At 42.0% G+C, this 115,727-nt stretch overlaps 6 protein-coding genes across 7 annotated transcripts; 1 reads left to right on the top strand and 5 right to left on the bottom strand.

Annotated features, from left to right (window-relative positions):
• Positions 1-9,932: 9,932 nt before the first annotated feature.
• LOC139204455 (BICD family-like cargo adapter 1) lies at positions 9,933-26,404 on the top strand. The gene is made up of 11 exons (XM_070834482.1): positions 9,933-10,325; positions 11,935-12,150; positions 17,998-18,114; positions 19,941-19,952; positions 21,211-21,357; positions 21,545-21,724; positions 21,807-22,025; positions 22,932-23,075; positions 23,586-23,716; positions 24,481-24,601; positions 26,169-26,404. Exons 1-11 carry the CDS (start codon positions 9,933-9,935, stop codon positions 26,343-26,345), a joined length of 1,857 nt encoding a protein of 618 aa, XP_070690583.1. The 3' UTR covers positions 26,346-26,404.
• Positions 26,405-31,332: 4,928 nt separating this feature from the next.
• rab35b (RAB35, member RAS oncogene family b) lies at positions 31,333-42,958 on the bottom strand. Its single transcript, XM_070833648.1, has 6 exons — positions 42,645-42,958; positions 40,149-40,199; positions 39,924-40,047; positions 36,277-36,401; positions 34,309-34,433; positions 31,333-33,629 (listed from the first exon to the last, which is right to left on the bottom strand). Exons 1-6 carry the CDS (start codon positions 42,694-42,696, stop codon positions 33,501-33,503), a joined length of 606 nt encoding a protein of 201 aa, XP_070689749.1. The 5' UTR covers positions 42,697-42,958; the 3' UTR covers positions 31,333-33,500.
• A 423-nt stretch (positions 42,959-43,381) lies between these two features.
• Positions 43,382-68,969, bottom strand: gcn1 (GCN1 activator of EIF2AK4). Its single transcript, XM_070833150.1, has 57 exons — positions 68,941-68,969; positions 67,801-67,903; positions 67,505-67,568; positions 67,130-67,261; positions 66,740-66,848; positions 66,430-66,528; positions 65,286-65,420; positions 64,942-65,119; positions 64,765-64,839; positions 64,213-64,341; positions 64,078-64,128; positions 63,883-63,981; positions 63,573-63,746; positions 63,321-63,473; positions 63,144-63,236; positions 62,968-63,043; positions 62,465-62,624; positions 62,125-62,314; positions 61,904-62,028; positions 61,528-61,706; positions 61,324-61,417; positions 61,130-61,243; positions 60,826-61,024; positions 60,590-60,742; positions 59,988-60,169; positions 59,536-59,616; positions 59,076-59,219; positions 58,764-58,888; positions 58,496-58,685; positions 58,313-58,383; positions 57,883-58,048; positions 57,555-57,749; positions 57,182-57,428; positions 56,887-57,008; positions 56,594-56,708; positions 56,100-56,279; positions 55,278-55,498; positions 55,095-55,163; positions 54,860-54,998; positions 54,576-54,772; positions 53,842-53,984; positions 53,055-53,172; positions 52,732-52,947; positions 52,425-52,589; positions 51,427-51,588; positions 51,247-51,339; positions 51,000-51,143; positions 50,623-50,892; positions 50,355-50,468; positions 49,453-49,683; positions 49,154-49,347; positions 46,608-46,722; positions 46,168-46,264; positions 45,697-45,845; positions 44,892-45,002; positions 44,084-44,305; positions 43,382-43,994 (listed from the first exon to the last, which is right to left on the bottom strand). Exons 1-57 carry the CDS (start codon positions 68,956-68,958, stop codon positions 43,869-43,871), a joined length of 8,016 nt encoding a protein of 2,671 aa, XP_070689251.1. The 5' UTR covers positions 68,959-68,969; the 3' UTR covers positions 43,382-43,868.
• Positions 68,970-71,961: 2,992 nt separating this feature from the next.
• vamp5 (vesicle-associated membrane protein 5) lies at positions 71,962-76,628 on the bottom strand. Of its 2 annotated transcripts, none has more exons than XM_070834017.1 (3): positions 76,348-76,628; positions 73,885-74,028; positions 71,962-72,695 (listed from the first exon to the last, which is right to left on the bottom strand). In XM_070834017.1, the coding sequence occupies exons 1-3, from the start codon at positions 76,348-76,350 to the stop codon at positions 72,543-72,545; spliced, it is 300 nt and encodes a 99-aa protein (XP_070690118.1). In that variant the 5' UTR covers positions 76,351-76,628; the 3' UTR covers positions 71,962-72,542. The 2 variants fall into 2 exon arrangements, with proteins under 2 accessions (XP_070690118.1, XP_070690119.1); XM_070834018.1 differs by having other exon boundaries at positions 73,885-74,025; positions 76,348-76,627.
• Positions 76,629-87,289: 10,661 nt separating this feature from the next.
• On the bottom strand, positions 87,290-95,830 carry vamp8 (vesicle-associated membrane protein 8 (endobrevin)). Its single transcript, XM_070834516.1, has 3 exons — positions 95,672-95,830; positions 91,567-91,734; positions 87,290-89,182 (listed from the first exon to the last, which is right to left on the bottom strand). The coding sequence occupies exons 1-3, from the start codon at positions 95,684-95,686 to the stop codon at positions 88,997-88,999; spliced, it is 369 nt and encodes a 122-aa protein (XP_070690617.1). The 5' UTR covers positions 95,687-95,830; the 3' UTR covers positions 87,290-88,996.
• Positions 95,831-97,245: 1,415 nt separating this feature from the next.
• ncaph (non-SMC condensin I complex, subunit H) lies at positions 97,246-110,538 on the bottom strand. The gene is made up of 18 exons (XM_070834009.1): positions 110,441-110,538; positions 109,674-109,891; positions 109,404-109,494; positions 109,149-109,241; positions 108,556-108,673; positions 108,207-108,346; positions 105,480-105,669; positions 105,277-105,359; positions 103,522-103,715; positions 102,881-103,026; positions 102,432-102,538; positions 101,078-101,197; positions 100,691-100,798; positions 100,306-100,449; positions 100,073-100,183; positions 99,481-99,557; positions 98,934-99,009; positions 97,246-97,598 (listed from the first exon to the last, which is right to left on the bottom strand). Exons 2-18 carry the CDS (start codon positions 109,889-109,891, stop codon positions 97,539-97,541), a joined length of 2,076 nt encoding a protein of 691 aa, XP_070690110.1. The 5' UTR covers positions 110,441-110,538; the 3' UTR covers positions 97,246-97,538.
• Between the last annotated feature and the right edge of the window lie 5,189 nt (positions 110,539-115,727).

Here is a 115,727-nt window from a genome sequence, read left to right as displayed (position 1 = left end):
GCGACAGAGGGAGAATGTCTATTAAAAGCAAAGGCTCACCTCCCACTCCTCCGTACAGGAGCATGCTCAACACAAGCTCAGCTAACATGTGGACTCGTGGTTCGCTGTGTGTTTTTACTGTTGCAAAACCGTATTCATGAGCTTTTTTTTATTTATGTTGTCTGTTGTTGTGTTGCCTGTTTCAGTTTTTTGACTGTGCTACACTGTGTTTACTGTCTGTTACCAGCGTAATATAATCATTACATTTGCTGCCCAGAAAATCAAATACAATAAGAATTAAGAAACAAAACCACATAGACACTGCAGATTGCAGATGAACAACGGATATTATGAGTCTCTACAGATGACTCTGTCGCTTACTAACATTTGAACAGAAATGTGACCGATGCAATCCTCATGCCTCATGCTTTGGGGTATGGGTTGTTCAGTGACAGAGCAGCACAGCATGTGCCAAAGCTAAGAAAGCATAAGAAAGCAGCATAAGAACACTGCCTGGTCTTCCAGTTTCATTGACATGAGGTGATGCAGGAGCAGGTGGCTCATAGTGAGCGATGATGACACGAGCAGAGCGTTAACCGAGGTGTGCTCTCTCTAACACCTGCTGATCTTCAGCAGTTACATCAGTCACACATATTCTACTTTCTGCCCTAGAAGAGATGTCAAGATGTCCTGCTTGTACTTGTGGCCAGAGACCAGGTGACAAAGTAGTCACAGAAACCATTTTTAACATTGCAGGTTTGATCCCCAAGGATTTTTACTCATGAATGTTTTGATCCTCTTGGCTCTCGGGGCTCCATACCTGCTAATGAAACTCAGACATCTATATAGGCTGCTACACTAACAATGCTGCGTGATTTAGTGTTATATACTTCTTAACAACTTCCTCGACAGTCAGCTATTGGTTAAGTTGCTGGTTACAGGATGCCATCATAGTATGAGGCACCAGATGGGACTCAGATCTGGCTGTCTTCCTCCTAAACTCAAGTGCTAGCTGACTGCCCATAATGAGCCGAGCTAACAGACTGTGCAGCTGGGCTCCTCCTCTGCAATAATTAGCTCCCTAAAAGCAATTACTAATAACTATACTTTTAAAGACAGTTTGACCACTGAGCTGGCCTATCTGCAACTCCCGAACATTTCCAAATTGAGATTTAACATACATATGTTTCACTTCAGAGGACAATCCTACCCGTTTTTTTTACTTGATTTTAAAGCCAGAAATGTTCTTGTTTGTGAGAGCTCATCAACAACAGGACAGTAATATTCACTGAGGAACATTGGCTTCCATCTCGATGAGCTCTTTTTTCGTGGGTTGAATAATGTGTGCTGGCCCGTGAGTCAGAGTTGTTGAAGAGGAGGAGAGTGGAGAGAGGTTGCATCCCAGTCATGGTGTTGCTCTACATTCAGTCTGCAGGGTGACCAAGGCCCGGTGCTACTGTATGGACTGTAGGCAGCGGTGAATCACAAACCTGTTGCTACACTGTAGTGGCACAGATTCTTCTCTAAAAACCCATTCTCCCATCTCCTGCCCTCTATTTTGATCTTCCCGGCCATCCTCTCCACATATACTAAGACACATTGTATGTCTATTGTCATGACAACAACAAATTAAATACCACAGTCATGCAAGTACGATTGAACGCTTCAGCCACTGCCGTTATAGCAGTTAACAGCTAACCTAAATCCATACATTTTTGGAGGTGCATTAAAAGCCTAGTGCATTTGCATTGGTTAGCACAGTTCATATATGTGAATATGTCAATGCAATCTACATACAGTTGCACTCAAAATTATTTAACCCAAATAGCAAATTAGGTGTATTAGCAAAATTTTCTAATTTTCTGCTGTGTTCAATGAACAACACAATATGCCACTTTGACTACTGCAGTCTCAAAAATTATTCAATTCCCTCTTGACAAGCATCTTGAGTACTTCGTTCTTTGTACTTTGATGCACAGCCAGACACCAGGTTCTGACAGCGTTCCTGAGGAATCTAAGCCCATTCCTCATGGACAAGAGCCTCCAGCTCTCTAATATTCTTGGGTTTGTGTGCCTTCTTCAAATGCCTTCTTCAAACACCACCAGAGATTTTGTATGGGGATTCAAGTCATTCGACTGTGACGGCCACTCTCCTATCTTCCAGGACTTTTTCTGAAGCCAAGCCTTGGTGGACTTTGAGCTATGCTTGGGATCATTGTCCTGCTGGAAGGTCCAAAGACGCCCAAGCTTCAGACCGCTGATCCATAGACCCCAAAAGTTCCCGTTTTGTTTCATCGCTCCATAGAACAGAATCCCAAAACTTCTGTGGCTCATTTATATGGTTTCAAGTATACTGGGACTGACTTGTCTTGTGCTTTTGGGTCAGTAGTGGTGTACTTGTGTCTTGGAGTTTGGGCATGTAGGCTTTCAGTGTTTACTAAGAACCTGACTGTAGAACGTGAAACCTCAGTGCCTGCCACCTGCCTCCTCAGAAATCTGGTGGCAGCCATTGATAGCTTCCTCTTTCTGCCACGTCCAGGTAGAGTAGCCAGTGCTCCTTTAGCTTTGAACTTGTGAACTATGCTTCCATCAGTAGGAACATTCAGTGCCTTTGCTATCTTTTGCTATCTATCTTTTTGCTTTACCTTGTTTGTGCAAGGCAACGATCTCCTCTCTTAACTTTTTGGACAATTCTCTTGACTTACCCATATTTGTTACATGTAACCAAACATGACTGTGAACAAACCCCTAGCCAGTCCAGGTACGTGACGTGTTCTATCTCAAGCAGACCTGATGCAACTAATGAGGCCCTTGATCAGTTGCATCAGGTGGCTTGAGACAACAGCTGATTTGCAAATGAGTGCTCTTATGAAGGATTCTATTCAGGGGGGGGGTTGAATAATTTTGACTGCAGTAGTCGCTAAAGCAGCCTGTTGTAGGAAGACTTGTTGTCATGTTAAAATTACTGCAACTATCCAGTAGAACATGTTGCAATAGAAGGGGCATGATCCCAGTCAACTAAAGCCACAATTAGCCTGTGATCATTAATTGGCTAGTTTCATTGCCAATTCTCGATGATAAGACAATTGATTATCCAACATAAAGAGGTGGGTTAAATATTGCACTAGAAACACTTTCAGTCTTCACTGGGGCCATCAAAGCCACACACCTGCACCTTAATGCTCTGGTATTCGATTGTGGTGGTTGGGTTGACAGTGAGAGAGTATCACAATCTATAAAAGTATGCTGAGCAATCGGGAAAGCACTTTGAAAATTCACTCCATCATTATATCACAAATCCAGATGACAAAGTGGATCAGCAGTGTGGGCTTCTAAAGGAGGCTTTGGGGAAAATGACCCTCAAGGATATGGAGCAGTAGAGCTCTCACTCTCTCTCATCATAACTCTCATTACCACTGACAGATCTGTTCTGCAGTGTTTTTTTTTTTTCTTCTGACTATGCACAGGTGCCTCTCATTTCCTCCGTTCCATCAACCACCAAGTTGGTCTGCCTCCACAAACAGGTTAACATAGATTAAAATAAACAACAACACATGCGACCGCACAGTGCTCCTGCCAAACTTATAAATACAGTCTACTTGATTGATTCTACTTGTTTATAAGGCTCTAACTTGTAAAGCAGGAATTACATTATCCGGTTGCTGTGTATAATACTACTGTATACACTATATACTACGGCTATCTATCTGGCTAATGTTCTGCCCATGATTTCCTCCATCTCTCCCACACTCTTTATCAATATTCTGTTTTGTTCTGCATGAAAAGTCCTGTCAGTACTGTAATTTGTGATCCAGATGAATAAGCGCCAGAAAGAAGGCGCATTCTTGCTTCACCTCTCCTCTACCCTTGGCTAAACCTACTGTTACCATAGAGATACTTTCCTCCAGCCACAGTCTTCATATTGTCTTACTTTGTTCCAACTGACTTTGTAGTTTCAGCACCATCTAAGACGCTTACAGTGAGTCGAGATCGTTTAGAAAATCCCGGCACAATAGGCATTCAGAAAAACTTTGTCTCACAACTTCATCAGTCTTGCTATAGACCAATCAGATTTTTAAATAGCAAACATGCAGCGGTCTCATTGTGAACATATACAAACAGTGTGGAGTTTGAACGCACACCAGGGAGTGATAGCCTTTTGTGTGACTGTGTGCTACAGTAAGCACAGCAAGGAGGAAAGATGGGCAAACATAGACACAGCATTTCAGTGTCGTGACCAAGAGAAGCGCTCACTCCTGACAGATAACATTTAGCTGCAGCACAGGGTTGGTGCTACAGATGCTATCTCATCAGTCAATAAATCCTCATCTGTAACATCAGTCAATCAATGAGTCGGGTAATACTTCCAACATGCTGAGATGGGAATATGCACTGAAGCGGTTAAGAATTGCACAGCAAATATAATGGTTATATGCTTACCCAGACCAAGTCATCACCCTCACCCCCCTTCCTTATCATTCATAGGAGCAGTACTGTAAAATAGTATAGCACTTACTCAGAGACTGCTACAGCTGATGGTTTTCCTGCGAGGCTCCTTAGACACCGCAATACCTCATCCAGTAAGCCCGTTCATGTGGGGTCTCCCTCAGATGCCACCAGCCAGAGTGAGAGCTTCGCTGGTTCATCAAATTCGTGGATGTCATCCTCACTGGGAAGAGAGTGCAGCCAAGGGGAGAGAGGGATGTGCTGTGGCAGGGCAGAAAACTGTGAGGCAGCCAGAGAGACTGGAGATTACTGCTTACAGAGAGATAGAGCGGAGGAGAGAGGGAGGGAGTGGAAGACTACAGAGAAATGGCATTGTAGAGAAATGCAGCAGACTGGTGATCACATACTGTAGAGAGTGAGAGGAAGCTCTCAACCCCCCCCCCCCACTCTCTCTCTCTCTCTTCTGTCACCCACTCACGCTTACCACCCCCCAACTCTTTCTTCCTCTCCCTGTACTGCAGCAGCCCTCACTAATCACACTAATGTACGCAGCTTGACACACTGCGTTAACAGTCAGCTCCCATTACTCGGAAACTACTGTACGTCTAAAGACTCCTTAAACTGTGCAGCTCTTTTGTGAGCAAACATGATGACCCCTAATAAACCATCCTCTAAATGAGCAGAGACGATGTAACCCAATAACTGGCAGGACGAGGATGTTGTCACAGTGGGATTCTGCTTTCATCTGCAAGTAAACAAGAACAAGAACAATTAAAAGAAGATACAGGTTCAAAAAAAACAATACTTCCTAATATTGCATGTTTGATTTATAACATACGTTCCCATATGATTATACTTTAATCAATCAGTCTGTCAATCTTTGACTTTTCCCTTCAGTCTTATTATATGATTACAGATGTGTCTTTTGTTTTTAGATAAAGCCCAGCAAGTCTTAACAGGAGCTTTCTCATGCTGTATCATTATCAGCCAAAATCAGCCACTCCATCCTTGACTCTGCACTTTAGTATTTTCTTGCAGTAATCGACACACATAGTACACTGTGTTACAATAATACAGTACAATAATACTGAAACCAGCGTAACAGAATGCACACAGAAAACAAAGCAGACTGAAGTATCACTGTACGAGAATACAGTATATGTCATTTCAGAACCTAACAAGGTCCCCAGTGTTCGACACACTAGTTCAGGCTCACCTCAGTTTTCTTGTTTTTATGCTAATGGAAGCCAAGTGACACGTCACCGTGACACTGACTCGCAAACTACATAAACACAGTGACAGATCATACACGGTAACAGATGGCAGAGCCTAACCTGGCAAGTAGCACTATATCAGCGCAGCAGAAGGGACAGAATGCTCAGAAGGTGACTGCACAATACTGTACAATCAATGAGTGTTACAGTAATCAGTGGTGGACAGAGAACACGGGGCTGCACTCACTTATACTTTTCATTAGCTGTTAATTAGACCTATGACTGTAGTACTAGCGAAGGCCTGTGAAAACCTTGACTTAACTGTACAACAGAAGAGTGTTTTGTACCTCAGCCAGGCCACAATACCCCCATATGCTGGCCTGGAATCAGATCACATCTCCAAACATCCTTCCTACTGCCTGGATTTGATTGAATTTATGTCTTTGCTCCTTGAATCCAACATGTTAATGATATTTTTTCAGCCCAGTTACTTCAAGGCTTGTTTGATTCAGACAAGTGGATTTCTTACTGTAATCTGAAGAGAAATCCACGTCTGGACAAACACATATCCAGGAAGAACCCTCAATTAGAGAATTCCCCACACAGACCCAGGATGAGGTCATCACCTGCCGCCAAAACAGTGCATCTCCCAAAAGCCTCCTTCACGTATGCAACCTAATATCTGAGCGGGTGATAAGCACAGAATTCAGAGATCCTCAAACATGCGTAATAATTAAAAAAACAGAACCTACCTTTACCTTCTGTATTTGCATATTGCAGCATGTTATTAATGGTACTGTATGTAACTTCTTTCAGCCAGACCTTCAGCAACTGTACATCCTGTACACGATGTAACAGTGCATCTATAGCAATGGTCAAACTAAACATGCTATGACAGCTTACTGCTCTCAACATAAAAACTATCTCATCCTATGCCACATTAAGTACAATTTACATGTATGTCACATGTGAAATCAATAAAGTTAAACTGCTTATATTTAATGTAACATTTCAGTGATTATGATTTCCTGACAGCAGTATGAAAAAGGATTGCATTTTTTACAGTGTGAGTTAGTATTGGGTTGAAGGAGAGGCATCACACTGATGTTACCTAGCAACAAGGTGTTAGACGACTCTTAGTCCAACCCCATCTTACTTAAGATGGAAAATTACATCTTTTTCACCGGATGTTTTCACTACGATTTTACTACGATATAATATTATAATATAATATAGTACAGTAATTAATTACTTCCAAATCAACTTCATATTCTGTGACAATTCAAATCTGTCTACAAGCACAGTACAGGATGTTTTATTTGATCCTACAAAATAATGGGATATGCTTTTATTTAAATTTAATAGTACATACCAACTGGTATAGCAATGATAGAAGCAATCAACAGGGGGAAACCTGAATGATCACACAGAGCAGTGCCTCCTCAGCAGGTATCACAAGTTTTCCAAGTCATCTAGGAATACCAGTGTAAAAACACTGCCATCCACTGGCAAAACACTGAAATAGCTACACTTCTATAATGTGTGTGTTCTGTCATTTTGGTTTTAGGGCTGTCAGGGAGAAGTACTGCACTACATAACAGGCATCCAAACCTTGAGTTTGTTGAAAAACAGGCAAAGTCTGGCTGACTAAGGGTTGATGTTGCATAAGACCAGAACACTGAGTACTAGGGAGAGGCTGCTTTGGGTCCTCACAGTAAACTGACACTATATCAAAGGAGCTAAATCCACTGTTGGAGGGGATTTAAGGTTGCTTACTTATTTGGTAAATTGAACAACTGCCACAAGATAATGGAAAGGATAAAATGAACAAATTTACAGACAACATTTTTGATGGTGCTGGCAATCCATCACAGGCAGAAAGCTATTTGTATTCTTTGAGGGGAAAATGTCTTGGTAGTTGGTTGTAAATACTGGAGTGGAGTGGAAAGTGAGTGGAAAACATTCATTAAATCTTTTAAGTCCTGATCTGTGCAGTTCTTTAAAGCTGAGCAATGTAAACAGATTGTTTACCCATCATTGTGAGGATTGTGAATGTCATTTTTTACACAGAGGGTGGGGGGTGGGGGTGTTTATCTCCATAGACTGATGTCTATTTAACAAACTCTTTCTTTTAAAGCTATGTAATGTAACATACAGTATATTGCTGCATTCATTGTGCCACGCTGTTTTAACAATACACTATTCACTGTCTAATGGGAGTTTTATTGTTTCTAAATTGGGTTCAACCTTGTTTATTTCTGCTGTGTTGTGACAGTAATTGTTCATAATATTTATGATCATCATAAATATTTTTGATGTTAGATATTTTAATAATAACTTCCAAAGACTGCAGTGACTGATCAGGCTGTAATACAGTGTGTCGTTCTTTGTATGATGGCACGAAGGTTATCCTTGTTTTTCTATGTATTTGCACCAACACCAGCAGTGTTACCCAAATAAGGATAATGTGGGCTGCTAAATTAATTCAGCTTAGTGGTTATCAAAGCTGCGAGGTTTTGATGTGCTGTGAGGAAATCACCCATGATCTGCCGTGTGGCCCCCACAGCCCCTAAAGCTAGGGACCATGGGCCAGCAGGCTGTGACCCACTTCTTTTGTGCCTTCATTTGATCAGCTCAAGGGGCTTTGTTTATAATCATTCATCAGCAGTGCTCCACCCCCAACATCCTAACCTCATCTCCACCTCTTCATCCCCCACTCATCCACGCACGATGTCATGCACACACATTGCTGTATTTGTGATTGCCTTTGACCAAGTACGTGTCCTTAACCTGCAACCTCAGCTCGCACTAACCTAAACCTGATCCTAATCTTCATCTTTACATTATGCGCTTACCGTAAATTAGCCTCTTTATAGACTTTTCCCTCACTTTCTCCTTCTGTGAACAACGATGCCAAACACCAATTAGCAAAAATAAAAATGTAATCTGCAAAGTAATAGGTAACATTACCTACAGCTGTCATATAAATATAGAGGAGGAAAACCTAAAGTGTGTCCCTCTGAAATATATTGAAGTCACAATAAAATGTAAATACTCCAAAATTATAAAAGTATAGTATACAGTAGATATATTACAGTACTTGAGTACTGTAATATATACTGCATTTGGGAGACAAGAGCAAACTATTAATAGCATGAAACAAGTTTTTACTTCAGTAAGATTAAAGAAGATAAAAATGAATGTATGAGGCAGATGCTGTTTCATATATGGCGGTGAGCCATCGGTTAATTTACAGTTTCAGACCAACCCCAGTGATTCCCAACCTGACCCATTCACTTAAAGTGAAGTGTTATTTACTGAAAATAGAATTGAATTAGACTCACTGACTGCAATATTTACATCTGAGAAGCAGAATAAAAGCAGAAACACGTCTGCTAACCGGCCTTTTTTGTCATTCTTAGTCAAAATGGCATTAGAGTGAACACTGAAGTGTGTCTATTAACATCATAACAGGGTAGAGAGCTTTCACCAGTGTCATTCTTTTATCATGCGAAAAACTTAATTTGGCAAATTATATTGATTCTCATATTTGTAGGTTTATTAAAAATATAAAAAGGTAAAGGGTAGTTACACCAAACATCAGCAGTTTTTCTTGCCTCACCATTTCTATTAATGGTGGTTAGTTCAGGGGACGGTGTGCTCTCATGTTCTCTCTTCACGTGCTCACTCACTGGGTGTCACAGATGTGTGTGAACAGCACCAAAATATGGCGCTATCCTTTCTGGCCAATGGGCTGCGCGGTCGTAACAGGTTGCGAATGACGTCACTGCCGCGGCGGGAACGCGCATTCAAGACGGGAGAGAGGTTGAGAAGGCATCGGGATCGCGCTCATCTGTTTGGGCTGGCAAATGCCTCCGGTGTAACAGGCCGATCATGATGGGGGACCCAGGACCCCGAGACGGGATGGACCCTGACCGACCGACCGCTGCGCAGAGCTCATCGAGGCGGTTTATTCCGGGATAAAAAAAAAAACATTCTGTGCGTCCCATAATAAACAGACTGCTAGTGAGCTGCAAAGGAGGCGGCGTTAGCTGGGATTCAATCAGAGTCAGAGTCGCGGCTGGTAGGTTAACGAGGAGAGAGGGACGTGAGGGGAACTGGGAAGACAGCAGTTTCAAATCTAACTGGATCCATCTTGGAATTGCGAGGATGATGGATGAATTGTCGATTACAAGCCGGTCCAGTCAGCCCAACCCTGTCAGAGCAGGGTGGGTTCATCCGGAGTGAAATCACTCAGCTCCCATCTGTCGGCTTCTCCTCCGCCGGGCGGCGATGTCCGCTTTCTGCCTCGACCTGCAGACGTCCGCCGTGGTTTCAGCACCACTGGAGCTGGACAGCGACTGCATGGAGCCCCGGGCCGGCCCCGCCGCTCAGGAGCCCGGCGGCGGACAGGGTCACCCGCTGCGGCACGCCGGCTCTGGAGGCCTCGGCATGGCCTTGGAGGAGGAACTAGCCATGCTTACCCGGGAGCAGAACGACGAGGAGGAGCTGTCGGACCTAGAGACGCCTGCGGGGGGGCATAACTCGAACTTTCTGTCGCTCTTCCGTCAAAAAGAAAAAGACTTGGTTTTAGCTGCTAAACTCGGCAAAGCGCTGCTGGAGAGAAACCAAGACTTGACCAAGCAATATGAGAAAATGCACAAAGATCTCAACGAGAAACTAGAGGTAAACTAAGAAAAGTACACATCATGTATTCAGGCTCTGATGTCCTCCCAGGCTTCCTTCTGTGTCCATCTTAAAATGCCATAATCCTACAGTCAAGTTTGGGCCTTCACAGTGTAAACAAACTCCTGAGGATCATACCAAGTGCTGCCTGTAGAGCTCCGCAGCCCAGCTAAAGAAATAGAGCCAGAAAGCCTAAGAAGGAAGCTTTTGGTGGTTTACTGTACGATTTGTAAGGTGCCATGAGCTGGGACACAGTTACACAGAGTGAACTGGTCATTCTGGTCAGACGATTAAGTCACCTAACTGCACTGCACTGCACTGCCAAAGTTAACGGTGTGGTACACTCCGAGAGTTATTTCACACATCATGTTCACAGTAAATGCTGAACAACTGAACTGTTGTCCGTGGTGGTTTTCAACTATTCCCACAAGCCAGCACGTGGCGTGAGAAAAACCACAAAGGCTAATCCTGTGGACCTACTGTATCCACTGTACATCTGTTCAGCCCTTTGATCCATATTCATCCCCAAGTCACAGCTCAGAGAAATAAGCTGCCAGACTGTTTTTGTTTTTTTTTTATTATCATTGATGCCGTTATGGCTCCTGCTTGTTCTAGTGGTGTTTTTTTTTTTTTGATTTCCTTCGGTGAATCCTTTTGTTCGGACATTTACTCACAGATGACAGTAGCGGCCGTACAGAGGCCAACTGCTTCGGCCTTGGGTTTAACCGTAACAACAAGCCCCCATCCAAGCTCTGGCAGCTGCTGGTGGTGCAGTGCATCTGTCCATTGTTCACTGTCATCTAGAGGAAAGAAAGAAGCATCGTGTTATCTGAACTGTCACTCCAGGAGTTAGGGAAACAAGAGATTTGATAGAGTTCTTTACCAGCATCATTTTAGGCTAGTTTGGTTGCAGTTATTGTCCCTATTTCACATGTTTTATGTTTTGTTTTGATGATGTTTAGTAGCAAAACTTCAGTGTGAGGCGCAATTGTCAAACTTTCTTCATCCATAACATCATATGTTTTTATGTTAATGCTAAATATGTCAAAGCACAATGACAACTTCAGCACAGCAGTGTAAATAAGTGTCTGACTTTTAGACAGAAGGAACAAAGTTAGAAAAAAAGGCAATTTGAGCTGGAAAAAAACAAACTTTTGTGCCTTTATTGTTATAAAATGACGTTTAGTGAGGGGATCTGAAACTGTTTCACCTTCAATTAAGTGAGAGAAGTGAAAGCAAACTTCTATTACTTGCAATAAACTTAATTGAAGTACTTCCAAATACGTTTATTGCAGGTAATAGGTGGTAGACAGCTGTCAGGAGCTTTCTCCTCTCTTGCACATGGACATTTCCCACTATGAACCTACAGGAAGCTGAAGGTGTGCTGAGCCTTCTAGTCAGGTTTTGACCTTGAACACAGCAAAAAATATTTCCAAAGACCGAGTACAACTTTTCTCTGTCTGTTGAAGTACCAGCATCTCCGTCAGTGTGTGACTTGTCCCACGTTCAGTGATTTTATTGGTTACTGTCTCCAAAATAAAGGAAATACTGCACACCAAGCAAATGTAGGTTTAACCATATGGTCCTCTCTTCCTTTGTTTACACACAGCACTTGGAGCAGGAGAAGCACGAGTTGCGTCGGCGTCTGGAGAGTCGGGAGGGGGAGTGGGAGGGTCGCGTGGCCGAGCTGGAGACGGACGTCCAGCAGCTGCAGGGTGAGCTGGAGCGCCACCAGGTCCAGCTGAGAGAGGCTGACAGGGACAAGACCAAGGCCATCACCGAGCTCTCTGAACAAAACCACAGACTGCTGGAGCAACTCAGTAGGGTGAGGGGCATTGTTTGTGTGTGTGTGTGTGTGTGTGCGAGCTTCAGATGTACTGCTTCTGGTGGACTGGGCCCGTCTGCATGGAAGACTTTATTAGTCTGGGCTGTGTCACATGGTCTTAATGCTGCTCTAAATGCTCTTCCACCCATTCTGCATGTGTGTGTGTGTGTGTGTGTGTGTGTGTACAGAATATGTGTACCTCCCTGGCCTGGCCTCAGGGCCACTCAGTCCACTTCAAGTCTGCCTGGCTGACGTGACATAAAATGCTCAGCCAAGTGAGGATTCATTATCCCTCAGGGGGTGTTACCTCCATTCAGCCCGTCTCTCTCTTAAGTTAACCTAAATTATGCTAACTCATCAATATAAAAAGTGGAGCTTCCACATCTTATGCTGAATAATTTAGAATGGTTTGACTGCATACTTATGCAACAGCACTATCCAGATTGACAGGTGATTTGAGTGCAGTTATCGTGGCAGGCCGAGTAGAAAAGGGTCTGTGATTCAGACTGATCAATGGCCAGACAGAGAGATTCACACGACACGCATACAGCAGCGCTGAGGGTGGGAATGAGGGCTTGAGGATGTGATGTACTACGCGCACATCAGGAGAAACTGAGATTGGCAGCAGGCGCGGATAGATGGAACTGAGTGTTTGAAGCTACAGCTGATTAATCCCTTCTAAGGAGCTCAGTGCAGCACCTCAGTCTGCTCCATCCACACCAAAACAAGAACACTTGATCTATACAGAGTGGTGATTTAGGTGTAACAATGCAACAGCTCTGCGACATGTCAGAGGCTCTGATTTAACACGCACTGTGTTTTTACTATCGTTTGGTATTGTGGGATAGGCCTGGATTATACCCTTAGTTTTAATTTATGCATGTCCTGTCCCTTCAGTGGTAGCACTAGGAAAAAAGACATCATGCTTTGTCAATATATCTGATGTGTTTATAGTTCCCAGACTGTGTGGTTGCAGAACTGATATGTCACAGTGATGAGCTTGCTTTCCAAGGGCAGGACTACTTCATGCTGCCTAGCCTGTCAGAGAGATACACAGTATAAAGACCTATAAGACCATGTAGCAACTCCAGGGCAGTAACCAGTGGCACGTGTTAGCCGCCAGGTAGGGTGCCAAGACCACATTTCAGCAACTGTGTCCACAAAGGTTGACAAGCCCGTACAAGTGCTTTGATAAGCGTGTCAGCACTGCTGTCTGCGGCAACACTCACACACGTGTGCTGTTTCCCCTCTTGGGAGAAGATATGATCTGCTGCCAGACACACTCCGCTCAGAGAGACGGTTCTGTGTGGTCTATGTTAACCCCAGCTCTCCACCATGCAGAGCAGCTTCCTTGCTCATCTTGATGAGATTAAACCAGCCTCCTGCCCCACCTCGCCCAGCACCATCATCACTGCAATCAAAGGATTGTTGTGGGCTGGTCAGTCACTATGGATCTAAGAAAGAGCAGGCACTTAGCATAATTAAATTGCATTTAAGTTAAGTGAAACCCGGGTGTGGGAATCTATAAAGATATTCCCTGAAAGTGGTCTGTGTTGCGTTTTGGGAGGAGTCTCTCTTGTGGTCTTAGTGACTCAGTAAAATGTATGAGACCTAATTGACTGCATCGATCCAGATATCATGATTCAGTGAACTGGGCAGACAGAGGGAGACCTGCTGGGTAATAGAATGAATGAGGTCAGCTACAGTGCTCACTTTCTCTCTCATTTTATCCTGCTTTCTCTCTGATGGTCTTGCCCCCCCCCCTCCCCATGTCTGTGCTCATTACTAACCAACGGGCTGTGACTAAGTAATATTAACTGTTTACAGCTCTGAGTGACAGAAACCATGGAGTGGTGAGGCCACTGGAGGCTTGTCTTGCCTGTTCTTCACAATAGTTTACTCTTTAAGTGGAACAGTCTTTATGTCTTTATGATCTAAATCAGTTTGTACGTGGCCCCCTGTCCAAAACTATGAAATGGCACATGTTCCTATGCACTGCCCATTCTAATGCACTGACTTCATTATTGTTTAGAATAAAACACAAACAGGAGGAGCAAATAAACCAGCTTGTGGCTGCTATCGCTGCACCACAGTAGAATGAATAATGCCTTATTCATCAATGAACGAACAAATAAATATTTGAAACACTAATGAATTATCAGACATTAATAGTAAAATAATAGTAAAATCATAAATGTAAAAAACAGAAACAGAAAAATGAAGATTGATAAATTAAATGTATGTATTTCTTTATTTCCCAACTAATTACTATATTTTTCTTATTTATGTTTGGATATTGTGTGTGTGTGTGTGTATTTATTGAATTAATTAGTTATTTTTTCTTCTCCACATGTAACTGCCAGGTTTTCAGAGGGTGACTACTAAAGCAACCCTTATAGCCAGAGATGAGATTTATAAAAAACATTGTATCCTAACAACTCGGGAACAAGCTTTTAACAGAGCCTTCAACTGTCTGCTGTGGGACGACCTTGAAAAGGCAGGGCACTCCACAGGAAGTGATGTAAGTCTCAGATACAGCGCTGAGGGGATTAGGCTATAATCTGTACTAATAGCCCTGCCATATGCATTTAGTCAGGACCCAAAACAACTCCACTCCATACTCTTCTTAATTAATAACAGCAGGTAACTTAGACATTTGGGCAAAGAAGATCTGAAAATGTAGTCTCCAGCTCTGTCAGCACATTTTATCCTGGGCTGGCACAAATAACCCCTGTGGCTATTCTTCTTTGGGTGTAGGTGTCTTCCAATATTGGGTGATAAAACTATACATTATAATCAATAAACCCAGAGAAAATAGGTTCCCATTGATCCAGGAGCAGAGTGTAGGAGGTGTCTGCTTGTGTGTGTGTGTGTGTGTGTGTGGGTCTAGAGTATGGGAGCAGCCAATCTCCTCAGACTTAATCTGATCAGAGTGAACCAGCAGGAAGGGGACCTTTCTATAATTACATTACCACACATGCTCAGAGAAGGCCGGGGATTCACTGACTCTAGCATAAGTGTCTGGCAATTGTCAGTTCTACATCTCTCAACCTCTAGAATTGACTTAATTAAACGCTAAAAGCAGCCTCTGGTGACTCATCAAAGTTGTTTATTTCAGGCTGTAGAAAAGGAGAAATCTTTTTTTTTTGGTTTTGTCATTTACGACAATTTAACAGACGAGGTTTAATGTGACTATTTTAAAGGGCAAGAACACATAACATATGCCTGCTATCAGCCCAAGGTAGTTGTTTCTCTCTGACTGGCACATCTTGTCACCCTGAGTATTTGTTATGCAACCGTTTGAACATGGGGTAGCCCATCCTCCATAAGTCTAGACAAGGCAGCGCTCTGTGAAAGTGACTAAGGAAAATACCAGAAGCGATGACACCACAAGTCGTAGCTCCACCAATCCCACTTCTCCCTGGTTGCCGTGACAACCACAGTGACATGCAAATTGAAACTCCGTGTGTTGTTACCATGGGAATGTGGTCTACAGAATGGCACAAAGATACAGATAGTTTGATGCTAGGCTGTGCCACCCAAGATCCACAATGCACCTGCAGTCATATTTGCCAGATCATGTTCCACAACTGTATCATCATGAGTGGTGACTTTTCTCCTCTGGAATGTGAATGTGCTGTATTTGCTCACATATGTCAGAGTAAAGAGGCTGTAAAGGAGCATGTGTCTGCTGAGCCCTACTTTGCTGCCCTGGATTCCGTCGCAGCAGTCTGATTTGCCCCTGTTTGTCCTGTCACACTGCTTGATCCGGGATCTGAGGAGTTTACGTGCAGATTAAGTGAGTATCTGCAAATCAGGCAGTCTACGGTCAACTCTGCGGTTTTTTTCAACATGATCTCAATCTGTCACCACTTCAGGCCAGTGGGTCAGATGTCGCATTACCACTCTGACCTGGTCTCCTCTGACCGCACATCTGTTTCCCACACAGAGAAGACAGGATCACACACAGACACAAACACACACACACACACACACACACACATCAGAAAAGAGCAGAAGTACAATCGCTTGTTGACCAGCACAGAAAAAAAGCACCTCTGGTGTGAACAGCCAGGCTGCTGCTTGCATGAGAGCTAACATATCACAGTGCAGCGCTTCTTCCTCCTGTGTGTTCCTGGAGGAAGAACAAACACAAACTATAGTCCACACAGCTGGTGGTTGTTTATCATCAGGCATTGTGTTTGCAAAGCTCCCTCTGAGGCCACCACTGAAGATACTGACCTTGGCTGAGTGAGAGCGTGCATGTGACTGACACTGGATTAGAAGCACGAGGAGGAGCCTAAAGGAATTTATTCTTTCACAGATTACCTGTCAGCAAATATGACAAAAAGTTCTTTTTAGAAAAGTTACCCACTGAACCTTTAAGTAACATGCTCAGCATCTTGTGCCATGTAGATTATCCACTTGTTTACTGGCAACATATTTTCTTTAATTCAGATTCAGATGGCTACAATCAACGCTTTTGCCAAGTGTCTGTCTCTTCCTTGTAAAATATATCCGTGTTCCCATCGTTACATTGTGTTAAACCCATCTTATGCAATTTCATAAAAAACATAAAATTTAATGCAGATTCTCATTGTTTTTATTGTACAGTGCTTCTGCTTTTCCTCCAAGGCCAAGATAAACTGTTAATTACTCTGGTTATAACTATCCACAATCATTCATACCTCTGTGCAGCTGGGTCCTTAAGCCTTTGATAAAATAGTTTAATTGTAAAGACATCCTGATTTCCAATACACAAAATAATGAAACCTACAGAATCTTCTATAATATTCTCTAAACTCCATCTATGGAAAAACGGAAAAAAGGTATCATGGGGGGATCCTATAAAAAGGCTCTAAAATTAGTGAAAAATTAGGGAATCGTTAACGAAAAATTCTTTGAAACACAATGAATATCACGTGACCACAATCGTGTGGGTGAAAACCACCCAACGTTAGTGATCTAGGGTTAAAATAAAAAGCTTCTTCCCTTGTATTACAAACATTTCATGTGAGGTAAGTATGGTGAACTTTTGGCAGTATTGGCATTCCTTAAATCCAATTTTACCGCAATTTTATTTTAAAAATCACAGCAAAATTACAGCAGAGTAGTCACAGCATTCCTAATTATTGTTCAGAGGGGAATGATAACGCTGAAGCAGAGCCATCCTGGCAGCTTCACCTTCCCACAGACTCCCAGGAGAACCCACACACAGGCTACGACCAGTGTTTCCTGAGGACAGAGGTGAGCTGGAGTGAGCTAATGTATCCACACAACCAGCTGTTAAACCTCCTCACATCTCTCTGTGAGCTTCTTGACAAGTTGCAACAGTGTGTAGTGCCACCTAGAGGCTTGTACTTCACATTTATATGAGTCATCTCAATTTTCATCAGCACCCGGTGATCTGGGACAAATCAGAAACAAATAACAATGATTTGAACTTTGTGGTGATTCCCTTAGAGTTGCTTAGAGTGCTTGCCACAGTAAAAAAAAATGGAATTTGTATCCAGTGTCCAAATAAGCTGCTCCCTTTTTTAAGTGTTATTGACTTATTGATTATATGTTTAATGTCCTCAGCAACTGTGAGCGGTTTTTAGGATTTTGCTGTTGCCATGGCAGTGATGATAATGTGAATGGTAGCTCTATGCTAATGAAGCGCAGCCAAGGCTCTGTGTAGCTCTGTCCAATAAGCTCAACTGATGCAACTGAGTCCACTGGGCTGGATTCCACAAAACACTGACCAGTGGACTATTTGAGGCTTTTAAAAAAGAGGTCGTGATGTTTGGTTAACAGCTATCAAATGCACAATTTACAGGAACCGACCGTCTGTTTGTCTCTATCCAGGCTGCAGAGGTGGAAAGGCAGCTGTCCACTCAGGTCCATTCATTACGGGACGACTTCAGGGAGAAGAGCATGTCTACAAGCCAGCACATGACGCGACTAGAGACTCTACAGGCTGAGGTGAGCTGCTCTCAGTACCACTTTTTCCATTATACATCACTTAACACTAAGATGAGTTGATTGAATCGCACCCACCCCATTGTCACCCACCTAAAGCTAAACCACAAAGCAAAAATAATGTTTCCTGTTCGCAGTTCTTGGTATTCAGACCCCTAGAGAAATCAAGGTATGCTTATGTAACTTTTAAAAGAAAAAATAAGACATTCTTCCTCATACAGTTTAAACAATTAGCAATAAAACACACTCATGTTCAAGTCAATACGGTCAGGCTACGGTCTTACTTGGTCTGGTATGACCATCCATATTACTGTGTAACTGACTTAACTTAAGCATTTAGATTATGTTTTGAAGCTATATTACATTTCAGCATGTTACATATAATCATTTTATTTGGTCATAACAAGATGTAAACGCACCATCCCTCACCAGGAGACATTCCTGCTGGCAGATTGCCAAATGATGATGCCTTTAAAACAGATGACTCAAGAAAAGGAAGGAATATCCACTGCCCTGTTATTGTCCAAGTACCACTTCTGGTCTCAACAGATACTGTTCAGCAACAGATACAGAGTCGTCTTGCTTTAGACCAGGGGTGTCCAAACTGTTTTCCCTGAGGGCCACATACAGAAAAACATCCAAAGGGCTGGACCGCTCACTAGAAGTGAGCTATGCTGCTAACTTTAATCCACTAGAGGTGATGTATATCGCCTCACCTCTAGTGGATTAAAGTTGGAAAATCAATCAAATGTAGGTAAATTCTGCTTGATAACTGAAAATGATTCAAGAAAAAAAACAGCCTTTCCATTAGTGGGCTTTCATTTATTAGCTGTGGTACAAGCTGCTCTTTGCCTTGTAGGCTCTTGTTCAGGTGACCAGTGAGATCCACTAAACATGCCAACCAGAGAGGGTCACTGAGCTCATGAAGAGCTCCTTCTCTCTTCAAAACTGGTCCATTTCTGATCTCAGGGAATAAAACTGCTGCAGCACAGAGCCACGACTTAGCCAGCGCCCCCCACAGCACCAGCACCAGCATCAGCATCAGAGAGGGAAGCTTGAAATAGTCTGTGCTAGAGCCCTGACGCTCAAATCAACAGCCTTACCTCCACTTTCTTGCCCCTCGGCGGACACCGTAGATTCCTTTGCGCTCGCCTGTCCCAGCTGGAGCTCCATCCGTCGTACCTCCACACAGCTCGTCCCATTTAAGTCCCATCATGCCAACTGTACCTGGCACAGCTTCAAAAACATCCTCACCCGTCCTGGTGCTCTTTAGACTGCTAACATCCAGCAGCTCCTCCGTAATGCTAAAGTGATGTCATTAGTTATTAGCTGTGCTCTCATCGCACACCACGTCTCAAACTTTCTACACTCGCTCTCTTACGTTTCCTTAATTCTGCCATCTTGGGTCACCTGTAGCACATTTCTTCTTCTATTACTCATTTTATAGAGAAGCTGCCTCGTTCAAGACAGTTACTCCCCCTAGCGGTGAGACTAAGAAGTACAACACAGTCCAGCACAGGTTCCATGTGTGGGCCGTGTTCCAATACATTTGTAGAATTTCCTGCGCGGGCCGCAGTTTGGACACCCCTGCGTTAGAGATCTAGTTTCTGGTGAAAGTAAATGAAATGAAATCCCGCTGGAGGGAAACAGTGCTTTTATTCCCTCCTTGTCAGAGTGTGATGGTGCTCACCTTTTACCCACCATGCTAATAGCATTTCCAGGAAATGTTTAATCTGTCAGGGCAGTTGTGGGATTTCTCTAAAACTTTATCACATCCTCTTCTTCTGTAATCTTTTCTCCTCACCCGCCTTCCCTTTTGTTTGGAGCAGCAAGGGCTAGAAGTGAGTGGCTACCGAACGCTGCCTGTCTGCCAAGACTGCATGCTGCATGTAACGCCTTGTAAAAAAAAAAATAGAAACAAGGATTGCACCGTTGTTTGCAGTTGCTTTCTCCCCTGTCCAATTAAACGAGCTGATGATAGGGCAAAGTGCTGCTATTTCATCAGGCAGATTATTGAATCTCATGCTGAGTGGAAAACTGACCAATATAACCACAATACCTGATAGCATTTTTCACTTAAATGTCTAGAAGTGAAGTCAAACTTCACCAAGAGAATAGTAGCCAAACATTTATTTTATCATTATTTATATTTCTAAAAGAAAAATTCCCATTTGACATTTCCACTTCCTTATCGCAATCCCGGTTTCAAGCATGAAAAACATTCCTGGTTGTTGGAGCATGACGTGTGTCCCTGTGAGCATGGCGTCTGTTGCGTCATGTATGATGTGAGCTAGATATTCGTATTACTGTTTGAGCATAACAACCATTCAGATTTCCCCATTGCGTCTCTTCAAGGCCAGGGAGAAAACACCCAGACTGCAGAGCCCGTGCTAAAATTGGGAGAAGACTCTACCGCTCTATATTTAGCCGAGATACTGCAATGTCTGGGTGCTCTCGCTTTCCTGATGCTTGGACTTTATATGACATGCGCTGATGACTGCTGGCTTTTTGCCCTATTTGTGTGAAGACAGAGACTTTAGCAGCCCCGAAATATCCAGAACCCAGCAATGTGAATGCTTTTATAAACAACTGATCCACACGTAAGCTCCAGCGCTGTGAATTAGGTTACCAGATGTAGGTCAAAAGCAGCAGGGATAAAAAATGAACAACAACTGATGTTTGTTTAATGGGGAAAGCTGCTCGGGCAGCTACAAGGGAAAACAATTCGTGGGCAATATGTTGTGTTGCTGCAATGCTAGACTTCAGTAGAGGGCTGTTAGACACATGCATGGGAAGGAGGAGGCTGATATCAAGCTATGTGGAGACGCTAACATACCACCAAGGCATTCCTGAAGACGAGGGTGGCAACTAACGCCTACGTCCGTGCTAGGCAACACACATTCTTAAGGCCAGTGGGAGTACTTTTTAATCTTGTGTAGGAGCCCTGCTTGCCTAAGAATAAGGAAAACAAAATTTATCCCTCAATCAGGTCCATTGCTGCCCATCTGTCTGCTCATAAGAAATGTGAACAGTCCTCAGCTTCTCCAATCAACGCCTCTTTCTAATGCGTTAACTAACTGGTGGTGTTTGACATGTTAGATTAAGATGCTGTCGGAGAGGAAGATGGAGCTGGAGCGTCGGGTGCACTGCATGCTGGAGGAGAATGAGCTGTTGCAGAACACAGTAGACAACCTCAGAGAGAGGACGCTGGTATTGGAGATGCAGTGTCACGAGAAGGACCTACAGGTACAGAAGCATAAATGAAGGGCTGTTAGATCTCAAATCTCTGAAGAATACTATTATCTCTGTAAATAATGCGAGCAAATTACCTTCTACGAAGCTATTTCTGTATGCACACTACAATTTAGTAGTAAGATGACCTGTCAGGTACTTACCGTGTACTTTGCACCGTTAACTCCTCTGTTGTGTCCAGTTACGACAGAGCCAGCTGGAGCTCCAGGAGGTTCAGGTGTCCCACAGGCAGCTGACCGCCAGGTTGGAGGAGTTGACAGAGGAGCACAGCCTCCAAAGCCTCACCCCACACCCATCCAGCCTGCTGTGTGAGATAGAACAGAGCATGGAGCAGGAGGAGCAGGAGCAGGAGAGGGAGCAGGTAGCTGTGCTGGAATCGTAAAGACCACTGAAATCACTGTCAGCTAATTTGATAATAACCTTCCCCCTGCTCGTCTGTTCAGCTGCGTCTTCAGCTATGGGAGGCCTACTGTGAAGTTCGCTCACTCTGCTCCCATCTCCGGGGAAACGACATCACAGACTCCGCATTGTCAACAGACTCTTCTATGGACGAGTCCTCGGAGACATCCTCAGCCAAGGATGTGCCTACTGGGAGCCTCCACACCAGCCTGCTAGAGCTTAAGAGGCTAACGCAGAATCTAATGGATGGCAACGAGTCCACGGTAATGAACAACACACTGGCAACTACTCAGAAAGCCTCTATTTTAAAAAAGTGAGGTAATACCTAAGTTTAGGGCTCTGGTCATTTCCTATTAATTTCCCTAGAAGGCCCACGTCATTTGGTGAATTATAGGGAAAATAAAGACAATGGTGCTAGACAACGGTGTAGTAAGCACCCACTCATTCATTTTAGTTTTAGTTTTTATATTTTAGTTTTTAAGAAAGAACCAGGGCGCACCAGGGGCACGTATTGTTGTTCTTGTCTGGCGGGTATTCAAGCAGATTGAACAGGTTTAGCTGGTCTCTCGTCACATGTTTGTTTTCAGTGTTTCCTGCTGCTAGAAAAATGACACATAATGGAGACAGAGTTAGCCCCTAACAGGAAAAGTCCATCAAAACCTTACACTGTAATAATAATTACTTAGCTAAAGTTGCATCTGATTCGAGGTCCTGTGGTTCCAACTGCTCCTCTACTGTCTCCGCTGTTGCTATTCAGTCTGCGGATACTTTGTGTCCACCAAGACAACATGTTAGGCGTAATCAGGAATATTTACCAAGCAGAATTAGATATTGTGAAAAAAAGAAGAGGGATTTTGTTTCCAAGTTAAAAAAGAAAGTTTTAAGATGATTTTATTTTTTTCTAAAGATAAACTTGCCCCCTTAACTTGAGTGGGCACAAAGCCCAAAGTAATGACAGGAAACGCATGTTAACCAAAGTAAATACACTTGAATTGAATACATGTATTATTAGAATCTTAAAAAGTTGAACCAAAATCCTAATCGTTGACAGCTAACTTCTTAGTACTTCCTCCGAGGGCCTATTTTACAATGATAAGCTGTGGGTGGTAAAAGCACATGTCTATGCACTGAGAGCGTGTGGTGTGAAGCAGTGTGTGTTTTGTCGAAAGGGCTCGCGGCGCAGCGACGAGGAGGCTCTGGAAGAGCAGGTAAGGAAGCTGGGAGAGGAGCTGAGGAAAGTCAGAGAGCTGTATGAAGCTGAGCAGGACAAAACACGCAGCAGTGAAAAGGAGGCCCTGCAGCTGCACAATCAGGTACTGGCCTCAGTTACATAACCGCACATGTTCTCACACACACACACACACACACATGCTGTCTGTGTGCACATCAGTGAAACAGAGCAGCTGATACATAAAGATAGTTAATTAATGAATCATTAAATCAAGATCACAAGTTTTTCTTGGCCGAATGTCGTTGAATTAAAGAGTGTACATGTCTAAGACTGACGTTTAGATGCCGCTCTGCTGCAGATGTACTATTTCTCACCAGTTTGTGTGCCAATGTGAACTTGATGTGTGTTGTTTGAAATGTAGGACTTAGCCTTAGCCTTGTCGTCTTTCTGCCAGTACAGCTCACTCTCTCCTGTGGGTTTGAAATGCCATCTAAAGCGATTTACACTAAATGAGCTCCACACACACACGTGCGGCTTATTTTCCTGTTGAACATCAGTTTCACACATGAGCACCCCCCCCCTGGTACAGGGAAATTCATTTTCTGAGGCCTGCGTCTCACACACCTGTGTCGTTCTCCCGTTTGACCTGCAGATGGCACTCCTCTCCGTAGAGATGTGCTCTCTCCGAGAGGAGAACGAGCGGATCAAGGCGATGTCAGTGATCCGGGAACCCAGTGAGCAGCTCCAGAGTGCTATCAGAGACAGAGACGATGCCATAGCCAAGTAGGATCACATCACATCTGCACATATGCAGAATGTTTTTTTATATATCTATATAATTTAAATATAAAGTATTTAAATATATATGAATATAAAGCTGAAATCATAATTAAATTTTATCACAACTTGGGTTTTTTTTAATTTTTTTTTTTATAGTTTCGGTTATTATTCCTGTTAGTTAGCTGAGTTAAGCTGCCAGTCAGACATGAGAATGATATCAATTTAACAGTAACCATCAGGGTTTACACACTGATGCCCAGTTCAACTTTGGTCTACAGCACTTGCGAATGTTTGGCCTCCTTACAAACGGCCTGACCGCTTGTGCTTCTTGTCCCGTGACTGTAGATGTTGTTCAAATCTGCTCACCAGCACCCCTAAAGCACTTTCACATGTCATATCTTGTTTGTGGACTATTTTTTTGGCCCTAGACTTTCTGGAGTCTTGGTGTCACTATGAGGTTGTAACCATATCACGCTAATCAGTGAGCCTCGTTAACGTGTTAATTAATTGGTGTAACCATAAGATGTTAATTGGTGAGCCTTAGACGTGCCGAGATAAGCCGAGATAGACAGACATGAGAGTGGTATCAATTTTCTCTTCCAAACTCTCTGTGAGAAATTGAATTAGCATGTTTTCCCAAAATGTTGAACTACTCCTTTAGAGTTATTCCGCATTCATCACTATGGAGGGGAGCGGAAGTGGAGTTTCTTCAGTGCATTCGTGCTTGTAGGGATGTCACCAGTTGCTTTTGTCTGTGTGTCTCGCAGGAAGAAAGCAGTGGAAATGGAGTTGGCCAAATGTAAAATAGACATCATGTCTCTGAATAGCCAGCTGCTGGACGCTATCCAGCAAAAGCTCAACCTGTCACAGCAGCTGGAGGCTTGGCAGGTGGGTCAAAGGTCACACGCATATTGCTAACAACTTAACGGTCCTTTTGTGGTCATTTCAATCAGCAAAGCTTGTTATAAGTGAAGCAGCTCTGTAAATGTAATGACTGGATGAGTTTTGTTCATCCAGCTAGATGAAATTAGAAAGAAACCACTGTGTAATTTCTCTGAGAATGAAATGACGGCTTCTAGAACAGTTTGTCCTCAGACTAGCTCTCTGTTACTCTGTTTGGTGTCAATCCATTTTAATCTTTGTACACACTAAACCACTCAATTAACCTCTGAGGATGTATGTCAGTATGAAACCATATTATACATGTAGCCAGAGGATACTGTGTGTGTGTCTGTGTATATATATGTGTGTGTGTGTGTGTGTGTGTGTGTGTGTTCCCTCCCTCCCCTCCCTCATCTGTAACTAGCAGCTCTTTCCTCTCTCTTCTCCCCGCCCACAGTTTGCCTCCTCAGGGCTCTTTACTGTTTGGCTCTTGTGGTTTCTGATCTAGTGGCCTTCCTCAGCTTCTGTACCACCCTTTCTCCCCCTGCGGTACCTCCCTCTCCTGCCTTAGAGGTGAGCCCGAGCTGCGCCATCTTGCCGTTTCACCCTCACACTTGACCCGAGTAAGCCATGCTGAGCCATTCCATGCCGCGGTTAAGTGAACTCGAGAGAAACGCCCATCCCAGCTTTCTTTCTCTCTGAAATCATTAACCACCACAGAGAACCCATCCAAAGCCACCACCACCCTCTGTCTCCACCTGCCTCCCTCTCCTCTGTCCATGCACATGTATCCCTCTAATAAGAGATGCGTTTAGGGGGCCGGTCCACTGGTCTGCTGACGTGTTGAGAGATGAGGACACCAAAGACATCCTGTGTGTCCCCAGTGGATCATAATGCTTGGTTGAGCGTTATGTTGAGTGATATTAGGTGACATCCACAGTAAAAAGACTACCTTGTACTTACAACAGTGTATATTTATATATCATATATAATAGTTCAGTATACTAGAATATATATATAGTGAAGCAATCAATTGTTGCTCACTTGATTCAGCAGCTTGTCAGAGCCCTCTGGTGGCTGTTATCGCTGCCAACAACAAAGCTGGCAACTTTTTTCATCCATCTAGTAAAAGAGCAGCGGTCTCCCCCCCCCTCCTCATGGGGTCAGCTGGTGAATCTGAAATTGCAAACTACAAAGTTGTATGTTATATACATGCAGTCCATTTATCTGATTATGAAGTGACATCACGAGGGCTTAATTACGTGTGGACCACAAGGAGCCAAAATTAAGTTTTCAGATATTGTTTTAGTTTTGGGCTCCTTCTGTACGTGTTTTTAATCAAAGAGTCTGTGGAGTGGAGGTTAGAAGGCCAAGTAACTTGAGCTGCATGCCATTTATGAATACTTACTTTTGAGAAAGAGAGAAAAAAATGATCTACCAGGGATGAAAGGTGATTGGGGTGTCTCTAGATCAATTAGTCCAATCTGCCTCCACACTCCACCACATGCCCTCTCTGTGTGTGACATTTCCCTCCTTTCTTTTGTCTTACTCGCTTCTTTGTTCTCGGCTCTAGGATGATATGCACAGAGTGATTGACCAGCAATTGATGGACAAGTACCAGGACGAGTGGCGCTCGGCCCCTTCCTCCCTGTCGGGGTCTTCAAGGTCCCAAGGTGGTCAGTCCTCCAGACGAGCTCACCGCATCTCCGACCGAGACAAGAAACTTTTCTCTTTTTTCAAAAAGAGCTGAGCAGCGTTGGACCGGCTCTGAGCGCAAGCAGACAGGCAGAGACAGACGAGGCGAGGAAGAAGGAGGAAGTGACATCACAGTGTAGGGGTAACAACATAGCCAAAGACGGGCAGTGGCACACACTGAGGAGTGTCATTTTGCACTTTATCTGTCCCATTACTCTTCTCCTCGCTGATTAATTGGTGATTGCTGACAATGAAAGATACAAATATAAGAATAGGACTTCCCCAGAGGCTTCTTCTTCAGCCCCTCTCGTAGAAAGTTATCGGTCTTACAGAACATTAACAGGGTCACAAAGTTTACCTCCAAAGAGGAAGGTTTCCTTGTAGTGCCTACGACCATCTCTACTAGCTCACTGCCAACTCTGTAGAGAGGGAAAACTACCAACTGTTACTGTATGCATCCCAGTTATCAGGCCAAGGAGTCTGGGGAAAGACAGGTGGATTCATGGGACATTTCAGGATTGTGGGAAAAGATGAAGGTAGCAGGATGAGGATTTTCCTCCAGGTACAGAGTAATGATGATGCTGCACCGCCCACATGTGATCTCTCAGGTTTATTCATTTGTTCATGGGATGTTCATAACATGAGGCAACCGCTTGATGCATCAAGACCAAAGTGCACTATATATATATATATATATATATATGTATGTATATATATCCATCAAAACAAACAGCAAAAAGAGTGCTTATTTTCTTATTGACAGCCATGCAGGATTTCCATGGTTTAATTACCAAACTTCCAATCAAAGTGAGATAAAGAGCTTCTAAAGAGGTACTCCAATGACTTAGCATTGCACTTTCATAAAGAGTTTACGCGCTGAGATGTGCTCCAATGAATAGTAAACTACCTTTTATGAGCAAACTCATTGAAATCCCCCTTTAAAGTTGCACTCCTGTTTGTTACCTATAGACACATATATTTAAGTTTCATGCATCATAAAACAGAATCAAGCTTGAGCAGGGTAAGAGGAAGCTTAAAGTGAGTGAATGTATAAAAACCAGCACTTTTTAGTTTGGGCCTGTCTGTCACGAACTCTGAGGCCTTCATGTTCGTCTCCAACATTTGAATAAACCTTTGGGTGGTTGAAGCCAGGTGATATTGTTTGTCCAGGTGGTATCATTTTTCCACCGTTCACGTTTGATGTTTAGAACATTTATCAAAAAGGCACCGTCCAACATTATCTTCATGATTTCAATCATCTTCCTAGTCGACCAAAATTTTTAAAATGTTTACATTAGCTTGAGGAAGAAGGAACTAAGGAACTAAGCAGAATGCTCATTAACTCTCCAGCTCAAAAACAACTTGTTGAATTTCCTACGATTAAAAGGCATGTTGATGTATAGAACCTCCACTAAACATCTGAGCTGCTTTGGTTCAACACGAATAGAAAAGGTCTACCTCCATTGTCATTGCTTCAATACTTCATGGGCACTTTGATTTCTGAGCTGCTGGGCTTCCGTTTTCGGTGACATATCTATGACCGAGTTGGTAATAACAGTATGTGCTGCCCTGAAATCTCCAAGCATGAATGACTTACAGAGCGGTATAGTGATGTCTCATGTCTGTCTGTGTTTGTACTCATGTCCAATGCAGCTGTGCAAACCTATGCAGGTGTCTTCTTGTCATCTCAGCTGGTTGTTGGGAAGGATCAACCCAAAGAATGATTTTTATAAAAAAAAAAAAAGTTGAATAGGTTTGGATGAAATTGATATATTTATAAGAAAAAATGCGTAACTTTTGAATGAAAATCTTTTTTAGAGAGAAATATATCTGTACATTGCAGTGTTTTCATGTGTCGTGTGCTAACGGTGAGCAGGAATTCCACTGGCGGGTTGGACATCATCACTCATGCATCTGTTCATTTAACTGTTTGGGTGTGGCAGGCAGGAGGGCCGGCCAGAGATTCACTAGTAGTTCTAATTTTCATCAATATGATGCGTAACTTTCCAGAAAGAGAGTTCAGTAATCCGAGAGAAGACAGTTCATAGTACAACCTCCTAATAAGTCACCCTTTATAAACAGTCTATAAACTGTAAAACATTTTTTAAACTGCTAATTAAGTATTATACTAATGCTTTATAGATCAGTTATAAGCCAATAATTAAAAAAGAAAGGTCATGGCTGTTCACTAATAGGAACATGTCATGAAAGGGGGCAACATGGCGGTGCGGTGTTAAGCACTGTTGTCTCACAGCAAGAAGGTTCCACGGTTCAAATCCAGGTCTGAATCCAGGGTGTACCCACGCCCAGAGTCAGCGGGGACTGGCTCCAGCCCCCCTGCGACCCTGAAGGATAAGTAGTATAGATAATGGATGGAATCATTATAGGAATAGTTTGGTAGTTTGACAAAGGTCACTACACATTTAGTCTGCAGTTTTAAATGTTAAAGTAAAGTTTAAATGATTAATGAGTTTCTCATTTTGTAATAAACCAACAGCAAAGGTTTGTAAGTAGATTATAAATATGCCTGTTAATAACTCATCAATGAAGGGTTCTTACAATAAACTAGTCAAAAGTCTGAATTTATAAATGTATGGATAAACAATTCATTGGACTGGTATTCCTGATGAGTTAAAGAGCTGGAAAGACTAATCTAGTGTCCTTCTGAACACAACCTGAGGTTTTTCACAATTTGGAAACCACAAATGTGTTTTTTATTTAACCTTCATTTAACCACTGAGATTAAAAAAAGAGTTTCAAGAGTGTAAGGGCACAAGTAGGCAGCAAGATTTGCAACAAAATCAGGATTAAACAGAAAAATCTACCAAAATGACACCTTAAACTAAATCTACCTAAACCATAACTAAAACCAGCCGGTCCAAAAGAGATGAGAGCTTTCTGCAGAATGTTCCAAACATCGGCTCATGACTTATTAACCATTAATACAGCCATTAAAAGGGTGTCTTATTAGAAAGTTGTCTCACTGCTCCTGTCTGAAGACATGTGATGAGAAACTGGGAAGGAAAATAGAAACGTATCGGCAAAAACAAACTGAAAAGTAAAATAACACGTGTTGGATTCAAAAACCCAACCTGTCAACCCAAAGTCATGTGTTAGTTGTTTAGGACACGCTCCCACTGGCTGATTATCAGGTGAAGAAAAGAAACACAGCTGCCTTCTGCGAGCTCGGATTGAACACCAGTCACTCTTTGCCACAACCAAACTGTAATTCCTCCCTCTTGAAATCACACTTTAGTTAGAAAAACATGCTGTGACATATTTGTTTCTGTCCATATTATGTCCTAATTGCTGTTTCTGTTTCTTGTTTGTGTCGTCCAAGACTGTCGCTGCGCCGCCGTTGACTCCACCGGTTTATTTTCTGTTTGAAAACGTCTGTCACGCGTCGCCTGCTGTGTGTTACTGTGGTAAACATCCTGATGTTGCCGCCGTGGGTCCGGTGTGTGTGTGTGTGTGTGTGTGTGTGTGTGTGTGTGTGTGTGTCGCAGCAGCAGCAGCAGCAGCAGACAGGCATGCCATTGAGGGTGTTTTCTGTTGCTCGTCTCCAGTTGGTCAGATGTTGTTTTGGAATTAAGTGCTTTTGGTGAGCTCATTGTGCTCCGTGTGAGTGCTTCCATTCACCACTGACTAACGGCACTGTTTCAGTAACAGAATGCTTCGAACTATTCAAAATATTTATCATGCAATTTTCTTAGCATTTTGGGGATTTTTGTACAAATAAAATACTTTACAATCTGCTCGTCTCGTGACTTGGCCTTGAAATACAGATGCTTTCCCTGCAGCGCGGTCAGACGCGTCTGATTTCTGCTGAAATGTGAGAACACCTACATCCAACAATGGCAGGTTACTATGGCTTTATAAAAATGGAATTCACAGGATCACATCCCGCATGGTGAGGGCAAACGAGCAAACCGAATGAGCGGCAGTAAGACACGCAGACCAGTAATATAAGATGAACTTGATGCTTCCTCTGGTGCCGCCATGACGATGACATGCATAGTGTTGAGCGAAATGTCTCATTAACCTTTCGGATGAATTGCCATGAAATTTGGTTCAGACATTCACGTTCCCTTCAGGATGAAGAGACAAAAATTCATTTGTCCATTACTTTGGTTTCTCAGCAATATCTGCAAAACTAATGACGATCCGATCAGCTTCAGCTTTACTTTGTATTTAGGGATACTTAGCGTGCTAGCTCGCTAAACTGAGGCGAACAGTAAATATGACCTATTTCATTCTCATTGTGAGCATTCTGACATGAGCCATCAGGTCACAGCATTGTTTGCAGGGCTGTGGAGTATTCAGCATACATTCAAGGAGATAGCTGCAAGTAGTGGCAATAAATGTAGTGGTTATAAAAGTTGGAGCCGTGTATCCAACCTTAGCACTTTGTGAGTACTGAAATAGTATCCAAAATATAAAAGTTTGCATTGGTCATATTCTATTTTGACCCGACACAAACATTTGTCTTTACACCCTCATGTTCTAAAGGCATGAGCGTAAACATTACTCCTCAATTACTCAACGGAGCTGAGCACAAATACAGGTACTGACTTAATATCAGTATAAGGAACAAGCAATTTTTCATTTTGGTTCTCAACTTTCCCAAAGGAATTGTTCACCGGACATTTTGAAAATCCAAAGTGGAACTAATAACATAAAGATTTTTTTTTAATGCCCGGCAGCCCATAAAACAGGCAGGAAGTCACTTGTGATATGTGGAATATGTTTAGGTCAGAATGATGAACTCCTGATAGCAAAGCAAACGATGAAAAACAAAAACCGGTCACGACTGTCATTAGCTTCTTTTTAAACACGTTGCATGGGGGAAAGTGAACTTCCTGTCTTAGAACATGATTAACTTCCCTGTTGAGACCAAAGACAGACAGTAGCAAGAGGCTTCCCAAAGACAGTGCACACGTCCTCCCATACAAGTTTATTCACAGAAAGCAGAAAATAAAAAGACACAGGTTTAAACTGAAGTTAAGACCAACCCTTAAAGCACTGACAAATGAGATAAATCATTATGTGTCAAATATTTATTCCTTTAAAACGTTTATTACTGATTAAATTCATGTAGGGAAAAATGAATAGTACATCTCTTTATCTCCAGTGTACAGCAAACCACAGCTGACGAGTGTTTCAACCATCGCACACGGGGCATGTTTAACACATGCACAGTTTGGTGTGCTAAATATGTGTGTATGTTTTATATTGAATATAAACACACAAATATATTTATATATACACAGACATATAATTAATAGAAATGATAAAGTGTGAGATTTTATACCATTCCTAGGCCATGGAGGTCGGAGCGACCTCTCAGCGTGTATCAGGATCTGCCCGGAGGATGAAAACTGAATGTTTCCAACAGAGGCTCAGCCAACACCGACCATTTATACTCTCCCAATTCAGAATAAAGAAAAAAAAAAAAACAACTTGTCAGTAATATTCATCCTACGATGCTTTAACCGCTGTGACAAACCCTGCGCATGGAGAGGCAGAGGAGCTCTGGCCCATGCACACTGGGATCCAGTGGCGCAATTCACCTCCATTTGTTTTTGCATTTACAGTTCCACAGTCTTCCGCGCTCTCGTCATTGGGTGCCAAAAAACACTGAGTGGTAACTTCAGTTGAACAGGTAGCGGCGGGTTGTGACAGAGAAGAGCGAAGGAAAACCATGACATCAGACTGAATTCAACTGTCAACCGCAAGCTGAGACAACACGGCGAACCGTAGACGGTCTAAATGCATGTCGGGCATCACCTCGGACACACCCCTGCAAAGTGTTACATGCACAGGAACCACAGTCTGCTGTGGACTGGAGGGCACCGCCATGACTACGAGGAGCCAGCTTTCAGAGCAGGAGCCTCCCCTCGTGATCCTCGAAGTACCAAACGCAGGAGGTGAGTCCGTCGCTGTGAGAGGTGCAAATACATGGGCTTCACAGTGGGGGGGGGGGGGAAGGGGAGGGGAGGGGGGGCAATGGCTGCAGAAGTACAAAGGGGAAATCGGGAGAGGGAAGGAGGGCAGCCCTGAGCGCTTCCTGAAGACTCAGCAGGGCCCCATTAGACCCTGATTCACCCTGCCTCTTGGCCAACCAGGGGTCACTATGGCAACAGTCCAATGAGAGGCGCCACTGAGTTTTTTTATATTTTTCTCTAGAATATTGGCAGTATCGTTTTAAACAAAATATGGAGGAAAAAAGGTTTAAAAACAAACTCTGAAAGCGTAGTAAGACTGCGGTGAATGGTGCTTTCAGAGCCTGATGCTCCAGGAGTGGTTCGACTGCTCTGCCGCACTTAAAAAAAAAAAACAAAAACAAAAAACCATAAAATCGAATGTTGTTGGCTCAGCACTACTGGAGGTTAGAGGGGAGAGGATGGGAAGCTTGGCAAAATATAGACAAAGAATAACAAAACATGAGAAGTCACCAGTTCTGTCCATTGGATTAGTTGCTAAAGGTCGTCTACCAATCATCATCATCATCCATGTGATTTCCCCCCCCCCATCAAGTCAAATAAAACAAAATCTAGCAGTCCACGATCTCTTGGCGTGAGCCGTGGTAATGCAGGCGTCTGAATTGTTGAAACTGTGGAGAGGTGGTGAGACCTCCACACCTACTCAGGTTTTTGAACTCAGGTTCAAAAAAAAAAAAAAGAAAAAAAAAAAAAAAAAAACTCCCAAACAACCCCCACCCAACCCAACCACCCCACCCAAAAAAATTAAACTAGAAGGAAACAAATAAATCCAGAAAAGGGTGAGCTCTCCTTCTCCTCAGGCACAGAGTCTGCCTCGACTCTGAATGTCCCGTGTGCAGTGGAATGAGAAGGATAGATGAGATACTGATGGGGGGTTATGTGGATATAAATCTGAGCATTGTGGCGGTCAGTTGTCAGCTTGCAGATCCTTTAAGAAAGGAGGACCTCAGGTCAATCGTCCCCATCTGCTGAATTCCAAATAAAACTTGATCTGACTTCTAATAAAATCTGTACATTTTTGTAAGTCTTTGATTAGTTTGTCCAAGGCGGACATTTTTTCCATTTATTTTTTATTTTTTAATCTTTCAAAGTATATTTATTAAATCTTTTCTCTTTAATTTATATGCTCTGAGTCCCATCTTGTGTGTGTGTGTGCGTGTGTGAAGAAAAAAATGCTGTCGGCCTTTTCGTGGATGGCTTTGACTTTGCTAGCAGCACTTTTTCTTCCGTTTACTGTTCCGGGTGAGTTTGACCACGTCGTTCTGTTGCTGCTGCTGCTGCTTGGCTAGGACCTCCTTCTTTGCTCTTAGCACTAGCTCTGTGATGCAGTTGAACATCTGCAAGAAAAAGCACAAAACCGGTGAAGTGCGGCGAGCGCAGCCGTCAGCCGGCCGAACCAGCCACAAACGGCAGTTTGTGAAAGGTATGCATGAAGACTGGTGAGAGGGGAAAACGGTTAGCCTGGCTCTGTCCAAAGAGAAAATAATGTAGCTTCTAAACTAACTCATTAATACAATATAGCTTTTTTAATATGTCTATTTTTTAGCAGAGAGCAGTGACTCTCTGCTGGTCGCCATGACAAACAAGATAAAACATCTTAAATAATGAGCTTTTAATTGATGCTGGTAGGTGATTTTTTTTTAGTATTGGACAGAGCCATGCTAGGTGTGTCCCTTTGTTTCTAGTCTTTATGTTAAGATAAGCTAAATTAGCTATGTGAAGGTTTCAAGGAGGCTTTGGGAAATTGTGATTTTCACATTTTTCTCATAGACTGCATGTAAACCATATAACAATTAATCCATTAATCAATCTATTAATCGAGACAATAATCAGCACATAATGAAAATAACTGTTAGTTGATACAATAAGCACATTCAGCCCACTGAGACAGTCTGTACTGTGCTGTCTAAGTCGAGCTTTGAGCTGAGCCACTCTGCATACTAGGCATGTCTCACAAACACTCATCAGTCTGCTCTCAGTCAGGAGCCAAAAGAGACAAAAGAAAAAAAGAGCTACCTCTTCAACATTGATGTTCTCTTTTGCACTCGTCTCAAACAGGTTGATTCCCATCTGCTCTGCAAACTTCTGCGCGTCGGTCGTCTCGACAACTTTGGAGTTGGGGTCATCGTTTTTGTTTCCCACTAAAAACAGAAAATATTGCCAAGGTGAGTCGGGTTTATCTGGTCGGCCCGGCAACCTCCCGCCGCCCTCCATCTGATCCACATGGTGAGCATGGTATCGTTATGGCCAGTCCATGCCTGGCACAGAAGTGCAATAACAAAGCGCCACTCTGGTTCAGATCAGGCTTCTCCATCGTTCCCCATGTGAGCGTCGAAGTCCACCAGTAGAACCGTGGAGTCCACAGACTGAACCCCCTCCAGGATGCCATCCAGAGACCCCACGATACACGATGCATTAGCATACACAAACAGTCAGAGCCATGGAGGCGGCCCTTTCCTTCACTGGGGAGAACTCCAACACAGAGGCGCTCAGCCGGGGGCTTGGAAGTACAGTGGTCCCTCCTTTATTGCGGGGGTTACGTTCTAAAAATAACCCACAATAGGCGAAATACGCGAAGTAGTCAGCTTTATTTTTTACAATTATTATATATATATTAAGGCTGTAAAACCCCTCACCATACAGTTTATATACTTTTCTCAGACAGGCATTAACATTTTCTCACATTTATCTCTTGTTTGACTTGTTTGTTTGTCTTGCAAACAGGCAGCACTTAAAAGTCACACTGCTAGCGATTGAACATTTATGGAAATTTGGCAAGCCGAACGCATTCTGTCCTGTACAGAGACGCGGCACGGAGGAGATTGATTGACATTGGTCTACAGTCCCTTAGCCAATCAGGGCGCAGAACACAATGCGCGTTCATACACTGTAAAAAAAAAAAGGATGCAAAATTGCACTAAAAAAATCCGCGAAACAGCGAGGCCGTGAAAGGTGAACCGCGTTATAGCGAGGGACTACTGTATCCCCACAGCTGCCCTGCGCCTCTCACGTTGGGCAACTCCAGAAAAGGAGAGAGTCCAGCCCAGCCCAGAGCCGGCCTGCGATGCCCAGGGTCTGGGTCATTTAGACCCTGAATATTTTCTGTATTCTCAATACAAACTGGAAAAAACAGGAGCAATCGATCGACTTTAGTCAAGAGGAACAGAATACAAAAAAATAAAGAATATAAAACCATAAAGAATATATCACAGCAAAAAGCAACACTGTTTCTGCAAATTAATCCTGAGAGGAATGCTGGCAGAATGAGTTAATATATCAGTTTAACCACTCATTCACTCTCATGCCACTCTGATGTGGCGGCTGCACATTGTAGAGCTCTTAAACTCTTAAACAACAGATTTTATACTATGAGTGCATATAGGTCAGACACTGTGCAATAATGAGGAATATGTGGAGTTTTTGGCCAAATCAAGGTGAAACGAATTCCACTGATTGAATATTTCCAGTGATAAATACCAACAGACTAATCAGTTTTCCAGTCTGTTCCATTAGCTGCAATATTAGCAGAGTGATATTGTTAGTGTGTGTGTGTGTGTATGGGGTAATATTACAGATTTTCTGCAAATGAATGCAGCCTATAGGTTCCTGTGACAATGAGATGCTAGAGATTCCACTACTGTAACTGCACGGCTTCATTCCGTACTTTGTCTATATCATATTATACCTCACCTGAGAATCTACATCACTCGAAGAGAAGATCTTCAGGGGAAACTATTTACAGCTGATTCAAGCCCAAACTCTTCACATCAATTTGCAGCACGAGTTACCACAGTGATCTAGCCGGGTTAAAGCCACCTTCGTGACACTGGAAACACTGGCTTTAGGCCCAAAAATAACCCGAAAGTCTTGAGTGAAAACAAAGTTAGGAACAATTCTATAAAATAGGTGTGTGCTAGATTCAAGGGTAGAGTCTACTTTCAGGATCTGGGTGCCAAGGTGTCAACGGTGACTGGACACACTCACCTAATATTCGGCACACATCATCACAGTTCTGGTTGATTTCATGCAGCCACCGCTTGACGTTGACAAAGGACTCGGCGCTCGTGACGTCGTATACCACTATGACCCCATGTGTTCCTCTGTAGTATCTGAACATGCAGGGGGAGAGAGACACAGTCAGCCTTCGATGGTATGAGTCACATCCCAGGAATGACAGAATACATCCTCACGCTATGTGCGCAAGAACAGGTGAACACCATGTTACAATTGCAAATGCATGAAAACTACTTAAAACAGGTAAAAGTAACACACATTGATGATCAAATCAGAATGTGACAACCGGACAGTTCAACTGTAAACATGCTTCAAACAATGCACCAGGCCGCAGAAAGGGAGCTTCCCCAGTGTAGCTGCACCCGCCAACCCAACACAAAGAACCTTTTGTCAGCTCACTGTGTGTGTGTGTGTGTGTGTGTGTGTGTGTGTGTGTGTGTGTGTGTGTGTGTGTGTGTGTGTGTGTGTGTGTGTGTGTGTATCAGTGTTTTTGCCTGCCGTGACAGTGTGGGGATACAGTGTTGTCTGAGCTTGCCCCCAATGTCCAGCAGTAATGGGCCACCAGACAGCAGGACTGTGTGTGTGCCTCCTCAGTGCATGAACACAGAACCATGAACTACCAAACACACACACACACACACACACACACACACACACACACACACACACACACAGGCACACACAGGCACACACAGGCACACACACACACACACACACACACACACACGGGGCCCAGCCTGCAGTCACCTTTTCTGCACTGCACAAACAGGATAATAAAATGTTAATAAACTGGACTTGTCCCTCAGAAATCACCAGTCAGGGGGCACCCAGGTGCCTTGGGATTGAAGGTGCTGGCCCTGTCTGTGGATCAAGTCCAACTGGAGATATCTGATGCATGTCATTGTCCACCAACTGTTAATTATCCACATTTCTTGGAATAAAATAAAGACATCATTATGTGTTCTTCTATATACTTGGTGTAAACATTTTTTTCAAATCAGTTTCGCAATGAATATTTATAATTAATATCTTATCAGAGGATAAGCATGAACCCACTAGAAGGGGGATAAGACAGATTGCTAGAGATGAAGACTTCATAGCTGCATTTATGTTATTGTGGGATTTTAAAGGTCTTGATTCGGGCCTGAGGCTGATGGCAGAGGTGGGTCAGCCGCAGGCTCACAGCCTGGGGGGGGTGTGTGTGTGTGACACGGCACTGATGCTAGGCTAGTCCGCCTGAGAGGACCGAGAAGATCTCTGCCTGGAATCCATCTCCACAGTGAAATTTATTTAGGACTTAATGAGGCACCATGCCACTCCAACTTCAGCAGAATGAACAATCAGCCTAAATAGGCCGCCTGCTCAGTAGAGGGATTCCTGCAGAACAACTGTCAGCCATGCTTCCAAACAGGAACGGCCATATTCCTCAGGGGCCGAAGCGACGGCACTGCAATTCTACCACTCTTGGTGAATTTGGTTTCGTGATCTTCCTTACTGCAACGGTGCTATTACATAATAACGACTATCAAACGTGTCGCCCTACTGGCCCTGTTCAAGACAAAACTCGCATAGTCGATCACGATCAAGTGTGGCCTTCTGTCTGTTTCAGTCAAAGTCACAAAGAGGTCGGTTGGCAAGACGACTGCAATTTGAGCTGTGGGTCACATCCAGTGCTGTTCCTATCAGAGCAGCTTCCTATCTCATCATACGGGGAGAGCGGCCACATACATTGTACAACTCTTATTGCTCATTAAATGTCAATTCTGTACCATAATGTCAAGCCAGTCCATGTACACTGCATAGTCACTGAATGCCAAGTTCATATTTCAGCAGGGCTTGAGTACGAAAGCTAGTATTAGTGCGAGATACTGAACACATAAGTAATTGGTTATCAGACAGTGAAGGAACACTCGAGTGAAGAGTACAGCCAACAGCAACAGAAAGAATCCTGCTGCCGTTTAATCACTGGGGTGCAGCGTGCAGAGAGGCTGCTTTAAAGCTGCTAAAAATAAATATTTTCATATCAGCGACGGATCGAACGACTGTGTGTAATGTGAAAAGGGTCGCACAAGCGCAGAGAATTATCACCTAAACTCTGCAACCTATGGACCTTTTTAGTGTCTTTCAGCTCATTGTTAAGCAACGTTACTGTTTGGATTCACTCTCGTGCATCTCATCAGTGTGGTATTCAGAGAAAAGGCTCCAAAACACACTAATAGCAGCCAGACACAGTCAGAGGCCAGCTGGTGAACATAGAGGAGCATTTAGCAGCAGCAAAGAGACTCCCCTCTTTCCCTCAGGAGTTGGTAGAGATCAAACGCAGAGCTAAAAGGACATGTGAATGCCGGTCTTATTCGTCTTGTTTTAAAAAGTATGTTTCCCTCCGTTTTCACCAGCCCCCGTCAGTATGTCCGTCAGGAGCAGTGGATTGATACGGGGCTCTGAGGCGGAGCCAGGTCTGTGTAAGGATGTGGGCACAAACGGTCTCTGATTTTTCATTATTCGGATAAGTCCCATATTCGAATAATCTTTGAATAGTTCACAGTGACTATCGAAGAGTATTTTTGCTTAATTCAGACACAGTGACGCTCTACAGACCTCACGGTTAACCGTTTTCGTTGGAACTACTTTCTGCCAAAGAAATAGATCTCGTGTAAACTTTATTATTCACACAACGATGATGAATAATTCTAATTATATCATTAGAAAACCTCTATAGTCATTAATATTACCACTATTGTCATTGTTAGTAGTAGGGATCATGACACCATAGTAAACACACATCCACTATAGATACAAGTTAACCCTTTAACGCCAAGTGTATCATATTCGATACATATATTTTTTTGTATTCTATCTGTGTTTTATATGTTTAAGATAAAGTGTGAGCAATAAATGTAAGCAACAAAAATGACAGATGTAGCAAAAAATTATACATTACATTTTTTTAAACTTAAAAAAAAAAAAAAAACATGGTTCAGGCATTAAAGGGTTAATGATGATTATAGTCCACTAAAAATGAATAAAACTTTTTTTAATACTTCAAGATCGCTTTTATTTTGCATTAAAGTTTGAGTCAAGATCGCTGATATTTAGCCAGACAGCATGTGCCAGAGTTATTGTCACTCTCACTCCCCAATTTCTCTCTCTGATTTGTGTCGAGATTAAGAACAAATATATACTGAACAAATATTAAAAAAACTATTTGTCTTGCAACATAATACAATAATAATGTGGGTTCAACAATTCAGAGCTGCATGGATGATTTACAACACTGGACAGCACTGTGACACACACGACAAGCAAAAGAGGGTTAAGACGCTCGGCCTTTGCCGTCATGTAGCTCTGCAGTCTGTGACCAGAAGCCTCCCTCTCACATCTGTAATTAGGATCTGTGGGAAATTCCACCCAGTTTCATAGAGCAGCAACAACTCATTCTGATGACTGCTTCCTCAAATAATAACTAATCTGTGAACCGCAGAGAGCCTTTTCTGATTTCAGATTCAACTGCTGAAATGGAATGATGAGCTTCACCTGGCCCATAGGAAAAAAAAACAACATTAAAATAAAAGCCCATACAAATGTGTGTGTGTGTGTGTGTGTGGGGGTGTACTTACGTGGAAGTGATGGTGCGGAAGCGCTCTTGCCCTGCTGTATCCCAGATTTGTAGCTTCACCTTCTCCCCGTTGATCTCCACCGTCCGGATCTTAAAATCCACGCCGATTGTGGTGATATAGCTACCTGCAAAAAATGCACACCGACATAAAATCAGTTAATTAGCTGCAACAGCAAAATACAAAGTCTTGAAATGATGCTACAGTATCTAGGGTGGAACCACTCACCTGAAAATGTGTTGTCTGCAAATCGCAGGAGGAGACTGCTCTTCCCCACTCCTGAAAGGGAAAGACAAGCACAGAGGGAGGTTTACAGTAAAAGAAAAAAAATATATATAACAACTGTTTGCAACAAATATGCTGAGTTTTTGCAAGGTTTTGTGCACCACAAAAAATCAAGTCAAGTGTCTGTGGAGTTTTAGCATCTCATATCATATTCTAGTTACCCAGAGTATTACAATACGACGACTGCAAACCAAAAATGTCAATCTGAACAGCTGATGGAATCTTTTGTACCTAAAGGTTTAGTACCTCAAGGTACAAAGTAGAACGTGCTGCCCAGTGAAGGATCTTAGGTAAGCAAGGCTGCAGTCTGTACGTTCATTTAAACCGTTTTGGTGATGCTTGTACAAACAGATGCTTTATCAATGCAACAGCAGAACAAACGAGGCTTGCTTCTGAGTCACAGAGGCAGGACATCAAACGGAACAAAATATCTAAGATCCTAAAATTATCGTGGATAATAAATAGGTTTTTTAAGAAAAAATAACAGTCACACCTACGACTGGTGAGGAGTAGGCAGAGCAAGAAGGGGAAGGGGAATTAGAATAAAAAGAAAGATGGGTGAGCGTGATCAGTACTTTTCAACAGATCAGTCGTCAGGTTGCAGTTGGATCATAGGAAGGGACCCTGCTGCCCAGCCTGGGGTGAGACCGTGCTGATAGTTAGCCTACCTATTGTGTTAATGTCATCCCATGTTTGATTGGTCCCAACAGAAAAGCTCTCAGGTTCCTGTGGGCTCCACATTACAGAGTTTTGCTAAAACAAATAGTAACCAAAGCTTCAAAGCAGAAGACGGACATCATCTTTTTCTTCTTCGGAAGCTATATTTCATGTCTTCCTGCTGTCAGGCAAAAAAATCCCTACCGTAGAATTTAAAATGCTCTAGGTGTCGTTGATGAAACCGTTTGTGCCGTCTCCATCTTCAACTTGTGAACTTTTTGTTTGTTTCACAACTGAGCTGGTGTAAAACCATTCCCTATGTGCAGATATGTCATGTGCATAGGGCAGAGAGGAACAGGGGCTTTCATCAGTGATGAAAGTCAGCCTCGGTGCAGCTTGGAGATCCAGTACGTGGAATGTCCGATTCTCAGAGGCAGATCTGTCTACATGTAGCGGAGGAGTAGAGGTCAGAGCACCTCTCAAAAATAATCTCTATGCAGTACCACAGACAGTTGTACTTCCACCCTGCAGCTGAAGAGACACTGGCCTCTATGTGGAAGTGGCAGTGAAGGGCTTGCTGTGCTGCCTTGTCCGTGACTGCGAGCAGACAGTACTGTATGGCTTCTGTTTATTTATCCCCTTTCTTTTTCTATCTATCCATCTATTTTGTTAATCCCGAAGAGGCATTGAAGGCGAAAAGGGCAAAGCAAGAATTTCACTGTGGGTCCAACTTGTTTTTATCTGCACATATGACAATAAAACGATTGAATCCTTGAACTGATGGGGTAGTGCCAGGATCAGAGCTGTCACTGAATGTAAGCATCACCACCCACGAGGCAGCCCTGCAGGCTCAGGCCATTCTATTGTAGAGGAGAGGAGCAATATTTAAAAAAAAAAGGCATGTTTTCACCTTAATGGAAGGTTACAAGAGCAATCCTGACCAGCTGATTTACACTGGGCATCTACCTGTGACTGCGACATTGTTTGACATTATAAAGAAGCTAAACACAGCTAGTGTAAGTGTAATCAGTAGCTTGGGTGACACATGCACTTAATTAAGTGACACTGGTTCATGCTAACTACTTAGTTAATCTCACTCCACCATACAGTGACTAGCTGCAAGCAAACCGAGACTGCAGTGCAGCTCTCCTCCACTAAGTAGCTAGCACTATCGTGCTAGGCAGCTAAATAAGAAAATGCCTCTCTCAATAACGTTACGAAACTTGATTAACTTCACAGCGTGCAGCCAACATAAGAGGCCATATTTATCTTATGTGGAGAGCCCTCAGCTTCTCTGGTTACTAGCTTCTCAGCTAACAGTTAGCCAAGCCTGAAAGAGTAACGTTAGCGTAACTTCCAACTGGCTAACAGAGCTAACAGGAGATACAAAAGAGAGACAAAATTAGAGAAGAATGAGAGCCCCCGGACGGTTATTTGGGTTACAGCGTGTGTTTTGTTTAGAGCTAAAACAAATGGCTCGTCTAATACGAGAACAGGGCAAGAAAATGTCCCAGAAACAACCCCTGAAGATCTAAAGGCGATATCCGGCCTGAACGGCTGACATGCCCAGCCCGGACACACAACCTCCGCCCTGTCACCGCCACAGAAATATGGCGGATGTGTACATTTCACATCACATTTCCATGCAGAAAATTAAAGATAATGAGCTGGAAACGCATCATACAAGTATACTACTGGCCCTGAGCTGTACTTCTTCTTCTCCCATTGTAAAAAAACACGACAAGGCCCACTTCCCGTCCCGCATCCCCGGCGTCCGCTTACCACTGTCACCGATGATGAGCAGCTTGAAGAGGTAATCGTAGTCCCTGGCCATGCCGGTAGCTGGTGGCTCACCCCCGTCTTGTGCCGCTTCTTTGCTTGTTTTGCTGTCCGACCCCTCGGCTCAAGAAAAAAAAATCACCAGCCCCCCGGATCCCCCGATGTGAAAGAAAACTACCACTATCTGTAATATAAACTGTTAGCCCCCGAGTCGGCGGCGTTTTCTCGGGGTTTCGCGGCGTCAGCAATCCTCTCCCTCCGCTGCAAACAGCCGGAAACTCCGCTTCCTTCTCTGGTAGAACTGCACCCAACTCTGACCCGGCCTCACTGCGCAGGCTCGTGCTACAGCACCACCGTCCTATCCCATTGATGATCACTTGACTCATGCTGCACACACGTACCATCCAGTCCATTCACAACATCAACAATAAATGACAGGATCCTCCTGATTTAAAAACTACCTGTACAACCTTGGAATGTGCTTCACCCTCTGTTTACACGAATCAAAGAACTGGTAACCCATCGAAAGAGGTCATGTCCAAGCAACATAACATATATTTGAAACCTTTTCCTTCAGATCATCTTCAGGGTCACTCCTGGTGATAGTTTTCCAGGAGGGCTGCATGTATGTGTTTTGCCTGCATACAATCCTCACATGTACTAACAACTTATATATCTCAGTAGTCTGACCCCCAACCCCACAGTGAAGAACACAGTTTTCCAATATTTCAGACACTACATTATGAAATCAAGATCTTTTTATTTTGTATTGCCTTTTTACAACCGTGTCACTGACTAAGAATGAGTTTTCTTCTTCCAGCAGGCTGCTTTCTCCCCCCAAACAACTCTCACACACAAAGTCCAAATTAAAGTTAAAGACAGGGGTGTTGTTTCATTACAGCGGCATCTTAAACGCTTGAAATCATTTTCGTAAAATAAGTAGAAAAACACTGAAACGTCAAAGCAGTTTTGGCCTCATGTAGCTCAGTACAGGAGACGAACTTGCACATTGTTAGATAAAATTAAAAAAGTTGTAAATTGGGCTTAAAGGCCGCTAAAACAATTATGCAAATTGAGAAAGAAAGAAGGTAATATGTTTGCGAAACACTACCCATCTGAGCCTCTTGATCCATGAGAGGCAACATGGGCAAGTGTGGCGAGTGTGTTGGGGGGGTCGTACAGTGGGAGAGATGTGTAGAGATCATTTGATAGCTCAGTCCTGTTCCATCACGTTAGGATGGTGTCGTCTATCTCTTCATTGGAGTCGGGCAGGCTGGAGATTTTCTTCAAGGACCGGCGGTAGCACTCTGACATCAAGTCGTTACTCGCGGAGTCCAGAATGGCAGCAATACTCTGATTTGTAGAAGAAGCAAAAATTAGAAAAACAGTCTTTTCCTTTACATATGTTTTATACAATGATGTAAATGAGTCTGTAGTCTGACCTGCATGGTTTCCTCTCCCTGGCGGAGTCGCAGCAGGCTGACGATGGTGTGCTCGCTCTGAGCTCTGACACTGGTGTTCTTGTCCTTGGTGTTGTCCAGCAGACTCTTCAGGAGGGGCTTGATGAGGTTGGCCTCCATGGAGGGGGTTGCGGGGTCTCTGAACACCCACCACAGCACCCGCTCTGACACCAGTCTGATGTCACTGGACTGATTCTGAAGACTCTGTGTGGTCCAAAGATAGCATCATAAACAAAACCTCCATCTACTATACACTCTTGAGGCAGGAACATTTCACAGTATTCATCTTCCTATACACACTTTGCGTCTTCATTTACAGCTATTTGGCATCCGATATCTCTTAGTCTGCCATCAGCTTTCATTATGAGCTGATATTTGACTCAAGTTGCTGAGGTTTCAGAGAAAAAAAAAAAGGTGGAATTGACTGGACTGGATATGGCCTTGGCAGCTGCAGTTGAAGAACGTCAATAAATGTATTCTGCACTCCTTGAGTTACTACTGGACTTTTCCCCGTGACCTGAAATGATTTAATTCTACTAATGTATCACCAACACTAAACTGTTGATACATTAAGGAACAGAAATGCAATTAACAATGCAGTCTAAAAATAAGTCTTCAAAGAACCCTTAATATGAAATGAGAATGAAGCTTTACATCAATAAATGCTGAACAGCTGTTTGTCCTTAAAACCATAAGGCCTAAAACATTTTAGTAACTTACTGGCACTCACTTCCCCACTTGAAAAAGAGCTAAATAGCGCATCAGTTGAATCAAATTATTCCCACTTTACCTTGACAAACTGAGTGATGAAGCGCTGAGAAACACTACTGCCTCCCTCTGTTCTGAGGTGATGCCTCATCAGGAATCCCATCGCTCTGATCCCACTGGTGGCAATGGGAATCTGGAGGAAGAGCAGAAACAGAATATGGTGCTGACACACAAGGGAAACAGGAATGGAGGGGAATGTAAGGGAACACCGGCACTGCCATTCATGTCACATACCATGCCTTTCATATGCTAGATAAGTCTTTGTAACTTAGAAAGAAAAGAATGGGCAGATACTGATTACTTTCACTTTTGATTGATTTCACTAATAGTGTTATAATCTACAAAAAAAAAATGTTACTGCATGTAGCTCCCATTAAAATCATAACCTAAGACTTAGCATAGTTGCCATAATATCAAATGATTTCCTCAAAGGTGCCATATACAGGACAGTCAGCAGCCATGTGTTCATGAAAAGCCATCACAGTACTGAACTCAAACCCTACTCACACACATCAGGCCTGACCACTACCCACACACCTCATGTTGGTGCAAGCACTGTGGTGACTATGTGCAATAAATAAGTATGAACATTGCAACACTTGCACTACTCACTGCTGCTACTCTTTTATGCCTTTTTATTGTTATTTATTATTGATGCACAGGTGAATGAATGTTTGTGTGTGTATGTCACATAGTGTATTTGTAGGTTTTTTAGCACAACATATTTCGTTGCACTAGTAGTGCAATGACAATAAAACTTTCTGATTCCGAGCGACGTGAGAAATATATTGTCAAAGAACAGGGTGCCACACAAACTTTCTTCTCACCCTATCAGCAGTGGCATTGGCCAAAATTGTCTCTGTCACGGTGTCACAGTATTCCTTTCCACACAGCTTCTCAGGAGCACATTTGACAGCTATGGCCATGGCCAAGCTGCGACCATGACGCACCATCCAGTCAACACCAGAAACGTCCGCTACAGGGAAGAAGAACATTATTAGCTCATGCTCTCACTGTTCTGCAGATGCAGAGGTAGCAGCAGAAAATGAGTCAACGCATACACACAGGCAAACTTGTTTGATACATATGTTCACAAGTGTCAGCGTATTTATAATTAAGTAAAAATACAATTTGTGCTGCCACTAAGCAGAAACACACATTTACTGAGCCATAAGTATTATTTCAGTTAACTGCAATTGATGACATTAAATTAGGCAAACCAACACTAGTCATTATGTATGCATGGATTGTGATGTGTGATGCGTATTGTGACGATAACTTTGCATATAAATACAAACCCAAGACATGCTGGAGTAACACACTCTTCAGCTCCTCCTCTGACAGGAAGGCACACAGCTCACCAACACAGCCGGCTGATGCCATCCGTGTTGCATCCTACACGCACGCACACAGGCAGCCAGACAGAGGCAGGTTGACAGTCATTTATTCTCAAACCGATATGGAGGCTCAAAACCACCTTTTTAGAAAACCACATCCTCTCTGCCTGACTTCCGTTTCTCTACTGTGATCACAAAGAAAACGACACCACTGAACAGCTCACTGTGAAACCCCTTCCTAGTGTTAATACATGAATATTTTATTCTATAAGTAATCACTTGATGTATTCAGCAGATAGTAAAAGGCCTCAGGGTGGAAAAAACAAGCACGTTTCTACAACGACAAAAAAAACAACTCTGCTCTACTTGCTGCTGCAAGGAATCTGCTCCTCCTGCCATACCTCATCATGTCCCAGCATGCCTAGTAATGTGGTGGTGATGTTCTTGCGAATGGCTGGGTCCACCTTTGACCCAGCTCCCTGGATGACGAACCTTAAGGCTTGGAGCATAGTCTCCCTGTGAGAGGGGAAAAGAGCACAACACAAACATGAGAAAGACACCTGTATACCCTAAAACTACCAGCTTTTATATACATTCATATTCAAAAAGAAAAAAAACATGAGCCATACTACTGAATCCTCAAAAGTCTACTTTTCCTGTGTTAAGAAAAGAGTCTGGCTGAAAATGGATTTTTGAGTTTAAACAATCTGATAAAAATATATTGGTTGATATCCACGATATGTACCAAGTAGAACAATTTATAGTTGAAAAATAAACTTCAGTCAGTGCTATCTGATGGCCAAACTATGCAATAGTGACACTACATTTACTAATTGCAATACATATTTGACATTTCTGTACTGACGTGTTTTGTTAGTCATCAGCTGCCGTGTGTGACTAGTGTTTTTGTGGTGTTCTCTGTCTGAGATGCTTCCTGGTCTTTGCTTGTGACCATTTTACATAAAACCCACAATATCACTGATCTTTACGGCTCTCATATCGGCAACTTTTAATTCCAGTAAGTGGACACATTGATTTGACTGTCAACCTAGTTGCTGTGTGACCCAAATAGCGTCTGCTTGCATGCCCTAATAACAGGTCCTTCTCATATTTCTTCATTTGAAGGATTTGTAGAAGATTTGAGGAGGTGAAAGAGAAAAACAAGAAATTAAACATAGAACATGAAACGAGAATAAATGTTTTCTTTCTTATTTCTTTAAGTATCTTGTGACCTCCTCAGTTTTATCTCTGCAGCTGGGCATATAGTGCGCAAAAAGGATGGTATGTACGACCTCTGCATAAACTATTTAGCCCTGAACGGCAGCAACACATTCCACACTAAATGGTTCACCACACTGGACCTCATCTGCAGCAACTGGCAAGTTGAAATCACCCCCAGAGCACACAAAACGCACCAGAGATGGACTTCTGCACCAGAAATGGACTGTTCAAGTGGAATGTCAGGCCATTCAAACTGTGCAATGCTCTGGCAGCAGCAGTATGTGCTGGGCAGGGATGTGTCAGACATGCTGGGGCAGCTGGGAAAGGTTTTCAGTCGTCTCCACCGGACCAACCCGACACCAAAATCTGCTTAGTTCTGCCTCTTCCACCTCGAGGTAGCCTACCTAAGTCACATTATTGGGGTCAGTGTCTTAGACAAAGTCTAGAAGGTCCATCAACCAGATGATGCTGAGTCCAGTGGGGGTAGAGGGATACCCAGCTTCTGCAACAGCTCATCTAGTGGGGCTAGACACTTCCCCTGACGACACAGAAAACTTAAAGCTCCAAGAGAACCTACCTGACTAAGACGAATGATGCTAAGCAATGGAATGGTAAATGGTCTGTGTTTGTATAGCGCCTTTCTAGTCATTTTGACCACTTAAAGCAGTCACATTTACCTATTCACACATCATTCATACAGAAGGAACCATCCTTCTAATTCACACTATTTACATAGGGATAAGCCGCGGATTGAACCACCGATCCTCTGATTGATGGGCTGATACTGATGAATGATACTCAAGTTGTGCTTCCTCATGCCTTCCAGCCTGTCGTAATGAAACACATTCATGAAGGGCAACTAAGTGGATATTTTTGGTGTGGACACCCGATACTTCTGGTACCAAATGAGAGAAGACATTGGACTTTGGATGCCTAACTGCTACGGGTTCTGCACCAGAGGACAAAGCCCCATGGAGCAAATCGCCTTGGACATTGTTGGGCCACTGAACGAGACAGAGCGCAACAACTTTTACGTGCTTGTAATACAAGACTATTTCATAAAATAGGTGGAAGCTCCACCCCCCCCCCCCCCCCATCAGAACAGGCTGTAACTGTGACTGAAGTTCTGGCCTTGGAGTGGCTATGGAGCCCTACAGATGCTGCACAGCGACCAAGACTGGAACTCTGAGTCTGAATTGTTCCAGAAAATGTGCAGTTCGGAACACAGCTGCAACATTTATTGATTAACACACTGTAACCCACACTATACATCCACTGCTAACTGCCTAACCTGCTAACCTCTCTGCTACACTTCTGTCCCCTGGGTGTATCATAAGAACACACACTGCCACTCCTTTGCATCACCACATACACCTTATGCACTGCCTTATCTTTTAAAAGGAGTCACACTACACTTATAACACACCCTAAATCACCACAGGAGAATTCCTTCACCATGACAACCCTAGTCCTTCGATATAATTTAGTTATTAAATTATAGATTCAGTACTAAATTAACAACAACAATCCAAACCAATCCAATCCAAAACACAAATTCAAAACAAGATCAAATGTGATTTATTATGTGTTAGCTATCTGGGCGCCTGTGATATTAATACTTCAATGATTCCATTTCCAAAAATAGTGTAGACAGCTGACAGGGCCAACTAATAAAAGTCTCTTTTAACTAAAGAATTCAGTGTTGCCCTGTTTAATGAGAGCTCACCTGACTCCTGAGTCCTCAGCGTTGCGGATGGCAGAGAGCTGCTCAGTGAAGAGTGGGTCCACCTTGGTGTGGATGGAAACCAGTTGGCCCAGAGCCTCAGCAGCTCTCAGCCGCACCGCACGGCTTGAGTCCTGCAGGGCCTTCAGGAAGGTTGTCTGCAGCTGAGGCAGGAAGGGCTTCAGGGCAATGCCCACCTGGAGGAGAAATATAGGACTGATAAATTGATATCTGTGAAGAGGAATCATGTCTTCAACAGCTCTGTGCGTGTACACGTCCCATGGGGAAATGCAGGTACAGACCTTTGCCAACAGCAGAGTGAGAGTCTCCAGCAGGGCGGTTTTTACCGTCCAGGCAAAGCGATCTCCCAAGATACGAATGAGCGGCCCAGTGATGTTAACTACTGAGGGCCGCAGTGCCTCAGGGGAGGTCAGTTTAATGACCCCACCTAATGCTTTAGCTGCTTCTTCCTTCTGCTCAGGGCTACCAGTGAGGACACCCTCTCTCAGCACAGGCAGGATACAGGTCACACCCTGTGGAGAGACAGAGAGAGAGAAAATAACATAAAATAACATAAAACAATCATTATTTTCATTTTCAGTTAGTGCTTGGTGATTACCTGTTTAATTACTACATCAAGAACACCACTACAGAAACTTAAGGCCCATTATCATTTCCCACAGCCCATGGGGATATCATCATTGCTTTTTCTGAACAATAAACATATCAAATTTATGATACTTTATCCATACATTTGTGAGGCTGGAACCAATGAATATCTGGCATATGTTTTGATTTATAAAGGGCCTTAAATGATGGTTACATTTTTTTTTTTAAATGTAGTTCAGCAAGTGTGCTATTAACCACACATAAACCATGGCCTCTGAGAAAAAACAGTAATGTGGGTGCTTGCAGTGCTAAATAGATGCACCAGTATTAAAAGATGACAGATAAATAGCTTCTTCATGAGAACAATGCAAATCAAATTACAAATGTGTCTGATTTTTTCCTAAATCTAAACATCCAAATCAATTAACTGTAGGAGGAAGAAAGAGAGGACTTTTCTCAGCGGGACATAAAGTCATTTTACGTCACTGGAGCTCAGGAAGACAAAAAGATTCAGTACAAGCTACAAATGCAAGAACAAATTCATCACACTGTAACAAGGTCCCAGTGTTGACTGTGCCAGGAGGAGATTTCTTACCTTCTTAGGCAGACAGAAACCAGGCAGGTGCTGACCCTTAACGTCTGCAGCTGCTGATCTAATGTCTCGATGCAGGTCATCAATCAGAGCCAGCTGGCTGCTTGCATCAAGTTTCTGGCAAAAAAAAAAACCAAACAATGCTCAGGACACATGTAACAGCTTCTGATTAAGTACTGAAAATGTGTAAAAACCAACAACTTGTCTTTACACCAATGTAGAGGCAAAAGCGTGGACAAACACTGCCCACTTTTACTTCACGTCAACAAACCTTGGTAATGGAGTTGATGGTGTCCCAGCTCTGAGAGAGGACCTCTGGGTTGGTGTCATTGAGCAGGCGGATGAGGCCTGACAGCAGGTTGCGAGTGTGGGCACTGTAGTCGAGGCGGGTACGGGCAAAGTAGGCATTGAGGATGGTGACAGCAGCCTGTCTGAGGCCTGGATCGGCGCCTCGTGTGGACTCCAGCAAATCATCTATAATGATCCGCTGGCCCACTTCATCCTCTACTGAGAGGATGACTGTTTGACAGCTGCACAACTCCTGACGCAAAGGTAACATACAGTGGTTATGGTTAGTTCTACATGAGGAAAAAAACAAAATGCTCAAACACAAAAACAGCAGTAGGTGCTGGTAAATGCAGGTGATACCTGTGCTTCATCCTCAGTTCCCAGCTTTCCTTTAAGGGATGAGAGCAGGGCGGGCAGAATGACACCTAGGTGGCGTGTCAGAGCATCTCCAGCCACAGCAGACAGAAAGGCCAGCACACGGGTGTTTACAGGAGGAGTAGTCAGCTGATACGACCAGAGAGGATATGTGCTTTCGTCAGATACAGCCAGAAAAAGATAAATAATAAAGATAAAGCCAAAAAAGGAAAACTCGATTCTGCCACTTTACCTTTGGAACCAAGTAGGGCAGCACAGAGCGACTCTTCACCGCCATGACTTGCTTCAGACCATCCAAAGCAAACTCAGCTGTCTCCTCATCATCCTGAGAGCAGATATTCTAACGTATTAATAACCAGACTGAAAACTTCTGAATGCAATCTATATTATGTGTGTGTCTTTGCCCTCTCACCAGCTGTTTGAGAAGAGTCGGCAGGATGTCGTCCAGTGCCTGGTAACCAATGGTTGCATGAAGCTGCTCAAAAGTTTTGGCAGCAGCCTCTCGGACCTCCTCCAGAGGGTCACAGAGAGCCTTTCTCACAGTGGGGACCAGTGACTCAGAGAAGACGAGCACCTGCAGTATAAAACAGATTCATCAGATCCTGGTACATTACATTTTTTCTGTTTTTTCCATTAGCTTTTAGGGTTTATTTCTTAAATTTAGATTCCTTCCAGTAAGACAATTGACTTTATGCTTCGTTGTCCTTTTTTAGCTATATATTCTGCATAAGAACATTGAGAGCAACTACAAACTGTAATCAAATTCCTTGTATGGCCAATAAAGCTGATTTCTGATATCACAACCGGAAAAATAGGTTAAAAAAAAAAAAGCTATTAATTTCCAAATTTCTACTAAGTCTTTTTTTTAAAAGATTATGTTTTGGCATTTTGACTTTCTTTCAATAGACAGTAGAGACAGCAGGGTTATGTCTTATGATTATGTGGCATCAATAATAACCATTAGACTCCCAGATTGCCCATCTCTGATCTATAAAATTACAAAAGTTAAAGATTTTTGTACCTAAGCGTATACCATGAAATCCAATACTTCAAGTCTAGCAAAGATTTGTGATTTTCAATGTGCAAGTCTGATGTGGAACTTTGAACAGATAGCTAGCTTTATGCTTTGCCTCACTTTGGAGATTTAATGCAGAATGACCACTGCTCCCCCTAGCTAGATCTTTAATTAGGGGCTGGAAGCATTAAAAAGTGCAAACTAATAAAAAAAAGGTCTCTGCATATTTAGATCTATGCACTGTATTACTTTATTTCAAAAGCACAGAAATAAAGTGATACACTGTGAAGATCAGTGTTTGTACATCTTTATTAAAAAAAAAATTGTGTTTTATTTTGAATATTGCAATTTTAACTTAAGTGGCAGAGAAATGTGTGTGTTACAGCCTGACTCACAGCATCTTTACTGGTGGACTTCATGATCTCACTGAGGCCAATGCAGACGCCCTGTCTTTCATCGCTCTTGTCAGAGCGCAGTCCCTCCTCCAGGATGGGAATAATCTCAGGGAGAATCTTCTCTCCCAGCTTCCTCACCAGATCACCCAGCGTACGAGCAGCGATCTAAAACCACATCGACACACACAGCATCAATTAAAAAATGTTTTGCAGGTACTTTCACTGTGACGTGAAAAAACACTGCCAGTCGCCAACCAGGGAACACAAAGACAAAGTGGGTTTACGTTTAAGTTCAAAGAAGTAATACCGTTCTCTTGTCAGGGCAAGTGGAAGCCAAGAAGCCCAGCAGGAGGGTGAAGAGGGTGGGGAGAATCTCTCGCAGAGTTCTGGGGGTGTTGGACACCACGATCTTCCACACATGGAGGGAAGCCTGTCGAACCACCAGCTGAGTGTCTGAACGGCCCATATAGAGGCCAGAGAGGACACGATTACGCCGCTCAGCGCCAAGAGCTCCAATAATAGCCTGGGAGAGAGAAAGTTGAAGGTCAGCAAATCCTCTACGCCTTAATGTATAAACATTTTTCAAAAACAGAGCAAAACTATTTTTGCAGAAAAGAAATGAATTCATACTTTGTTGGATGCAGCTGTTCCAAAGTTGTCATCCTCAGAAGCAGTCTCTGTGGTCATCTTTCCTGTCACTCCAGAGATATGGAACAACAGATCTCCAAGTAGCTGAACAGAGCTGAACCTGCAAACAACATGGACACATAACTAGTCCATATTAGAGTGAAATTTATATAAACACATCACTGATGTGTTTAGGGCTGTACAATAACCCTAATACTGCAAAACTGCACTACTGACAAGCCAAGTGCAGGGGATGTCAAGCAACCACAATATTCACTTTTGTCCAAACACTATATGTGACTGGTGCTACTGATGTACGCGCTGACTGGCACTCGCAGCTTCCCAGCTGCAGCTGGGACTCTCAGCTGGACTGGAGGCGGATCTTTGTCATTGTGACACAAATGAAATAGAGCCAGGGTCGCTGTAGCGCGAAAACAGAAGCCCAAGTAACGGTAGCATTATTAGTGACGACTGAGGAGCTACACACTACAATAAGAAAAGGGCAGTGTGTATTTAAAACCATGTCATATTTGTCATTCAAAAAGCAACAATATGTGAGCTATTTTACAGTTTCCTTTTTGCTGTCAACATAATCACCTGCTCTGACAACTAAGTCTCCATGTTATTATCCTGACAGCTGACAACTCATAACCATAGGCTACAGCTAATAATAGTGTAACGACAAAATGTATTTATATAGCACTAAAATCAGGATAAATTAATCAACCCTAAATCAACCCTAAACCCTAAATCACCAGGACAGCACTAGATGTATTATATTTAATCTGACCTGATTCTCCACAGGTCATCAAACAGGCCCTGCTCCAGCTCAGGAAGCAGCAGAGCAATGGCGGTCTCAGCGTACATGCTGATGATTCGCTGGCCGGCTCGCAGTGCCGTGTCTCTCACATATTCGTTCTCGTCAGCCAGAGCCTGGTGGACAACACAGATAGGGTAAGAGCAAGCGGTTTCTGTGTTAATGGAAAAATACTTGCAGGAAGCTGGTATTTATAGCATGTGTATTTATGTGCACATGATTTTTTCCTGTAAACCCCCTTCTTCAAAAAACATCCACAGATATAGTGTGACCTTTAATTGCTGTAATTGCAGTGATACAATTCAACTTTTTTACCTGCAGCGGTTACTTTTCAAAATGCCAAATTTCAACTCAGCTGTGTGGCAAAATATAATTTCAGAAATTGGAGTGCAAAAACAATGCAGGTGGTTCAATAAGTGATTTAATCAGATCGGCAGACTTCTGAAACAAAGGAATTATTTTTTCGACTAAAATATAGAGCAATAAAAAAAATGTAAGACAAACAATTGAAAAATAACATTGGAAAATTTTGTTTTATGATTTACTATTCACAGTTCTGTTCCTGGGGATTCTGAAAAAAAGGTGAGAGTATTCCCAGGAAGTAGTCATTTTAAAATAAAAGGTTCTTCAACTCCGGTAAGAGCAGTCAAAGTTGTGAAATGTGATTCCCACCAACAAAACAACAAACATTCTGGTCATAACAATACCTTGAGAATGCAGGGGATGATGGGCCCAACGTAGGGAGTAAACTTGTCTCCAAAGGTGAGGGGCAAGTAGATGAACATCATGATGTAGCCATCTCTGACATGGGATGCAATGTCTATCTTGCTGGCTGTTTGCACCACGTCTGGCATCAGCTTGTCCAGCTTCTCCACTCCCAGTCCGGCCATCACCTCAGCTAGACCTGCAAACCCACAAATCATTTGAGTCATTTGAACGATATGAAGAGCGCATTGAAAACAACACAGGGACAGTGTATAGAAGAACCGACCTTGTGCGGCTCCAGAGCGATCTACAGAGCTCTGTTCAGAGGCCAGTGTCTCCATGAGCCACGGCAACAGGTCGTCAAAGCAGGATTCACCCATCCCCTTCACCATGGCACCCAGGGCTTTGGCTGAGACTGTGCGTACCTAAGCAAGAGAAGAGGAGCAGCTACAGCTTCAACCTCAACGCACACACACACACACAGCATATAACTGTAGTGCTGTTTTTATCACTGAACACACCTCAGGCACCGGGTCCAACAAAGAGGCCTTCAGTCCAGGAATAACACTGGGCAAATAGGGTGACAAATCCTATAAACAAAAGACACGATAACACCATGAACAAGATGTCCTCACAATAAACAGGTTTGGAAAATGTTTCATTTTGCTTTTAGTTGATTGGAAAATGTAAGTATTGCTCTGTACCTTCTGGTCAGTGAGGGAGTACATGTTGCCAATGATCTGAGCGGCCATCTTGCGGGTGTCAGTAGAGCGATCCTGGAAGGCTCTCTGGACAATGGGCATGATGAGGGCCAGGGAGGGGGCATCGATGAAATGTACAAACTTGGTGTCCAGCAGCGTCTGCAGGCACATCTGAGTCCTCCTGGATGGATCAGTGAGCGCATCCAGCAGGATTGGGGTAATGGCTGAGAGAGACACAAAGAAAGTAAAATCAAATTACTAGTCAACTAAACAGCGGTGGTAACTCTCAAAACTGTATTTATTCGATTGCAAGACTGATTTGGATGTTGTATTTTCTGCCTGGCTAATGTCAAAATACACATGAATGTAGATTTAATGCAACTGTCAGTTGAAATAATTCTGATTATAAACATTATCCAACATTATGTAAATGACACACCGACTTGTAAGAAGGAGACACTTTATTCCCACTCCACGCCCCAGACGCCTGTTCTTGTGCTACATAGCTGTGGTTGAGCAGGTATGATCTCCCACAAGAAATGCGTAATTGCTTTGCAGCTCTACGTAACACACCACCAACTGGATTCTAACTGCTGTGGGTGCAGATGTTTTTGGTTTTCCTTTGCTCTGCTGCCTGATTTTGTGTCAAAGTCTGTTCCCCTTCGAATGTTTTTGCTCGTTACAATATTGCTGTACCCTTCGTCTCTCAGATATCAACAGAATTAAAGTGTTTGTGGCAGCAGATGAGCAGCATTTGGTAGCAGCTAACATTGTAATGATTAGGTCTCTGTGGTAGCACCACTGCCCCATGACTGAGTTATTTACCTAGGATTTCGGGGTTCCGGATGACAGAGCCGATTTGTCGGAGGGCCTGCTGGCCGGCCTTCTGCACCTTCACATGGGAGTCAGTCAGCACCTCAGTCAGCTTGGGCACGATGCTGGGCAGGCAGGAGGACAATTGCTTGGGTGCACAGAAAGCCATGGCACCCAGCAGCTCCACTGAGCCTGCAAGGAACAAGGAGGGTGATTCACAAGTTCACAACTTTTGTTTGAGTGTACAACTCATTTTACATTTAGATAACAATGATTAACCTGAAACTATTTTCATTACATTAATATCTCTTCACGTGACATCACAGTGCATACGTATACAGTACATATCAACAGCGGTATATATGTTGGGACATAATTTTCCTCCACTTTATAACATTAACCTAACACATCAAGTCGGGAAATGACAAAATTATTTTCTATCCTTTCAAAACCAGTGAGTATTGCCTAGAAATTCTTTACATGTGTAAAGAATGTGAGCTCCTCACCTGCTTTAGTTCTCCAGGACTCCTCCTCCAGGGCCACCAGCAGGGAGGGAAGGACCAGCTTTACCCCGTGGGCACTCAGGTTCCTCATCACAGCCTTGGCACAGTCATCTGCAGCCTGATGGAAGAGAAGGTGGGGGTAAAAACTCAAGAGGGGGATCCTAGACCTCTTTGATAATAAATCTACAAAACACATTTTAACACCCTGTCAGACCTATTTTAGCTGAAAGTGAGATATTAAATGCAGAGAGATATTAATGAGACAGTTGATTCAGGAATTTGATTCGCCTGCTCACCTCTCTGACGTACTGGTTTCCATCTCCAAAGCAGAGCAAAAGGTGTGGCAGCACATGTACCACATACGGCTCAAACAGCTTCCCCAACATGTTACACAGCATCTCAAAGGCAAACAACGCTCCTGGGCAGAGAAAATCAGCGAGTGAGCGGTTTGTTAAGTCTTGCCACTACATGGTGGCTTCTAGTACTTGTGTGATACAATGAAGACGACATAGTCAGACATACATATCTGCATCAATGGGCGTAAATAAATACAAAAACAAACAGTTTGTTAGTTTAAAAAACTTCACTGACCTTCTCTCCGTCTAAAGTTTTTCTTGTCCTGGATAGCGTCAGTCAGCGTGGTCATGATGTCCTGCTGTTTGAGCGCCAGAATTCCGAGACCTTTGACCAGGCCGGCCAGTCCATACGCTGCTCCCTTCCTCTCTGCATACTTGTCGCTCTCCAGCAGCAGCTGCAGCAGGTTCCTTACAATCCCTGCAGCGTCCTCCTTGATGGCAGGGACTAAAGGAGGCAAACAGCTGGCCACAGACTCCTGGACCTGATGAGATAAGACAAACCACATGAGTGGATACACGTGAATGAAGAGTACTGGCAGTGTCAGCAAAATGGGATCTGTATAAAGAAAGGCGACAATAAACAATAATTAAAACTCTTGGATGCTTACCTGCTGTGAAGGTGTAGAGAGTGCAGTGATGAGCTTGGCCACAATGGGTTTGACCTTGGGGTCATTTTTGTCCAGATGTTTGGCCAAGGAGCCCATGAGAATAACCACACTCTGACGGACAGAGTCGTAGCTGGCATCCTGGGGGGCGTTCTTCAGAAACTCCTCGAACACTGGCAGCAGGGAGCTCACGTTGTCCTGTTACATTAAGCAAGATAAGCATACAATACCTTGCAAGACACAGTCATACAATATATAGTACATACTCCGTGTGTTTATGCATTGAAATGTACTGTAGTTTGCTGAAAAAAGTGAAAGAGGTGAGCAGTACCTTTCCATGCGTGTTGAGTGTAGAGAGCGCAGCATCCAGCATGCAGCGCCGCACCTCCGTGTGGCGGTCATTCAGAGCATCAGGAACAAAGAAGAGGAAGAGAGGGGTGACCTGAGATTCATCCAGGTACTGGGACAGCTTGTTCAGAGCCAGTGCAATACCACACCTGACAAAGTAGTGTGTGACAAAAGAGCTCAGTGTACAAGGAGGAACATTTTATGCTTCCTAGTGCCATATGTCACATATAAACGCATCAAACCACATGTGAAATATAATCTCTCCCTGTTGGAACTAATCCAAATATTGACTGACAGCAGGCTAATGTGGATATGTTGGTGGTTAATTGTGTATTAACGAGCATGGGTCCCTGGGACCCACTGATTTTCAACCAAGGTATCTCTCATTCTTGCAAACAAAAGTTGACATTTACCTGGCCTCCCATTGGTCAGGTGGTGCTTCAGAGATGACTCTGCCCAGAGCATCCAGCACTGGAGGTGGTCTCTTTAAAAATAAAAATTACAAGTAGATCACACTTTGATGCTTAAATCATCCACTAGTAGCAGCAAGAGCAATATGTGAAATGCTGTGATGTGGCGATAGCGCACGTTCTCACATAGAGTTTCTGGTGGTAGAGTTCAGTGAGCTGGCCGAGCACTGTGGCAGACTGGTCTGTGTACTGGGACACAGCGCTGGACAGAGCTTCGGCGGCGGCAGAACGGACAGCCTCCTCATGGTGGGTGACATCTCCAATCAGCAGGGAGCAGAGGTCAGGGACCAACTCCAGATCCAGAGATTCCCACAGTCTGAAGAGGTAGAGCAAATGAATGAAATATATACATATCTATATGTATACAGACACACACAATATATATACTACATACCTGTCAGCCAAGGCTCGGCCCTCCTCCTCAACATCAAACTTGGCGACCCAAAGCCTGCGCAGCAAACTTAGCCCGCTGGTCTCTGTGCTGTCTGTCGGCAGGGCAAACTCCATCTCCAACAATCCCTGAAGACAGATTGGGTGTTAATAGAATGTCTAAAAATAACACATGGGCTCTATAATTGTCTTGATCTAGAAAGTGCATTCCTTTATGGCAAAAAATAGTTTTTTAGCCCATAGAGGCTGTATATTTCCACTACTGCAGCATAGGCCATCTTCAACAAATACCAAAATGAACTGATCCAAAGCTCACCCTGAGGGCAGCATCCCGAACAGAGAAGCAGGGTGAAAGGAGGGCATTGAGAAGGACGTCTATTTCTGTCTGCTCTGCCACAGTGCAGCCATGTCCTCCTCCAGCACTGGCACACAGCGCTGTCAGGCACTGAGCTGCCAACACCTAAAACACAGAGTGGGAAAGAGTGTGAGAAGTCTTACATCGAAGGGCTGAGCAGTAATTCTGCCATCCATGTGTCTATATGTGGTTTCAAGAGGAAACAGAAACGAGATGGAAAGATGGAGAAAAATCTGATCAAAACTGATCGATCTTGCCGACAAACAGTAATACAGCCAATAAGTCACATATAGTAAATACAGACAAATTCAGCATTAGAAAATCCATGTGCATATACACATGTACGTATATACAGTATGTACACGTACATTAATATATTTTCAAAAATATTTCAACTCTATCTGTATAATCCCTTGTTCACCTGGAGTCTTGGGGTGGCTGTCGAAATGATCCTTATCAGTAGCAGCAGCATGTTGACACGAGGAAGTAGCTCGGGGCCGTTCTGAGGCAAGAAAATACGGTTAAAACGGGTGTACATGAATCCATTAAACTTCAAAATAAATAGCAGTACTGTGACACAAAGCTTTCACAATTTGCTATGCCATTCATTTCTACGGACCAATGTTGGTGCTGACTAGCTATGAAAAAGATGTGCAAACACAAAGGACAGCTATGTCGATAATTGGTGAGTAAATAAATGCTGAGGTAAATGGAGTATTTATCTTCTTAGACTTATCTTTTTAGACTTTATTGTCATTCAAGGTTATACACCAAACAGTGCACACTGAACGGAATTACGAAGCAGAGGCTCAAAAATAGTGCAATTATACATAAACAATGACTTTTCCATGCGATGGAGATGTTTGCCTCTACCTCATCTATAACAATGTCATCCATGTCTGTCTTGGCACGAAGCTGGGAGTGTTCTGTGACGACTTGCAAGGCTCTGGTCATCAAGTTCTCCGTTTCCTCTGTGCTGCCTGATGACTCCTTGAGCATGGCATTGAGGAGAGGGAAGCAGAAGGAGAAAGCAGGAGCAGACAGTGGAACCACATCTAAGGAAAAATAAATGAAAAAAACAATTTAACAAAAAAGCACTGACTTACATCTCTTATCTTAGTGTCTTACTACAACTATGACTTACTTCTAGGGCTGCATTTTAACTTTCTTCATATTTCCTGAATAGTTTTTCTACTGTCCTTATCTTCCTTAACAGATACAGGACGAAAATAGCTCATCACAACTACTATTACAGGTGGTTTCTCCAAATTCAACACAATATGCCACTTTAAATTAAGTCTCAAAATTATTCAACCCAGAGTAGAATGCCGAATAAGAGCACTCATTTGCAAATGAGGCGTTTCCTCAAGCCAACCGATTTCCAGTGGGGATTTTCAGTGTCATTTTAACTGTATATGTAGACAAAATGTTCCTGTTTAGTTGTAACTTTGACTAGTTTCTATGACTGTGCTCACCACTAGTCTTGGCCTCTCTCTGTGGAACAGTGTGGTTGTGTAGCAGCAGTATGGTGCGATGGGCTGCTGTGTCCAGGTCCTCCTGTCCCCAGGCCTGTTCAAGATCACACTCTGGCTTCAGCAACCGTAAAGTCACATGTCCCACGAGCATGGCTTGAAGGAAATAAGGTGAAAGTGACTCAAGATGCTGAGGCTGTCTCCATCAATGCAATACAATACTAAGACAAGGCATATACCTAGAGACTTAAGGTGTTTGGGCATGAGGCACACTCCAATGTCCAAGAAGACCTGTTGGATGCGTGGAGCAGCAAGAGGGGATTGGAGCAGTGGCATTAGGACCTGGAGGACAGCGGGGAGCTCCCGGGTGATCTGAATAGGGTTTTCTCTCAGAGTGGCTTCAAGTAGACCCACCACACTCTGCAGCTCCACATCCAGCTGGTGACAGGAAGAAAGCCACAATGCAATAAGGAAAAATTGAGAATGCCACACTTCAGGCACTCAGTTTTAGTTTCAATTAGTTTTGGTGACTTGGTTTCATACCCCTTGAAGTTTCTTGCGAATAGTGGCCTCCTTTTCCAGCTGTATTTGCATCATTTCTTTCTGTTTGCTGGTTAGCTGTAATTCCTCTTTGATGCCTTTTTTCTTCTTTAGTTCCTGCAAAATGAAAGAGAAATCAAAGTTTGTTCCAGGCATTAATACCACCAAATACTCAAACAACAGTAAGAGCACTTTACCTCCTGTAATTCGAGTTCAATGATCTGTTCCTTGTAGGAGTAAGCCTTGTTCTCTCTCTTCATGTTGACTTTCTTGGTGCTTTCCTTCTGGGCACTGAAGCAAGCACAGAGGCAGAAGACAGATATAAACAAAATTGACAACAGAAAGTTCTAGTGATTCCTAGAGGTCAGAAACCCTCAGTGGTGGGAGAGACTGTGCTTTACCTCTGGATGATGCTATTGTCATACAGTTCTCCTTCGGGTGTCAGCATGATGGCATACTCCTCCCTGGTGACCTGGAGTAGAGCTGGTTGGGAAAGCCCGTCTGTGACATGACTGATTACTCGTGGTAACAGCTTGTTGGGAGAGAGGCCGGAGAGTGCACCCACTGCATTTTTCACTGCCTGAGTAGAAAAACGTGACCCCTAAAACTCTGGTATCATAAAATAAACCAGCATATATTCTACATTTTTTACATCCTGCCTGCAGAACATACAAAATGTGTGCCTGTTTGTTTATCCTTCAATCAACCTCTTTCAGTGTCCTTGTGTGTAGAAATCTCGTGAAATTCAGAATAAAGAAGTGTGTATTATTTACAGACCTGGTTGTCAGCATTGGCCTCCAGTAGATGTGGCAGAATAGCCTCCATGTTCTTCTCTATAAATTCTTCTGCTTTAAGGTTCATGGAGGAGAGCAGAATAGGCCAGAGGTGCTGGCGAGCTCCAACTGAAACAGATGGAGTGAATGAGATGTTAAATAAGGGACAGAGCACCAAAACGAGTGGGCAACAGATTCATTCTGGAGAGCAATTTATTCTCATACCTATGGATGGATGATGAGTCACTATGAGGATCTCCATGGCCAAATTCTCTGCTTCAGTAGGATCGCCCCATTGGCTGGCAGAGGAGCACACAACACACAGCGCGTCAAGCAGGACACGAGGGGAAACGTAGCTGCGACCCAGCTCAGTCAGCTCTCCTGAGTCTGATACCACGACATCCTGGGGCAACACCTGAAGTTGACAGCATACAGTCAGGAACAACCAGGCTGAGAGGAAATAAACTTGAGCTGCAGCAGTTGACTCAATGTTCAACCACCAGTTTTAAAAGATGAAGCTATGTTTTTATGTTTTGAGGTCTACGGTGAATCAATTAGTCTGTACTTTGTGTTTGTTGATGACAACGCGCAGTTCTCCCAGAAGGCCTTGGGCAAGTCTTGATCCACCCAGAGAGGAGAGCAGCTTCCTAACTGTCTGCTGCGCCCGCTTCCTCACACGCCAACTCCGAGACAACAGAACTCCAACTGTGGCATGATGATACATCCTAGCAGTCACATGCGGGGGAAGATTAAGTAGTGATTAAAGCACAACAGAATTAAAGTCAATAAGACAAATCTAGAATACATTTCTATTCTGCATTTTTCCTGCACAAAAAGATAGATCAGACCCCTTTTTGGACGAAACTTTCATAAAGCAAGTATTTATGCGAAATCACTGCGTAGTATCATAACCTTCGGTAGAAATTAGGCTGTGATCTGGGATATACTTTTTAATCCGCACGCAAATTATGCAGGCAAACTGCTAGTGTACAACTTGTTTGACTTGAGCATATATGGTAAGCTCTCTAAAACATTTTTGTTGTCATGTCAATAAAGAGAGAGACTCACTGTGATTTGCTGGTGTTAAGCCGGTGAGCATGGTCCAGGAAGAGCCTTTCACAGAGCTGCAGTGCTGTGAGCAGAGCTTAAAAAAGATGGACAGAAACAAGCCATCATTTCACGCCCTAAAATTTCAAAACACTTAACACTTTCAAAACATTTAAGCTAGTAAAATGTTGCCTTACTTTCCTCGTTGGCTTGGGAGAGGAACTTCTCTGTGGTGAAAAGTGGCTTCTTCTCATCTAAAATTAGGTTCCAAAAGCTAGAGAACTTGGCCTCTGCAGAGACAGAGAGATCCTTGTAAACAAAGAGTTTTTCAACAGTCTCCATAAGTGAGAAAAAGTAACTGATATGAGCCACACCTGTCTGTGTCTCCAGCAGTGCCAGTCGACTCAAAAGAACAGAAGCTGCTACTCCTTCTGCAAGCAGAGCATGCTGGGAGTTTTGTGCCACAGCTTTCTCCACCGTTTGAAGGAGCAAGGGCATGAGGTCTGAGGCTTGGGTCAAAGTGTCACCTAAAAACCACGGAAAAGGTGATGGCAGCTTTCAAGGATAAGCTCAACTGAAGGATCTGTATATTTGACAAGTAGCATAACATCTCTTTTGTGTCTGACCTCTGAAGGCCCCCAACATGACCTGAAGGTAGGCATGTCGAACCAGAGAAGTGGAGGTCTTGAGGGTGAAAGCTTTCTTCAACCAGTCCAGCAGAGCGGTGGGAACTTCCACAGTGAGACGACTGCTCCACTGGGCAAGTACAGACACTGCATGCACCAAGGTACCCTCATGAACTAAATGAAAAACAATGAAAGTTATTACTAGACTGAACCATCACAATGTGGTGTTCTTGAAGAATTTCCTGGCCCAATATTATACTGTCAAGCATTCTGGCAGGAAGGAGATGAAGAAGAGACAGAGTAGTGACACCTTCTTGTTGTAAATAAGGGATGAACATCACAGTGACTGCAGAAGTGAGTGTCTGGCTTGATGTTCCTGACACAGCATGATGGCTGCAGCTGGCAATCCCTGGAACAAGATGATGAAAATTCTCTGGTTAAAAACTGTCAGGGTGCAATTCTACCCACGGATAGCTATAATTATAGCATTTGAAAGGTCTCTTACCCGACAACACACTCATCTTTTGGGCAACAACTGTAAGCTTTCCCTCAGACCCTGCGACCACAAGAATCCTTATTCAGATGAGCAAACTCAAACACAACTGTGACAATATTTCAGTCAGGTAAGTAATTAGCTTACCTCCGAGGATCTTAAAGAGATGTGTGACAATGTCCTGCACAGCAGAGGGGTCACTGCACTGCTGGGCCAGATAATGCATTGCCTGCACAGCCTCTTCCATCACTTGGGCATTATTAGCTTTCAGCTGGCCTGAAACACAGACCACACAATACATATAATTATGCTGAATGGAGTGGCCAGTCTCTCAGTCATTACTGTGGGTGTGGCTCAGAGGTAGAGTGGGTTGTCCATTAATCGGAAGATCAGCGGCTCGATTGCCAGCTCCTCTAAGTCAGCGTGTCAAAGTGTCCTCGGGCAAGACACTGAACCCCAACTTGTGTGAATGTGTGCGAAAGAATACTCTCCTCCAAATTAGACTCCTCCTGTATGAATGATGTGTGAATAGGTGAATGAGGATGTGATGTAAAAGCGCTGAGTAGTTGAAATGACTGGAAAGGTGCTGTAGAGACTATTTAATATTTACCATTTACTTGAGACAAATTAAACCCTCATAATATCTGAGTGTACGCTTTAAACATTTAAACATCAATTAAACACCCATTAAGGCCTTACTTGCAATGGCCTTTCCGATATCCATGGCATACTGGCTGAGGTCCAGAGTTACAGCCAACAGCAGGCAGGAAATGGCTGCAAAGAAACGTCACTGGTTTAATCCACCGTATGAGAGCTGCCTGAGCATGAAACAGGTGAAGTATTTAACACAACCACCACAAACTGAAAGCATCTCACTCTGCATGGCGTTCTCTGGACTGCGGAGCATCGTCTTCTGCAGCGCAGGGAGTAGCAGCTCCTTGAACTCAGAGTGGGACACATGACGCAGTAAGGAGCCACTTTTGTCCAAAATGTGCTGTAGTGGTTTTGCCTTGCTCATGAGGACTGATTTTATGTAGAGGTCCAACAAGGCATTCTGAAAAGCAGTAGACACAAGGCTTTATGTTGCAGCCCAAAACTATGTCTGAGATTCCATGTCCTCTTTGAAACAAATCCGAATGAACAGTCTCAAAGCACAAATGGTAAATGTTAGAGAACTGAGGAGCGAATTTAAAAAAAAAGAAAAGAAAAAGAAAACTCACCTTATGCTTCTCTATTGTAGCTTTGTCTTTCTGAGTGGTGCAGAAGTCTAAACACACCCCCAGCATTACCAGAGTAGTCGGGCTCTGGTCGAGACTCAACAATGTGCTGATGTATTGATCAACCAGTCCAGAGTTCTATGAAAGACAGCAAAAACGTCAGACCTATGCAGCATTGGAGTGTATTATAGCTGGTCTCAGAACACAGATGAGGATTCAGGACTGTTTTTACATGTTGTGAACATATAGTATAGTGCAATATCACATATTTCAGTCCTGTGATTAGCAACCGATCAAAGGTGTATCTCGCCTTTCGCTATCAGCTGGGATTGGTTCCAGCCCCCCACGACCCTTAAGGATAGGCCGTATAGATGGAAGACTGTGGATGAGGCTGTTTTCACAGTAAGAAAGGACTAGCTATCAGCAACAGTGCTTAGCTCATGACACATAAGCCCATTGTAGCTATACATGAGGTAGTCCAGCAAAGAAAGAATTCACTGGAACATGACATTACAACAGGCTATTTGAAGAAATTGTGGGGTCTTCTTCCCGTAAACCCTATTCTTTCAACTCATTTATGAGTTGACTTGTGTTCACAAGTAATCAAAACAGCAAGATTCTTCTAATCTTTAGTTGTCACACTAAAGCAGAGTTGATGACATTCAGTAGCAGTAAATGCAACTCTGTGTATGAAAACACCATAAAAAGTGTCTTGTTTAGGTTGGATGCTTGTAAGCTCTTGGAACGGGCAACACTGACAAAAGTCAAATTCATTTGCATATACTACCAATATTGCAATGATACAAAGGTGGTTGAAAAATCAAGCAAAGTAAAAATCAGCAAAATATCCCTTAAAATTATGAGAGAACCAGGAGATTCACCAAAAACAGTAGGTATTTGTTTTTTACCCTTAACTCTAGTAATAATCATAGCCCCAAAGACTCAGCTGACCAGCAACCGTTATTTTGTCAGCATCCTCACGTGGGTTCAGATCAGCCCCCACTTCTCACTAATGATTTAAAAAAGTGAATGTCTGAAATCAAACAAAATGGCAATTCAGTGTAATCCTTACGTTAGATCCTTCCCTCCCACAAGATCAATGTGTGTCTTTTATTTCCAGTGTGTTCTGTACAGAACACAAACTCACTTTCTCCCAGAGGTGATTGAGTTTCTTGAAGTTTGATTTCTGAGCTGTGGTCTTGGCTCCACCCACCACTTCTGCTACAAGAAGGCTCTGGACCTCCACCTAAAAGAGAGGACAACAGACCACAAGGTGATACCAGCATCCCAAATAAAATATTCACCCTGGTCAAGTGTGGGAAAAGTCCATGCGACAACTCCATTAGGCACTTTAACCAACTCAGACAGTAACATTTAACAGCTCAGTAAGAACTTTATAACCGGGTATAAAATGCCAGTTCAGAGCATATCTTAAAATTACATATACGCTTACTGACCATTTTCTTCCAGACGGGTCCTCCTCTTTTCTCTGGGACAGAAAACACACTTGGGACTAAAAGGCAGGTCCAAGACAAGCCAATGAAGGCGGCAGAGCCTGTGCTTTTACTGCAAATACAATAAGGCAAGCATAAGAGGGGGGAGAGGACAGCCAGGATCATATGTATTTTGTTTGATTGGTTATTTAATGGTGTTTCTTATTTCCCCTTTTCAAATCAAATCATAATATATATTTTTATAAATGTTCTGCTGTTTTCATTTGGTAATCCTGTTTCTTAACCAAACAACTCAATGTAATACTGATGTTCTCCTCTGTAAATATGAACATGTAGGAAATTATTAAGTAAACTTGATAGATTAAAATAATAATATAAAGTTCGGAGCAGTACCTGGGCTCTCCATTTTTGCTGATGATTCCACTGTTCAACAGGCAGTGGAGGAGGCTGGTCACCAGGATGTCAGGTTGACTGTCAGCCAGCTGCGCAATGACAAAGAGGGGCTCCCTGCGCGATGCAGCGTCCCTGAAAAGCACACAAATCCACGTAAACACAAAGGATACACACTCAGCGTCCAGTACAGCAATGAATCATATTCTCATGGAGGTTATAATGTTTGATTTTTGTTGAAACTGTTGTTGATTCAACTGCATGTTCATTTTGGAGTTTGTGATGCTGTTGAACAAAAAAATCACATTATACTGTCAGGTGTTCCCATTAATTTGTCCTCTTCATTTTTATCATTGAGGATAGACTGAATACACCTACCGATATCTGTGTGGAGTAAGACAGAGGAGCTTGCATAGTCCTTTGATGGCAGGCTCTGGTAACTCTGTAAGATATGTGAAATAAGCATTAGAGAATCAGAATCAGAATCAGCAGCACTCGTAAGCAGTGCAAAACAACAGGAAGACGAAATAGTACAAAAGACATAATATTAAAATTAAAAAAGACTGTACAGTTCATGGGGGGGGGGTATTTACATGACAAAAGATTAGTGATTAGATTAGTGCTGATTAGAGCACCTATAGCATGGAAAATTAAACAACACAAAATCACCTCACCTTTGCCTTTTATGCTTCGTCTCAGTTCTCCGAATATCTCCTTGCGCTCTCTCACACTGGCTGTTGTTACTTTTACAGCAAATTTCTTCAGTGTGTCTGAAACCTTTTGTAAGACTGACATTTAGTAGAAGAATTGGTGTAGCGACTTCAATTCAATTAATGTGACAGCGGTAACATCAGTCAGTCTGACCTCCAGATCAGGACTGCAAGACATTCACTTCATGATCATACAGGACAGGGAAACTAAAGATTACCTGCCATTATTTTCAAGAGGAATGGCTTTAAACCATTGGCAGATTCACAGAAAAATAGCAAATGTCAAAATGTCATTGGAAAAAATGACCAATTTTTACATCTCTAGTTACGTGTTTGACAGTTCATATTTGGGAACATGAGGTTATGAGCAGGACTGTAATCCTGTAAAGATGGATTATACATTAATTTACTAACAAGTTTTGTCTGAATTGGGTGGGAATGAGATTTCTTCAGAGAAATGAGAAGTAAAATTTTCTCTCATGTGCTTAACTGTCAAGAAAAGTATACTGCAATCAGAGTTAATAGCAGTTGAACGTTGAAGGCCTTGTTATTAAATTCCCGACACGATCAACTACATCATCACTGAGTCGACATCTACCACGTGGATTAATACACTATATATTTTATGTCATTTAGCTCCCTATAATTCTTAACTTGTAGTGGGCGTGGTTTAATACATCATCATATAAAATTACCGTCTGCATAACTTCGGCAATTCTGACCAACTGAAGTTAATGACTGCGAATTTAAACACTGACGGGTTAGTTGGCAAGTCGGGACTATGGAGGTAAAGCTTCAGCTGGCCTCTCACTCAGGACAGACAGTCCAGTATCCTGTATCAGTACACGGTGGTTCTCGTTAGCTACAGCAGCAGCAGCAGCTAAGACTCATGCAGTCACACTGGGCGACGTAGCATTGAGCTAGCAGTCTGCTTGCTAGCTTTTGTACAATTTTTCCCGAGTTTCACGATGAATGTTATAACACACCGAGATATTTACAAGAGCGGCACTCAACACACCAAGAATTTGGTTTCTGCCGTACTAGAATACAGTTCTGTAAGTACACAGTTTACTATTTAAAAAAAAAAAAAACAGCCACACAGACCTGCGTGTCCGCTGCCATCTTGCCGGTTCTGCTGCAGGAAGGACTTGTAGATGTCACTTCCGGTCACAACTGCTACGTACCCTTTTTTCCCTTAATACATTTTCAACACATTTATTTTATATTTTTACACAAAATGTTAATAACAAATACTACTTGATAAAACTAGAAACGCAGAAAGGTGCACGTGTGTAAATGCCTGCAACATAGACAGTATAAATGAACTGTAACTTCTGAAAAGGGCACAATGTCTGTCAAGTGTTTTACATCCTGTGTAATGTTCAGTTAACGCTACATTAAATTGTCCTTTTAATAGTTTTCCGGTGTTTGAAATGTGTACGTGAGGGCGACTTGATTGCTGTATAAGCCCAATGCTATGAAATTCTGTTGTGCTTGATAAGCAGAGAAGTACCTCCTGTACTCCCCAACGTCTTTGAGCCACCACTAATATACATTTCAACCCCCATTGCATATGAGGTGTATTGGCAAAATTGACAAACGTTCAGCTGTTTTCAATGAACAGCTCAAACAAGAACAATTGAAATAGCTCAACATACCTAATATTCCTCCAATATTCCTATTTCTCCAAATGTAACACAATATGCCACTTTTAATGGCCACTGCAATTTCAAAATTGTTCAACCCCTTCCTGATAAGCATCTTTAGTACTTAGTAGAGCACGCTTTTGCTATAATGACCTGCTGCAAACATGATGCATAGCCAGACACCAGGTTCTGACAGCCTTCCTGAGGAATCTTAGCTCATTCCTCATCATTGATCGATTGTGTTAACAGAAATATGGCATCAAAATGATCAGCTCATGCACTGTCACCCTGGATATAATGACATCACAGTACCCTTTTAACAAGCATTTGCAGGGGCAGAACATCATGGTGTGGTATAAAGGAGATCTTTGCCAACAGATCTCACCAGTAAAACTGGGTCAATCACACATTTGGTTTAAGTTGGTTTGAACCCTGGACACAAGAGATAGGGATCTTTCTCTCTACACTGTTTATATATTCCAAGTAGACTCTTCTTATTTTGAAACTTTTGAAAAATTTGAAAATCTCCATTCAGAAACAGCCTATTTCCAGAGCCAGTGAAACGTGCTTCCAACTGGAGATCTAAATTGAACTGAATTGAACCTGATCCACCGGTTAGTTCCCCATATTTCCTTTAACAATTGTTACCCACCAACAACCTTGTCAAATAGCAATCCCCTCTTTCAGACCAACCAAACCAAATAAATGTGTTCTGTAAACTCTGGAAACGAATTCATCGGCGGTGTAAACATGTCTCTAGGTGATATCAAAATGCTATTTTATAAGGCAGCCTGTAAAGCCAACCTTTTAAGACAAAAACAGAAGCCTGTTAAAGGCCAAAACGCGGACAAACGGTTTGATCAAGAACGTAAGACTATCAGCTCAAAAGTAGCCCAAAATGGCAAATGAATAACACAGAACAACCCATTAGGTACCATGACATTTAATACAAATATAAGCTTACAATCAGGAGCTAAAAACAAAATTATACCCGGATGAGACTTGACCTACCAATAAGTCTAATTAAACCAGATCAATGGATTAAAAAAACTGCAAACAATAGAAGAAACAATTTAAAAACAACCAAACCCCCTTGATTTCTCAATTACTTGGGAAAAATTGACTACACACTCTTTGACCAAGGGGCAGCATTAAAAATGCAATGCTCAAATGTTGCAGCCCAGAGCATGCAGGGTGTGGCGTTAAAGTTGTTCAGAATCGTGTTACAGTCAGGATGTTTTCCTGACATATGGTGCAAAAAGCTCATTTCCTCTAGTCATAAGAGTGGAAACACATCAGACCCTACTGACGTGGCATCTGTCAGAAGATGTCTGGGTAAATTATTCTGCAGAATACAAGATTAACTTGATGAACTTGATGTGGTGTAGGGGGCACAATTTAAAACTGAATTAAATCAATGTATTTGGAAAATATGTGTGCTGTTAAATTCAGAGAACTGAATTCTGCACTCATTTCGCATTGGAAAGGTGAGACTACTAAACTAACCAAAGGCCAGAGTTGCTCAGAATGTTATCTGGCCCTAAACAGAGATAGAAAGCAGAGACATGATTCTAACCAAGTAGGCTCAGTGACCACAAACAATTCTGAATATCAAAAAAGGAAAACCCAGAAAAAGCGTGGCAACTGAGAGAAGATAGAATCTGTGGTCACTGTTCATCGGGTGAGGTTGAGGCAGTGATGCACTTCCTCCTAATGTAAAACATTCAGCAAATGTTTCTTACAAACATTTACAAATTCATCTCTGAAGACTCAGCTCTGCCCTTAATACTGCTGACTGACTCCTGACTGACTGGTGTTCCAACAGCAATCTCATCCTTAACACCAAAAAGACTGAAGAGATTGTTATGGACTTCAGGAAGAGCAGAAGAACTGATCCTAGTCCAGTTCACATTGGCGGTCAAGCTGTGGAGAGAGTCCCCAGTTTCAAGTTCCTGGGGACACACATCACCGCAGACCTCTCCTGGGCTACACACACCTCCACTGTCATCAGCGGGGCACAACAACGGCTCTATTTCCTGAGGAAGCTCAGGCGAGCGAGAAACCAAAACCTAGAATAATAAATATTATAGGTTGAAGCCGGTTGAATTGAACTGAGATTACACTGTATTATGTTCTAGTCTCTCTCTCTCTCTCTGAGAATATGCATGTGTATATACTAACCAGCAGGGGTCACTGTTCATCCAGATAAGATTTACTAAAACTGAGGATTAACTGCAATTAAAAAGAAATATGATAATGTACCAGGCTCAAACTCTCTCTCTCTCTCTCTGCAGGATCATTTCAAATATTTAGCATCTAAATACTGGTACCATGTTGAGCCAAAGTTGTGCATGGTGCAAAAATAACACAAACCAGGAGTAAAATATGAGCAGTTCAAGACATGAATCTGTTTTCTATCTTACACACGTTACACTGATGTACAGAACAAGTGCAGACATGAATAGATCAAGAAACCATATTTACACAGTTTACACACATTTTAATGATACAGACAACTTTGAGGGCCTTTCACTTTTGACAGATGAAATTTTATGCAACAACACAATCGTTTATTATTTCCAATTTGAAGCTATCTGAAGGTATTGTATTGGTTTCTCTTCTGTCTTCTTGCACTGACCCCAGTGCTCAGTTCAGGAACTAGTGACGGCAATCTGTGTTCCTCTTGAGTGGTGCTTTTGGATGTGAACCACTATGTACAAGCAAATAGTACAAATGTGACAGCATAATGATGTTGGTTACAATATAAGTCTTTAAGTGGTTGGGTGGTACCTGACAATGCGTGGGCCTGATAGGAACATGACCTTTGAAAAGTTATTTAAGAAAGCAGTGAAGCAGCTGAGCAATCAACAGTACCATTTCAACTGAAGACTAACACTAACGAAGACCCTCCCATAAATATCTCTTAACACAGAAACATCACACACTGAGCAGTTCATCAAAGATGCTGGAATCCCACAGCTTGCACTCCTCTTCTCCTGGACTTTTTTCTCTTTGTCCACTTCATGTCCCCAAATCCTGATATCTCCTTTTCCTTTTCCATCAGGCGCTACTGCCAACAATGGCAAAGATTATAAGTCCGACAATGATGAGCGTCGCTACCACCCCGATGGCAATAAACACCATTTTCATCTTCTTGTTTCCCGCTTTTTTCTTTTGCTTCACCTGGTTGGCAGTCTTTTCAAAAGCTTTACTCTGGGGAAAAAGCACAAATGCAATATGTTACATTAAGTCGTTGTATAACTTAACTGCTTTTAAATTTTAAACAGGAGCTAGAACAGATTTATTCTCTTCCTACTAAGAAAAGCATATCCAATCCAGAAAACACACATGACATATTTATCTGTAACGAATTTCTGAGGCATTTTTGTACTTTGCAAGTTATTCATTTGGATGTAAGAGATGACATCATTCCCACATTGACTAATTGGCTCATGTTACATCACAGAAAAGTAAAAAAAAAAAAAAGCCAACAAGTTTAAGTTTAAGGAGTACTAGGATACACTGTGACAACACGAATTAGTAACTGCTAGCTCTCAGAGGACCTTAGGAATTTCAGTGTTGTGTTACAGCTGGTCTCTACTGCTGGCCAAAAATGTTAATACAGACTTAAAGCTGCATTTTTATTGACATATTATATCGTCATTTGTATATAGTTGTCATGATGAATACATGTATGTATTCATAACACATCAATGTACCTCCTGCAGCAGACTCAGTATTAGCATTAATTTGAAGTCATATTTCTTGGTACAGTGTGTCGTTTGATCCACTGCTAAAATGAAAAACACAGAGCGGTGCAGCTTTACATTTTATCATGATGGGGTGTTATCACTGAGAACTCCTACGAGAGCCGAGCTTCAGCTCGCGAGCTGCTTTCGTTTCCCTGACACAATCCATGTTGTCACAAAATGTACCTTAAATTTCTGTTGTCTGCCCGTTTACTTTTTTACTCCTCTGACAATTGTGATGTTAACACGGGCCAGCAGGGCAGTGTGGGAATGATGTGACCCACTTGTTGACCCCCGGACGGACATTTGACTCGTGGCATGTCCTGGACTCACTCTGTCGTACCCAGGGAGACCAGCTCGCTTCATTCATCTTTGAAAACAATAGGAAATACCTCTCTAAAAATAGCACTATAAAACACAATCAGGATGTAAATTGTACATTTGTTTTCCTCTCCGGCTCCACCTAAGGTGTATTTATAGACATCAATATGACATTTCCTGGTTTTAATCCCTAGATGCCTGAGAAAAGGGGGTCTGCATCCCATTTGCTCCAGTCATGCATTTTATCCATACAGCCCAGCGACTTCCACTGAAAACAATTAAATAGTGTAGTGGGGTGTTTTTAAACAGCTTTTCCAACTACCCTCGCTTACTTTTTGCAAAAGCTCATCAGCCCGATCCTCCAGGTCATCTAGTTTCCCAGATCTCTCGTCAGCCTTGTTCAGGTTATCCAGCATGATGACCTTAACCTCCTCCACGCCCTCGTGGGCCTGCTCCAAGCGGCTCTTCCCATTCTGCTGTCCAATCAACACACACACAACAGGGTTACAGGGTTACAGAGTGCCACATAAGGTGAATGAATCCAGTCATTTGAATCTATTTGATTCTTGGGGAAAATCTCTAGGTAGACAGGATTTGATGCATGTTATGTTTTTAGGTAAACAGAGGAGGTTCATCAAGCACGGGCAGGTAGCATGACAAGTCATTGCCACCGTGGTTATTGGGCGACTTTGGTGTCTTACATGTTTAATTTGGATCTGAACTAACATGTTAGTTTGATGATCAAAGCAGCGGCAGCACAGCAAACTCCTGTGCACTGCACGGTAAAATCACTGTTTTTGTCAATGGATTCTGGTGGCTTTGAAGAGAGCGAAGGCAGAGAGAGACTGTCAGAACATGCCGTCTGAGGAGAAAATATTCTAAATACAGAATACTTAAGAAGATATTCATTTGATTAGGTGGACCTATTTTTTGGTGGCTATAATGTTGCTTCCACAGCAGTACATTGCTTAGTTTCTGTGTCTGTAATCCTGTCTGCTTCTCCAAACAGGGGGAATACCAACTGTCATCTACTGTAGGTAAAGCACTGACAGCGATCTGGTGAATACCTGGACTAACACTGGATGATCCACGCTAGCATCCTAGCTTACATAAGTGTAGGGTCTACATAAGGGCTGCGATTCCAATTTTTGACGACATCTAGCTCTTCTTGCTGATTACTGATTGTAATTAATGTAATTAAATTGAATGTAGCAGTCTTGCATTACATCCTGGGGTCGAAGTTTTAGCCCTCAGGTTATCAAATCTAATTCCCTTTCTTGTGTTTTTGTTAACTTAATTTCTTACGAATAGACAGGCTGCCAACTGAAAAAATGAACTTAATCTGATAAAGATCAGACTGGCTTGCTGTTTTATAAACACGGCAACAGGTCTGCAGTGAATATTAGCAGGACAGGTCTTGTTGTGGCATGTTTTTCAAGCAAGAGCACATTCATTTGTAAGTTTGAACTGACTAAGATCATTATTTTTAACGCAATTAATGGAGCAAATTTGCTATTAAAACTAACTTAAACACTTAAGATAAAAGAGGAACAAGTCATGACACATGCAGGATATTTGGAGAGACAGTTTGACCTTAAAGCAATTAGTATCCTGACAGGTTTCTCCTTCACCTTTGTCCTCTGAGACATTTAAAGGAAGCCAAGCATCTCAGGAGCTGACAGGAACAGGAAACCGACAGACAGAAAAAACAAGTTCGCTCTCAGCATCTTGATTCACTTCATAATGCACTGTCATTTCCTGTAAATGCACTGTATGCGCGTACTGTATACAGGTTCACAGCTCAGCGGTCTTTGTATCAGTGACTGGTGGACACACATTAATGGATGCACTGAAAGCCCAGTTATGTCATTTTTGGCCCACAGAGCAGTCGCTGAACAATAGTCTGTGTTTAAAATTCAGCCAGCGACATCTTAACACAGGAACTGCTGCCCATTCCAGTTCCCCTCCTTGCTTCCTTCCTTCCCTCCCTCCTGCCTGCATTAATGTACCTGGCATTATCCAGGGAAACCACACCTACATCATGTTATAGCACATTCATCATACCACAGCGTGGCACCCCGTCCTATTCCAACTAGGACAGCAACTGCTGGGCTGTTATCCAACAGTACTGATCTTGCCTTTTCAACGTTACTAATAGAGTTTTTTTTTTTTAAATGTGAGAGGAACATGCATGAGGATTACTGGGAAATAAATCATGCTGGGGTCAAAAATTCATTTTTGATTTAGTCGACTGGCTCCATCTTGAAATGATTAGAGACCGACCTAGAAGAGATCATGTTTTATACTGACATTAATTCTAGTTATAGTTAACTATCAGTTAATGAATCATGATATTATATTATCATAGTGAATCAATTGCCTATGATACATTCTTCACCTTATATCACACCTCGTGCCACTCTGAACTCTAAATCCTAACCTGAGCTGACACAGTAAACACATTCATCACGCTTACATTAGTTTATTCATATTTCAAGGTGTTTTAGCCCGACAGTAAACTAACTAACAAACTTTAAATCTCAGTTGTGTTCTTTTCTGGATAAATCTCCAGAGTGAGAACAGTTGACAGCAGCTGTCCCTTTCACCCACTGTTGCCTTTTGGGACTTTGCCCACACTTTCTAAAAGGTCAGAGTGTATTTTTAAAAAAGCAAGTCAAGATAAGTTTCCACCCTCGTCTCTCTCTCTCTCTCTGTCTCTCTCTGTCTCGTCTTATCGAAGCTCTTAAGGCTCAGAAACAAAGATTGTAGCCCGGGGGAGAGTCGCACTGACTTACCATGTCTGCTTGTACCGAAGCTGTCACCAAATGCAACGCATTTACAGCGCGAGTCGACTCAACGCTTCAGAAACAGGAAACAGGGCCGACCGGTTCAGCAGCCTTAAACCTGCCTCGGTGTTACACCTCGTGCACTGAATCTTGCGGTTTTCTTTTCTTTCTTTTTTTTTTTTTTTATCCAGAAAGCCGTCAGAGTGTGCGAGCTCTCCTCTTCTCACTTTCACTTCCACTTCCACCGTCCCAGTCCCTCTGCTGGCCCGTCGGACTGGTCCTGTGTGATTAAGAGGCGTTCACTTGCCCTCCCGGAAAGTTCACAATTATACAATAAAGGTGATCACGTGACCGCAACGCAGCCTCGGTAAAGTTCTGACTGCATCTGGCGACTTGTGGATGTAGGTGGAAAGAGGCTCTGTTGGTTAGGGGGGGGGGGGGGGGGGGGGGGAGGGATGCTTCACATTTCCCTCATTCTACCACATAGACTTATTCACAGAGGTGGAAAATAACATCAGTATACATTAACGTTCACATTTACATATATTCACTGAAGGGCACACTTGGAGGTGCTTCTACTTGAGTGAAACTTTCCACCTCAACTAGGAACAACACTGAAATGTGTCTTATACATCAGTGCATTAATATGAATAATCCAATAATATCTAACATTTTATTTTGCTTGATGGTTGTTTTTACTTCTGACACTGTAGTCTAATTAACTGACATTACTTACATACAAAAATAAAAACAGTGAATTTAGGTCTTTCACTCTAACAGAGTTTGACTTTTGCGTGACTTTTACTTAAGTACTGAATCTGACCGAGTTTCTCCCATAACTACTCATTCCACAATGTTTGTTTTTCCTCTGAGTTGGTATACAAGATTACCAAGGGCACTTCAATGCAGCAGTCAACAGTGCAATTCCCTTATCTCCCTCATCCAACAGGAAAACTATCACAGACCACAGGACAGAAGCACCAGAAACGCACTCATATGCCTTTCCCATGTTAGCTGCCTGTTCAGTGAGAGTCTGGCGGCATCCGACTCTTCCGCCCGATACATTTTTGTCATGCACGTTCAACTAGTACTTATCTAGTAGGCCTTTGCAGACTGACTGCAGAACATTGTGTGCTGTTTGGGCAGTGGTGGGTGTTGCCTACTTAGGGACTGTGCAAGACTTTAAGGAGGAGATTGCTAGTCCACCCTTGTGAGAAATATGTTTAATATTTACATAATACCTCCACAGGGACTTGCAGTGCATCTGTGACACAAAAAAGTCTGTTTATATGAGCTTTTTACCCTTTGTGGTGCTTTATTTCCTACTACAGAACTGTGGTATTCATCATTTTTGACCTATAGTTTTGATATATGTATAGTATCCTTTGACTGTAGGTCTTTGCTCATTAAAAACAAAACAATGGTGTCTTTGTCTTGCCACAGACTGACTCCTTTGTGGCTTATGGTCATGGTGCAGTTCCACGTAAGTCTCAACATGGTCACATGGACACCAAAGCATCTCTGTTGGTTTTCTGTGCCTGTGTCACACTTATGATAAGGAGCTGACGGGCAACACAACTCTGTTGTAGCTCAACTGCATCACTCACATTGGCAATTAAAATTCTTTCCATTCTCGATCAATTCAGTGACAGTTATATAACAAACAAAACTACACTGTTGTCCATAAAGTTGGAATAAAATGTTTTTTTTACCTCTTCTCATGAAATGATTGTGACAATGTGATTTATTCTTGATAAATAAAGTGTATATCTTCTCAACTTTATTGATCAAACTCTTCCAAACAGATCACAGTGAAACTTAAACCACAATTTACCTTTGCAAACTGTGGATTCAGGCTTTAACAACATTGGGGGTATTGAACAATTATTCCAACTTTATGGGCAACAGTGTATATCGGACTGACCCGGTCACTGTCTCCAGTCATGGAAAAGGTCAAACACATGAGAAATCCAGATATACTCAAACCATGAGAAGTTGCTACAAAATTCATTCATAATAATCAGTTGGCACACTGCTGTACTACATTTCTTGTAATCTGTATCAAAGAAAAGAGGAACAGAAACAGGAAGAAAGGAAAGAGGCAAATCTTTTTTTGTGTGAATTTTTGTGTGATTTGTGTGAAGTTGTGTAAAACGTCAAAATCCCCTGAGGCTCATTTCATTGGCTGAGTGAAAACTGGTACTTTACCTCGGTTTGGATGCTGAGCGAGAGGACAGAACCCTGCAGGGATATGAAACTAAATACAGAACTAAACGTGTTACATGTAAGAGCTGTGAGAAAAGTATGTGACTGTAATTGATGCGTAATGGATTTTCCCATCAGATATTTGGTTGGAATTGCTCAGTCATCTGAATTAAGACGAAAGCCTAGAAAATGTACATGTATATATTTTTTTGTCTGAACTAAAGGTCGATGTAATATTCCTGCAGGAAACACATCTGTGCATGCCAGACATCTCCAGATTACAAAGAGGATGTGTGTTACTCTAAATTGAATTCCGAGTGCTGTGGTACAGCTATCTCAGTGAGGAAAAACATGCAGTCCACTTCTTCAAAGGTTTTGGCTTATAAAAATAGGCGCTATATCATCGCTCACGGGAAGCTGTACAACTTGCTAGTAATCTTAGTTAACATCTACGCCCCTAATTGGGACATTTCTTTGAGGAGTTGTTTGGCTGCATCTCAGAGTTGGACTCACATCACCTGGTGCTGTCTTGCAGCCCTCTCTTGACCGCTGTAAAATTCCCTTTCTAAATCTGCTCATACTACACTACTCACAAAAAGTTCTTCGACTTTCAGGTGAAACTTATGGAAAATGGAAAAAGTGAATGCAACAGTGATATTATATCATGAAAGTAGGGCATTTAAGTAGAAGCATGCACTGGTAATTTCTTCATTTTAAACTATTTATTGAAGAAAAATCTAACAACAGTGGTAGGTATACCACAACAAAACATTTTCAGTGCCTCAATAAATTGGGATGTGGCCAGAGGACGTCCACTCCTCTCCTTTCTGGGACTCTTCCAGTCACTCGAAGCCGAATATCCCTAACTTTTTGTGAGTAGTGTATATAGGCCTTCTGCCAGTCTAGTGGCGTGGTAGACCCATGGAGATTTAAAAACTTACCAGTGAAGGAGTTTCCCTTTTTCTCTTCAATACGTCAGACATAGTCGAGAATTAATTTCTTTCCTTTAGATAAAAAAAACGCTCCCCTCTTTAAAATCTTACAGTTATGAAAGCATTGTTATTTCAGACCATTCACCAGTTAGTATGGAGCTTTGGCTTATGGATAATGCAATTGGCAGCTTAATCCAGTGCAGATTTCAGCAAAGCACAGATTGACATTTAATCATTTACCACACACCAATATATTCACTCTATGGGACACATTAAAAGTATATATCTCTGGGGTCAGATAATAGAATATACATCCTGTTTTAACAAGAACAGGTCAAAACAGAACTAATTAAGCGCATCCATGTATTTATCCAGATAAATACATCAGCAAATTAATTTGGAATAAAACTATAACCCGCTGATGGGTAAAAAAAAAAAGGTTGAGCTGGATCCTATTATTGCAACAGTTGGTGTTGTTGTCCCTGGCAATGTTGTGGCACCCAGATATCAATCAGATCTGGTGGCATTTTCAACATTGTTGGACTGCCAGCATGTTTCTCTTAGCTACTTCCTCCCTATCCCCTACTGCTCCATTTCATTCACATTGGGTTTGTGAGATAATGTCAGTTCTTACGTTAGAGAAAATCAGGTGCGCAGTTCAGGGCTCTTCAAAAAGATTTCAAAAAACCTGGCATCCTTTTTTAGACTATTACATTAAGGAATTTGATCCTAATCCTCTAACAGCCTTTCACATCCTTAAACCTGACTTTAACTGCCTCTATTTACCATAACATACAGTAGTTATGTAGCCAAGTGTTATTAACTAATCCAAGCTAAACCTGTAATTAAAGAATCCAAATCAGTGGTTGTCATAATTGTGTGGCCACTTTTGCTTTCACTACTTCTTCTACCAATATAACCAGTAATACTGCTTGTGCATTTCTTTTAGTGTAGTTTAATGGGTATAGTATAATATAGTATAGTAGTGTGTATAGTAGTATTGTATTGCAGTCTAGTCTATAATGTACTTACCATAGAAGGCATACTAGCATACCTTCTATAGTGTAGTCTATTGTAGAGAATACTATAGTGATTTGAATAATATACTCTGGTGTCTGGTATAGTATTGCATTGTAGTATAATATAATACAGTACACTGTAGTACTATAGTGTTATGTAGTATAGTTTAGTTATTACTATACTATAATTCTATACCATGATAGTATGGCATTTGAAGTATTTGAAGTAATAATAAATATAGTAGTGTACAGTAACAGTGTAGGGTAGTGTAGCGTGGTATAGAATAGTGCAGTGGGATACAATACTATCTAGAAGCATACAATACAATATAATACAATAGTATTGTGATGGATACCACGTATTATCATATAGTATGGTCTGTAGGATGGTTTGCTCAGTCTAATGTAGTATAGTAATAGTAAGTTAAGTGATATGCCATATGAAGAAGATTAAATGATAATATCAGCAGCTTCAATCCAAAACTGTTGGCACTGACCTTGTTAACCTGTCAGTCGCTAATATACCTCACATTCATTTCACTGTCACATCATCACAGTGAATGTAAAATCCCCATAATAATATGGGATAGAGCATTTACCATTTTACCATAAGTGAGGCAGCATGTGAGACTTCGTCAGGTCAGAGCTGCCGGGGTCACAGACCCGACCAACAAAAGGCTTCTTCTGGGAAAAGCTGCACAATACAAAGTCCTCATTCAGCATGCTCATCACCCACCCTTCTCATCATTGTCTAATACTCGTCCATGGATGGCAGACTCACATCCCATGACTACAACAGTCTGAGTCCAAGCTGATTCCGGTAACAAATAAGCTTTCAGTTTTGTTTGTGTGCGTCTAAGAGGCTGTTGTTCCAAAAACTGATCAGGCCTTTTGTCATCAGGATAAAACCATAATATTTGAGTCACCACTTGTTGATAAAACAGCACAGTCATTCTCCAGAGGCTCTCAGTTGTTGAGTCACCATGAAAGCTGAGCATGTTATAGCGAGCATGAATTAAAAGTCTAACCTCATAGAGATGTGCTTTTTTGTCATATAAGCTGGAGTTAGTCTGAAAGTCTGAAGCAGGAGGCATTGGTAGCTGTCCTCTGCCAGGAATCAGACTGGGTACTGGGGTGGCAGGTGACAAGGCCTTGACCTCCAGATTTTTCAGAAACAGATATCAATGAAGGCAATAGAGCGATACCTCTCTCTGTGTCCACACACTGTATTCTAGAGTCCATACACTTCCCCATAACCCTCACAGGTGTTCTATGGTCTACTCAAGGTAGTCAGGATAGTTTTTCATTTAATCATTAACTCTTGCATTTCCAATCTGATATGTTTGTGCATTTTTTTCAATGTAAACATCAGAAAACTGAACGTTAACAAAGTGACTTATGTAAGGACAGAGAAGGAAATGTGTGGATTCATTTGTAAAAAGCAGAACAGATCAATTTATATGCAGATTAAAGCATTCCTACATATACAACAGTTGTAAGAGACCAACAAAGATCAGGGAAAGAAAGAAGATGATCACACTGAACAGGTTGTAAGCCGATAAAAACACACACACACACACACACACACACATACACTACTCACAAAAAGTTAGGGATATTCGGCTTTCAGGTGAAATTTCAGGATGAACCTAAAATGCATTCTAAACTTTCCAGGTGAACTTAATGTGACTTTCTCTAAACCTTTGAATGCACATGTCCAACTGTTCAGTGTTTCAGTACTTTCTGCACCAGTTGCTGTTCTCTAACAAGAAGCTTAACAGCAACATTCACAACAGGTTTGATCCATGAATCCACCAATACATTTCCTGCTTCAGTTAGAATTGGTATTTAAACAGTCCTCCTCATCCTGCTGTTCACATTCTGACATCATGAGACCAAATAAATTGTTTAAAATGAAGAAATGACCATTGCATGCTTCTACTTAAATGCCCTACTTTCATGATATAATATCATTGTAGCATTAACTTTTTACATTTTCCATATATTTCACCTGAAAGTCGAATATCCCTAACTTTTTGTGAGTAGTGTATGTCAAATATGACAAATATATCTGATTGACAAGAGCTGTGACACTGTTTGCAGAAGCTTTTCAAGTAAAGGCGCGGACTGGCTGGCCACCTCAAGCAGTTTTGTTTGATATCTCCTCCATCCATCCATCCATCCATCCATCCATCATCTGGCAACAGTTCAAGCATTCCAGGCATCCGTCTCCCGAGCAATGTTTCCAGCTTCTCCTGGGGGACCCTGAGGCGTTCCTAGGCCAGATGAGATATGTAATCCCTCAAGCGAGTTCTGGGTCTGCCCTGGGGTCTCCTCCTGGTGGGATGTACCCGGTAAACCTCCAAAGGGAGGCACCCAGGAGGCGTTCTGACCAGATGCCCAAACCTCCTCAAACGGCTTCTTTTCATGTGAGGGACCAGCAGCTCTTCTCCGAGCCCCTTCTGAATGCTCAGCTCCTCACCCTATCTCTAAGGCTGAGCCCAGACACCTATGGAGGAAACTCATTTTGACCGCTTGGTACACGTCTTCAATGTCATGTGGAGGTCGGCGACAGTACCTGTGGATTGGCAAACTAGGCTGTTGGTCCCCATTTTCAAAAAAGTGGACCAGAGGATGTGCTCCAATTATCGGGGCATCACACTGCTCAGCCTACTCCGCCCGCTGGTCGAACCTTAGACTCCAGAGGAACAATACCAATTCCGTTCTGGTTGTGGAACAGTGGACCAGCTCTTTACCCTTGCAGAGTTGTTGGAGGGGTCATGGGAATTTGCCTATCCAGTCTACACGTGCTTCGTGGACTTGGAGAAGGCCTATGTCCCTTGGCAAATCCTGTGGGGGGTACTGTGGGAGTATGGAGCACTAGGTTCGTTGCTACGAGCAATCTGGTCCCTGTATAACCAAAGTGACAGCTGTGTCCGCATTCTTGGCACAAAGTCAAGGACGTTCTCAGTGGGTATTGGACTGCACTAAGGCTGTTCCTTGTCACCTATCCTGTTTGTGATATTCATGGCCGGGATCCCAAGGCACAGATGAGGTGCTTTTTGCAGATGATGTGGTTCTGTTGGCCCAGTGTGAGCGGTCAGTATTAGAGTCAGCACCTCTAAGTCTGAGGCCATGGTTCTCTGCCAGAAAACGATGGATTGCCCGAGTGAGGGAGTTTCTCTGGGTCTTGTTCACGAGTGAGGGTTAAACGTGGGGCGAGGTGGACAGATGGATTGGTGGAGCATCAGTTGTGCGGGCGCTGTATTGGTCTGTTGTGGTGAAGAGGGAGCTGAGCCAGAGGGCGAAACTCGCGATTTACCAGTCGATACGTTCCAACCCTCAATAAAACTAAAACTCAAAACTAAAAGTGAGGATGTAATGATCATTACACACACAAAATATTGGAAGGACCTTAATGTTTCTTCTATCCTTAACAGATGTGTGCACAGAGAAGGCATTTTGGCCACTGGCCTCACCAGCTGGGTCTGATTTGTAGCATATCCCCTTTTTTTCTTAAATGCATTCTTCACAGTACTCAAAATGACCCACTTTTGTTTCCATGTTTACAAGATTAAATGCCCTCTTCACTGAGGTCATTACAGTGTGTTTTGCGATTGCTTAGCTGTGTTCTTATTTCTAAAGCACGTGAATAAACTGAACAGAAACCAAAAGTGTGAGAGAATGTGGCACAATGTCCTTCATAATTTCACTCACAGCTGAGCTTAACCACCAGAGAAGCTGCAAGGAAATCCCCTTGCACCTCTCTTCTGACATCTCACTTCAGTCGTACTCTTTGTCTCCATCTTGTGGCAGCTAAACAAACAACGAAGGTGTAACAGTAAGTACTGTTCGATTTATTGTATATCAGAGCGTTAAGCAACTTATCAGAAGAATTCTACTAATGAAACAGTTAAAGAAAATGGAAAAATTCCATGACACAGTAAGAGACCTGCTGGAGTCAACATGAACGGAAGATGACACTGCACTCACACAGCAGGGATTAGCTCAGCATGAGTGTGTGAAAAGTCAATGAGATTAGGACCAAAAGACAAAATAAACAAAAAAAAGGATTATATGTTCACACAGAATTTCTTTTTAGAAAAAAGAAAGCAGATGGATAACACATTAAATAAACAGCCATAGTCAGAGCAGATGCTTTCATTGACACATTGTCTAAATTCTGTTGCCATATGGGTGAGAATATGATAATATAATATACTCATGGTTCATAAAGTGAATTATTTTGAACCCTACATTTGTGTTACAGCAGAGGTGAGGGAATGTGGGTGGGAAGATATTTGCAATCTTTGCTCCAGACTTTTATTCTGAAGCATGACTGTGTTTTGGAATAACATTTTGTCGCTGTGAGCTGTACATCAACTGTATGAAAGAAGACTTACATACAGCCTATGGAGCTGTGATGGTGAGCGCCTGCTGACTGACAGATTCAGCGAGGGGAACTGGAGGGGCTGTGAATGATTTCTCTCAGCTGGTTGGCTGGAAGACCCTGATCCTCAAGGACTTGAGGTGAATGAACTAAAGTGTAACAGCTGACCCTAGTGGTGTGTTAATCATATGTTAAGTTTGGGAGTTGTTGTGCCTTCCACAGCTGTACTGGTGCCATTAATGGAGTCTTTAGTGACCTCTGTTGCTTCACAGCAGCAGGAACATCAGCTGTGTGTTGTCAAGAGTGCCCTTTTCCACAGGCTTTTTTTCCTCCAGTTGATGTTCAGAGCATTTGGAATCCTAACAAAATCTAATAAAGTAATATTAAATATTATTAATATATAACATAATTATTATGATCATTACTTTATAAAGTAATAAGATCATTTGAACTGAAATACAACATGGTAAATATGAAATATAAAAAAGGCTATAAGACTATAAATATTAGAATAATAACATCAGTTAAGTTAAGATATCATAGATAAGTGGTCAGTGGTGCAGATAACCCACAATGCATTGTGTTTCTTGTCATTTCTGCTATGATGTCAGCATGTTGCTAATTTATAGTTGGCCTATTTAAAACAAATGTATGTGACTGGGCTAAAAAGAGAGAATGTCAAGGCAAAAAATCACCAGATGTTGTTTCGCAGGTGGCTACAGACAATTGCTCTTTCCTTATCCTCCCTGACTGATTCGTCTCTAGTTTTCTGTTTTGATTGTGTCCTTGCCAGTGCTGGTAGCATGTGGTGGTACCTGCTGTCCATTCAGGTTGCACAGGTAGTCCAACTCCTCCAGGATGGCCCTACAAAATGACCTCCAGTGGGCTACTGGTGTGCATGTTTCTGACCAAACTGTCAGAAACAGACTCCATGAGGGTAGCATGAGGGCCCGATGTCCTCTAGTGGGACCTGTGCTCAGAGCCGCAGCTCGATTTGCATTCACCAGAGAACATCAGAACTGGCAGGTCCGCCATTGACGCCCCGTTCTCTTCACAGATAAGAGCAGGTTCACGCTGAGGACAAGTGACAGATGCGAAAGAGTCTGGAGACGCCATGGTGGCTTTTATGCTGCCTGCAAAACGAATAAAAGAATATTTCTGGATGTGACAGGATATTTAAAGACCGTTGTGTACATGGTGAACGGGAATGGAGCTAGAACAGTCCCCTGTGTAGCCCCTGTGCTCCTCACCACTGTCCCAGAGACACATTTCCCCAACATGATGAACTGTGGTCATCCTGTCAGGCAATCTGTGATCATCACGAAGTGAAGAAGCGATCCATCCCCAATCTTTTTGAACTCGTCTGTCAGCGTGGCAGGCAGGATGTTGTTAAAAGCACTCGAAAAGTCAAAAAACATAATCCTCGCATAACCACCTGGCTCATCTAAGTCAGTTAGGGTGCACAAAACCGTACAGAAACCCTCCATTAATTGGGTTCAACCTGTGATTAAATGCAAAACTCGAACTGATAACATTTTCTAATTGGGCACAGTTAGCGGATTCTGGTCCTGATGACCTGTGCTTTACTATAAAACCATGTATATTTGTACCACAGCAACCAGCCTTTGAGCGGACTACACTGGGTGCCTGCTCAGCCTGTCTGTGCTCCTCACTGACTGAATGTAGCAAAACATGCTCGAACTAGTGTTACATATTACATGTGATTCAATTATTTGGTTTCACATGGTGTGACTAACAACACATTATTCAAATATGCTTCAAACCGATTGAATAACTCTCTGAGCACCTCTGCTATTTTAACTGTACAGCTATTCATAAATGTTGATGCCTAAAAAAAGAGCAGATCAGTGGTTGTTTATGGTGAATTATGGCAACAACTGAGAACAACAGAAGGACTTTTTGGCACAGAAATCAAGGTGCTGGTGAACGAGGTTGAGCTGATTGAGCATAAACGGTTTCGTGGTTGCATGGGTGGATTACCAAACGGACCAACCAGGCCCAGGCATGGGGACCCAAGGGACCACTATGCCAGAGCCTCTGCAAGACGTCACTGTTATTAACTGCATTTTTTGTCTCATAGTCAAAGTTTAGTCTTTCACGTCAATTACAGAGCCCCAGAAGTCCTGGTGGAAAACTAAAAAAACAAAAAAAAAAGTGTGAGAAAATAGTCAAAACACTCATTTTGAAGATTTTACAAGAAAGAAAAATCATGGGGGCTGTTGCACATCAAGCCCAGGGCCCGCTGTCTCATAGCCCGCCCATAGGTTGTTGCTTAGTTGAATAGAAAGAGAACAGAAAGATTCATTAACTAAAACTTCAAGTCTCAGATTAGCTATCTCCGTCTCCATCTTGCAGCATTTCAACAAAGGAGGAGGGGGACACCATTGCAACACAGCAGACACATTTATTTCATATCAGACAGTTAAAACCATTAAATACCACTCATCAGAATAACACCCTTGACAATTCTGCTAATCAAACATTCAGGTCAGCTGAGGCTTCGGCAGATTTCTGGTTCTTATGAGAATGTGGATTCAGAGTTTAAAACATCGGAAGGAGCTGACTGACTGACTGACAGGCTTGCTGCAGCTGGAGCCTGTACGAACAGAAATGCAGTCGTAGTCTTACACAGCATTAATCAGGTCAGTATGTGTGTGTGTGTGAACAGGCAAACAGTCACGTCAAAAACACAATGTGGAGTTTGTTCCAATACAGCCTACATTTCACACCAACTTGTAGAAAAATGATTAAGAGCAGAGTAAGCGAACGGTACCGTTTTATCATTAATTAGTCTGGATTCTGTTCATATAGAAATCCAAAATGGCTTCCATTGGCTGATTTTAAATTGGAAAAAGAAAGAACATCTATAACATAAAGCATTAAATAAATAGTCTCTAAAGAACAGGTACTTCCATTAACAAAGCGGTTAAGGGCTGTTGTAAATATACATATAGATGAAAATATACTGACTATTTACAGTTTACTTTGACCTTGAGGCTGAACTGAAGCTGTAACAGAGTAGCAGAGAAATCTATAGTTGTGAGCTGTGACTGTGGGGGCTCGCTGGTTGACATGGACCTAGCAGCGGGAACCACGGAGGGGCTGTAAGTGATCTCCCTCAGCTGACTGGCTGGAGGAGCCTGATCCTCCGAGACTAAAACGTGTGGGAACAGACTTGTACGGCCGACTCTGGTTGACTTTGTTTTATCTTCCACTGCAGGGACCACACATTTCTGTTGACTACACCGTGTCCTCTCCTCAAGCATGAGCTCTCAATACCAACAAGGAGCTGACGACAGCATCCTCAAAAGAACCAAAGCAGCGTTGAGCACACCGAGTTGAAGTCGAATGGAATGTCGTCTGACGACGAAGAAACTGGAAGCACTCTGACAGGAATACGCCCACAAATGGTAACATACACACCGAATATCACAATTGGGCCTTTCGTTGAATTTACTGTGACCTAAAACTGTTACAGAATTGTGTTTGGTCCATTTATGCAATGTCAGCAAAAACAAAGTTGCCTGATTTCTTTTAGACACAGCATTTTCTTTTTTTAAACTATACAAACTGTCCTTTGTTAAGTAGCACATGAGTGATACCATTCAAGACAAACGTAACATCTCATAAAAGGCTGGAGAAATGGCCTCACCATTTCTATCTGCAACACAGTGAAGTGAGTTCCTCTTGGAACAGGATGAAACAACCATTTGTGGTGAAGCGGTTTAACCTAGAAGAGCTGACGGTGGTGGTATGAATCGTCCTTTGAGAACAGTGACCGTGTTTTTGCTGACCTCGCAGGAGCCGTGACTTTAATTTCTCTTTCATTCACAAATGGCCGAGCTGAAATTGTGTTTTGAAAGGGTTTTCAAAAGCTTATGTGTCATGTAAGTTCCATAACCAAAGATGAAGTCCTAATTCCAATATAAGCATGAAAGTGACCAGTACAGATGAAGTAAGTAATAAAGTAAGTAATAAAGGTTTCACTAGACAGTAATTTGCTTGAGTTTATATATTACTTACTATACTGTGCAATAAGAATTAGTTTATGATTTCATTATGTCTATTTGTACATGTGTGTGTTTGTGTGTTCATGGCTTCTTGGTGGGATTGACTATGGGAGGCACGGGGGCACTGATAGGGATGACTCCAGTGGCCAGCAGGATGATGATGAGGACAATGATGAGGACAACCACCACGATGACTATAATCAGCTTGACGTTCTTCCACCAGTAGGACCGAGCCACTTTCTGAGACGTCTGCTTGAAGTGCTGAGCCTGAGCAGGGAGAGGCAGACGAGAGCGGTCCATTTCTCCATTAACTTATAGTTACATGTGTGCAACTCGTATGATGACCAACAGTTTTATTTACCACACAAACACACCTAAAGAGCCTGACAAAAGCTGGGGATATTTACTCAACGACCACCTCTCTCGTACATAGTACATTGAGTACTGCAACTGATAATGAGTCCTTTGTTCATTCCTGGTATTGTGCATGCTGGTTGGGTTGACTGGCATGGCCCGCTGGCACAACTAAATGAAATGGAGCCATGATTAATGTTATTAGATGCAGCTGTGCTATTGCTGCTATATTAGGGCTGAGTTTGGAATGGCATACTAACGTACAATTCTATGTATTCATGTATGATGTCAAATTGAGTATTGAGTGCCTTTCAACTGCATAGTGTGTGGATTTTGTGTAGATGGAGAGATGCCAGGGTGCAAATTGGATTAGCAAACATTTCTCAGGATGCATCACGAAATCGCTCATATACTCAACCGCACTGCTTCTCTTCAGACTCTCCGATGGCGAGCCACAAGGCAGACAGTTCAAGCAACACAGTATGGCTGGTAAGGGGCACAGTTGAATAAAATAACTAAGAGTAGTGATGCTCGGATTATGTACGCATAAATTATCCACTTGCCTCCACCGGCATGAATTATTTTCTCTAATTTAGAGACCTGCACATGGACCTTTCCACCTCTATCGGTCCCTGTCGACTGCAGTGCATTTGAAATTATGTTGAGCAGCGCAAGCTTTCCAGGTGATTTCTTTATTGCTTCCTGTATGAGTGTTTTCTCGAACGATTTACTTTTGAGATTAGAGAGGTTGCTTTCAGTAACCGTAACCGTTTCCATGCGTGCAGTAATGTCACTTTAAGTGGCAAAACTAAAAACTTATAGATATGTTATAAATATTATATGTTATAGATGTGACAGGGCAGGGGGGGGGTCTCTCCAGGCACAGAATTAAACTTTTAGATTCTGAAATAAAAATGTTTTAGACAGCTCTGATGGAGCTCAGGGTTCATCAGGAGGACGGCAGCTTTACACTAAACAATCTCAACCTACTGGATGTTTAGAAGAACACAGTAAATTAATTAAAATTAGATTGTGACTGATCCTGTCTGCGTATCTGGAGATTTAAATAATCAATCATGGCAAAGTGCTTGTGCTGAAATGTGCACAGCGGCTTGCTTCAGGTTACTAATATTCTCCTCATTAATTATGTACAATTTCACCCACCTGCAATGCATCTGCTATTAAATCAGAATGTAAATTTCTCTGGCCTGACCCACCTGATCCACAGATGCAATGTTGGTGGATGTAACTGCAATCTATGCATCACTATTTGGCGAGAGAATGTGAAGCAGGACATTAAGGTACAGTTACGTGGAAAAAACTCACATATATAATGCAGAAAACATAGCACTACAATATTTGATAATTATAGTTTACTTTAAAATAAAAAGGCTTGATTTATAATTGTGGTAAACAAGTTTCATTGAACCGTAGCTCGGACTGTGATGTTGCAATTAATAGTCATGGCGTGCAGAGAAGACGCGTTGCTGGAGCATAATTATGTGTGAACAGTCTGCTGGTAGTGGCATACTTCAGTGAGCAGGCAACATGAAGTCCGTGAGGAGGTAGAAGACACGGCGTTAGTATGCAATTCCAAACACAGCTAAAGTCTAAAGGGTCAGCTGTGTGAGACAGGTTGAATGTTTTATACAAGTGTTTGAGATAACGACCTTACTACTTCCATATATAAACTGAAAGACCACAGAAACACATCATTTCTTGGGCTTTAAGAGATGAATTAAAGGTTTGTGCATCATTACAGACGGTGGTTTTGTTTCCGACAACGATGAGCGGAAGGCCTTTTTTTGACATGTTAATGCAGAAAAAGTACTCCGAAAATAACTGCATTCAATTTATCTAGACTCAAGGTCCTGGCATCATGAGTGATGACCGATAAGGACACACTAATGGAGCATCGTTAATGTTATCAGTCCCACCTATGCTTCCCCTGCTATGACAAATCAAAATGTCTACCGTGAAGAGGCTGTGTGCAGCCGGTGCACAGTGGCATTTGAAACTCAGACAAAAGGTGGTTGTGTTAATAAGCTGCCTAATGAGGTGCAGCTGGAACAATGCCATGTTAAAAAGTTTAGTTCAAACCAAGAAAAAAGCCACACTTCCAAGGTAATTTGTGTTTGTTGATGTCTTGAATGTGAGATGGCTTTTGCTGACTCGTTAAACTGACTTACTTAATGATTATTTCTGTGGTCACAGCTTACCAACCCTTTTCTTTACAAATGCCATCTCTCCACCTATTTCCGCACACATTTAAAAAGGACTCCAGTGGTAAGACTGACCCCTGCTTGCAGATCTTCTGACTTGTCCATGAGGTCATCCAGTCTCTCTCCTCGTGCCAGGATACGGTCCACATTCTGGGTCATGATGTCTTTCACTCCGTCTACCTGTTCCCTCAAGGTCTTCACCTTGTCCTGTGGCTCCGGCTCTTCTGCCACTCCTCCCAGCTCCTGGGAAGGGACAGAAAAAGTGAAATGCAAGAAAATGAGCTGAGGAACACAAGGTGTAACACGTTTGCAGCCTAACGGTGAAAAAAGCCACTTAGAATCAGGAAAAAAGAAAGAGGAAGAGTTAGATTTTTTTTTTTTTTTTTTAAATTTCAGGTGACAAAAAAAGATTTTATTTGTGGTAAGTGATATTTGATGCAAAATTTCTATTGCTACTTCTATTTCAAAATAACCTTTTCTCTCCACAGTTGTGGATAACAGTGACATTCTCTCAGCACTAGTCTTACTTGTCAGAGCTGTAAATGACATCTTGAGTAGTTCTTAGTGCCACTTTTGACACTGTGTGGAGGAACTGGATACTTGTCTAGCGTCTGCAGATTCATTTGTCTGCTTCTGGACGGCTTGTGGAACACCTTGCGAATCAGTCATTGGCTCCATTCCCTTTTCTATGGTTCACATAATAATGTCTCATGAAAAATGAAAATGCCTCAAGGAACTTCTTTTTGTTTGAGATGTGTTATTTTATTCAAGCTTTGAATCCGATCAACACACTAAAAATCTTTTTCCTGTCATGCTTTATCCATGCACAGACGGCTGCGAAATGACATCAGTTCTAGTATTTAGTTTCTATGAAAGAACTGTAATGCCAAGAGATAAAAGCATGTAAACTTTAACTTCCTGTCTGATTTATGGCTGTTTGTTTTGTTTGAACATTAACACTTTTTTTAACACTTTAAAAAAAAAGTGCCATTTGACAAAAGTTGCGTACTTGTTACAAAGAGTGCTACTCAGCCTTCTAAAACCGCTGTGTAAAGTGTTCTGTAGCTCTGCAGGAGCTTTTCAGTGTGGAAATATAGCTCTCATGATGTTACCGAGATTCAAATTTTTAAAAACAGTAAGCCTGCTTTACAAACTGGAGTTGGACAGAAGTAGGGATGTAGGAGGCAGGGACGGTCTAAAAAAAGGATACTATTAAGTTGCATTGTGGGAAATGTAGGATCAAATATCTCTGGAACTGTGGAGACCCATAATCGAGCCACAAGTCACGATATACTGGCTTCTAATACTTCCTTTTAAAATTCAGAAAATTTGTTTTTATACGTCTCTTGAGTCCCCCAACTTTACAGAAGTGCAATACCAAATTGCTGGAAAGCCCCTTTAAGGCTTGCCTCACTTGCCCTCTGCAAATGTCTTTTTAAACTCAAACTTATAATTCATTTTGAATATGTGCACAGGGTTGCTGAAGCAGTCTCATCTTTAAAATATGTTTTCCTGACACATTTTTCCATTTGGCCTGCAATATTAGATTTATTTCCTCCCGTCACCCAGGGGCTGCAGCCATCTATCTGACGCAAGCCGAGACAGTATGAAAGTGTATTGAGTCACTATCAGGCTTGTATTTTCAGGCAACCATGTGGGTGACAACTGGTTGGTGGTGGCTTAGAGAGTCCTTTCAGTTCCTTGGCCGCTGCAACCTGTCGGCTATCAAACAGTTGTTTTCTCATCTGCAGGAACGCCCACTACAGTTTGTCTGCACTCAACCAGAAGATAAGCAGTGAACCTTCAACAGCTGTAGGTGTGATTTCAAGTCAGATATATCAAATGCAACGTGGTATGTGCATGTGTGACAGTGTGCATGCAGCGACTTCCGTGTCCCATGAGCCAGAACCAGACTGTAAACACAAGAGTCTCCAGGAAACAGAGCAGGTTTGGCTTCTCTCTTCCTCGACCTTCTTTCTCTGCTCCTTTCTTCCTCCTTTCAAATTTTTTTTCCCCTCTTTTCCTTTTATTATTCCAAAGATGGGTCATTGTTCTTTTTATCCTGTTCGTTCTTCAGCCCATCTTTCATTCTTCACATGTTCCTTTGGAGTTGTTGGTTTATGGAGCATCATCTAATCGATCTCTCAAAGCTCAACACTTTTACAGACTTGCTTCTATGTGGCTGCTTTTGACAATGTGTTATTCGTCTTGTTAAATTTCTATTTTATTTGACATTCTTCTCCCCCATTGTATCATATCATTTACAGCATTGCTATCAAATGCCCTCCTGTGTGTCCTCTTTAACCAGATTTATTCTTTCTCCCTTGATAAAAGAGTGCTAGTAGTGAAGTCAGTGAGGCCTGCTGAATGGCTGACAGCTATCAAGTATCAACATTCAGAGGAGGAGGGAGACAGAAACATACCCAGCTTAAGATTTTATGCACCGTCAGCTACATTAAGATTCCCCTTCAAATATTTGAACTGCTGTAATTCACCCAAAAATGAGAGTGGAAGTGGAAAAGTGTGGGAAAGGACTTCAGTCTTAAAACTGAAAAGTAAAACTAGGCAACTGAGGAAGAGCCTGCCTGATAGAGCACCTTGTAAATGTTAAGCTCTCGTGGAACGGAATAAGTATGACGCACATGAAAGTGCCCTCTAACATGTGAAGGAGATAAATCAAAATGTACCCGTTAAAATGTTTGACCGGGGCCATAAATGCAAAAGATGAATGCCATTTGTCGTGGTAGGCCACAGGAAATCCTCACTGCTCGTGTCCTAATCTAATCAAATGTGGCATGGCCTTAACCGCTGAGTGCATACACAGCATATGCTAGACAGACACTAGACAAGCAGCGAGATTTTCCTTTTGTCAAAGCAATGAACGCTACAGGCTTACGGAAAGCAGTTTAATGGTTCAGCTCTTCCCCGCAGTACGACTGAGGCAGTCTAGCTCACGTTCGAAGGTTTATCTATACTTTTTAAACTGTGGAACTTTGTGATTGTTAAACCGTGGAAGCAAAAGTGAGTTAAAGTCTAAAAGATACCCAATAGGCCCAATCAGACACCGATGGGCGTCTGAGAAGACGCCTGTTAGATAGGAGGTGAAAAACTAATCCCACAGCTGGTTATAGCACAGCAAGGAGAGAACGCAGAAGGAAAGACACAGTTTTGCAAATATGCCATTAATAAAACAACAGTAGTGGAAAATTCAAAACAACCTTGTCATAAAGTTAAAAGTATAAAGAAGCACAAAATAATTTCTAGAAGCCTCTTTTCAATAAGGAATAACGTATGAGGAAGTGGCACACATTTTCTAGTCATCTCATCTTCTATTCACTTGATTTGCTCCGAGGGAACTCTTGCTAGGATGAACTTGGGGGCAAGACAGGTCAACACAGCCAGGGTCATAATAGAAATGTTTGTTGCTTGGCACAGTATCATTATGGAATATCCTGCCTGTACAATGGAATTCAGAGAAGGACGTGTGGAGAGGATCTTTTACAGTCTTAGTCATAATGGTACGGCTGGACATTATGTTACTGGAAGAGTTTTAAATGTAGGATTGTACACAAACTTTATATAAAATAAAATGAAAAATAAAAAAAACTTTTACAACTGCCTCTCTTGGTAGAATGTTAATACAAAACAACATATAAGTTAGCAGGCAGTGAGCTCGAGCTGTAAAAGTTTAAATTGGACTCAAAGTATAAGGTGCTGGTGTTTTATCTCCATCAGTCAGCAAGGTGAGCTAACACACAGTGGAGTTTAGCTGCAGGCGTCAGGCTCAACCGACAGCCAGCGTTTTGGAAAATATACGCGGAACACCGACATTTGTGACTTCTACTAAATCCTCATGAGTCTTCATGGAAAGTCTGTGGCGTAGTTTGAGCAGCGTACGTGAAAGAAACATTAGCTTAACCGCATCAAAACATTTCCACTCAGTGCCGTGTGCTCTCCGCGGTACGAGTAATTAGGCCATTTTGAGAGGACACTCGGAAACTTCCTCTCTCAAACAACAAGAAGTTCATGTGTCCGCTTGTAAAAGACTCATTTTCAGACTAAACACCACAGTTTAAAATAAAAACAAAAGAAGTAACTTCTGCTGTCTGGACGTACACCTGTCGCACGTCGTGTCTGGTGTTCTTCATGGTGACACACAGCGTCAGGCACTATCACCTACCGGATCTTTGTCCATCTTGTCCAACGATGCCCTTTAACCGCCACCCGCCGGACAGACTCTCTTTTTCACGCTGTAATTTAAAACACTTATAAAAAACCTTCTTAAAGACTTCTGAGTTTGATGCCGGCCGTCGCAAATATGTTTCCTCCTCTACTTAACTTCCTGGTTGTTGTTGTTTTTTTTTTTTTCTTCCTTCAAACTCCTTTTTTTCCTCCTTCGCTTCAAGTATCAAGCTAACAACAACACAACCACAATATCCTGACCATATCTTAAAATAAAGCTCCTGTCGAAACTTTTCTTTTTAGGGAACATACCAGTGTTAAATATCTAAAAGTAAAAAGTTGTACTTTTACTTTAATTCAGTTATCCCATTTTAGCCACAACAGCAAAACAAACTAACCTACGTGAGAAAATAGATTTCAACAGTAGATCTGTGTGTAGTTTGTTGACTCAGCAAAGTGACGTGTTTTTATTTTGTCTTATCCATTTATCCTTTTTTGAACTAATCTATTATTTTCACTTTAATATATGTATAATGACAATTGCGTGCTTTTATTTTGAAGTCCATTTCCTTGGATTTCCTTTATTGTTACATAACACAACTTGACGTGGCTCTTCCTTCTTTATCCTCGGGATGGCGTCATACCAAGGTGTGCCCATCATATCTTGTCATTAAGCTATCAAAGTATTTCAGAACATTTTGTATTCTTCTGGCTGCTCTGACAGCTCAGAGGCGTGGCCGAGGTGTTATGTCACCCTTATGTTCAAACAAAAGGATTGTGCACAGGTGTGCTGAGAAAGCCAAGACAAATGGTTTGCTCATTTGTGGTGATTGTATAGAGAGAATAGACTGACTAACTACTGGCATTTGACTTCTAACTCTCAAGCAGCGATGGCTCTTCCAACTCGTGCGCTTTGAGGCCAAAAACGTTATCGGTCCTTCGCAGGAAAACATCATTAATACTTCTCAAGTTGCTGGATTGGCTTGTCAATATAGTCAATATCAGTCAATTTAATCAGTCAATATAATTCCTGAACACAATAACTCATTATCTCTAGAGGCGTATGTTCCACGTCAGAGATCCCTTTCAACTAGATAAAGAAGTTTCAGTGTAGAAAGTTAAGTCCACATTAAGAGCTGATAGTGGCGAGTGTGGGATTATCGTTTGTCTCTGCTGATAATGTTCTAAATAAAATAATGAGTGAAAATGAACTGTGCTTAAGCTCAGAGATATGTTGACTTTGGTATCTTTCTCAGATGACTGTCTGGCTCCTCCTTGCTCTGCAGCTCTGCAGATGTACTGATGTCATACAAAGTCCCACCCCCCAGCAGCACAGGCCCAGACCAACAGGTTTCTCCTCTATCTAAGAAGGCAGTGGTGAGGCCTAAACGCTGTCCAAGAAGCTAAATATAGTCCAAGCCATTATGTCCGTTTCACAAAACAATTTGCCTGGCTGGCACTAGTTAGGGTGCTAAAACTGCTGTCTATTGCATTCTTGAAATACAAATTGTGGAGGAAAAAGGCCTAATGTTTAGGAACGAACCACAAAACATGTTTTAGAAAACAGGCTTTTATTTCTTTTGACAATATACATATTTTGTGCAGTGGTTGAGCAGTTAAATTACTTACACACAGGATACCAATAGTACAGCATAACAGGAAAGGCAAAATGTTGTGCCTTTCAAGAATTAAAAGACAGATTTTACTTTTGAACAGTTCCTGATTACATGCTATATTTGCTAGAAAAAAAAAAAAAAAAAACGTCACAAAAATCCAAAGAGTGTCCGGGAAACCTCAGATATTACACAATAGTAAAGAGACGACTCCTCATACAACATCCCACCATTCATTTCTCCTGTGTCCTTTCAGTTCCCCTGTCTGATGATGATATCTGACATGTCATCGACCTTCACCAGCTCCAAATTCTGTTTTAAAACAAAACATCATCCACATTTCACACCACATGAAACAGACATGAGCACTTGAATACTTTAAGAACATTCCAGTCGGTTCAGTATTTGTGACATTCACTAAAACTCCATGGTGAACAAAGAGCACTACTCTGTGCAGCACAACACATTAAGGGACTAATCATGTACAACATTTTTGCACTCACAGCGTGATCAAAGGAAAAGTGGTGGCCATTACTTGTAGTTAGGTTTGCATTGTTGAGGCATTAGTATTGTTTTGGTTACCTGTGGTATAAAGTGCTTTGGAGACTTATTTTGAACAGTTCATCTGTTGACTGAATCTATGTTCATGCTGTCTTGATTATTATTTTAGGGTAATGAAACTATTAAATGGGGCTTATAATGAAACAATATACAACATATTTTCATATTTGATTTTAAACATTTAATCACAAGACAAAAATTTGAAATTTGCTTTTTCTCAATTTCATAGCGTAGAGAGTCAGATGAGAAGATTGGTATCACTCTCATTATGTGCACTAAGTAAGGAGCTGCTTAGTTTAGTTTAGTCTGAAAAGTGAAGCCAATGGGGAAGTCTTGCCTTAAACCTGCATTCTTTCTAATGGGTGGCAATCTTTTTGCAAACAGACTCTACTGTTTGCAAAAAAGTCCAACTGTATGGTTTATTACCACATTAAATACTTTCCTAATGAATTTATGATCTCAAGTTGGCTTCAAGTCTTCTTCAACACAGCATGTTGATCATTTTGTAAATTATGGCCATACTTAGAGTAAAATAGATCAGTAAGCTGGGCATGCTTAAGGGCAGGACTACCATGTGACTAACCAATTAGAGGTGGGTCGTGTCTAAGCGTAACTGGATGCTCTGCTACTGAAACCAAGATGGCGATGACCTCAATGCCCTCAATGGCAGTCCACAAACCAGTGAGTGACATCATGGTGGCTACGCTGACTTTTATATACAGGCCATCAGTTTAGCACAAAGACTAGAAACATGAAAATGGCTAGTCTGGCTCTATCCAAAGGAAACAAAACTGGCCTGTTTCTTGGCAAAGGCAACCATCAGGAAAGTTGCAACTCAAAAAGTAGTTACCTTTAGTCTTAGTGTGTTAAATGTTAAGTTAATACCAGCATCCACTGAGCTTTAGTTAGCACAGATATAAAAGTGGTATAGATCTCCTCATCTAACTTGTGGCAAGAAATTGAAGAAAACCTGTTTTGTGTATCTGCATCTCTAATTTTTTCTCTGAACTTTTGACCAACAGAATAACACGGTTTCCTTTTTGCCTAATAAACATCTGGCCATAATGTTTAAAAAGCAAAACTCACCTTTTCATTGGCAAGATGAAGCAGAGCGACAAATGCCAGAGGCACCGACAGGTTCTGAGCCATTGTGTTTGGCAATCTGGTCCACCACAAGCACAGACAGAAGAGAGAGACATACACAGTTCATTACATCAGTCATGCTGTTCAAACCTCACGCCCTAGTTTTTAGTTCAGCTGCTACCTGATTTGCAGCAGGGTTCAAATAACGCATATCTATGAGGCTAACTGACAAAAACATATCAGTCTTTTGGTTCACAGATCACAGGGACCACAGATTTACTACAGGAATCACTAGCTCCAAATAACAGTCGTTATATAGTAATCTAGTAATATAGTGAAAATCTTTCTTCACAAGAATATAGAGATGTTGGAGAAGACATTGTCTTTAAATCTATGCTTTCATATCTAAGTAGAACCCCTGATGTCAAATGACAGTGAAAACAACACGGATATATAATTTGCATGCAATGTTGTTTTGGTGAGTGCTGTTCAGTCATTATTCCTCATTAGTGCTGCGCCATGGCAGGCATGGTAGAAGGACTACTGGTACCTTTGAAGCAGTGTCTTTGTGGTTTGACTGAAGACTTTCTCCCCGCACACCTCTGGTTTCTCCACAGTCACCGCCTCCTGTAGAGAACCGTGACACAAAAAAAACACTGATGGGCACAAGCAGAAGCACACAGATATACACAGCTAAATCTTTGATTCATGTTCACTCTACCAACCAAGCAACGCTTAGGGGTGTAACAATATGTATATTTGTCCCAAACTGTTCAGTGCAGGACGTTCAGTTTGGTATGTGACCCAAACAATTACTGTCAAAACAGGTTAATAATCCAATTACTCCCACTTGTACAATAAGTATTCTACGCCCAGAATATTTTACTTTACTTTTAATATTTTATGAGCACCACTCAGCTGCTCATGGATAGGCTAGCCATCGGCTTAACTGTTTTAATAATACTTACACATTGTTGGATGTTCACATTTTTCAAAATAAAAGACAAAAATGTTAACTTCTACCTTTTATTTCTGCTGTAGCCATACCAAAAATATACCAAACCTTGACCTCAAAACAGAGGAGCATGAATTGACCACTATATAGTAAGATACTATGTGGCCACTTTGTCACTGTGATTTACCTCTGTGGATTTTTCTGGGCTGTCAGTCAGAAGAGTCCACATGCTGTTCTTAAGCCTCTTCATGTCCATTTTCTTTGCTGTCTTGGCATAATTGATCTCAATCTTGTTGACCTATGGGAACAAGTAATGTAAAATTAAGTGTCTTGAAAATATTTTCAACAAAGAGATGCTACCTCTAAAAAGCCAAGACCCACATACAAGAGTGACCTGCGTTAAAATCCTGTGTTACTCACCCTGTGTGGTTCAGGTACCAGATCATCCTCCCCATAGGTTGAGACGCCCTCTAGATCTTGTGAGGGTGGAGGTATACTGTCACCTGAAGGCTGTGAATCATCTGAACCAACAAAACCTTCAACATCATCATCACTGTCGCCACCCTGAAGAGGAACATGGACAAAGAGATTCCAAATGGATGAAAGTGTGTGATTTGGTTCCCATTTAGTTTTTGTAATCGTTTAACGACAATTCTCTGTCTCCGGTTCCTCTGGAAATTAGAAGTTCTCACATTTCGTGAATTTTACAAAACAAATTTGGTTCAGAGGTAGTAATTCAGCATAAGGTTCATGCAATGACAATTACCACATTAAATTAAAGGGGATAAAAAGGAGGAGTTCTGACCTGAAGACCTGGACAGAAGTTGGCTGTATCGTTGGCGTTGTTGTAGTCGTAATCTCCAATTCCTTCTCCAAGCTCTCCAGACAGCCTTTGATGGCCTTCTTTACTCAGCTAGAGTTAACAGAATTAAATATATCTTTCAAATACAGCACAAATGATATTTTGGTATCATCATAGTAACAGATATATTATACAGCGACTGTCGCATGTCTCAATTGTTTTAAGTCGAGTTTAGTATAAAAAGCTGATGATGGTGTGAATTATGTGATTGCTTTACATTTCCACCATGTAAAGTAATCAGATTCCACAAACAAAAAAAGTATGTCTATGTTTGTGCATCACTACTCTGAATCTCTTCCACCGGCCCTGTCACAAGTGGTGAAGACTCACCACGCTGGAGGGTTTGAGGCTGAGCTGGGAGAGTGCCTCTGGAGGGAACTGGAAGTCTGCTGGTAAGGTTGTTTTCTTATGGCTGGCACTGAGTGCAGACTTGCTGTTAGTAGTGGCGGCCTGTGAGGGGAAGGCAGATATCAGATTCAGTTCAGGTAGATTTTGGTCAGCGCCTCAAATCCCTACAGAAAGAGAGGTCAGTTTTTAATCTAAATTTTCATCCTATTTCACTGAATTGAATTACTGGTGCTAAAACTCTTTAATATGTGTTGTGGAGATGTGTGCCAAGACACCAACCTTGAACCTGTGCTCAGATCTGCTCTGACATGTCCATGACATAAAATTGTTTGGTGGAAAGACAAATGTCAGGTCAAGTTTACGAGCAGAATACCCACACTAAGTATTTATACTGATGCGCGGTCAACTAAAACCAGAGACATAAAAGACTCCCTAAGCTCCAACTGTGACACCAGCGGGATCAGACATAATTCCTAAAGAACTGGTTGTTGTGTTGCTATGGTTACTACACCAAAAAGTGCCATGTTATAGCATTAATACCTCTACATTATGATAGATGGAACATAGATGACCACTGACTCTGATGTTAGATACACTATCAAAGCCCTGGGCTGTTCTTCTGACATGCTGTCTATCCCTGAAATGTTCCACAACATTTCCTGCACGGACTCATGTGTGAATGGGAGCAGGGATCAAAACTCAGGCAAATCTGTACTGCCAATTTCCCACCTTAAGACCTAGTAATATCACAGGGAAAAATACAGGGTTGTGAATGAAATAAGTAACATTATTGAGTTCCATCCATCTGAGGAAAGACACCATCACATGGAGCGAGCAAACCAACTGCATGACTAAACTGATGACCTATTTCAATCCCGGACTTATTTATGGTTGGCTTTCCAATACTTCCGAGTGTGATTTGATAACTAACAAGCAATGCAAGTTCATTAGTTTGCAAACAAGCTGCTTTTTTAAGGAATGGTGGGTAACTGGACATATTCAGAAAGAAGGGAACAGTTAAAGATGTTATAGTGTATCTGGCTTCTTTCAGAAATATTTATGTCAGCCCACAGACAGGTTTTTGGCATATTCTAGGTGTTTTTCTTCAAATGGAAGTTTACTCTGATATGCACCCACATGGTTCAACATATTGGGAGTTACATGAGAAGATCAAGTGGTATCCATCTCGTCATCTAACCAAGGAAGCAAATAATCATATTTTTCCACCTGTAACACAATTTCTTTAATACTGATCAACAAACATTAGACAATATTAATACAACTGAACAGTTAATATATTGTTTTTTCGAATGACAAATGTAGCAAGGGTTCTTACTCTTGTGGTGCGGAAATGGGTGTCAAAGTTGACATCATCATTGAAGTCTATTTCAAAGGCCTTCTTGGGCTTTCTCTTACGTGTCTCCTTGTCAGGCAAATGGTCCACTATAGGTGATGACAACAGGCAGATGAAACAGATAATTGTTATGCTGCACACATTAATAAGGGAGAACAACCATCCCCGTATACCTCAAAACATGAATATAAGTCTAATGCATATTAATTATAACACAGCATAAAAAATATTTGTTGCTACTTTTCTGCCATTAAATAAAATGGGATGGCTATTGAGCAAAACTAGAAACACCCTGGGAAGTGCCACAAGACAGCTCTAGGTTCGGGCTACATTAGCAAAAAATGTCTTGCTCAAGGGCACTTACTTCTGTCATTTCTACTCAACTACCACAGTTGTCTCCAATTGTGTTTTAAACCATGAATTTCACTCACATTTGTGCTTTGGTTTGAACTGCCAGTAGCCAGGTCCAGCCCATGTGGCCATGGTCCTGGGGCTGAAGTATGAATACTCCCTGGGCTGAGAGGACAGCTGCAGACACATGGTGGCAATGTCTCCCTCTCCGATTGGAATCACATCTCTGTGCCACCATAACAGCAGCATGAGAAACCATTCAAATCAGGACATGCACGCACACAAATGACCCTTCTCTTCGTAGAGGCTGTACTAGTTGGATTTTGACCAATTCAGTAGTCCTAATGTTAAATGTATAGTAGTTCTAATACATTAAATATCTACTCTCCTGCCAATAATAGGCAATGCATTTACTTATGATATGAGTAATACATTTTAAAATGTGTGAGCTTAAGTAGGCATTAAGAAGAGGCTGCTTTCTTTTCCTATGTAGAACTTAAAGGCATTCCTTTTATCCCAACACAAGATACAAACAACATTAAGGAGTATTAGTGCAGAAAAGCCGCAAAAAGTTAAAAGAAAAGAGAATCATCTCTGGAAAACTTTGCCCAATTCACCTGATAATAAAAAATGATTAAATAAACAAATGAGAAGGTCTGTGGTAAAAGAGTGAGTTCTTCTACCTCTCAGCAAATCACTGCTGTACAATTCACGATCTTACCTTCCTTTGCCAGAGCCAGAAGCCTCACAGCCCTCCTTGAACTCTTTGGATCTCTCCTCACAGTCACGCAATCCATCTTCATTGTCTGCATCAAATTCAGGGCAGTCATCTTCGTAAGGCTCAGGCTCAGGCTCAGCGTTCACATCAAACACGTGTTCGCCCTGTTTCAGTTTCTCCAAGAGCTGATTCATGGTCTAAAAGAAAACAGACAGACAGACAAAGGTATCTGAAAGTGTCCTTGAAAAGAAGTCCTTGACCAGATTCCTGGATGTTAAACTCCTCACTAGGACTAGGTTGAACAAATTTGAACTACCATGATTAAATAAAAACAAACATAATTTCATTCATTCCAATGCAATAGGTCAAGTACTCTCTGTTGGACCTCAAAGCAAACTACTTAGACTGACATTAGACTTTAATTTTGAATTCGAGCACATCAGCACTTTCAGTACTTAACTTTTTCCTATATTTACACGACCATTTGAATATCGAACAAAAAGTGACAACCCGACTGAAAACGATCATATGTAGCCTTGTCCAAACCTCACTATCATCTATTGTGGCAATAGTTCAGTTTAGTGACATGCTCTTTTTACATTAATATAACTGAATCAACTATTTAGCTGTAAGTTTCTACATTACACAGCAAGGTCCACAATCTTCTATTATCATATCAATTTTCAGCACCTTCACAGCATCACATAACAATAATGTCTTATGATATAATTGATGACCTGAACCTCTATAAATGGCATTAAATGGATTGAAGGATTAACCAATGAATGTTGACACTTTCCCATTAAGAATAACAATAAGCTTCCAAGCTAATGTTAGTTCCAGTGTTTGCCACAGGTCTGATGGTGCTGACAAAAAGATTCCACTAAAGGGGAATTGAACGGCCTCCTGCAAGTATGTAACTTCTCTCGACAACCAAAACATTTTTTTTTTTTTTTTTTATAAAAACATCACTGCCTTATAGCGGGAGGCATTTTTCTGCAGACCTTGTCCAATAACTCATAAATGCTCTGATATCTGATGTCTAAATGTCCAAGCACACTTCTACTGCTCCTCAAAACCCAAAAACATCACACTGACATTCCTGCAGATTTTCCTTCACTGCTATTCCACACAATATAACCTTGGGGCAGTACTAAGACTGTCATACACTCTTTTAAAACCATTCAGACATAAACTGAGATATAAACGGTAAAATATGTTAAACAGAGGACTCTTCTCTTCTCCTCTTCCTCTCCATTCTTATGCTTCGTGTCTCTTTAATGCCTGTTACTAACTTGGTATCTTCCCCGGAAGCCTTTCTGTGCTTTTCTCATCTCTCAGGTTCCTGTGGATCGTGATCATGGCTCTCCTGCTGTGGTTCTCTGGCTTCATGAATCACCGCCACCACTTTTTACCAATATTAGTCGTATATTATATATACTATTAGTCATATTCCTTCTGTCAGTACTATAGTTAGTATTTTGGTCTCTCTCTCTCCCTCTCCCCCAACACGGACCCCGACAGAAAGCCGCCCACATTTGAGCCTGGTTCTGTTCAAGGTTTCTTCCTGTGAGTTCTTCCTGCCACTGTGGCCTAATATAATATCTGATGCTGCTCATGTGGGGATTCTTGAAGGTGGTATTGTGTTATGAAGAGGAATTGCTGGTCCTATTACCACTTAATCAAATAAAAGACTTCCATCAGAATAATTTATAATGTTAGGTTGGGTGGTTGTAGTGGTTAGATGGTTTGTCTAACCTGCTCAGGGTTCCAGCTAGTGAAGGAGAAGTCCTGCAGTGAGGGGCAGATGGAGCTTTTCTCCTGGGAACGTTGCAGTCCAGCTGGCAGAAACAAAACAGAAAGCTGGGGTTAAATATTTCTACTGAGAAGCAGCTAAAAAAAAAAATCAAAGCATTTAAATAAAGAAAACAAATCTTTTGGGCTTGGTAAATGGTTTTTACCCATGAATGGGGATGCTGGGACTCCCTGCGAAGGTGGAGGAGAGTAAGAGGATCTGGACTGCAGGAGGGTCATGTAAGAGGGAAACAACAGCTCGCAGCGACTGTTCTCACTGAAGAGGACTGACAGGAAGACACCAGCTGTGCTGCTTTCATCGAAGGATGACGCCATGCGCTGAAACATGGGGTCCACCTGGGTGGGTAAAAACAGTTAATCATGTCACAGCCATATGAAAAAGGAAACTGAGGTAAAAAAAAAAAAAAAAAAATACGAATACAGTTCACTAAAAAACAAACCTTCATATGTGGTAATGTCTTTGGGTTATTTGAGCACAAGAAACAGTTGGTTTGAAAGGTGGTGCAGTCGTATTAGAGACCAAAGATAAAAGAAAACCTGCAGAAATTGCTCAGTGCTCCTTCTAAGACAGCAGCTTAGTGATCCATGTCTTCACATCATATCATCCATCTCATCAAAAATGAACTTAATGTTGCTGTGGGACTAATAAAGGAATATCTTATCAGATATCAGTCACACATGATGGATATTAGGCAATTATAAAGTTTTAGTCAATGACAGAATGATAAGCTGTAATTGCCATGGTTTAACACTTGAGCAAAGTGACCTTTAATGTGACCCTCATGACTGCATACTGAACGTAAAGCCTACAAAATTAGGACCTCAGACTAAGTGAAAAACTAGAATTACCACCTGGGACTACTATGCCTCTCTCTATCAGTCAAGTTGCAGTTCACATCCATATCTGTACAGATAATAGACCGTACAAAAAAGTAGAAATATCCATCATGGTGTCACCCATTGGTTTGTGGACTAGCGTTTTGAAGCCTCAGGTTTGGCATTTTGGCAACTAGTGGAGTCGCTCCCTGTTGGCCTTTAGAAAGAATGCAGGTTTAAGGCACTTGGACATTGGCTTCACTGATCAGACCTGGAAGCTACATCCACTTCTCCTGTACAGCCTGTGGTCAAGACCCAAGATAAGTGTCACCAATTCAGTGACGTTGATAGGCTTTGAATATAGAGAGTCACCGGGACTTACAGGTGGTGATTTGAGGCAACTAGGTGGGTACCTGATAAAACTTGTGTTTTTTGACAAATTATAGATCTGATTATAGATTATAGAGTGGTAATTGTGAACTTGACTTTTTAGAGATAGTGGTTCTCACAGAACAACGAGGCTACAAACATTATGATCTTATAGATCGTAATGCATTGCTGTAGATTAAACTATCAAATAGTATACAAAGTAGTTAAAATTAGCACAACCCTACATTTCAACAGCTGTAAAATGCAACAGTCACATTAATGTAGCAGTAACATTAATCCAAAAACATCAGGTATAATAGTAAAACACTGATGGGAACTGCACAATGAGCATTTCAAGTATATTTTGCTATATTGCTTACATACTTTTACCTCAGTTTTTTATCTTAGTAAGATTTAGAGTGCTTAACTTCTTCAACACCCACAACTTAACTGCACCAAGTGTTACCTGTACCAGTAAGCTGTGTCTGTGAATGAGTCTAGCAAGTTTGTGTGAGCCTGTGTGTGCCACAGAAAGAAATTGAAAAACATATGTAATGTTACTACCGCGACATCTTTTTCTCAGTCAGACGCAGGACACACACGCCTAGAAATATCGCCGCAGCCAACCAAATGTGAAATATGGTCACGACTTCCGCTTTCCTTCCTTAGTTGTGGTGTAGAATAATGGCCAGAAAATGTTTTTTCAAAATTGTGATTTCCCAGGGAAGTTGACTTTTGATCTTTTGGATATAGTGTCATCACTTCATATGCTAATTATGACAAATTTTACACAAAAACCATAGATAATGGGATAAAATTCTTGAGTTATGGCCAAAAGCATGTGACCTTGACTTTAACCACCAAAATCTAATCAGTTCATCCTTGAGTCCAAGATACGGCATTCCTGAGATATCTTGTTCATGACGATGGGAGGGACGGAAGGACAACCCGAAAACATCCCTCCAGCCATGGCTGTCACCTGCTTGGTTCCCTCCACTGCTATCCGTTCGTTCCTCAAATAAAATACATACTTTATTCCATTCCAACAATGGTGCTAACCTAGCGTACTCTCTTGTTACTGCTGCCAATGAATAATATAATAATAATAATAAATAGATAATATAACCATTTTAATCAATATAATTTTGCGTTTTGTTTACCTTTTACAAGGCTGGATAGAAAATGTTTATATGGAGATATGCCCTGAAAGATTTCTTCCTTCTCATTCTTTTACTGATAAATAAAAATGTTTAATATTTATCCTAGTGATGCTAAGTGTTTCTATGTTTTGTGAACAAGTGGTACACATATTGAAGCGGTTGTGGCGTCTAGGTTTGATGTTAAGCACTGTAAACTTCACCACCAATCTCTGGAATTAGGACTTTTTTTTTACTCCTGGAAGTATTGGATCATCCAAACATACGTATTCCTGAGTCCCTCAAAAAGTTTGTGTGGATGGAGCAACTTTCAAGCACATTATTTAAAGAAGAATGTTTTCATTCAAGTGCCATAGATCTAATGACACAAAAGATGGTAAATAGCAATAGTACTTGACATAACTGAACTATGTCCAACAGTACAATATAATATTATATATAATAATATAATATATATAATATAGTATAATCCAAATAGAGTTGAGGTGGATCTCAATTGAAGTTATATTGTCCTGTAAGATAACACGTTACCTCGCACTTCCTATCAGAGTCAGCACTATTGATGTTGCTCAGGTTCTGCTCTACTGTCCGCTTTGGAGGCCTTTTTTTCTTCGGCTGCTTGGCAGTCACTTCAGCCCCCTCATCTCCACCCTCCTCCTTCAGACCATGGTCTGGATATATTCAAAATATGGGAGAAAAAACAAAACAAAACGGAAAACCTCAAGTGGTGTTCAAATAACACAACAGTGCAGGTAAGACCAAGTATTACATCTTATAGAACAACGTTGAGCTTCTAGCTCCAGTGTATAATTCAGTACATTTAAATGAAAATCCAACAACACAAAGAAAAGTAAGTAAACCACACTGATGATGCTCTCACCCTCTCCAGGTTTGGTCTCGGCTCCCAGACCACCTAGGACCCGGTAGGCGTCGGCATGAACAGCATCAACCCTCACAGCATAGATCTTGGTACTGGCATCTAAAGTGCCAGCTGCCACCTTCAAGAGAACACACACTGCTTGTGAAATGAGCCAAACAATGACTATTTCATGGCATTTCTACCTTGAAAAGCACTGCTCATATATATATATATTTTTTTACATCATCACAACAACCCCTTCCGACAAAAGTGTGTTTGCAGCTTTCAGTAGGTTGAAGTCAGGATGCCTTATCAGAATGAGTGGAACGACCTCTCATCAGATAAAACCCCATCCTAGACTGCATAACTTATCAACACCTTTCAACAGGCTTTAACTTGGATGCTATACATCACTGGATTCAGATCCAAGATAGATGACTACAAAGTCTTCTATGTTTTTCATGACTACAAGGATAAAGCAGGGAAATAGCTACAACAGACAAAGTATCATACATTTGATTCAAATTCATTAAATTAATCTAAAGTTCAAAGGCTTCTGGGAAACCATGGGAGTTATCGAAACGGATTAAAAAAAAAAAAAAGACAACTCAAACCTTGAAGTTTGTGAGCTCAGAATCCTTCTGTTTGAGAATATCAGCCATGTAATCAATCAGATGCAGACCAAATGCATTTTTGGTGGTGATTTTCTGCCAAAAAAAAAAAAAAAGACACACAGAAAATGTAAAAGATAAGAGACTACATTTCCAGGGTGGTTATTATAACACTTCAAAATACACACTGTTTGAAACAGTGAATGATTTTCTAAGATCCAGACACTATAATGTACGCAGCAGCACACATATACTTACATTCTCAGTGGAGAGTTTTATGCAGGTGGAGTAATGCTCTGAGATCTGTGCATTTGACAACTTGGGCACGGCTGCAGGAGTCCCCGTAGCACTGCATACAAAAACGAGATTATCTTTAAGCTCCCTGACGCCTATTAGAAGGGCAGGCAGAAATTGGCTTTTGCAACCATGGTTTAAAATGTTGTCACCTCAAACGTAAACTACGAGCTCTACGTGACAGACTGACACTGATGTGCAACGGTTTGCCAAATCTTAATCTCCACAGCCTACCTGTGAGACGCAGAGTCATTGAAGGAGGAGTCGGTGGCAGCTTGCAGATCAATGATTCTCGACCTCCGGCGCTGACGTCGCTCCTGCTCATCATCGTTGCCGGGGAAGGCCGTCAGCAGCGGGGTGCTGCAGGCCGCAGGAGACAGACCCTTGTTTTTTAAGGAGGACGATGTCCATCCTTGACGTACCCGGGAGACGGGTGTGGAGGCTGCACTCATCTTATAGATAGAGAAACATACAAACGCATGTTGACACAGGTCCAAGAAAAACGGCAGTAACTGAATTCTACAGTACAACAAACTACCTGATACAGGTTTTCTGTATGCTTGTTGAAAAGGTGTACACTTTAGTGAAAAGCAGAATGTAGTAAATAAGTAAAACACTGGCTCGGACCTAATCTCTAAACTAAACTCTAATTCTAAACATTTCCGAAGTGCTGATTTGTCCTATGTGGCTCCCGTACGACACTCAGATATAAACCAGTGGGATTATGACGTTAACTTCAAGTAGAATAAAAAGTGATTTAACTTAACGTGAATATATTTCTAAACACAGCATATTTCACACAGCATGGCGTATCTGTCCAATAACACGTTCCACCAGAACTAGACCAGAAAACAAGCGTTGCCTCCAGGTTCCCCCAGCGCATAGCAATTTAGCACAACAATGCTAGCTAATATGGACGTGTTCTCATTGTTAACAAACTGACCACACTGACCAAAAAAAGAAAGCATTAGCACAACGCTTGCATGGTCAGCCCTACGTACCTCGAAATGTCTCAATTCCAATGTGGCCGTCTGGCGTTTCGTTACAATTTATAATATGACACACAAGAACAGAGCAAAACTAGTAGTAGTAGTTTTTCTTCCTGTTCAGCGTTTGAATTTTTGCGCGGAGCGGTTTACGTAAGACTACATACGTCATGACGTTAAACCACGCCCAGTCACTTTGAATACACCTCTTGTTGGATACATTTTTAGGTTTTTAATGACTAAATGCCTCAAAGCAAATCAATTAATTGTCTTTATTATTCTTATTAATAGTAGTAGTTGTTGTAGTATTGGTATTGATATTCAGTTATTTAATTATTCATGATTCTGTATTTTAATTCACACTTCAAAAATTAGACTTGTACCACCAAAAAACTTTTATGTACTGAATGTTGTGGTAGAAAATAACCATTTGTTTCTACTGGCAGGGATGTGCTTTATTGTTGCTGTACTTGCATAATTGGTAACAAAGTTGTTGATAGCTCTTGTAAACAATTACAATACAATTGTGCTGCCACACAGTAACATAACCTGCATGCACACACCCCTGCACTTTTATTTAATTTTAATTTTAGTTCTTTCTATTCTGTTGTTTTTCTATATTGTAAACTGCAGCTGGACGGAGTCCAGGAAAAAGTTTGCCACGGGGAAAATAAAGTATATCTTATCTTATCTTATCTTCTTTTAAGCACTTGATTCTATTATTGCCATGAAACTGGTTCCTGATCACTGATAGGAACCCTGTGATTGTCTGTTGTCTGTTCCTTCACCAGCACAACTATTAGGACAGCAATTTGGCGAACATTTAGTGAAACGGTGTTTCTTATAATCCTGCCATGTATCTTTCCCCCTTGTTTCATCAAAACAGCTTCACAGACAAGTCAGCACAGCGCTGAAATTGCTCACTAGATGGCAGTAAAAAGTAAGGCTTCAATGCTGGTTTTTACTACACCGCTGGTGTAGCGTTTGGGTAAAACACTGCTTTCCCCCATTTGCTGTGAAAGAAAAATCCATTCCCCAGGACTGGGAAGTCTACAATGTAGCATGTACATTTGCACAAAGTCATCTATTCATGATAAGATCTTGTGTTTCTATATTTTGAGTTGAGTTCAACTCATGTGAAACAGAATACCATTTCCAAATCACAGCTTGTCAAATACATATTGAAGTCTACTTGCCTTCATTCCTTTTAATCAAACATTTCACAAAGCACAGTATAACACCACAGCAAGAGGTTGATATATACAGTATACACTATTTAACCAAGTAGGTCTCATTGAGTGTCTCAATGTCTCTCATTGAAAGATGAGAGATGAACACACACACACATAAAACTGTCACACACAAGTGAACCCAATATCCAGTTAATATGCAATAAAAGAAAAGTCAGGAGCAGCCACGCTGACCAAGACCACTACCGTCTTGATCTTTTAAAATCAGCTTAAATTCCCCAAATGTAATCAGCTCTACAATGTCAGGTCCTTCTGCCTATTTTTCCAGGAATAAGTTGCCACATATTTAAAAGCTTTTTTGCTTAATTCTGTTCTAACTCTGGAGACCATCTGAAGAATGTTTTGAGAGCATAGACCATATTGGTTTTGGTTTTTACATATGTATGTTTGTACACAAATAAAGAGGGCTAGCCCAAGGAGAGATTTATATATAAAAGCCAACCAATACAAAAGGCTGCAGACATACAGAGATGGCCACTTAGCAGCAGTATACAGAATACAGAATACAACAATATGGTATACAGTATTCAACTTCTTTTGGCACTGGTCAGGTGAATCCAAAAGAGCAGATCACTGTAATCCAATAAAGGTAAAAAGCTTGGAAACAAGATTTTCAGTGTCTGATTTGAATGTCATGTTCTGATCAATAAAAATACCCAAACATGTGTGACCATTTCAACAAAGTACTTGAGAGCTCACTGCAAATAAATAAACTCTATTGCTTAAACTTTCAGTTGTCTGCATTTAACACCAACTTAAGATGAGTTAATTGGGACTGAACAACATCAAAGGGAGACTGCAGGAATTCAAGGGTTTCTACTATTGAAGGGGATATGCAATAGATAACATGAAATGGAAAACGGCTTTGATAAGTTATCACAGACATTATTTACAAATCTGGAGAACAGTAGTGGTCCTATTATGGAACCCTGGGGCACCCCTTTTGATAAAGAGAGGAGCAAACTAGACAAATTGTGCTTTAGTTGACAAGTAATTTGAAAACCAACTTACAGCATGCCCAGATAAAACAGTAATGTAGATTACATTTGCCTTGGAAAAATCTGAGCTGCACAATGTCTTTTGCACTGCCTTGTCATGGAAAAATCTAATGGTGAGCACCAAAGTTGTCTTTTGTCTTTTATTCTTGTACAAGAAGAGCGAACAGTTCATACAGAGACCGTGGTCTCTGTAGACGCCTGACCGTGAGTTTCACACACAGGATATTTATAGCACACAGTGCGTGGGGTGAATCATCATGACGTACACCAAAACAGCTTATCTTGTGAGTACAGTTGGGGTAGGAATCAGGAATCAAAAAGTGCTGGGAGGAACATGTAATTACATACAGTTGGTAATCTTCTATCAAATGAAAAAGGCAGCAAATGCAGAAAGGCACAATCAGCATACACAGTAAGGAACAGTCAGCATATACAGCAATTTCCCATTAACATCCACCCAACTGAGGGATCCCCTCCTTTCAGCAAAGAGAGAACATAGGCATATTTCCATTATGTTGGGAGTATCATTGTTGGAGAAGGTAAGAATATGAGCCAAAGGTTCTGCTATAAAGTTTACAGCTAACTTGAGAAAGAAAGTAGTACATTTGTCAGGGAATGTCAATTTGTGTATTTGTTAGGATCCAGTTGCTTTGAGGCTCTATGGACCTCTATTACTGATGGAAACCCTTTGACTGGATGTCTGTGTTGAAAGCTGGGACTAGAATTATGTATAGAATGTGTAAGAACGGTGCATAAACCCAAATATCATTTGTCCTCTGACACTAGTTTAAGCTACACTGTGTATACATCCTGACCAGCATGAGCAGAAATAAAGGCCTGTCTAGTAAACAGTTAATATACTTATTTCTAAGAATTCACAATCTATAAATCTCTTGGTGGACACCTATTGTAGTATTTCATCCTGGTTGCGGATTTAATGGCAATTCCCAGCCCCCACCCTGTGTGTGTGTGTGTGTGCACCCTGTGAAAGTGCTAATGCGTCTAAAGAGAAGCACCATAATGTGATGTATGGTTATGGCATTAAAACTGAAATGACGGTGGGTGTGTGTGTGTGTAATATGTGCATACACTACATTTAAACCACATATACATAAACAGAAGTAAACACGCACACACACAAACTCACACAGACATATTGGTGTCAACATGCAGCAGTGCTGAATAAATGAAACCCATCCATCTCCTCTGCAGAAGCATCAGCTTATTCTAACTAGCCATTTGATTGATTTTTCCTGTCTGATGGGAGATGATGATGATTATTCTCTCTCTGCCGTCATCAACAATTAACATCTCTTGCCCAAAGTTATTTTTAGCAATGAGACTTTTTAGATCCTGTCTGTCTTAGTTAAGCCTTCTTTTACACAAACCCACACTCTGACTCATGTTGGTCCAGGGTATACTGACACTTGTTGGTTCAGGGTTAATGGGGCACTTAACCTCTAGCACACTCAGACAATACGCAGTGCAATGAGGGCATATTCAAGTTTTTAAGTTAGGTCTGCTTGGCAGAGGTGAGGATTGCTTAAGGTTCATGTCAGTGAAAGAGATAGTATGTATTGTACCGTTCCAATGCTTTTAATGAAATTACAAAGCAGGAGTGCTGTGGAAGAGGATGTTTGGCTGGTGAAACACAGGCAGACTGAAGTAGTGGACCAGGCAAAGAATAATGTTTTAAAGATGCAATGTGTAAGATCTAGCCATAATTTTAATTTAAAACATTGTCCTCTGTAACCCCAGATTCTATGAGTATAGGCGTAGCCCTTTAAGAGCAGTCGCATCCAGTTGCATTGGGTTTATTTCCTCGCACATGCGCAGTCCTGAAGATTTCTTTCGCGCCCTTGTGCTGTGCACGGGCCACAACCAGGTCTGCATGAGTGGTATATAACACCTGCGTGACCTGATATCTGCTCCCAAATAAGCCAGCTTTTTCTTCAGCTGACGTAGGTGGAGCCAGTAGGGCCCACAGCTTAAAGGGCTATGCCTATACTCCTAGAATCTGGAGTTACAGAAAGTAACCAACGTTCTATTTCATATAGGCTTCGCCCTTTAACCCTAGAACACTAATGTCGGGTGATTTTCACCCAAACGATTCTGGCAATCCCAAGGCTCATGCAAATAAGTGAAAAGAAGAGAGCCTAGGTGACACGGCATGGCGCGTCTGTATCGGCTCTCTATTCCGGGGCTGTGTGTGCAAAACATGTCCAGAGCTGACGGAGTTCCGCTGGTCATCAAGCACGTTCAAGCTTCAAAGATTGCTAAGACACATCCGGAAAATTCAGCTTCCAGCACAACCCTCTTTGGGGGAAAACAAACGAAACTTGCCATAGACTTTAATGTAAAATAATGGTACAACAGAAAACCACCTGTATGAAATTACTTCATAAATGACCTGAACACACCATGCCAGGCAGATATACTTCTACTCTCTTGACCTAGAAAGCGCAAGATACACGGGAAGGTTTAGTATGATCTACTTTCAGTCATGTCCCTTCATTCCCCAGCATCGGGCTTGTATTAAGGTCCATCAGTAACTCCACTCAGTGAACAGAGGTGTCCTACCCAGACATCGGTTTCTACCTTATTGAGTTGGCAAATTATGCTGGCTAGCAACGGCACTGTGCACTGACTATAAATTAAGGTTAACTTGCATTACCCCAGTCAGTGTAGCCTGAGCTCCAACCAGCAGTTAACTGTTAGTAGCCTATAAAGAACACGGGTCCAATTGCAACCTATTCTTAAACAGGCTATGAATTTTTCATGCAATTATTAGCTACCTTAATTCTGCAAAGAGGATGTCTGGCCTACATGTGCTATTGGCTGAAAGCATCTGTGCTAGTAACATTAGTCTACAACATATGAGCATAGCTAGGATCTTTTCTACCAGGGTCCCCCGCCATGTCCTGAACAAATCTCATCTCATTTTTTATACCGCTTATCCGTAAGGGTCGCGGGGGAGCTGGAGCCTATCCCAGCTGACTTTGGGCGAGAGGCAGGGTACACCCTGGACTGGTCGCCAGCCAATCGCAGGGCCAC

The sequence above is a fragment of the Pempheris klunzingeri genome, chromosome 7 (assembly GCF_042242105.1).
Source record: "Pempheris klunzingeri isolate RE-2024b chromosome 7, fPemKlu1.hap1, whole genome shotgun sequence".
Lineage (NCBI taxonomy): Eukaryota > Metazoa > Chordata > Actinopteri > Acropomatiformes > Pempheridae > Pempheris > Pempheris klunzingeri.
Note: the sequence above shows the minus strand (reverse complement) of the source record. Positions and strands in the feature narration are given on the sequence as shown.

Coding starts and splice junctions, on each gene's coding strand:
- LOC139204455 (XM_070834482.1), top strand. CDS start 9,933: ATGTCCGCTTTCTGCCTCGACCTGCAGACGTCCGCCGTGGTTTCAGCA. Junction 22,026..22,931: donor TGGATGGCAACGAGTCCACG/GTAATGAACAAC, acceptor TTTTGTCGAAAG/GGCTCGCGGCGCAGCGACGA. Junction 24,602..26,168: donor AGCAGCTGGAGGCTTGGCAG/GTGGGTCAAAGG, acceptor TCTCGGCTCTAG/GATGATATGCACAGAGTGAT.
- rab35b (XM_070833648.1), bottom strand. CDS start 42,696: ATGGCCAGGGACTACGATTACCTCTTCAAGCTGCTCATCATCGGTGAC. Junction 36,402..39,923: donor TTCCGCACCATCACTTCCAC/GTAAGTACACCC, acceptor CTGCATGTTCAG/ATACTACAGAGGAACACATG. Junction 34,434..36,276: donor TGATGTGTGCCGAATATTAG/GTGAGTGTGTCC, acceptor TTCTGTTTTTAG/TGGGAAACAAAAACGATGAC.
- gcn1 (XM_070833150.1), bottom strand. Junction 63,474..63,572: donor CATGTTGGGGGCCTTCAGAG/GTCAGACACAAA, acceptor CGTGGTTTTTAG/GTGACACTTTGACCCAAGCC. Junction 43,995..44,083: donor AGGGAGAGGAAACCATGCAG/GTCAGACTACAG, acceptor TCTACAAATCAG/AGTATTGCTGCCATTCTGGA.
- vamp5 (XM_070834017.1), bottom strand. Junction 72,696..73,884: donor CTGATGAGCTTTTGCAAAAA/GTAAGCGAGGGT, acceptor CTTTTTCCCCAG/AGTAAAGCTTTTGAAAAGAC.
- vamp8 (XM_070834516.1), bottom strand. Junction 89,183..91,566: donor CAGAAGATCTGCAAGCAGGG/GTCAGTCTTACC, acceptor CTCCCTGCTCAG/GCTCAGCACTTCAAGCAGAC.
- ncaph (XM_070834009.1), bottom strand. CDS start 109,891: ATGAGTGCAGCCTCCACACCCGTCTCCCGGGTACGTCAAGGATGGACA. Junction 108,347..108,555: donor CGAGACCAAACCTGGAGAGG/GTGAGAGCATCA, acceptor GAATATATCCAG/ACCATGGTCTGAAGGAGGAG. Junction 99,010..99,480: donor ACAAAGACACTGCTTCAAAG/GTACCAGTAGTC, acceptor GTGGTGGACCAG/ATTGCCAAACACAATGGCTC.